Raw genomic sequence first — 141652 nt, 5'->3', positions numbered from 1 at the left:
ATGAGCACGATGTAGTGTGGACACTGCTGGCCGATGGGCTGTGCCCCTGAAGCCTGCGTCACGCTGTGAGCCGGTGTTCCTTCAGTTGAAACAACAAAGACATCCAGATAACTCTGTCTCTGCCCTCCCCGCCCCTCCCTCCCCAGGCTGCAAGGGGATCAACACCATTCAACTCAGTTCAGCAGTCCTGACCCCTGCTGTGTGCCACAGGTCCATGCCGTCCTGGACCAGGGGTGCCAGGTAGGCACCTCTCCGCTAGGGTTCTCGCTTGTCAGCAACAGAAGTGGGCGAGGGGAACACTCAGTGTTGAGGAAAGAGCGAAGACCAAGCTTCAGAGCAGCCAGACCCTGGAGGAGGGACGACCCGGATTACCTGCCACCTGGACTTTACCTGGGAATCAGGAGAGCCGCCCAGGTCACACATCTGTGAGCGTGGCCCAGGAGTCACCGCCCACTCTGCGTCCACTCAGTTTAGGTGGGAGGTTTCCTGTAGCTAGAACACTCCATTTAGATACCATGACAAATAATCTGTATGAAAAGTCTGTTCTGTTCCGTGCCTGCGCTCACTCCTTAGTCTGTAGAATTCTGAAAAACAAAGCTCTGCACAGACACCCCATAGAAGCCAGGAGAACGTCTCCCATTGTCTTTTCAGTGACGTGGTCCTAAGAGGAAAACGGACGGGTCAACAAAGACTGGCCCCGAGCACAGAAAATCTATATGAAAGAACAAATGCTTAAAAAAAAAAAAAAAAAAAAGACTTTGCAAGCAGAATACCAAATAGTATGATTTCCACTGAGTGTGAAGTGTGCAGACCACAAAGGCTGCAAGGGAAATGCAGCGATTAAATCAGTTCTATGGCAAAGGGAAAGTTTGTTTTTCTTTCTTAAAAATGCATTTAATGTTTTTATTATATTTGTACGATAACAAGACTTGGATGGAGAGCGGGCAGAAATGAATAACGTGAAAAACCAGGGATCTCGCAGTGGTGTCAACCCAAGATGCAGCTGCTGGAGCCCCTGGAAGTATTACTGCTTGGTTGACCATGTTTGACCTTGGCCACTGCTGGCCGCGGTCACCATAGAGATACACAGGAAGAGAGGGGCGGGGCTGCCTTTCCAGCAGGCCCACTGCTGCTCACTTGTTATCCTAACATTCTGGGTGCAGGATGGTCCTCATGCCCTCATTTTTTCAAGGCCTCCTTTTACAGAGTTCTCTGAGCACCTACTGTGTGCTTGGTGCCAGGGTGCCAGGGAGAGCAGGACAGTCTCCCTGCTGTTCTGCTCGATTCTCGGCAGCTTTGGAAGCTTGTAGAGAGTAAAGAAATGTGGTTTCCCCCGGGCTGCCCACCTCACCCCCAGAAGGGAAGTTTTCTGAGTTAGAGGGCCTGTCTCTCTGCATCCCAGCCACATGTCCTGATGCCAGGCACCTGACAGTGTCAGGCACGTTGTGGGCACTCAATAGATTCAGTAAATTGCATCACCGCCTGGCAGCTAACACCTGCCGGCCAGCTGCACAGCCTTGGGGGTCTCATGGACCCTGCTCTGCATCATGTTTTTATGCAGCTGGGGGTAGAATTCTGAGGACCCCAGGTGTCCTGTCCAAGCCTGGCACGGTGGATCCACTGACGTTACTCATCTTTGGAGATGGCACATTCCAGAGCCCCCCCCCACATGGCCCCTCCGTGTTGCTTAGCTTTTTGCAGGTTATAAAGAAACCCCGTAGGGGCAGCACCTGAGCCCTGGGTGCCTCTCTGCCCTCCCCCCTCCACCACAGGGCCCATGTTTTTATCTCAGACTCACCTCCTCCTGGGGGGACCAGGGAGTAAGAGAGTCTCAGAGCCCAGGCAGGGCGGCTCCCCCAGGTCATGGTCAGGAGCAGCCCAGGGAAGCCTCGTGGGGGATGTTGATGAGTGATTCTGGCCTCTGTTTCTTAGAAGACAGACACAACATTTAAGACCCAAACTTCTTCAAAACATAAAATAATAACAGAGCTTAGAACAACCCCCAAGGCCTCTCTAACTTGAGTAACTTGCTACAGTTTTTTGTTTTATTTTAGTTTTTGTTTTTTGCCACGAGGCACAGAGCTGTTAAGGGGGGTGTGTATACTTCTTATCCTTGGGCTGCAGCACCAGCTTCTGGAAAACAGGGACTGTATTTGCTCACTTGCATTCTTGGCTCAGGGCCTCGCCCTGGCCAATGCATGGGTGCTCCGTGTCTGCTGAGCATATTGAGTATCCAAGGTGAACACTCGCTGCACAAGACAGAAGAGAGCAGGTGGGTGGGTGGACAGACAGACAGACAGACACACGCATGCTCATCAGCACCCCTCCAGGGTGAGAGTGAAGACTGCTCTGAGCCCTGTATCACTGACTAGATGCAGGCAGGAACTCTGATTTAAGAACAGAAGAAACAGGCACAGAGTGAGGCTGAGGGATTCACCCAAGACGTTGCAGCAAGTCAGTGGCAGAGCTAAGATTCAGACTCAGGCTAATCTGGAGGCACAGTCCATGCTCCTAACTGCTCTCCTATGTCCTCTGTCTAAGATACATGCTACGTGTTACCTGCACCAAATACATGCAGATACAGCTGCAGGGGGACATGTACTTTATATTCAGGTTTTCCTGATGTGACAAATACTACCTGTATTCATGAGCTATTATTGACGTGATGTAGATAAGCCTTTGTTAGTGAATGGATTAAATACGTGAGTGAAAAGGGAGAAGCTGGTCTTTTAAAGTGTGCCCTTCTGGAGCGGAAGAGCCTAGAAACTCTGCTTCTGACACCAGCTCTGGGTGGATGGGGCCCAGATGAGGGGCGCTGTGGGGGCCTCCCGGGCTCAGCAGCTGCATCTTCCAGGGGAAGAGCGCCAGCTCACTAAAAAGTCTGAGACTCAGCAGCCCCTGGAACTCTGACCCCCTTGCTTCTGGGCCTCCTCCACCGCCAGGCTGGGGGGACACCGGCTGACACTCCTGCGTGTTTGCTACGTCACAGCGGCAGGCTCAGCTCCTCCAGGGCGGGGGTCTCGTTTTCCCCTCCAGCTGGGAGGCCAGAACATCCTAGAGATGGGCAAGATGACCTGTGGAAGGAGCTGCTCTCTGAGGTCTCCCAGTGGCAGTGGGCAGTAAGGGACCTAGAAGATGGGCCGGCACAGTCCCCTCCCGCTGTCCCCGTGTGGGCAGGCGGCACGCCCTCTCCTGGGCTGTGCCATCAGGACGCTACATCAGGAGCAGGCCTGGCCCCAGGAGGCTGCTGGCCCAGCAGCCCTGGCCTGCCAGGTGTCCAGAGTCCCCGTGAGTGTGACATCAGGAGGAGGGTCCCCGCACTCTGCAGGTCTCCAGTGCCGGCTGCACCAGGGTGGAAACGCACCCCCCCAAGTGTCTCTGTTTACCGTTGTCCCAGCAGCCTGGGACACACACACTGCAGTAGGCACCAGCCATGATGCAAGTCTCCAGCAGCCACCTAAGGTCAGCAGCTACCGTAGTGACATCCCAGGTCACCTTTTTTGCTATTGCAAAAATAAAGGCTCAGAAAAGGCAGGTGACCTTATCAAAGTCGCCAGCATGTAACTCTTAGAGCCGTGCATCTCATCTTTCTAACAGCATACCTGGGTGTGGCCCATGAACCCATATAATTAAGGTACCAAAGAGTGCAGAGGTGGGACCCACCATCCCACATAGGCTGGGCAGAAGTGCTGGCCCCCGTGTCCAGTTAAGAAGATGGTGCCCTGAACTGGAGTGGAGGTAGCGAGAAGTGGGCCTGGGCATGAGATGCCACCCAATCTTGGGCCTGTGGGTCAGCTGCCCCTCGGCCCTGAGGAGTGAGCTGTCACCTGGAGGCTAGGCGCTGGGCAAGGTGCTCAGCGCAGGCATCGCCCACCACTCTGTCCCTTACTTCTGACTCCGCAAACTCCAGCGCGCAGAGACCAGCACTTCCCAGAGAAGCCAGGGCCCGCACAGCCTCTCATCTCCTGTATTCGCTGTCTCTGCGCCCCAGCAAGCCTGCAGCCTGCAGAGTGCTGATGGGTCCACGGCATCTGAGGTGACACTGAAACAGAACAGGCTTGGTCCAGAAACAACTCACAAGATGACGTGAAGCCAGCGAGAGAACAGGGTCGGCACCCCGCTGGCAGTCGGGGCGCAGGGGCACCGCTCTGAACAGCTGGCAGGTGGCTGCTGAGGGAGGTGGTGGGAGGACTTGGTGCTTATGGCTGGTTTCGTCCTTTCTCTAACTAGGAATGACACGTGTGGCATAGAAGTGTCTTCGACAAGCCACGGGCTTCCCGTCAATGCTCTGAACTTCAGAGGAGCTTCTGGACTTCTTTGTCCTGAGTGTTCCCTCACAGCCCACATCAGTTCCTAAATAAATAAGCAAGCATCTCAGCTCTGAAGGATTTGCTCTGCACACTCAGTCTGAGGGATGGGGCCCATCGTCCTAGTTTTTGGATGTATAGGAGGCTGCTGCGGGGGCTCAAAGGGGCATGGGAGGCAGAGAGACAAGCTGGTGCACAGGCTCGGAGGGAAAGCAGGTGTGTGAGAACGGGACGAAGAGAGCGGGCCCGGCTCCTCCGCCCCTTGTGCCCCCAGACCCAGCAGGAGAGTCAGGTATCACAGGGGCACCAACGGAAACAGCTGCTAAGGAAGGCTTGGGCAGGTGAGCCAGGACCAAAGCAAGTGCAGAGAAGCAATGAGCAGGGAGAGAATGAGGCTGGCAGAAATGTGTACAGTGTTATTGCTTGTCTTTGCTAGAAAAATTGAGTCCAAGTCTTCAGGGAAGGAGAGAAACCCCACAAGGGGAGGGAAAGCTCCCTTATGTAAAATGATAAGAAATGGACAATTCCATCTCCCTCCCAGCAACAGCTGCAAAGCACAGGGTTTCTGCGCTGAATGATCCCTGCAAGTTGATTGTCATCACCACCATCATTATCTTCACCATCATCGCCACCACCACCATCACCAACACCACCATCACCAGCGGCCAGCCTAAGTACTGACTGTGGGTCACACACTCCTCTCCTGCTTTACACAACTCAGCTCATTTAATTCTCACAACAACCACTTTACTGAAGAGAGGTTAAGTCCCTTGCCCAGGACCAAGCAGCTGGCAGGACTGGGCTGGAGTCCAGGTCTTCTGAGATCCACTCTAGACCCTACACGTTGTGTTCTGAATGCAACTTCAGATCATTCTCCCAGCACAGACACTGATCTGAACTGCAGTGGACATTTAATGACCAGCAGCTACTCTTGTAACTTACTTCTCTTATAAAATCAAGCACAGGGCCTCCCCGTTGGCGCAGCGGTTGAGCGCTGGGTTGCGAGGCTGCCCGCGGCCTCTGAGGCGCTGGTTCGATCCCCGGCTGCTCCCCGGCCACCCGAGGAGGGTCCCACATGGCGCGCAGACCTCTCCTGCTGCCCGCTGCTCCCCTCAGCAGTGTCCTTCAGTCCTTCTGCCTGCTCTGCTCCCTGTTCTGGCTCTGGTGAATTCTCTCACTCTCCCATGCTTCTGACTGTACCCAGTGCTTGTATAAATAAATAAAAATAAATCTTTAAAAAAAAATAAACAAACAAACAAATAAATAAATAAATAAAATCAAGCACAGGTCGATTTTGTCAAATCTCTCCGAGGTCATCGGCCCCGCTGCCACAGTGCAGGGAGTGTGTGCTGCGCCATCTGTTTGGGCTGTAATTTTGAAATATTTGTGAGTCCTTTGGGTCAGAGGATTATTCAAAAATCAATTTTATAGGATCATAAATCTTTTTTCCTCACTCAAGAAAGGGTTTGAGGGTCAATATAGAGAAAATAAAGTAGAAAAAGTCCCCCCGGAATCATCTTGCATGACTCTTGACTCCCATATCTACCGATCAGTATCTCTGAACCATTCCATCCCCTCCTGTCAGCCTCTCTAGCTCTTCTGGAATTTTCTGAAATTTCTTTCTACCTTAGGTCTTCTAGCCCATCCTTCATCTGCTAGGCAGAAGGATCCTTCTAGAAAAGTCCATTCGGTCATTCTTTTGCTTAAAAGTATCTGATGAGAGGGACAGAAAATAGGATCCAGGGTGGCAGAGTTTGGGGGGAGAGGAACAGGGGTTATTTAATGTGCGCAGTTTTATTTGGGAAGATGAAAAAGCTCTGGAGGCGGAGGAAGGGGACAGACGCACAATAACATGGATACACTTTTTTTTTTTTTATAGAGGCATGTTTTATTTATTTATTTATCTGTTTGTGTGTTTTGTTTATACAAGCACTGGGTACAGTCAGAAGCGCGGGAGGTTGAGAGAATTCACCAGAGCCAGAGCGGGGAGCAGAGCAGGCAGAAGGACCGAAGTACACTGCTGAGGGGAGCAGTGGGTGGCAGGAGAGGTCTGCACGCCATGTGGGACCCTCCTCCGGTGGCTGGGGAGCAGCCAGGGATCGAACCAGCGCTGCAGAGGCCGTGGGCAGCTTTGCAACCCAGCGCTCTACCGCTGCGCCACCGGGGAGGCCCACATGGATACACTTTAATGCCACTGAACCGTGCCCTCCAACATGGTTAAAACCATTCTAGGTTATGTCTTTTACCACAATAAAAACAAAAATAGAGTATCTGGTGGTTCCTTAAGCTCTCAGGAGAGACATGCAGGCCCCCCAGAAGGTGGTCCCAGCCCCAGCTGCGGCCTCCTCGTCCTTGCTTGCCACACACACACCAAGGCCACATCTGTGACCCGACACAACAGGCCTTTTCTCTGTCCAGGTTGTTCCTTCTCTGGGGTGCGCTGCTTCCCCTCCCCTAGAGGGAAGACCCTCTCAAATCGGCGCCTCCCTGCGCAGCCTTCACACCTCCGCACACCTGGCACCAGATGTGACCAGCTTCTCCCAGGCACAGGCCCTGTCTTTGTCCCCTGGGCCCCACCCCCTGCCCAGCAGACACTCAGTAAATGTTTGTTAACTGTTTAATGAATAAGATTTTTGTCTCCATCCTGGGGGAGCTTTACAAGACATACACAAATGAAGTAATTCATTTCTAAAATACATGATGCAATCTAGAGGTGGATTAGTGCCTTCAGCAAGAGAGAGACATTTGTGGGTCCAGGAGGAGGTCAATTTTGGCGAGGTCGGCCTTTCAGGAAGGGGTGTTGAGGGTCCCAGAGCCTCCCGCCTGGTCTTGGGAGAGAGTGTGAGATGCAGACCAAGACTTGCCCCAAGGCGTTTGCTCTTCTCCTCCAGGCAGCCCAGTACCCAGGCCTCATGGCGGGAGACAGGGGCTACTTTGGGACTGCCCAGGGTCTGAGACCCCTTCTTTTGAGGAATTTCGCATGTTCTGAGTCTCAGGGGGAGGCCAAGTCCACTTCCTCTCTGGAACGTGGATTCCAGACTCGCCTGCCTCAGCTTGTCTCCTAGCAAGGTGTGTCACCTGACTCAGACTTGGCCAGACACCCCACCGAGGGTTGTAAATCTGGAGACAGTGACCCACAGAAGCAAAATTGCAGAGAATCCCTTGGGGGAGGAGAGGTGGCAAGGCCCCCTCAGATTTCAGCATCTCTGTGCGGGGTCTGCGGTGACTCGGCCACAATCCCTTCCCGTTGCCCGCCCAGGCTGGCCAGGCCCCCTCACCATGGGTGGGGAGTGATGGTCTTATCTATCAGCCAATGAGTCTGTTTCTGTTACTTGCAACTAAGGACTCTGATGCAGAAATTACCCTTGCCCAAGCTGGCACCCCAGTCTTCAGGCAGGAGAGGAAACTGTTGCTTTCTGAGCTGCTACCAGCTAACTGTGCTTTTAATGCTGAAGGTTCGGAGGCCCTGAGGGCCTGTGGCACCTGGACCAGACCTGGGGAGTGGAAGGGCTGCCAGCCCCCAGCTGCCTCCTCTCACGTCCAGGCTGGGCGTCCGCAGCAGCCTCTCCGGTCTCCCAGGGGTGTCTGTGTGGCAGCGACCACTTCCCATCAAAGACCCCAAATGGCTGACTATGACTAAATTCTCATTTCACCGACGTCCTAAATTTAAAAAAAAAAAAATCTCTTTTATTTGGGCTCATGGGCTCCAGAAGAGACCCGCTGCTGTCCTTCCCCTTTATTTTTCAGGAAGCTGGCGGGGCACCCGAGGCCGTGGCTACTGCATTCTGTGTGAACCCAAGTCAGAATCTGCCCCTGTGCCGGCCCTCGAAGCGGCTCTGGCTTCGTCACTCCGGCTGAGTCTCAGCGCTGCAGGCCCGGGTGTGGCTGGGGAGCCTTTGCTCGTCCACATCGATCCCAGCGATCGCGTCTCGGAGCACCTGTGGATGCTAATAGCAGGGCAGGTAGTAGGGATCCACTTTCTTCCAGGGGTGGCTTTTGATGGAACAAGCTTTGTTGGATGGGTGAACCGCCCCACCCTCTCCCCGCCAGTTTCTTCCCTGTGCTTATTCTGCTTTTAAGAAACCAGAAGAGAAATGGTCTGAGGTTTATTCATCCTCCGAATGAGTCTTTCCCTCCAAAATAAGGGAAATGGCCTGGTGTTCAGTGCAACTGGGGTTTGCAGCTGGAAGGGACTGAGGAGGGATGGCTGGCGGGGGCCCTGGAGCTTCCAGCCTTTCCCAGCTAGAGTCCCCCAGGTCCCCAGTGGGGCTGGACCCTGACCAGAGCATGAAGATGTCCTGAGCAGGCCTGGGCTCAGTCGGGCCTGTGGCCACCGCAAGCCTGGCTGGGACTCCTTCTTCCAGCCTGGGTTAATTCGTCCATCCTGGCACATGTTTCTTGGCACCCAAAGCCCCTGCCGAGCACTCTGCTAGGTGGGCACGTAGCTCTGCCTCCCTGATGCCCTCAGCCAGGCGGGGTCTGGACACGCGTGAGGTGGGGGCTCAACCAGCTGGGAGCAGAGAGGAGCCGAAGAGCTGGCCGAGAGGAAGCACTGGAGAAAAGGTCAGAAGGGTTGGAAGCACAAGCAAAGCAGGAGCAGGGAGCCAGGAGAGAAGCCAGGAGTGGAGGTGGGGGAGGCTCCCGGGGGGCTTAAGAGTCAAAGATTTGAGTTGAATCTGTCTAACCAGCAAACACGTGTGCTAGTGGTCACGGCACTTTCCGGCGTTACTGCAGCCAGCCACATAACAACCCAAAGAAGTAGGTAGGATTACGATCACCCCATTTTATAAAGGGGGAAACTGAGGCCCAGGTTAGTTAGGTAATGTGTGAGAGCACATTTCTGGTGAGCAGTGCAGCTGACAGGCAGGAGAATCCAGGCTTCCAGTCCAGCCCCGAGCTGCCGCTAGAAGGTTTTGTGCAGGGAAGTCGCTTCAAAGTCAGGCTGCCTGTGTCACGAGATCACCCAGCTGAAGGGGCCTGGAGGCGAACATCACTAGTTTCCCCGGGGATCTGCGGCCCGACATGACATCCAGGGCCACCCTCTCGGGGTACAGCCCTGTCCAAGGCTGACTCCTGCCCAGGAGCTGTGGCCCTCCTGCCTTCCAGAAGCTTCTACCCGAGTGGGGGAAGGTCAGAAACATAAACCATCATGGTCTCTGCACTTCCCCCTTTTTCCTGGCCTGAATGTTTCTCCGCAGAACTTTGGAGGCTGAAATCTGCAGTCGCTCCAGCCCACATTCATGTCTCCCTCCTCCCGACTCCCATCGCACTTTGTGTGAGGACCACACAATCAATTCCTGTGTGCATTGTTCCAGCTGCCCTGTGTCCATTCACCCATTCAGTTGTCCTGAATTGTCTGCAAATGAGTCATAAGTTGGGAGATGATTGAAGATTTGTTGCTTTATATACCAAAACTGAAAAGAAAACACTCTGGACATTAAAAATTATGTAGATATGTAGATAAATAAATATGTATTGACAGAGGCTAGATACATAGTTAGATACATGGATAAAAACAGAGAGGCAGAGGGAGGGAGGAATGGATGGATGGATGGATGGATGGATGGATGGATGGATGGATGGAGAAAACAAAAAAATAAGACATAATGAACATTTCTGTGTTTGTGATCGAGGCTCACTGCTATATTCCCAGCCCTGCCTGAGACGTGTGGCTCGTGTGCCCTTCCACTAAGTCACACCAGCCTCTTGAGCTTTTTCATCAGTTTTAAAATTTATTTTTTCCACCTGCGAACTGTTCACCTGGCACAGATTTTAGAAGTAGCCTGGATCCCGGCCTGCCCGCAGGATCCCTGAAGCCCCAGCTCCTCCTTGACTCAGAATCGTTAGGGGAGAAGGGGGGACTCCCCAGAATAATTCTACTCTACTTTCGTAAACAAGCCTTTGTGGGTGCCGTGGGCTTAGAAATCAGGGACCGGACACATGAGAGCTGAAAAGGAAGCTCCAGGTCCGTACTCGGTGCTCTCTGGCCAGTGCCTTCATCATTTTGGGAATCCTCCCCAGTGGCTGGCACGTGGTAGATCTATTTAATATTGTGGTGAATGAACTAAGGAAAACCGAGCCAAGTTAAGGGTTGGGACGGCCCTTCCGAGAGCACAGCAGGTGCTCAAAGCTTCTTCAGTATCACCTTGTGCAGACTCCGGTGAGAGGAAAGAAACCCAGGCTTCACTGAACACACTGACTTATGCGGGGACTGCTCATGTTAGGTGTGGTCTCGCTTCAAGTCACAGTTTCCAAGAACCTGTCGATGATGATGAGTGAAGACTCACTGTATGTGTGTGTGTCTGTGGGGAGAGAGGAAGAGAGAGAGAGAGAGAGAAATTATAAAGAACTAGCAAATTCAAATTCCAAAATTACAGGGTGGGCTGGGGGGCTGGGGACCCTGGAGGACCGATGTGTCAGGGCGAGTCTGAAAGCTGTTGTGGATCCAGGAAGAGCAAATGTTGCAGATGAAGTTGGAAGGACACTTGCTGGGGAATTTTCTCTCGTTCCAGGGCTGAGATGCTGCTGAATTCCATCATTAACCCCACTAACCAAAACACGATTCAAGAAATAATCCTTCACCAAAGTTTCATAGGCTCAGAGTTTCCTGGCTGCCTGATAGGGGTCTCTCTCCTCCCCCTGGGCCCCACCCCAGCAGAGGGGAAGAAGGAGGAGGCAGTATTTACTGAACATGTGTAAGCTGGCCGGCGTTGTCCTGTGGGGCCTCCACTGAGGACTCTTTGAGGTAGGGGTTCCTTTATCAGATCAGGAAACAGGTTCAAAAAGGATCGTGATGTCCAAGGTCGAACCCAAATAAATAGCAAGGCTGGGATTTAGACTTTTCTGGATTCAAATTCAGTGTGCTTCTCCCCCAGAAGCTTCTTCTCACCAAGTAATTTAGCAAAAATAACAAACCCGGCAAATAAACAGAGTAATAACTTCTCAGTGCTTTCTTTGTTAGCAGTTGGTTCCCTCAACTTCTCTCCTCCACATGGTTCCTATTTTCTAGGATGAAACTCCTGGAGGACAAAGTTATCTGATCTTTCCTAGAGTCTTCAGAGCACTGAGAATGTCTCCGGGTGGGCTTTGGCCCCAGACTTGACTCTGCTCTGTCCAGGCTCTGCCCCTCACTGTGTGACGCATAATTTCTGTGCCTCACTTTTCTTATCTATGAAATGGAGACCTTGGCCGTGAAAGCAAGCACTCTGTAGTGTCACGGAGCAGAACAAATGTGTTAGTACTTGCAAAAGATTTAAAAGTGCTTGACAGACACAAAGAATGACGCAAACGTGTCATCTCTCTGTGTGTCTGGGGAATTCAGGCTCCAGAACTTCTATCTTCTCCTACCTGAGTCCTGTCACGTGCAGCGGTCATTAGCTACGCACCTATTCTTCCGGACTCTCCTAAAACACTTTACCATTTTAGTCTGTGCCATTGATTCAAAGCACTTTTCACCCGTGATCCCAGATGATCAGAGCTATATGAGTTATGCTCAGTAAATATGCGATGCTTGAAAGAAAGCAGAAATTTTAAGGACTGAGTAACGAAAGCAGAAAAAAAAAATCCCCAAAACAACAAAAAAACCTAGATGTGACTAAGGTCACCTGGGGAGATGGCAGCGCATCCCAGACTGCTACAGGGGTTCAGCCCCCTGATAACTCCCCTCAAGGGTCTCCATCATCCATCCACCCCACTGATTTCTCCTCTTGCCTGGTTTGTCTCTAATTTCAGTAAGCTTGAAATTCACTGGTCATACAGAAAGCATTTTATCTGACCTTCCACATGCAAATTCTTTCCACTGGGATTTCTTGGTGTCCGGCTCCACCCCAGCCCACACGGCCATAAACACTCTTGTGTCTGCAGTCCGGCCCCAGGGATTCCAGAAATAACAGCAGAGCTCTCCACTAGAACACTGGACACAGTAAGGCATTCCTGCATTAAAACACAGGCCCTTTCCAACCCAGACCTCTCCTGTCTGTCAAAGCACAAAGCAACCTTTACAAGTCAGGACAGGGAGGGGCAGCTGGGAGGGAGTTCAGGTTTCTGGAAAGTCCACACCTTCTCCGGCCATCTGCCTGCACGCTCAGCTCTTCCATTCTCGAGTTTCGCCAGATCTCCCGGGGTCTCCTCCCAGAATTAGAAATTCTTTCTGGTGGTGACATTCTTGGGTTTCAACGACCCACTCTCTGTGGATGTGCTAGAACCAGCATCATTGTGCGTGTGTTGGGGAGCCGAGGGGGGGCTCATCAGAAGGCACAGAAGCCGCTTCCTAGACGCCCAGGACGGTCACCTTATTTGGAGGCCAGGTCCCCTGGAAAGTGCCAGGAGAGAGGGAGTGGCTGAAGGGAGTGTCTAGTTTAATGAGAAAGCAAGAACCCCACATGTGAGGCGCCTGGGCAGTCCTCCTCACCTCAGAGGGTCACTAGGGGGAAGCCAGAAGCCCACGTGCGGGGAGTTTGGCCTCTCAAGAGTCCTTCAAAAAGGACACCAGGAAACAACAACTGTGCACGCGTCAGTCAGAGATGTGCAAGATGTGTCTTTAGATGCATAACCTGGAGGCTGGAAAGACACATAAAAGCTACTGCTTTCTGCTTATACATTTATGGGGGGGGAGGGAGTAGTCGTTTTCCTCTAAATTGTCATTCATGGCAGTCCCCGTTTGAAGGAAAATCGCACTACCTGGCACTGCCAGAGAGACCTGCCTGGACCTTCCCGGGAATTTTACAAGGCGGTTCTAGGGTTCAGGCGCGGCCCCCAAACTCGCATCACCAGGGGAGGGAGCGGCGCGCTTTCTCCGGGCCGAGGGGTCCCCCATCCGCAGCCTCGCGGAAACGTCTGGAAAGGCTGTTTCGGGTCGCGGGCGCCCGGCCTCTGCCGCGGCGGGAAGGCGGCGGGGGGGCTGCGGGCCGCTCGGCCGCGGGGGTGTCACCCGCCGGCGGATCCGGGCGCGCGCGGCCCGCGGGGGCAGCGCCGGGCCGGGGCCGCCGCAGGACGGGTCTCCCGCCGGGCGCTCCCGCGCCGCGCCCCGCAGCGCCGGGGGTGGCGGGCGGCGAGGGGCGTTGGTAGCAGCATCGCCATGGCAACAGTGACGTCCTTGTACCCTGGATCTAATTGGAGGAAACCCCGTGGCCGAGCCGCAGCCTGCCGGCCAACCGAACTTCCCCGGGCCGACCCGCCCTCCCAGCCTCCGCTCCCCCGCCCCGCCCCCTGCCCCCTTCCGCGCGCTCGGCCCTCATTGGCCAGGGGCGGGGAGGGAGGCGGGACCGCGGGGCAGGGCGGCGCGCCATTGGGGGGCGGGAGCGAGGGCGCCGCGCGACGGCCCGCCCCTCGGCGGCGGGGTAGGCTGCGACGGGAGGGTCCTCGGCTAAAGCCCCGAGCGGATCAAAGTGGTGGGACTCGCGCCGCGGCCGCGGACACGACAAGGTGAGGCCGGCGGCCCCGGGCCCCGGCGGGCGGGCGGCGGGCGGGGGCCGCGGGGGCGGCGGGGCGCGGGCGGGGCGGGGGCGGCCTCCCCGCGGCCCGGGCGGCCCGGCGGGAAGGGGCGGCCAACGGCCGCTTCCATCTTGGGCCGGCGGCGCGCGGCGGGCGCGGCCTCCCGCCCCGGGGCCCCCGCGCCCCCCCGCGCCCCGGGGACCTCGGCCTGGCGGCGCCGGGCGCGGCGGCGGGAGGGAAATTCAAGTGGGGCGCGCGCGGGCGGACAAAGGGGCGCGGCGGCGCGGGGCATTGTCTGACGCGCGCCCCCCGCGCCCCCGCAGCCTCGCCCGGGTCGGAGCCCCGCGCGCGCCGCCCATGGAGAAGACGGAGCTGATCCAGAAGGCCAAGCTGGCCGAGCAGGCCGAGCGCTACGACGACATGGCCACCTGCATGAAGGCCGTGACGGAGCAGGGCGCCGAGCTGTCCAACGAGGAGCGCAACCTGCTGTCCGTGGCCTACAAGAACGTGGTGGGCGGCCGCCGCTCCGCCTGGCGCGTCATCTCGAGCATCGAGCAGAAGACGGACGCCTCGGACAAGAAGCTGCAGCTCATCAAGGACTATCGGGAGAAGGTGGAGTCCGAGCTGAGGTCCATTTGCACCACCGTCCTGGTGAGGCGGGCTCGGCGCGCGGCGGCGGGGGGCCGGGGGCGCGGGGGGCCGGGGGCGCGGGGGGCCGGGGCCTCCTGGCGGCGCCCCTGCAGCTCCGGAGACCGCGGGGCCGCCCGGCCCGGGGAGCGCCTCTGTCCCGAGCGCGCCGGGGTTCTCCCGCGCGGTGGAACTTGGAAACACCCAGGCTGGCCCGCCCCGGGCTGCGGCTCTCCTTCAAACTCCGGGAGAGCCCCCCGGTGTGTTCCGGCGGCTCACAGGCTCCAGGCTGCGCTGGGACGCAGGTTCGGGGTATCTCCGCTAGACGGTACCTGGGCAGCGTGGTAGGTGTTCGTCCCGAACCTGGTGATGGAAGTTCACCTCGAAAATCTGAGCAGGTGCCTCCTTGCAAGGGAGCCGGCCTCAGGAGCTTTGCCCTTGTGGAGGCCGGGGAGGGGTGGGGTCCAGCGAGTGTGAAAAAGGCGCAGGTAAATCTGGGGAATAGAATGATGAATGTCAGCATTAACAGCATTTTCTTGCGCTGCACAACTGTGCTTCAGCACTAAGGTGTTGTGTGGAATTTGTGTCTTGGTGGAGCGGAGGCAAGGACAGCTCTCCGAATTTTTGAACTGGCCACCCGCGGCACGGGTGGGCATAGGGTGGAGTGGGTGACTGCCGTGGTTCACCCTCATTCATGAGAGAGAAGGGTTTTAGCTTTGTCATTGCACGGATCTGCCTGTCTCTGAGATACGTGCTTAAAACTTAAATACCGGCACCGTCTCCTGGAGTGTTAAAATATTTTGATACTGCCAAGAGTCATCTTGCTAATAAAATAGGAACTGATTGTTTCCCATTTTTTCAAGCGCCGCTACAAGAGGCCTGTGTTTTTTGACTGATTTGTGCACATGTGTAGGTGGGTCAGAAGACAAGCGCGCTCCGTGGTGTGTCTTCGAGAGGGAAGTGCTGCTGCTTTCCCTCCCAACCCCTCTCTGTCCCGTTGGGTTTGAGAGGCAGGAAAATCAACTTTTAAGCTTGTTTTTCCAGCACAAGTAACAGGTAAAATGAACAAAGTCATGGCGATGGTGTATAAAGTGGCAAAGACAATCCAGAATCTACCCTGCGGTGGAGAACTATTTGAGATTATTTACTTTGTGAGGGAAAGATTTTATGATACCTGCTTTTCCCCTGGCTTCCGCTCCCTGCCTGCCCTGGGGAGGCTCTAACCAAAGCTCTGTGAACGGAATTGCCTTTGGGCTCAAGGAGTTTTCTGCCTTAAAAATAGCGGTGGGCATCTGTGACGTGTGGTGATGGCCACTGACAGCGTTGGCTCTGATCAAGGGAAAGCGCACAGGAATTCCATATGTTAATGGGAAGTTTTCCTCTTACTTTGGGAAGTAAGGAATATTACTTTGGGGACTCTCAGCATGTTTCAGTCTCTTTTCCTGTTCAGGTGTTACTTGGCAGTTGGTCATCCTGCAGCCTTTCAGAATTACCGCAAGATTTTTCTGTTCTCTAGCAAGCTAGCTCTGACAAGGAATATTTATTTTGTGCCTCTCGGACAGTTTTCATGATGGCTCTAAGTAACTGTGCTTCAGCCCTGAGGTGTTGAGTTGAATGCATTTTTGGTGTAGAGTAGGCTTGAGTGGAGGAGAGTTGCTCATTTGATAAGTGACTTGGAGAGACCCAGATACCTTTTGGAGTAGACTTTTTATACAGGTTGCCCTGAAATTAGGACAGTTTTTTTTAAAATACTAAGAAAAAGAACTAATGTGAGGCATACGTAAAATGTAGTTATTAGTGAAAGACCTTAAGAGACTAATTTGGTGTCCAAAAATCCTGGGAGGCCCACCTTTAAGTTGGCAACTATATTTGAAAGTTTCGGATGTGTGAGGCACTGCGCCGGGCAGCGTGGGGAAGCGCAAAGCTGAGAGCTAGAGATTTTGTCCTTTAGTGCTTTGTCATCAGGAGTGTGCATGAGAAATGAAAGAAACACAGTGTAAACGACAGGTTCCATTAGGTTGTTATGAACCAAATGCTGTGTGACTCAAAGGAACAGAAACCTCGGGGAGGCTTTGCAGAGACAGGGACTTTAGAGTTGGCATTGAGGGAGCGGCGGTGAGGGCGGCCATCCCCGGGGAGGAGCGTGTACAGGGCTTTCTGAGGGAAGATTTGCGTGTGAAGCAGTGTGTGTGTAAAGAAAGGGAGGGAGGAGCTATGATTTATCAGCGGGGATTTCAGTCATTTGTGGGAAGACTTCGGGGTGCATGTGGGAGCACCTGGAATTCGCGGGTCCAGCACTGATTACCAGTCTGTCATCTGGTGGTCAAGGCCAGGATAGGCTTTCCTGGCACAGGACCGATGATGGACAAATTAGCCGCTTAATAGGGAGTCTCAACAATATGAGGAAAGGAGAGTGAGACCTAAAGTTTCGGAACATGGGAGCTAAAATAAGGTTTCTTTTGTTTTCCCTTTGATCAGCAAAGAGACCAGAGTACGGCCCCTGGTATGGACAGAGCCGGGAGACTGACTTTTATAGAAGGCTAGTAAGGGGCGGCAGGATTTTGGTTCTACACAGCAGGAGAGACCCAGCCGCCTCTTGCCCTTTCGTGCAGTAGTTTGGGGTTATTTGGGCTGTTTTTAAATGAACATGACGGACAACTTTCAACCCCTCGGTCATCCCTCACTGAGAGAGATTATTGAACCGTGAAGGCAGGAAAAGGGGTTAAAATCCAAATGTGTAACTAAAACAGCAAAGAATATTAAGAGAGCCCAGCTCGCCAGGTGCACACTCCTCACGGAGCCCACGGGAGGGCGGGGGAGAGTCCCGAGTTCCCCCTGTCCAGGGGCTCTGGGGAGCCACAGGGTGGGCCAGGGCTTCAGGGGCTCTTCCAGATCTTTCCTCTTGGGACCATAAGGTTATGTAGGTCTACTGATGCTCCTCCTCCCTGCTCTAAAGTAAGTAGTTTTTCAAGTCCAGGTTGACAGGATGTGAAATGTGGCAAAGCCTGGGTGAAAAGGTTTCAGGAAGGGGTGCTGCAGAATTCACCGGTGACCCTAATAAGGAGTATTGGGAACAAAGTTCAAGTAAAGGTGAACAAGTTGAATGACAACCAGGCGTTGGCTAAATAGCTCGTGTACAGTGTGTGGGTGTCTTCAAGTAAGGGCCAGTTGGAGAAATCCAGGGAGTCCACAGAGCCCTTCTGGGACTCAGGGACAAGACTTCTCATCTAGGGAGGTAGTGACCTTGGAGTTAGGCCTGGATGCTCGAGAACGTACGCGAGATGACTGTCTTCTCAGGCCGGCCTGTTCTCCTTTGGTGTCGATGGCCTTGCAGCAAGCTGCTCTGACAGAACGTGTGAACAGTTTCAGGAGCTAAGGTCTGTGTTCCGGTTTTTAAAAATTAGAATCATTAAAATAATAATCTATATCAGCTCTGCAGGTTGTCTGTGTTAAGTGTGTTAAGCTCTGTGACCATGCTCTTGAATTTAGTTGTGTGTTGTAAAGTGTCCTAAATTAATCGCTTAAAAAAAATACGTGCTGGTTACTATTTTGAAGTAAGATCGATACTGTCCCTGGTAATTAGTAGATCTTAACGTTTGAATCACTGCGCCATAACCTTCTAGTTTTGACCACAGGCAAGTTTCTTCGCCTCTCACCTCGTCTTTGTCTACACATTGGTGGCGATCGCCTGCTTGGAGACTTCTACTCGAAATACTAGCTGACAGCAGACTTTGAATTTTTACTGTTTGCTAAGCACTATTTTAAGCACTTTATATCCTTACTTAAGTGCATAGTATTAAGTGCATAGTATTAATTCTGTGTTGAGAGAGCTGAGGTGGAGGAAGTTAAGTGACTTAGTCAACATCGTGTCCCAGAGCTAGCAAGGATTTGAACCAGGTGAGGTGACCCCAGATGAAATTCAGTGACACGCATTCAGCCCCGAATATATGGTAGCTGCTGAAGGCCACTGTGGAGCGCTCGTTTGAGGAATTTGTACAGTTTAATAAATCATGTCATTGTGTTGATAAGTTAGGAGGGAGGGAGGGAGGGGAGATGTGTGGTAGACAAAACTCCCAGTGTCAGTCATCTTGAAGCCCTCCTGTGTATGTAGGATAGTGCGTACAATTTTAAATGCCTTCACATTGGGATTTTTTTTCTTTTGATTATAAGCTTGTTGAAGGCAGATTGGAATGGGATGGAATAGAATATTGTCCATACAGGCTTTCAAGTGCAGGGTTAAATGTGTGGATCTCAGCCAGGGTGAATTTCCTCCCTCCAGGGGACATTTGACAGTTTTTTGGTTATCATAACCTGGAAGGGTTGTGGGGAGTAACGCTACCTTCTAGAGACTAGAGGCCCGAATGCAATAAACCTCATAGAATCCTCTGGAAAATTCCCCACAAGGAAGCATTTCCCACCCCAGTATCTGTAATGCTTAGAATGTACTGAGCATCAGTAATGTTTGGAAACTCTGGGTGAGAGCATAAAGTCAGCAATCAGTATGAACCTGCTCTGGATGGTGCTATTCCTGACATGCTGGTGTCTTGTCAGAACCCTTTGCCTAGACTTTGGTCGTTTTTTTCCCTTGTCACTATTTTGTGCTACTTAACTCTGTGACTTAAAGCATCTCTGTCTGAACTGCAGTGGCTCTTCTATTTTCAAAGTTCTACCTCACGGTTGCTTCTGCAGCCCAGAGCTTTGCTCTTTTAAAAACTCAGGCACAGAGAAAAAGATCCAACTGAAATCACAGTGAACTCTTGACCGGAAGAGGCAGTCGAGGAGCAGCAGATAGTCCCCTCTCATGCGTAACTGCTGGTAATAGTTGCACATATGTGGTTCCACACTTCTGACCCCGTGGTGTGTGTTTATATGGATTTGCATAATTATACTAGTGTCCTAGCGAGTGTTTAGGTTGTAAATAATTTTTTTCCTTTATAAATAATAGTGGGGGCGGGATATGCTTGTTGCCAGCTTTGTGCTAGCATTAACGGTTAAGTTATTGGAAATGAAATTTCCAAATCATAATAATGGAAGATGACATAACATTTTTTATTGATAAAATATACATAATGTAAAACTTAGCATTTAGAATGCGTGGTCTGGGGCCTCCCCGGTGGCGCAGCGGTTGAGCGCTGGGTTGCGAAGCTGCCCGCAGCCTCTGCGGCGCCGGTTCGATCCCCGGCTGCTCCCCGGCCACCAGAGGAGGGTCCCACATGGCGCGCAGACCTCTCCTGCCGCCTGCTGCTCCCCTCAGCAGTGTACCTCGGTCCTTCTACCTGTTCTGCTCCCCGCTCTGGCTCTGGTGAATTCTCTCACCCTCCCGCGTCTGACTGTACCCAGTGCATGTATAAACAAAACAAACAAACAAACAAACAAACAAATAAATAAAACATGCCTATATAAAAAAAACTAGAATGCGTGGTCTGTAACATCCGGTATGTTAATATGTGCAGCCATCTCCCGCCAGTCATCGCATTTCCCGGCTGAAACTACCTGCTAAACAGATTTCCCATCTCCCTCCTGGCAGCCACTTAACCTGCTTTCTGTGTCTGAATTGACTACTCTGCGAAACGCATCCAAGTGGGTAACTTTTTTTTAATTAAAAGCTTGACACAAAATCGAATAAGAAAGGAAGCATTCCTTTGCCTTCAGTCCACTGCCATATCATATCTCCTGTAGCTTCTGGAAAACCCTCATGAGACAGTGGCAGTGAAAAATAGCTTATTAGTATTAACTTTGTGTCGCTTGCCCTCTGTGTACTCCCTCTTAGAGAAGGAGGTGGAGCAGCATGCATTGGCCATACCTGGTGGCTAAATTTAAGATAAAAGAAAACTCAGGGATGGTGGTATTTGTTTGCTCACGTTTTTCCCTCAAGTTTGTATTTGATTGATTTTGCACAGCGATGAGTCTGTATCAAGAAAACAGTTTTTCTGTATTATGTCTTGGGAGGAGTGATCTCGTGTGGTTGGGCTAGTGAGCAGGTGGCAGTGAAGACTGTGCCCCTGTTGTCACCATCTTGGGGGGGGGGTACTGACCCCAAAACACACTTAGCGGTTTCTGAACATTTCTGCTTCTACTCTAAATGACCCAGCAGGAGTTTACACGGCTTATTTTAGCTCTTGATTGAGCAGGTTGCCTTCTAATTTTCTGTAAAGATAGCAAAGCATTGTATACAATACAAATCTGTTGAATATTTGAATGCCCCATTACAATTAATAGTATAAGTTCTTAATTATTTTTCATTATGTGTAGTGCTCTTAACTTATGGTAATAAAATTGATGGTGAGTTTATGGGGAAAGGAGAAGATTAAAGGGATGGGTGGAGATCACAAATCTTTAAAATCCCTGTGCTGTTTTTCACTTAGCAAGTATTCTCCCATCATTTTGTCTTGTGTGCTGTTTTTGTTTGTTCCAATTTTAAATGTTTCCAGAAATAAAGACAACACACAAAACATTTCACATTTATTTTGAAGTCAGTAATTTCTTCCTATAAAGAAATTTAAAGATCTCCTTCCCTTAGAGTTTTATAGAAATGCTTATAAGTAAATTTAGCTTAGTTGCAGATACTATCCATATTAGAGAAGCTTTCTATCTTGTTTTTCATTCTTTTTATTTGTGACTTGGAGGTGCTGGTTCATATATCTTTATAATTAAATATAATTCAAATACTGTAAGTCCCCTTTGCAATTTTTTTTTTTAAAACCATCTTTTATCTCCCTTTGTCCCTTACCTCCCCCCCTACCTCTTAACCTCAGACCTTCTCGGTGTTTATTAATGTTCACTGATTTTTTGATAAGTATAAAATTCACCTTTATAAAGTGTACAGTTAGGTAGTTTCTAGTATGTCACAATTGTGAAGCATCACTAACAACTTAAGTCCGAAATATTTTAATTACCTCATAAGAAGCTCTATTTGTTGGGTTAATGGACATGAAAGCTGTTTCCTGGCTTTTGGGGGGCGTTTGGGGGACAACGGTGTTGCCGCCCATGAAGAACCCTGCCGGTTAGTCATCCCCGATCTCCCTCCCCGGCCCTGACACCACTAATCCGTCTCCTGCCCCTGTGGATTTGCCTATTTGGGATATATAAATGGAATCATGCGCTGTGTGGGCTATTGTGTCTGATTTCTTCTAGGATAACATTTTTAAGGTTTATCCCTGTTCTGACATGTGTGAGATAGTATTGTACTTTGTAATGGCTGAGTACTAGTTCATTGTGTGGACATACCACATTTTTTAAACCATTCGTGCACTGACGAGCCTTTGTGTTGACTCTTACATATGCTGCTGTGTTGAGCCTTCTTCGTGTACATATTTTTATATGGACGTGTTTTCATTTCTGTTTAACCATTTGAAGAACTGCCAGACTGTTTTTCAAAGTGGTTGTACCATTTAAAGTTCACACCAGCAGTGTAGCAGAATTCTGATACCCACATTGTCACCAGCAACCCTGCCAGATGTGAAGTGGTTTCTCACTATGCTTTTGATGTGTATTTCTCAGTTGATTGATGGGTGTTGAACATATTTTCATTTGCTCATTGGCCGTTTGTATATTTTAAAAAATTATTGAAATACTTCGCTAGTTTTTAATTACTTTGTCTTGTTGAGTTGTAATAGTTCTCTGTATGTTTTGGATATAATACAACTTTTTTTATCAGGTCTGTGATTTACAAATGTTTTCTCCTGTCCTGTAGGCTTTTACTTTCTTGATAGTGTTCTTTGGAACATAAAAGTTGTTTATTTTTATGTAGTTCAAATTAATTTTTTACTAGGTTACTTGTGCTTTTGGTATAATATCTAAGAAACCATTGCCTAATTCATGTTCATGAGGAATTAGACCCATGCTTTCATCTGAGTTATGTCATCTTAACTTTAGGTTTTTGGTACAGTTGAGTTAGTTTTGCCTATGGTATGAGGGAGGGGTCCACGATCACTGTGCAGGTGGCCATCCTGTTGTCGCACCACCATTTAGTGAAATATTTTGTCATTCCCTTGCTCTGAAATTCTGGCCTTATGGAAAAAGTAATCAGAAGGTGTGGCATGAAAGCTCATTTAAGGAAAACTTTGTTCCAGAGTGTGTGCCCAGAGCACGCTCCTTTTTTGATCTCTCTACCCACTGCTGTTGTCCCTTCCGCCTTTCCCATTTCTCTTATGTTGGAATCACACCTGTCCTACAAGATACAGCTGAGGGGCCGCTGCTTCCATGCCACAGTGGGTGAGTTACAGATGAAACAGGTACAGATTTACAGCTTGATACTTTCGGATCTGTTTCCTTACCCTATCCTGAAGCTTGCTGATGTTCGTTCATTTTTCAGTTGCATGGCCAGATAGCCACGCGCTCACACCCGGCTCTCGGAGAGGAGCGCACCTCCTGCTCCCGCTGCCTTTCCTGGGAAAGCCTCCCTTGCAGACCCGGTGTCCTCAAGTCCTCTCCCCTTCCTCTGAATCCTCTCTTGTGTGCGGTGGGGGGGAGTCAGGGCTTTATACACCCATGAAGTTCAATTGTGACTCCCTTTGATCTCTTCATCTTACTGGTATTGTTTAAAAACACTTGAGAGTAAATAATTATTGCTCTTTAAAATTGCATAACTGTCACCCTATGAAGTGGAGCTCACATCCTATATCAGGCCTTAGCCCTTCCAGCCTGCCTTTCAGCCTCCTTTCTACTGCTCTCCCTCGGTGCTCCAGCCACCGGGGACTACCTGTGGTTCTTTCCTGTGTTTTCTTACCTTTGTGCTAATTCTCTCCTGCATGTAAAATGTGTCACTAATACAATCTCTCTCACGAAGTCTAGTGAAAGAGAACTCATTCTATTTTGTCTGGGCTTCACCAGTGTCCTGAGTTTGTCTTGTGGCTGACCCCAGCATAGATTCCATCCAACTCGGATGAGTATTAATAAACTGTAATGGTCCGCACGAGTAAGGACCTCATCTTTGCTTCTCAAGGTTACCTTTGTGCTGTACCTGGTAGTTCATTTGAATAGAATCAACAACCCGTGTAAGTAGTTGGAAATGCAAAATTTTCATATTGTAGCCTCCTAATCCCCTGATGACCCTTTCCTTCCCTTTGCAGCCTGTAATAGACCCGCTGGGCTAGAGGATTATGTACATCGTAGAGCTTCAGAGTGTATGTGGGGTAACCCGCTTCACATACATGTGAAATAGGCTGTCCATGAGTGGAAAAATTAGTCTGCAAATAATTATGTAGTTTCTGTAATGTAATAATGGTTTAATTCTCTTTGTCATAAGCTTACAAGAGGCAAAACTCCTGTAAGTCTGCTGGGGTCTTTGCTAGCATAAGCTGTTACTTATTTTTAGTAGTTTTCCTAGGATATAGTAAAACTTGCCCCGAACACTAAGCTAATAAGGCAATTTTAACCTGTTTTTAATTGTTGGAAAGTCTTTCCTGTTAGCTACAGGACGTCTGTCCGGTTGGATTACTTATGACCAAATCAAGATTTGACTTCCTTATTAGTTTTGTTTCCTTTAAAGGAAAACTTCTTTTGATTTCTCATTACTTGTCTTTTCCTTTACAAATCAGGGCTAAAGTCTTTTCCGAATGCTGGTGGGTTACAGATGCTGCAGGGGCAGGCTGGTATTGGCCGTGGTTCTTTCAGGTGCCCTTATCAGTAGATGCTCGTAAGTTGTGTTTGTGCTTTTGATGCATTTGACAAATTTGGAAAGTAAACTAGTGTCACCAACGGATGCATCAAACTGTCTTTTCAAACCTCAGTCTCTTGGCCAGTGAATGGGAAAACTTTGCGCAGAAGGTAGAACATTCCTATGTTGCTGTTGTTGCCACTCAGGATCCACCTTCTAAATGTGGGGATAGAGCAGACAGAGGCCAGAGGGGGAAAGGGTTGGGTATTTGTGTCTAGAGATATCTGGAATTGGCTCAGCTGCTTTGGATGAGCCAAAGCGTCATTATTTGTCAGAGGCTAAAACTTTGTTATGTGTCTTCATCGCATTCTTAACAGCTCTGTAGCTGAGTTGGAAGATGGGATGGGCATTCTTATACAAGAGCATTTTTATTGCTTTTTTTTTTTAAAGATTTATTTTTTTATTTTTTAAGATTTATTTGTTTGTTTGTTTATTTATTTATATAAGCACTGGGTACAGTCAGAAGCGCGGGAGGGTGAGAGAATTCACCAGAGCCAGAGCGGGGAGCAGAGCAGGCAGACGACAGAAATACATTGCAGAGGGGAGCAGCGGGCACGGCAAGAGAGGTCTGCGCACATGTGGGACCCTCGCCCTGTGGCCGGGGATCGAACCGGCGCTACAGAGGCCGCGGGCATCTTCGCAACCCAGCGCTCAACCACTGTGCCACCGGGGAGGCCCTTAAAATTTATTTATTTATGCATACAAGAGCTGGGGTACAGGCCAGAGGTATGGCGGGGCGGGTAAGAGGATTCACCAGAGACAGAGTGGGGAACAGAACAGGCAGACTGACTGAGGGGACAGGCTCTGCTGAGGGGAACAGCAGGCGAGACAGGAGAGGTCTGCCGCGCCATGTGGGTTGCTCCCTGTCCGGGGATCGAACTCTTGTTGCAGTGGCTGCAGATAGCTTCATAGGTTTGCATCTTAACCCCTGCGCCACCAGGGAGGCTGGGGTTTGGTTTTTTGAAGTCCTAATCATTAAGGGCAGGAGAGAGAAGGGTGCACTGTGCTCACGAAAGGGCCATCCCATCCCCCTGAAAAAGCACCACTGAGCCGCAGCACATGTCATGGGATACTGCTGTGGCTGAAGACTGCTTTTGCCTAGGTCCTGGGTGGTGCTAGAGATTTTATAGACCAGGAGGAGGAGTTGAGAAATATTTGGGACAGGGGGTGGATAAAGCTTTTTTTCTTTTTTACTGGGACGTTGGCTCTTTCTCATCTATTTTTTCCTCTTTCCTTCAGCCTGTTAGTCTCTGTGTTTGAATCCCTTATTTTCCCTGGGGGGTCAGAAGAGCACAGGCTGCTCTTCTGGCTTATTTTCACTTGGGCACATACCCCTTTGGATCTGAGGAATCAGAATTAATTGTCTGACTATAACCATAATTCATGACATTAATTCATTTAATTTGATTTATTAATTTGACAAATATTCCAGCAAGCATTGGATTTTAGGTCTTTTGTTACTTTCACATATCTCAAAAGTTCAAACTTTATACAGGTGGTTTTTTAGCCTACAAAAATACTGATCTTAAATTTTTTCCTAGAAAGGCATGCTCATTTTCTTGAATGTTCCAGAATTATATTAATTTTAATAAGTAGAAATTGGGACTATGAAGCCCCAATAACAGTTATTCAGGGATTTACTCTCACCTGCCCCCCAAGTCAGTATAGGGAAGAATTGTTCAGCAGGGGTACCAGATGAGTAGACTAATACTTTAGTGTCCTTGCGGTCCAGGGTTTGTCCCTGGGCCTTACGGACTTCAAATCACAAATCTAATGAGTTGGCACACTGAAAGAGGGATTGCAGGACTCTGAATGGGCAGAATCAGGGACTAGCTACATGGGTGGTTGCAGGTAAGTTTACAAGAAGAACCAAATTAGCGTTAGAAGATTGCTTGGTGAGCACGAGAGGCAGGATGTCTTACTGACCGGTTACTTGGGCGCTGCTGCTCTGGACAGCTCACTGTCGGACGGCTGCGTCGGTGTTGGCTTCCGCCCTATTCCCATCTCCTGCTGTCTTGTTTCTGAGAGTGTCACTTGACGTGTTCTGGAGGCTCTGTGTTGCTGCTCAGTGCTCTTCTGCTAGCACACGCATGGTGATGCCGGAAGTCAGGGCAGATGCCAAGCAGTTAGGACAGTGCTTCCTGATTCCTTTTATTTATGGCCTACAGAGAACGATCTTATTTGTATGGTGCCCTGGGGAAAATAGATTTCTCTTTCCCACCCCCCACTTCCCTCTGTTGTGATGGCTGAGGGGTCAGTATCTATATCTTCACCACTAGGAAGCTCCAGCCTAGAGTCTGATCCTGGAGAACCATGAGTGTGAGACTTAATTTCTTCTTTTAACAGGCCACTGAGATTTTGCAATGAGGGGTTAACATGCTTAGAAGGGAATGTGAGGGTGATCTGACAGTAGCATATAAAATGGCTTAGAGAAAGACCCTACAACCTAGTAGGTCAGTTAAGTTATTGGATTAGTTGAGGTGAAATGGTTTATTCAGGTAATAGAAATCCAGAATGAGGTGAAAAGATAGGGTAGAGTTGGTAGGTCTTGAGCTGGTGGTAAGATGGAAATGAGAAGGGTATTGATGAACTTAGTGGCTAAGAGGTGGGAATGATGGGATAATTAGTAGAAATAAGAAATAGAATTATAGGGGGCCTCCCTGGGGCCACAGGGGGCTGAGTCTCAGCATTGTCAAGCTATCCGGAGCCAGTGCAGCATGAGTTCAGTCCCTGGCCAGGAAGCTGACCCAAACGGCGCAGCAGACCTCCTGTCTCCCCGCTGTTCCCCTCAGCAGTGTGTTTCAGTAGATCTGCCGGTTCTGCTCCCCACTCTGCCTCTAGCGAGTCCTCTCACCCCCCTCCCACACCTCTGGCCTGCACCCCAGCTCTTGTATACATAAATAAATAAATCTTTTTAAAAAAAGAAATAGAAGTATAATAACAGGTTTGGTGATAAACTAGGACATATTGAGGTCTATGGCCACTCACTGTAAGGATGTAGAGAAGCAGGGAGTGTGGGCTTTGCGCAGCTTACAGTATAGCCTGTAGCCTTGTGAACTGAGACACTCCAGGGTGGAGGCACAGTTACCAAGCTGGTGTGACTGGTGTATAAAACCAAGAGCATTGTTCATTTACAGTGAAGAACACTAGCCCAATGATTTAAATACTTGAGTTGGCCTGCCCCTGTGTTCTCACTCAGGAGGCAGAGACCCACTCAGAATCAGACTGAAACCTATCGTGGCCTCACGACAGGATGCATTGGTTGCCTGCTGAGGGGTTTGATGACCATCACTTCCGAGGCTGGGCCTGGTTTTCTCCGGGGGTTATTGGATTGTGATTCTCACACACCAGACTATAGATTGGATTCTTTTCCTTCCTTTTTTGTTTCCGTACCTCCCCCAGTTCTTTTTTGATTGAATCACCCTTACTTTTAAAGTATGTATTTTTTAATGTACTGGTAGGTTATAGTTAAGTTTTACGCTCTTTTTAATTTTCTACATAAATGAAGTTGATCCAGGCCTCCCCTGGTGGTGCAGTTGATTGAGCACCGCGCTGTGAAGCTGCCCACAGCCTCTGCAGCGCAGGTTAGACTGGCGAGGGTCCCACATGGTGAGCAGACCTCTCCTGTCGCGCCCGCTGCTCCCCTCAGCAGTGTATTTCGTCAGTCTGCCTGTTCTGTTCCCCGCTCTGTCTCTGGTGAATCCTCTTACCCTCCCGCGCATCTGGCCTGTACCCTGGTTCTTGTATAAAATAAATCTTAAATAAATAAAGTTGATCCCTAACAACACTGGCTTGAACTGGTTCCACTTATGAATGAATCTTCCCCTAGTAAATGCAGTTGACTCTATAGTCATAGTTCTCCATTCACAGTTTACTATAGTTACGCTTTTTGGAAAGTCAAAGTTATATTTGGGTTTTTGATGGGAGGGGTTGTTCGATGCCAATAACCCCCACTTTGTTCAACTGTACACTTTGTTCAACCCCCACTTTGTTTAAGTGTCAACTGTATATTTAATGAAGAGAAGATAAAGTATTTTTGCTCTTAATGGTTTACAGTTGTGGGGCGGGGGGGAGTTGTATGTTCCCAAAGTTTACTGTGTATTCTCAGACATGTGTCTGAGAAGGTTTCCAGACTAAGTCTTAGAGGAAATTACATCCAAGGACGAATCTGGGAGATTGGATGTGGGAGGCCAAGGGAGTGAGACCATTAGGATGAAATTAGGTTTCTAACCTGAGACAGCTTTTCTTAAGATAGGAAATTGAATAGGGGAAGGGAATTAGGAGCAGATTTTGTTAGAAAGACAAGTTTTAATATTGTGAAAATGAGTGAGGTTTAAAGTCCTAATGCCCCTCAGCTGTCAGTGTACATAGAAGCACCATGCTGCTTAACAGAAAGATTTGCGTGATGGCGCAAACTCAGGGTTTATGAAGCAGTCTTTTTTTTTTTTGTTTTGTGGGACCCTCGCTGGCGGCCAGGGAACGAACCGGCGCTTCAGAGGCTGCGGGCAGCCTCTCAGCCCAGCGCTCAACCGCTGCACCACCAGGGGAGGCCCAAGCAGTCATTAACTCTTTTACAAATGAATAAACTGAGGCACAGAGTTGTAAAAGTAAATTGCCCAGCTCAGTAAGGGGCAGATTTGTGAGTCCCGAGCATGCGGATATTGCTTAAAGCCTTGCCAATAAATGCCTCAAATGACCCCAGGTGTTGTCAGTTACCTTAAAATGAATAGTGGACCACTGAAATATTTTGAGATCCTTGATTATTCTAGTGAGACATTTTTTTCTGATAACAAATTGTCATAATTGCCAGATTTTAAACAGTGTCGTTTTAAAGACAGGCACTTGTTGGGTTGAAGAAAAAAGAATAACCTTAAAATCTAAGTAATCTTATAAAAGGGGGTTGAGAAATATGTTTATTATTAGCTTTATTAGCTATTAGTTGGCTTTATTAGCCAACTCAGTCTTTCACACAGAATTTATATGAAACATGACATGTATTGTTCAGCATCTTGTAATAATTCTGTGTTACAGTTTGGGGAGAGTGGAAGCTTCACGGATGGTGACTATTTCAGTTACTAGATACCTTAGTTACAGTAAATTTTTCTAATTGGTAATTCCTCTTTTCATTCCTTCTTCCCACTCTAAAAATATCCTGTTAGTAAAAATCTGAGGGAGACCGTCTGTCTTTGTCTGGAAGTGTTTGTTTTTGCACCTGCTTTTGTATGGTACTTGAATTGATTATGGAATTCTACCTACGGGTGTTTTTCTCAACACTTTGAGATATTTTCTGATAAAAAAATTAACTGTCAGTCATATTGTTGTTTCTTCCTTTATAGGTAACGTGTTGTTTCTCTGGTTGCTTTTAAGAATTTTCTTGTCTTTGGCATGGTGCAGTTTTACCTTGATGGTCTAGGTATGAATTTATTTTTATTTTACTTTGTTTAGGATTTAGTCTCCTTTTCCACTCTGAAGATTGTTCCCATATGCTATTAATGGGAGAGTCTCAGTCATCTCTGAATAACATTTCTTCCTCATTCATTCTCTTCTCTCTGGAATTCCTATCACATGCTTTCTTAGACACCGGATCTTAGACATGTCTTTATATTTGCAGCTTTTGGCTTGCCCGTGTTTTTTTAATCTTGTTGGTTCTTTGTTCTGTCCTGAGGAGTTTCTCCAATATACCTTCTGTGCTCCTACTTTTCCTCCTTCATTCGAATGCCCTTTACCCCTCTTCTTTGTCCAACCTGACTTTTTTTTAATTCCTCACATCCCTTCTTTCCCAGACTTCTATTTTCTTTTTTTCCCCTTACATCTGTTTGGTTATTATAATCAAGAAAATTTTCATACTTAAAAACAAGAATGATACTATATCCCCACATGAACCCATTCCCTTAGCTTCAGCCGTCGTTTTGTTTCTGCCCCATCAAGCACATTCATCATCTGTCCCTCCCCATCATTTTGAAGCTAGTCCTGGGCATCTGTTTGATCCATCAAGTTTAAAAAACACATCTTTAAGACTGCTGTGCATTTCTCAATGTGGTGGATCAATTCCCGAATACTTGTGTTGTTTTTAATAACCGTTAAATATAGCTGTATCTATAAAACGTGATTCAGATAATGAAAGCATCTTTACGCAGGGGTTTTAGTGATTTGTTTCTGCTGAATACACTAAGCTTTGACTTCATTTTTATAGAGTTTTTCACACAACATGCATGAGGTAAAATTTTGACTCTCACTTGCGCAGAACATAGGTCTGGGTTTTAGTTCTGTGGAAGGCAATGTTCACCATCACCGCCAGTTCCTCCCCAAAAGCCCAGAAAATAGCTTCCTTGCTGCTTCTCTAGACTGGTAGACAGTGTTTCTCTAGGGCCCGCGCCCCTTTTAGCACCGTCTTTGTGTTGTGGACTTTCGCTTTTTGTTCTTCATTTCATCTCCCTAGCTGGCACCTGGCTAGCTCTCCCCTTCTCAGAGCCCTGCTGTAGTGTTTCTTAGCTGTTTCTATCGCATATGGATTATTTTTAGAAGAGGGGAAAGTCTGCTCAGACTCACTGTGTTGCCAGAATCAGAAAGTCATGTTTCTGCCCATCTATTTTAAGGTGGTGAGTCACAGCTTTCTCAAGTACTCCATGCTGGGGAGGAGGTGGGGGGGGGGGTTCTGATATGCTGCTCTTCCGGTAGCTTTTTTTTTTTTAAGATTCTTTTTTTTTTTTAAATTTATGCATATAAGAACTGGGGTATAGGCCAGAGTGCAGGTGGTGGAGGATTCAGCAGAGACAGAGTGGGGAACAGAACAGGCAGACTGACTGAAATCCACTGCTGAGGGGAGCAGCGGGGAGACAGGAGAGGTCTGCTGCGCCATGTGGGCTGCTCCCTGGCCGGGGACTGAACTCATGTTGCAGTGGCTGGTGATAGCCTGATAACACTGAGATTTTAACCCCTCTGCTACTAGGGAGGTCCTTTTTCAGGTACCATTTAAAATGTGTTAATATTTCATATCAAGTAAACAAACTAAATGCGTTCAGATTTATATTTCAATTAAAAATCTATTTGTGTAGGTATTTTACCAGTGCTGAAATTGAGCAGTCACATTAACTTGTGATTGTCATGTTGGTTAGAAATGTTGGTGGTTATTAGATCTGATTTAGTAAAATAGAAAAATATTAATAAGTGCAGTTTTATTGCCAGGTGGAATCTTTAAATACATGCCGTTCATATCAGGTACATCTGGAAAATGAGCTCATCATTAACATGTTAAGAATTCCTGCAAATCGGAGAAAAACTGCAAAAAAGGGAAAAAAACCTCATTAAGGAAAATGACAGAAGATAGAAGCACAATTGATAGAAAAAGACATGCATATTTTCAACTTCGTTGTAATAAAATTAAAATTAGTCAGATACTTTTTACTTACCAGATTGGAGATTTTTTTGGACTGTTTAATAATACCCTCTGTTCAAAAGAATGCTGAGGTAAGGACACACATGCATCCCTAATGGAACTGGAAATTGAATTGCCTCCCGGGAGGACAGTTAGACAATTCACACTAAGGATCAAGTGTACATTTGGTATATTGTTGGAAATACCAAGATTTGAAGCAACTTAAATGTTCTCCAGAGAAGGCTGTATAAATAATGAGGGCACGGCCACGCTGTGGGTGCTGGCTGCAGTGTTTCCTGTGGAGTCACGAATGGTCGGGAGAGCTGACTGCATGGAGTAAGCAAGGTGTGGAACATGTAGTGTGTTAGCGTGAGGGCGTGGGAACATGCATTGTAGTTGTATAAAATGTCTGGGGGGGGGTGTACAAGAAACTAGTAATAGTGGCTGCTGTGAGGGAAGAAGAACGGGCTGTCTAAGGGTCCACAGAGGGGCAAGAAACTCGTTTTGCTCTCTCAGATTTTATATAATGTACCTTTATTGGCTATTTTCATGGAAACCAGAGTCTTTTATGTGAAGAGAAAGTACAAATAAGGGAGGAAGGATTCTGTGGTGTTGAGTTTGAATTGGAAATATCAGTAGAAGGTCATGATTTTTCACAAAAAAAAATTTGCTGGAGATGCGGAACAGTGAGAAAACAGTGGGGAAATTTGCTTTTCTTTAAAAAATCTGAAGTGGCACTAACTCATGCATGTAATTACTTTCATAACAATAATTCAAAAAAAGAACCATACTATTTTAAAGTAGCGCGTCCTGTGAGCACTGGCTGTTGGCCTCCATGTCGGCTCGCTGTGGCACTGTGATGGGTGGTCACGCTTTGGGGCGGCGCTGTGCTCCGTGATTGGCGTGCCGTGGAGGGGTTGTGTGAGCAAAGAAAATTTAAGGAACATTTTTATCTAATGGTGAATCTGATTAACAGGTGGTTCTTTTGATTTAGTACCTTAAATGATCACAGAGTCTTAAAACTGGAGACCTTATTTTGATAATTTTGTAGAAGAGGAAAAGAAGGGAACTTTCTATAATAGATTGAGGTTCTAGAACGAGAGTATTGGTTCAGCACTCTGTCCCTTAGGCTTCCTCTCTCCATACCTCTCCTTTAATTTCACCCTCAGAAAGGTCATCTCAGCCCAAATCAGAGTGGGCCTACGTGGATAAGTTCATTCTGGATGAATGAAATATGACTTCTTGAGTCTTCAGATTGTGCTTTCATTTCAGTCTCTTGGAATTGCCAACTTAATTTAAAGACTTGTCTAGAGACTTTTTTCTCCCATATTATATTAGAGGTTCTTTGTTCTATGATACTTGAAGTTGGAAACTAAGAATATTTAGCTGTTATTGTTAGATAAACATTCCAGGTGTTAATTTGTCTTGTGTGCTGAGAATTCTTTTCTTTACTTTACTCATTAAATATCTAACTGAAGACCAAAGACTCCTCACTCTTAGATATGTTCCACTTTAGGATTTAGGATATGATATCCTTTATTTTAATATAGGGAGGTGCTTAAAAATGCTAGTTCTAGCTTCAGATTCTGGCTCTTTTTAATTAACAGTAAGACTTTGATCAAGTTTCTTTGGTGTGGTTTTTTACTTATGTGTAAGTTGTCATAATGGATTGTTCATATGTAAATAACACATGATAAAGCACTTAGAGCGCAGCTTGGCACATTCTGAAATGGAACTCTGACGTGTACGTGTGTGTATTGTATATATATTATACACATATAAAAAGCAAACTTTTATAGTAATATGTGCTGACTGAACAGCTGGACTGTGACTGGTACATGTACCTAAAGTTAAAGATTGAAATGTTAATGGTGTTTTATTAATATTTCAGTAATCTGATAGAGAAAATTGAAAATCCTCAGAACATTTGTGTCTCCTGTTGCTATCTTGCTTGTATTTTAAGGCTCTTTATCAGTTAACCTATTCTTAAATAAGTCAAGTTTTTGGTTTTTTTTTTTTTTTTAAAGATTTATTTATTTTTGCATACAAGAGCTGGGGTGTGGGCCAGAGATGTGGTGGGTGAGAGGATTCACCAGAGACAGAGTGGGGAGCAGCACAGGTGGATCTATTGGAATACACTGCTGAGGGGAGGAGTGGGGAGACAGGAGAGGTCTGCTGCGCCATGTGGGTCAGCTCCCTGGCCTGGGCGCTAACTTATGCTGCATCTTAACCCCTTGTGCCACCAGGGAGGCCCCTTAAATATGTCAGTTTTGTATATAAAAAACAAGCTATGTAATGAGGGATGAGTATCTTTGTAAAACAAATTACTTATAAAGGAATTTAAGGTAAAGATACTGTTTTAGTTTGTCGAATGCCATGGAATATTACCACTGAAGCCAAGTGAATTGTTTTGGAAAATCTGATGAAGTGAGGATGAGATTACTTGCAGAAAAATTCACTCCTCGAGATGGAGCTAGTATTTGGATTTTGTTGCTCTTTTCTAAAACATGGGGGTGAGAGAGAATAGTTACTGTACATGCATCAATATTTATTCTTGACAGTTTTGTTCCTTATGTATCATTTAGTTTCCACTTTATTATTAGTTCCACCTTAATTTTTTTGAGATTAAGTTTATTCTACGGTCCTTTAGCATCTTCTAAAGTGACCAGTGTAGTAACTTGTAGTCTTTCCTCTTTCCTCTGACTTAGCTCATATTTGAATTTTTTTGATGCAGAATATCCTTAATGGCTAATCCACCTTGTAATTTGGGGTAGTAAGTACACTGACTTCACAGAGTCTGCATTCTACCTCTCAGTCAGGTGTCCCTGGAGGCCTCCCCAGTCTCCCAGGCCTTCGACTCTTGATTTTCCAAGCCTCCCAGGATCATGAATTTTGCTGGTTGAAGAGTTACAAAGGGACTCTCCTGTCTCATTGACATGAATGACGTACAGGAGAAGTCAGTACAGGAAAAGTCAGCGCGGGAGCTTTTACCTTACGCAAACGTTAATCCTCAGCCATCGTCCTCTCCCCTCTCCTGACGGCCCACGGTGTCTGTCTGGAGAGGTGTTCGTCGAGCCATTTGTCATTTGGTCTGATCTGTAGTGAGTTTGTCTTTAATAATTTAAAAAATTTTTACAAAAATTTGTACACAGGCTATATCATTTAGTATTTATAGCCTTTACCCTAATTAGCATTAATAATTAATAATTAACAGTGTAATACCTCAGATAGCCATGATCATGTTGGTAAGCAGAATCCATGGCCTTTTCATTGGGCTAAAATCTACGTCTTGCTACTGGTAGCTTATGGGAAGACAGAATTATTATGTGCCTGTTGTTTCCTTCACAGAGAGCTAGTGGCATCTGACAAAGAACCATGATACCTGGCTGACACTCCAGGATGAAGTAATGCACAAGTCACTTTATAAAAGCCAGCACTGTAAATCGTACGTAACGGCTATTGCAAACTAGTACTCAAAGTTAATAACTTTAGAAAGCAAAGGTTTACCATTAGCTCCTCTGTGACTGTGTAGTTACTAATACAGTAGCTGTGCAGCAGCTTCCTGATTCCTTGGCAGGCTGGTGTGCCGGTGGGAAGCAGAAGGTACTAGATTTAAAGATAGAGCCTAGTTTTTAATGTGACTAAATGATGTCTTCACCAGAGCTGGCAGCTTTTCGGAGATCTCTGGGATAGCATCTGACTCACTGACTCATTGGGGGAGCTAAGAAAGGGGGAGGCCCTTTATCTTACACTGTAGCACCACAGTGTGAGTACCGCAGAGGAGGTGGTTCCCACAGTCTGAACCCGTGTTGGCATTATTCGAGACTACTCAGAATCCGCTCTTGCTTAATTTAATAACTATTAAAATTGTGTTGGTGGTGTTGAGTAGAGGAAATTCCTACCATCTGATCCTGAAATTCTTTTTCCATTTTAGAAGTATGGTGGTGTGGAAGCAGTGTTTGTTTTCACAGTTGCCTTTGGTGTTTGGGTGTGGCCTTTAATGACATCTATTGCTGCATTCGAGGCCCATGAACTTTCCAGATTTAAGCCACAGTTTTGATAACTTGACACTTTTATAATGTATAAGTTTCTGGGGTTTCATCATGTAATAATATTCCTGTAATGTTTAACTTTCCCTAAGTTTCAGATCCCTTTCAGGTTCTGTTTTGTTTTTAAATCCAACCATATCTTAAAGGATTTAACACATTTGAAATGTTTTTCTCTTTACGTCTTTTAATTGTGTTTTGTGTAGTTCATTTTTATTTATTTTTTTAAAGGTTTTATTTATTTTTGTGTAGAACTAGGGTGCAGCCCAGAGGTGGATGGGTGAGAGGATTCACCAGAGAGAGCAGAGCAGGTGGATGGACTGAAATGCATTGCTGAGGGGAGCAGCAGGGAGACAGGAGAGTCTGCTGCACCCTGCGTGTGTCAGCTCCCTGGCCCGGGGATCACACTTCGTAGGCTAAGTGATAGTGCTGAGACGTAACCCCTAGGCCACCGGGGAGGCCCCGTGTAGTCCATTTTTAAAAATTTCTTTTGTATTTATATGTATTTTACATCATTGTTCATTTTTCAACAATGTTTGCTTTTTTCCCTCAGGTGTGGTCCCCATAGAATTTGCACCACCAGTTCCCCTGGGCGCCATCACCGCAGGCCCCCCCCCCCCCGCGCCCTCCCTCCCCCAATCTGTCCCTCCCCCTGCCCTGCAGAATGTCTCTGGTTTATCGTTGTCTGTTCATTTTTGTTTTGTTGTGTTTTTTACTATTATTTTTCCCCTGATGCCTTATTCGGTTCCCCTGTATTTCTCCTATAAGTGAAATCATCCGATATTTTTTGTTTTCCTTGTGACTTACTTCATTGAGCATAATTCCTTCTAGCCCCATCCATGTTGTTGTCCATTTTCAATCAGACAAACAACAGTTTGTGAGTTAGAGCTGTGGTTTCTAAACCTTATCTGTAAACGGCCCTTTTACTTCTTCAGGAACGTTTTTGTATGAATTTGAAACAGTCTTACTTTACTCTAGGTTATTCTCCAGGCTTCTCAATTTTCTATCACAGTTGATATTTTTATTTAACTTTCACTTTGCGTAGATCAGTGTTTCTCAAACTTTGTGCTTAGGCAGAAGAGTAGGAACACCTGAATGAGCATCACTGACATTTACTGAGCACGTCACATGTGACATATATACTCTGCTTTTACACATGTTTATTGGTTTTACTCCCCATACAAACCTGTGCGGTTTAGCTATTAGTATATTAAAATTTCTATGAGATTTTTACTCTATCCTATATTTTAACTAAAAAAGTGTATTTTTTAATTATTGGCAGAAGATAGTGATCATATTTTCATACTTTCTGCTCTCCCAGGCACATCTTGTGCAAATATCTTAGTTTGACAAACATTAGTTCATTGAAGTGCACACTTCTTTGTATGGAATGGGGGACAAAAGACTTACTTAAATACTAATCCAGTTTTAAAAAATAATCTTGTATCAGCATGACTGTCAATTGCTCTGTAAGTTTGTGGACTGCTTAGCTCTCATCCTCTTGGGGAGGCGCTGTCTGCAGAGTGCGGGAGTAGTCCTCGGGCTGTGATGCCTGGCTCTCAGTAATGGCATTCTTCTTTCACACCCAGTGTCTTACACAATTTTCTCTTCCTAAACTAATTGCACAGCCTTATTTTCCAAGCTGCTACATACCTACCATTCCTTCCCTGCCCCAGGGAAGCCAGTGACCGTCTCCAGCAGAGCCAAATCCTCCCTTCTGTAGCGCCTTGGTCCCTTACCGCTTAACGCCAGGGGACAGTGGGTGCTTGCGCTCACCTTTCTGTGCTGGCTTGTGAGCCCATTGAGGGCAGGGCCTTATCGTGTGTCTTTTGTATCCCCTCTGCTTAAATGCAGGCTGGGCACCTGGATCATGTCAGGAAGTGCTTGGTGAATGAACGAGTTGGTGTGATCTGACTTTCCCATTGGAAATTGTTACTTGCTCTGGACCAAAGCATTCAGCCAACGGCACCCACCTGCCCCTGTCCCGGCGCATGCCTCAGGACCATGGTTGGGGTGTGGAGTTACTGTAGTCATTAATGATTCAAAAGCATTTCATTGTGAGTTCTTGTCTGTAATGAAATAGCTTTCTGTTTATACCTAATGTTTTGTTTTCTTCCTTTTCAGGAATTGTTGGATAAGTATTTAATAGCCAATGCAACCAATCCAGAGAGTAAGGTCTTCTATCTGAAAATGAAGGGAGATTACTTCCGGTACCTCGCCGAAGTTGCATGTGGTGATGATCGAAAACGTAGGTATATTTGGTTTAAGGGTAAAGCTAAACTATAAAAAAGGAAGGGAGGATAATTGGGACACTGACCATCGCCTCCTATTCCTTTGTAACTTGAAAACATGTCTTGGCCATCCGTATGAACAGATGAGTAATGTCACCTTGTTACTCTCAAAAGAAGACCTAGCCCTGAGTTTGTATTCCAGTAATGCCCTTTTAAAAAATTCATCTCAGACTCTCTGATATGTCTGGTTTTTATTGTCTTAGCAGATTATAATCTTTCATGCCTTAGGATTTGGTTCACCATCATTTCAGCCCCAAAGATCTTCGCATATATGCTTTGAGTGATTGTGTTATGGCACATGACTTTTTTTGTAATAAATTTATTTCTTGTAACTTTTTTCTGTTTAGATTATGTAAATTTTGTTCAGTTATGAGAACAACCTTTAAAGGATGGTGGATTGCTGGCTAGCTTAATGGATGAAATAGGAAGGTGGAAAATGTAAAACATCAGGAGCCGTATGCTCAGAGCTAGGCTGTTTGTTCGCTGAGCTAACCTGGCTAATCCGTTAAACACCATCTCCTTGAAAAAAGCTGAAGATTCTCCTAATGGGTACATAGCTTCCCCATTCAGATAAAAGTAGGGATACCAAATAATCTTAAAGGTAGCTGAAAAACAAAGAAAATCCCAACTGGGAGAATATCCCAGTTTCAAGATAAAATGTTCAGTGGGGTTGGCTTTCTCAGAGAGCACCTCCATGCAGATCCGTACCACGTCCACTGGGCCAGACAGCAGACGGCTCTATTTCCTTCTGTGTGCCTCAGTCACGTGACCTCTAGTAGTAGTATACTTTGAAACTTAAGATAACTGGGAGTTATGTATCAAATGTAAAAACAGGATGTACTTTTTCTTTTTGATGTATTTATTAACTGCTACCTACCTTAAAGGCTTATGACATTTACTATCACTACATCTAACCAAATTTCTAAGGAAAAGTGAGATGGGAGTATTATTTCTAGTATGTGATTTGTCATTAAAAACAGATATGAGGGAAAAGGTAACTGAATTCTATAACTTGACTGTAAAAGAAAAATATTAAACCTGATGTTATTAGCAGCCCATTTATACTCCTGGAGTATTGACAGTTGAGTAGTAATACAGATGCTGTTAAATTTTTTGTGTTCCTGCTACAAAATTTATCAAGCAAGTTTTAGGTAGATGTATCACTTAATGCCTTATTTTTTTCCAAAATATGTACGGTTCTTAATTTTGCTCTACCCAAAAAGGATATTTCCCCTGCCCCAAATATTTAGTATGGTTTCCTACCCCCACAGAGTGTTTTTGCTCACTGAAACTGAGAGTTTTACCATTTAAAGATGAGTGTAATTTACAGAAAGATAACTGTTATACCCTGCTGTAACAAAATCTGTGTCATTGATGTATAATTTTTGTTGTCTTAAAGATAAACAGAATTGAACGTGAAAAATACTTACACAGACTCTAACATGCATTAATGTGATTTATTCCTTTCTGGCCAATATGTTGGCATTTTTTAGTCCCACACATAGTATGTATATTCAGATGGTCTGGCATTTATGTGTAATCTACTTATAGCTCAGGAACTCACAATTACTCATTGTATTCTTCTGTGTGCACCAAACAACAAGAACTGCTTAGGACGTGAGGGCCATGCCAGCACCTTTCGATTAACAATGTGTTGTTTCAGAGGAAGGAAAATGCACACATTCAGACCATAAAGGGATAACTTAATTTCTGTTAGGTCAGTACTTCTAAAGTAATAGGTCTGAGTGGGCCACATTCAGGAATCAGAGAAATGTTGACATTTTCATTAGGCCTGGAATCAAATTCTGGTAAGATGGCGGATTTTATTGTACATATTGGCATTTTGATATGGTGCCTTTCATAAAATACCTAGATCCAGAATCAGTATTGTTTCTACAAATAAATCACAAAAATAAAGATTTTGATTCACATCTTTATAAAATGTTTGCATTATTTTGAGAAGGGGTATTCCAGCTATATTATTTCTGTTGAGATACTATTGCTGTATACATCAGTCAAATTACCTTTAATTGCTGATTTTCTAAGTAATAAGGCATAACAAAAGAAAATTGTCTCAGCCTTAGAGATAAAATAATCTCATGGTTTTTAAAAATTGAACATAAGCAAAGGACTTTATAGTTTTAAACATGCAGTACAAGATGGTTTTTGTTTACTAAAGTGGTTTTACAAAAAAACTGTAGAGAAAAATCTGATTCTGCTGAGAGCAAGAAGCACATGTTAAAGGAAGGTTGATGTGCTGTGTACTGGAGAGATGTTTTCAGTATTTCTTTGTTTTTCCTTCACAGAAACGATAGATAATTCCCAGGGAGCTTACCAAGAGGCTTTTGATATAAGCAAGAAAGAGATGCAACCCACACATCCCATCCGCCTGGGGCTGGCTCTTAACTTTTCTGTATTTTACTATGAGATCCTTAATAACCCAGAGCTTGCCTGCACACTGGCTAAAACGGTAAGATGTGACTAGAAATACCCTCTTTAGCTAAGGTTACTTGAGATAATAGGTATATTCATTTTTAGGAATTCTTCTTGGGTATCTCCTCCTTTTTCTAACCTTCTCAGCCACCCTTCTCAACATCTTCCTCTCTCCCAACTGTGGTTAAACTGCAGTAATACCTGTCTAAAGAGCAGACTGGTCACAATAATCAAAGAAATCATGAAAGAAAGGTAAAGCATTTTAGAAAGTAACACCTGCCATGTTTGGTCACTAGACAATAATTAAGTTCCTCAGTGTGTCTCAAAATGGGAGAGTAGAAGATGGGTTTTTGCAAATATAAGTTCTTTGTTTTAATTCTTTCTTTCTTTATTTATTTATACAAGCACTGGGTGCAATCAGAAGTACGGGAGGGTGAGAGAATTCACCAGAGCGGGGAACAGAACAGGCAGACAGACGAAGAAATACACTGCTGAGGGGAGCAGCAGGTGCGGCAGGAGAGGTCTGCACGCCATGTGGGACCTTCGCCAGTGGCCGGGGATTGAACTGGCGCTGCAGAGGCTGCGCACAGCTTCGCAGCCCAGCGCTCAACCGCTGCGCCACTGGGGAGGCCCACAAATAAAAGTTCTTAATGATTGGTGGTATATTGGGTCATCACTGCTGTGCTGTGTCCTGTGATAGAGCTAGGAAGTGCTTGTTTGCTGAGGGAGGTGTGGGTAATTTTATGTTTCAGGTCATGCGTGTTAAGTTCTTACCCTGAGGAAATGATTCCATTGAGTTTTGTTTTTAATTGATAATAAAACACAAAGTGGATGTTAAATCATTTTATTAAAAAATGACTTGTAGTTATAGACTGACCAGGTTGTGCCAAGGTAAATGTTGTTCACTGCAGCTGTTAATGTTTATCAGGCTTTCGATGAGGCCATTGCAGAACTTGATACACTGAATGAAGATTCGTACAAAGACAGCACCCTCATCATGCAGTTGCTTAGAGACAACCTAACAGTGAGTTTTCTTTCTTTTGTTTCCTTTTCAGGAGCAAAAGTACTTAAAGTTTATTTTGGGGGCAGTTATGTGGAGCTCTTACGTATATATGCATGAATTGAATATTGATCACTTGTTAGTATTTTGGGTAGGATAGCCATTCTTTTGTGGACAGGCTCTCAAGTTGAGTGGACGTGTTATCACACCTTCCCCAGAAGCTGCCTAGATTGCAGGGGCTGATAATATTAACACAACTATTTCATTGGAGCAAAGATACGAGAATTGTATTTACATAGCGCGTATGGGGTTACAGTAATCTCTTCCTTTGCTCCAGCAAGTTAGGAAGTTACAGCAGTATGAAGTCCTTGTTTCAATAACATCATTTTGTGAACTGTGTCTGATGCTTCCTAGTCATTAGACTTCCTCTCTTTCCACCCCTGCTCATAGGCTAAAACCTGTTTTGCTTATTTGCCTTTTAATAATTTGTTTCTCTCCCTACTTCTTGGATAGTAATAGAGGAAAAATACACATTGAGCTTTACTTACCTTTTATAGATGCAAGTGCATTTGATATGTGAAAATTTAGAAATGATGTGAAAGAAGGGAACCCCCCCCACACACACACACACCCCTCGCGGTGGTGTTTTATCTTTTGCTAGGTAGCGCTTTGTGGCGCTTATGTTTTGTTTTTTTAGCACCACTCCTGTTCAGCGTTCCTGAACATGGAAGTTGTGAAGGCGCTTCACCCCCACCATAGTGCCTCTGTTGCCCTGCCGGACACTGGCCCGGGCCGCATGGCCAGCTCTGGAGGGGGCAGGCTGGGCTGTGCTGTTTCCTCCTGGATGTGCCGAGGAGATGCCATCTCTTACATGGTGGCGTTTCTTTCTTGAAGTGAGAGCTCTTCAGAGAGATTTGTTTGTTTTTAGTATCTTACTCATTTAAAGGTGATGAAAGATTCGAGCTTTTCCTAAAATTGCCACTAGTGTCTTGGTGTTGGTCTAATAGAAACCCATTCTGAGAGCTGTTGATTATAGTTAATAATATTTGACTTCCCTTCTTCATTCCATACTAAAATTAGAGAGATTCTTGGAGATCAGTTTTATTTGTCTTAGCATCCTAATTCAAGACCCCTCCATGTATCTGCATGCAGCTGCCCTGTACTGCCCTCCATCCTCTACCATCTAACTCTTGGCAGCAACTCAGAGTGAGCCTGCTTCTTTTAGATGATGGCACTTTGCATACTGGAACACAGTTAGGTGCCCCATCGTGCTTCCCCACACACACACACTTAATAATTTGTTGCCTTATTAATTTCATAAATTATATTTTAATAGTGCTTTCAAGAAGACCATTGGACTATGTGAATGGAGCAAGCATTAGCATTAAGGGTGTTAACTTTTTTCCCTTGAAATTTTTGTATTTTAAGATACAGGGCAAGATTTAAAGGTTGTATTCAAAGAGCGTACGTGTCTGTGTCTTTGTAAATGTACTGGGTAAGATCTACACAGATACTCTGGGAGGAGCTGCTAGTACTTGGGGTCTTGAGAAACGTAACTCCTAGTCTTCATCATAATCTTGTTTGAATAATTTATTTCTCTTAGAATTCATGTTGTTATCACAGTAGGGCTTGATACAGTTACCTAATCAAGAAATAGTGACTTACTATGGTTCCCTTTTTTTCCCTAGTTATGGACATCAGACAGTGCAGGAGAAGAATGTGATGCGGCAGAAGGGGCAGAAAACTAAGTGCATACAGGGTGTCATCCTTCTTCCCTTCAAGAGAAACCTTTTTACACATCTCCATTCCTTATTTCATTTGGATTTCCTATAGCAAAGAAACCCATTCATGTGTATGGAATCAACTGTTTATAGTCTTTTCACACTGCAGCTTTGGGAAAACTCCATTCCTTGATTTGTGTTTGTCCTGGCCTTCCTGGTGTGCAGTTACTGCTGTAGAAAAGTATTAATAGCTTCATTTCATAGAAACATAAGTAACTTCCAGACACTTATGTAGAGGACTAAAAGTGCACCTGGTATTTAAGTAATCTGAACCAGTTCTGCAAGTGACTGTGTTTTGTATTACTGTGAAGACATGAAGATGTAGCTCATTACATTAAAGCGTGTTCTGCGTCACTTCCTCATTTCTGCATTCCCTCTCTCTCTCTTCTTTGGGTTTCCTTTCAGCAGGCAACTTCTCCATGCCCTTCATGTATTCCTTGTTCATAGGAATCCAGAAGTATCAGATTGAATGGGAAAGCATTGACATTTCTGGGCCAGGGGTCACAATTTCAAGTGCCTCCTGTGTCCTGTGTGATAGAGGCTTGTGTGTCTGTGACAACAGGGAGTTTCCTTATTCACTCTTCATTGCTGCTGTTGAAGTTGACAACTTCCCTTCCCAATAAAAATTCACTTACACCTCCTGCCTTTGTAGTTCTGGTATTCACTTTACTGTGTAACAGAAGTAGCATGTTGTTGCCAAAATACAAGCATTGCTTTTGGCAAAATAAAGTGCATGTCATTTCTTAATACACTCGAAAGGGAAAATAAAGTACACAGTCCAAGTCTAAAACTTTAGTACTTTTCCATGCAGATTTGTGCACGTGTGAGAGGGTGTCCAGTTTGTCTCGTGATTGTTACTTAGAGAGTTGGACCACTACTGTGTGATGCTCATCATTGACTGTAGTCCCAAAAAGCCTTGTGAAAGTGTTATGCCCTGTGTAACAGCAGAGTAACATAAAATAAAATTACGTTTTATAAACCATGTACTATGGCTTTGTAACAATTGCATACTCTCTGCCTTGTGATAGAACGTATAGGGAGATCCGAAGTGTCTAAGACTGAGCAAAATTTTCCCGAGTTCTGGCTTACCATTGGTGGAATATGTGGGCCATCTCGTCCTCAGATGTGATACCCAGTTATGTGTTCCATGGAATCAAGTGGATATTTTAAGATCAGAAAAGTCGACTGATCGTGAGTGCTGTGGCTGGTATTGGAGTTGAAGTACGCTTCCGTGATAGCCACGCCGCGTCAGAGCCCAAGAGGACCTCACGTGCTTCGTTTTCAGATTTTCTTTGTAAACATTCAGTGGTATCATTAGTGAGTTCCAAATTTTGGTTTTCTATCACAGTGTGTAACCTGTCTTTATTAACCTGGGAATTTAAAGTTAGAAGATAATCTGAGAAATTAAAGCTATTTAGGATTGTCTTTATCTCCTCAAATGTGCTCTTGATTTGTTTTCTCAGGGGCAGTGAAAGAATTGAATGGTACTTGGGAAAATGCCTGTTTAAGTAAGATTAATGGGATTTTGTTTCTCAGCAATCTAAATCGGTAAGACATAGCATTTTAAATAATTTTTATAAACATGGGAAGAATGTTGTGCATTGGGGGAAAAAAATTACCATGTCTTAATAAAGTAGTATGTGCTGAATAAAGCTGTCATCCCAAGTTACCAACGCAGCCCTCTGCCGATTGTTCCCAGCGTTAGTCCCAGATTTTACTGGCCTTGCTTCAGGGGACTCGGGCATTTTTAAAAGGGGCCCAGCCTGTGGCATCTCCTTTGGCCCTCAGATTTGGCGGCCTCCTTGCTTATACCAGGTGGACACAGTGCCGAGAACAAGGACAAGCCTTCCTCAAAGGAAAGGGAGAGTCGAGAGCCATGTCTGCACTTTTAATTTTTAAAATTAGAGGTAGTTCAGAATTGTCTAATGTTAAACCGATTTTATAGTTAGAACTTACTTGGCAGTTTTTCTTTAAAATGTCATTTAGGTTTTATAATTTAAAATAACTTGTGAGGGGCCTCTCTGGTGGCGCAAGGGGGTGAGCATCAGCGCTATGAAGTTGTCTGTGGCCACTGCAGCAGGAGTTCGATACCTGGCCAGGGAGCTACCCAGATGTTGCAGCAGACCTCTCCTGTCTCCCCGCTGCTCCCCTCAGCAGTGGATTTCAGTGGATCCGCCTGTTCTGCTCCTCACTCTGTCTCTGGTGAATCCTCGTATCTCTGGCCTCATATCTCTTGTATGCATAAATAAATCAATCTTTAAAAAAAATCAATCTAAACAAAATATTTTGGGAGGGGTTGTATTCAAACACTATCGAAAGTAGAAGCATTAGGAATTGCCCTCCCAGGATACAGTACATTCAAGCAGCGATGGCTGATTTTACAAGACCAGGACTTTTTTTTTCTTGGTGGTAGAATAGATTCATGCCTGTTCCTTAAATGTGTATCAGTCGACTTGCACTTAACAGTTTTTGAAATTGGGGAAAACACTAAGAAGACTATTGAAAGAGGTGTACCTATTCTTGTAGAAAAGTAAAATAACTTGAAATGATGAGTTCTAGTCACTTATTTTTTTTTTAAAGATTTATTTATTTATTTATTTATTTATACAAGCACTGGGTATAGTCAGAAGCGTGGGAGGGTGAGAGAATTCACCAGAGTCAGAGCAGGATGCAGAAGAGGCAGAAGGACAGAAGTACACTGCTGAGGGGAGCAGCGGGTGGCAGGAGAGGTCTAGCGCGCCATGTGGGACCCTCCTCTGGTGGCTGGGGAGCAGCCGGGGATTGAACCGGCGCTGCAGAGGCTGCGGGCAGCATCGCAACCCAGCGCTCAACCGCTGCGCCACTGGGGAGGCCCTCTAGTCACTTATTTTTAAATGGACTTTTTAATAAGTCAAGCCAATCAGTGAAATACATTTGAGGCAAGGACGTGTGACTGTGTACACCAACTTAATTCTAAGTGATTTATAGGTGTCCGTTTACTAATAAAACTACAAAAGCTCAGAATTCTTTTTAATTTCGGAAGACTATTTGAAGCTGATCGGGGCAGTTACGGTGTATGTTTCACTCTGTCACATCTACATCTTTCTTGCTGCATTTCGTACTTGATCAGCTTTGTGAAAGAGTTACATATAGGTATATGGTATATATTAGTATTGAATTTTGTGCAAATCTAAGTGCCAGTATAAACCGCTTTCCGCAGTGAGCAGTCTCTAAGGAAGCTGGAGTGGCCACCTGTGAAGATCATCTTTGGAAAGGCAGCTTGGGGCACGTCTCACTTACAAATGGCTACCCTTTCCGGGCTGGTCATTGGAGGGGCGATAAGTGATAGTGACTACCTGGGGCGGGGTGGAGGTGGGGGCTGCTGGAGCCCTCCCGGTCTTCAGCTCCCATGACCTGCCTCGGGGTGGGCCGCCCGCGTTGGTTGTGCACTATACACAGTTGCCCCCAACTCTATTTCCCCTTGATTGAAGAGGACAGGAGATCAGGGGAAACAATTACTGTCCGAAGTTATGTGCCCATTAAGTGACAGGCTGGATATGACACTCCAAGGCCATACCGGGTTGATTGCTAAGCCGCTGTTGCCTGCTGTGGGTGTTCAGCTTGATATGGTGGCAAATAAATGGGGTTGTTATCTTTTTCCACTACCTTTCAGAGGTTTGTGTGTTTATATTCCTCTTCTCAACTTCCTCCTATTCCCCTTCATCTGCCAGCCTTGTCTTGAGGAAATCTCAAAAATATTAGGACATGTTAGAAGTAACTTTGTATGAAAAAAAGTTCAAGAAGATCAGCTAACTCCCAGCAACTAGCTGAGGTTCGGCCTGAAACTAGACCCTCCTACTCCCAAAGCCCCCTCAACCCAAAACTCAGATGCAGATAATTCCAAATTCTCAATTCTCCACTGGCTAAATTGAAAGAAATTTTCAGTGAAAATGACTTTTTTTTTTAAGGTGTGAGCTTTCTAATAAACTTGAGAGAGTAAGGAAGCAAGCATTTCTTGCCAAGTATTTTGGCGAGGTTATGATCCACGTTTGTTTGGCTTCACGCTGCATGGCGGGCGGCCCTCATGTAGTCCGTGCTAGCGGAGTGTTCTCAGGGCTAAGGCCTGGTGGGAAATCTGTCGTCGGGGTTTGGCCTGAGCGTCCCTCTGACTAGTGGCGGCATGTGATCCTGGACTGGCACAGGGAGGGCTTGATCTTCCCACCTTCACGAGTACAGTACAGCTCAGTTTTGTTAAGATTTGCAAAGTAGGGTTTTCCCTGGTTCATGGATGAGGTAACAGGCGCAGAAGCTGAAGTCATGTCCTAGAATTGGGTCTTAAGCTCAGGAAGTCGTGGTGCCAGGGTTTGAGTCTGGGTGGCTAAAGTCAGTTCTCTTAGCTACTGAGCAAAGTCGCCCTTTGTGCAGGATTAAAGGGGTAGCAGAGAGGTACTTTTTTTTTTTTTTTTTTTATAAATTTTATTGTTATATTCCCCATACAATTGCAGCCCCCCATTCTGACCCCAATCCCTCCCCTCCCGCCCCCGCCCCCCTAAAAGTGTCTCTGGTTCATAGTTTTTTGTTGATTTTGATTTTCACTTTCTTATAGTTATTCATTTTCCTGGTCCCTTATTTAAGTTTTCTAGATTCCTGCTATGAGTGAGACCATCCGGTATTTTTCTTTTTCTTTTTGGCTTATTTCGCTGAGCATGATCCCGCCAGCGCCATCCATGTTGCAGCAAATTGCATGTTTTTTGAATGCTGAGTAATATTCCATGGTATATATGTACCACATCTTCTTGATCCAACCAGAGAGGTACTTTTTAAGTTCAGGCCATGACCCATGGTGGGTAGTGGATACATCATGAATCAGAGCCAGCCTTTGTTTTTTTTTTTTTTTTTTTTTTTTTTTAATAAAACTGTGGACTGTTGACATATGGCATGTTGACAGGGATAATATTTTGTGAAATCAGTTTCAGTGGGTGGTGAAGTCAAATTTATTTCAAGTGAGTTTGAAAGCTCTTCCTAGATGGTCTTGAAGGTTTCTTTGCAATGCACGTCCTTGGACAGTAGGTGGTTCGTAACTGTCATGAAGAAGATCCGTTTTAATGTTGGCATCACTGGGTCCCTTTCCCTTACAGCATCGCTACAGTGGCCGCATTTCCTACCTCGGATGTGCTGGACAGCAAGTGCCATGACGCCCTTTAGAACGAAGGGGAGACAGCCTTTATGAGAGTGATGCTCACATTCCACGTTGTTTGAGGGACTGGGTGAAGATCAGTTCTGTCATCTTTGTCCTCAGATGCTAGTTCTGCCACATGTCACAGGCTGAGACCACTAAGGATGCACTTAAACCCAGAAGCTCGGCAGAGTTAGATGTTCTGGCCTAGCGAGGAGGCTTAACAGGCTTTCACGGGATGGGAATCTCTTAAGTGGACTTGAAACTGGCTTGAGCCACGAGTGAAATCAGCACAATGGGCCTCACGACGGTGCCTGAATTCGTTTGTCTGAGCTGGGAGATGGTCTTTCAGGAATATCTGGGGTTCTTAGTCAAATGCTATTCAAAGGGCTAACTGAGTTGAACAAAGACTCAGGAGCTGCTAACTTGCTAACCAGTCAAGTTCTGTCCTGCAGGCGCGCTTGCTGGGGATGTGAGCTGGGCTGGGCTGGGCCACCGCTCCCTCCCCACTCAGGTGTGGGATGTGCGTGCTGTGCCCTAAAGGCCCAGGTATGGTTATAGCGGTAGACCTCTGTCATCATATGCAGAAATCCTTTTTTTTTTTTCCTGTGACAGCCTCCGTGGCATTGTAAACCTGAAAAGGTTTGTTCAAGGCCCCCTGCATTCAACTCCGAGTGCAGCCGTCTTTCCTCTGCAGGTGTGTAAGGGAGCTAATCCACCCACTAAGGCTTGGGTTAGCCTCAGGTTGCTGAGGCACCTGGACATGTATCCTGTTTTTTTTTTAAACATTTATTTATGCATACAAGAGCTGGGGTGCAGGCCAGAGATGATGGGGGTGAGAGGATTCACCAGAGACAGAGTGGGGAACAGAACAGGCAGACTGACGAAATACACTACTGAGGGGAGCAGCAGGGAGACAGGAGAGGTCTGTGCGCCATGTGGCTTGCTCCCTGGCCAGGGATCGAACTCGTGCTGCAGAGGCTGTGGACAGCTTCATTGTGCGGTGCTTAACCCCTTGCACCACCGGGGGTGCCCAATCCTGGTTGTTGACGTAGGTTGCAGACATCCCTGCCACCCACCCAATTGGTGAACTCCACCCTACACCATCCGCTTGAATAACTCGGGGCCCTAAGGGAGATCAACCCACTTGTTTCTGGCTTTCTGCTGCCATTACCAGGCTTTTGCCCTTCTAGAATCAGTACCGAGCAGTGCATTCTGGAGGTGAGGGTGTTTAGACAGACCTTGTTTCAGCCGTTCCCCTCGACGGTGGTGGTCTTCCAGCTATTCTGGGTCTTGATAAGAACCTTGCAGGAGTCATCAGAAAGACTTCTAGAGACTGGTTTTCCGGCATTGGTGGCAACACTGAGATCCAGGGAAATAAATGAGACGAGACTATTCACTCTTCTGCACTAGACTTGTCTATCTCACAGCCGCATAGCCCGAGACATGGTGCGACCGAGGAGCGGGTGGCCTGGACGTCGAAGACCCAGCACCCATGTGCCTGCCTCCACTTGTGAAAGACGGAGTCCTCACAGGAGCCCTGCACTGAACTGAGGACTGGGCTCTGGGACTTCACGCTGCACAGCTGTGGGCTTCCCTCCTCTCGACTTCAATTTTCTCACCTATAAAAAGGTCAATCCTGATCCTGCCTGTGAGCCACTGTGTGAAAGCATTTCCAGGCGTGAAGGGTTGTGGAATCCACGTATGTGGAGCACCCACGTGGGAACAGAGTGAGGAGCAGGACAGCCTCATTTCAGAATGGAAAGTTCTGAGAAAGTGAAACCAGCCTTGTGGGTAAGAAAGTCAGCCGTGCTTTGAGCAGCCCTCTTGCCCTAGATTTTCAAGGACAAGCACAAAAAAATGACAGTGTCACTTGGGAATGCAAAGCTTAAAGAAACTACTAAGCACGGTTTTGCATCTAACTGGCATTGTCTGCTGGAATAGAATGGGGAAGTCATCGTGTGGAAGTGAAGGAGAATCAAGACCCAGAAAACCAGTGTCAAGAAGAAATGCTTTTGCTTCTGTGAGTTTTGTGTTTGGTAAGTGACAGGTAGAGCCTCTAGGCCGTAATCCTCAAGCTTTAGCAAGCACCCAACTTCCAGGTGCTGGAGGCCCGCCGAAGCGCACAGAATTTTTGATTTGCTGAGGCTGGGTAGGTCTGACGCGTTCCTCAGAACTCTGGGTGATGCTGCTGCAGGCCAGGATTTGGTACCACGAACAGTGAGGTACAGATCAGGTGAGTTTCTCTGCAGGGAAGATCAGTCAGTTGGCGCATTCTGGATCTGACCCTCAGTCTTGAGATTTGTGCCCACCTGATGCTAATGAATGAGAGCGCCTTCCTCTCAGCACCTGAGGTTGGTTCTGTAAGCAGAACAGGCAGCCCTGTGGGTAACTGCCCTGACTCTCAGTCCTTGCTCGTTAACTGTTTTCAAGTAGAACTAGAATGCAATTTTACCCTAATCCTGACCCAACAGATCTTATGACTTGACAAGATGCCAAGGATATAAGTGAGAAAAATTGATCCCTAAGGCCTCTGGTCAGGAGACGGGGTCTGGCTGGTGGAGATGGGTCAGATGTCTGCCTTCAGAATTAATGGGCCATCGGTGCTGATGGGAGATTGGCTAGAAGCTTGAGAGAGGAAGCCAGGGATGCAGTTTGGTGATGGGTCAGAGGCCCAGGAACTTGCTGGGGCTTCATGTGGAGTTGATTAATGGCTCTGTGGGTCACGTGGCCAACGCTGGACCCAGCAAACCTCTTAAGAGAAGAAATAATGTGCAGGCCTTTAAGACTATGTTGTGACTGTTTAAGGGTGCAGGGCTGATCGGCTTTGCAGGCCAAATCACAAGTGCCTTGTATGGTGACATGCTGTGCAGTTACCTCTGCAAATTGGCTTAAATTTCTTTTTTTAAAAGATTTATTTTTACTTATGCATATAAAAGCTGGGGCACAGGCCAGAGACGCGGGGGTTGAGAAGATCCATCAGAGACAGAGTGGGGAGCAAAACAGGCAGATTGACTGAAATACACTGCTGAGGGGCGCAGCGGGCAAGACAGGAGAGGTCTGCTGCGCCATGTGGGTAGCTCCCTGGCCTGCCTCACGCTGCAGAGGCTGTGGATTGCTTCATAGTGCTGTGCTTAACCCCTTGCATCACCAGGGAGGCCCATGTTGGCTTAAATTTCTAGTAGATCAAATAATGAAGAGAAGTGACCAAGTCTTGGTTGTTGAGGGTGTGTTTTCTAACCTGAGTTTGGCAACAAGGTATTTAAAAACGAAAGAACCGGCCTCACCTCTCATGGCTCCTCTGGGGGCATAGACCAGCCAGGAGCGCAGGAAACACCAAACCACCCAGATCACGGTGGCCTTCAGGGAACATGTGTGTCCAGCAAGCAGCAGAGTGGCCTGGGTTTGGGGCAGGGCATGGTGCAGCCTGGGCAGTGTGGGACAGTGGGAGGGCCCAAGCCCCACGTGGTCTAGGGTTCCTTGGTGCCGCCTGTTCACAAGGAGAGCTGGTGCTACGAACCTGCGGGCGCCGGTGAGGAGGATGCAGCCACGCAGCTCTGGGCTGGGTCTTGCCTGCACCGCCTAGGGCAGGTCACCGTGCCTGTAACGGTGACGTGGCAGAGCACTGCTGGGGGGCGAGCCAGTCGAGGCGTTCCGTGTGCGGTAAATGCTCGCTCACAATCTGGAGCTTATGCTACATGGACAAAACGGACAAGGGCCAGGTCCTGGCAGTGGCAAGAACCTAGTGGGCGGCTCCCAGATAGACATGGGCCTTGATTCACACTGTTAGAGCATTTTGCTGGATTTTTTTATTATGAAATAACTGATTTCTCTTTGCTGAAATATTTTAGAGCAAGCTTCCGGCATCGTGTCTTTTCCCAGTTTCACAATTCAGTGCACATGTAAGAAATACAGCATTTCCGGGCCTCCCCTGGTGGCGCAGCGGTTGAGCGCTGGGCTGCGAAGCTGCCCGCAGCCTCTGCAGCGCCGGTTTGATCCCCGGCCACCAGCGAGGGTCCCACATGGCGCGACAGACCTCTCCTGCCGCCCGCTGCTCCCCTCAGCAGTGTACTTCGTCCTTCTGCCTGCTCTGCTCCCCGCTCTGGCTCTGGTGAATTCTCTCGCCCTCCCGCGCTTCTGACTGTACCCAGTGCTTGTATAAATAAATAAATAAATCATTAAAAAAAAATACTGCATTTCCTTTCATGCCGTTATCATGCCTCCCAGGTTACCTAGTTGTAGGTAAGTGAAAAATTATCAGGCTTTTCCGCCCTCTGGCCATTAGCATCAATGATGGATCCCTGCGGTCCTACACGCATGCCTGATGGCGGGCACCTGGAGTGGGGTGTGGGCATGCATAGGTGGGTGCACCTGGCCTGAGCCAGGGCTTATAAGAGCGGCGTCACGGGGACGCCGGAGAGGAGAAAGGGCAACAGCGGCTCAAGAGAACACCAGAGCCCAGAAAGAGTTAAGATTCGCCGGGGGCTGGGAGCCTGCTGAGGGCTCCAGGACTCTCCTTTACCCGTCTGCCTGGATCATGAAAGATCCTGCTCTCTGCCTTCCTGCCCCTGCACTAGTCTTCAGCAGCATTTATTAGCTCATAGCTATACTTCTCCAAGTGTCTCAAAAATACATTTCCAGTAGTTTGTCAATCTGGAGTCATGAAGACCACCTGTTCGATTTGTTTGCAGGGTCTCCTCTCAATCTAGCTCCTCTTGTTTGGAGGGCACTGTTGTTGCAGGAGTCAGAATTCCCTTAGAGTGTCTCCCATCGGGTTCGTCTGCTTCTGCGCAGTCTCATTGAGTGGGTCCCTCTGGCCCTCCGCTGCCTCTCCCAGAGCGTTGGCGCCGAAGCTCCCTTAGATTCAGGACCAGCCATTCTGGCACGATGTCCATGACTGCCGTGTGCTTCAGGCTGAGTCCGTGAGAGTTGCTCTTGGACAACACTGCCCGGGTCTGGAATGGCCTTTCTGGCTGGCAGTGCCTGTTCCTCCTGTCAGACCTTTCGTGGAAGTAGCACTGAGAGAAAACCCGCGGCAAACTTACTGGGTTCAGAATGAGGAGGGTTCCTGCTGGCCCCCGGGAGATAACGCTTCTAATGTGGCAGTGGGGAGAGCAATCTCTCTCCTCGCTCTTCACAGCTAGACCAGAGAAGCCTTTCCAGACCCAAGTGAGGCTGCCTACCCCCTTTTGCTTAACAAAAATCTCAAGGGCAAATTCCCTGCGTCTCCAGGAGCTAAGAGCTCTTACCTGTGTACAGAGAGTGCGGTTCTCCTCCTTCAACTCCCAAAATGGTTGTCTCACTTTTGAATTTTGCATCAAGAGCTCCACTTGAGTGCCCTGCTCTTGAGGTGCTGGCAGTGACCAGGTGAGTGACTGCCTCCCCGCCTTTCCTTTTGCATGGTTTGGGCCTTGAGGGTGATCCGATTAGTTGGGTACACCCGTTGGATGGAGCTCAAAATCCACAGGGGGAGCCTGTGTCAGCCAGGCCCACCTCCAGGAGGTGACTGCAGTTACCACAGTCTAGCAGATGGCCCTGGGCTGGAAGTTAGAGTCCTGGGCACCTGTCCCTGCAGTGAGCTCACCGTGGGGCTTTGGGAAAATCACTGGACCTCTCTGTAAACTCCAGGAAGGCCTCGGGGTGCCTTGCACCCAGCAGCTCTGCTGTGATCTGCTTCATGCATTAAGTTACTGCAAAGGAAATGGCTGGTCAGGATGACAAGTACATTCCTTGTGCATTTAAAGTTCACAGCCATGTCACTAACTGCAGTGTTGAGTGGATGTTTGTGAGTATTTCTAGAAAATATCTGACTGTAAATGAGTCAACAAGTCACTTGATGGAGCGACCAGGCTGTCCATGGGACAGGGGAGGGGGGAGCCAGTGTTGTAATTCTGCGTCGGCTCTCTTGTCTGACGCGTGCTGCTTCAGGGGAAGCCAGCAAAGAAATGGGAACGTCCCCCAGGCAGCTCTGGCCAGCTCTGTGGTGAGCAGTCCCTCAGAAGCACAGGTCAGTGTTGGGCGCCCCCATGGCAGAGGGTCCACGGGACAGTGGTCCGTTCTCCCTTGTGCGCACCGTAATCTAGGCGGCATGGAAGCAGGGCGCCTGCAGCCTGTTTGATTCTAAGATGTTCTTAGGAGCATACCCCACCACGGGCATCCCAGACTCTGACCTCCTGATGCCTGTGAGGTGCCACTCAGATGTGTGACCTGCCCACTGCCCAGCTCTGGGGATGTGTCACATCAGCTTCCATGCCAAGCTGGGTTTGCAGCACCGACAGGCCATACCCACTGGACCCCCCTTGTCTTTCTACCTTATGATGAATGAGCCACTTTTACACAAGAAGGACTGACAGGCTTATTCCTATTCAGCCAGAACCCTTCAGGCCTCAGCTTGTTTCTTTGTCTAATAGATGTTTTTTTTTTTTTTTGAGAGCTAGCTAGGGGTGGGGCAGCCCTCCTTGCCCCAGCCAGCATTTCTGGAAAACGACTGAGCTCTTTCCAAGGTATGCAAAGCACTCCCCATGTCCCGGGCCTTCTGCCCTGGGTCTGCTCCCCAAGGCTGTGTTGCTTTTCTTTCCATCTACTGCAGCCTGAGCTCTTGGTCCTCTTAGGACCCACGGGCAGGGCAAGAGAAGAGGCAGGAGGCCCAGTGCTTGACTCCTTGATAGCAGCTTTGGCAGGTGAGTGAGGAGGTGAAGCTGCTGGGCAAGGTGGGAAATGTGGGGATTTAGATGGAAAATGGGAATTACTCGTGCAGTTTATCATTCACTGTCAAGCAAGAATAAATTGGAATTTGCCAAAAAGCAAAGAACAAGTTCTTCAAGACTGTTAACCGTTAATTTACTTTCCAAGGACAGACACATGGAATAAAGTTCTGTAGGTGGCATCAGTCCCCAAACCTGGCAACAAGTTTTGTTCCCAGAGTGTTTGGCCCGAGATCCGGAGAGCTGTCCCACAGGATCTGGACAGCTCGGGGAGGGGGGAGCATGAATCCTCATCTCCCACCTTCGTAGAGAAAACAGCTGTAGGAAGAGCAATGAGTCAATCACAAGAACGTTAATATTAAACTTGGCAGCACACAAGGAGGAAGAGAAGAAAATAGAAATGTATTCTCTTCCCTGCTGGCGACCTTACGTGACCTCAGCACTATCAGACTGTCTTTTTTTTTTTTTTTAAAGAACTTTTTTTTTTAAAGTGTTATTTATTTGTACAAGCACTGGGGTACAGGCCAGAGGCGTGGGAGGGTGAAAGAATTCACCAGAAACAGAGCAGGGAGCAGAACAGGCAGACAAACCGAAGACACTGCTGAGGGGAGCAGCGGGTGAGGCAGGAGAGATCTGCCGCGCCATGTGGAATTCTCGCTGGCCGGCCGGGATTGAACTACAGAGGCTGCGGACAGCTTCACTGTGCTGCGCTCAACCCGCTGTGCCACCAGGGATGCCCAGAATGATCAGATTTTAAACATTAAATGGCTGTGTTCTGTTTTTCTGAAAAGCGCTCAGTAGAGCACAAAGGCCTCTGGCCACGAGAGACCGCAGGGGTAGGTGATTGCTGCCTCGCGGGGGCCAGTCAAGCCAAGCGGTGACTTCTGGCCAACGCAGACCAGCGGCATTGTCAAACCAGCAGAAGTTGCAGTTTGTACTCTTTACCTAGTCTACCTCCTGGGCAGTCATTCCTGCGGTTCAATTTCTCTGAGATCTCAAGGGAGAGAGGAAGGACTTAAGGAAAAGCGCCAACACAGCTCTACTGTAGTTTGTCCAGCGTATGAGCTATAGGCCATGTGATATCTCTGCTCTCAGCATCCAGCGTGGTAGTAACGGCAGGAAATACTGTGTTAAAGACAAGGATGCCCAGAGTGTAAGAATGAAAGAAAAGATTAAAAAGGAAAATGACAAGGATGCCTGATAAGAGACATACAAAAAGTCGTGTGTGTCAGAGAAATGGTTACTAAAGTATTAGCAATGCATTGTCTTTAAAGAACATTTTTAGTGAAATGACTGGTTTCCTTCTTTCTGTACTTTGGGGGAAATTCCAATTTCAAGTTGACATCATTTTTTCCTTGCATTAAAAAGCCCCCAAGGAATCATGTGTTTATCAATGAGTAACCTCAGACTTTCAGTTGTCCATGCATGGTATAGTTATCATTTTTCTTTCTAAAAGAATCTGAAACAGGTAAAAATTTCTGAAGTCAGGGGCCTCCCTGGTGGCGCAAGGGGTTAAGACACAGCCTATGAAGCTATCTGCAGCTACTGCAGCATGAGTTCGATCCCCGGCCAGGGAGGTACCCACATGGCGCAGCAGACCTCTCCTGTCTTGCCCGCTTCTCCCTTCAGTAGTGTACTTTACTCAACCTGCCTGTTCTGCTCCCCACTCTGTCTCTGGTGAAATCCTCTCACCTCCGTCCCCTGCACCTCTGGCTTACACCCCAGTTCTTGTATGTATAAATACAAATAAATCTTCAAAAAAAAAAAGGTGAGGGAGACTGGGTAACAAATTGCTCCTAATTTAAGAACTTAAAACAACAAATCTGCTAATGGCTTAGTTGGGTGATTCAGGCGTAGGGTCTCAGAGGTGATTAAGCCTTTGGGCTGGGGGGCTGCAATTATCTCAAAGTTTGGCTGCAGGTGGCAAATTCACTTCTAGCTCACTTGTGGTCTTCAGCAGTTCTGTAACTTGCTGGCTGTTGCCTGGTGACTTTCATTCCTGGGAACTCTGTAGGCTTCCTGAATATTCTCTCGATGAGAAAGCTGGCTTCCTCCAGCGAGTGAGCCAAGAGAGAGCAAGCAAAACAAGAGAGCAACCCAGACTGAAGACAGTGCCTATAAACTGATGTTGGAGGTAAAATACCATTGCTTCTGCTGTATGCTCGAGGTCACACACCAGCCTTGGTCTAGGCTGGGAGGTGGGTGCAAATATCGGAAACGGGTCAAGGGGGCTGTGTGGGAAGCTGGCTTCCACAGTGGCTGTCAAATCTCTCAGTATTTCTATTCCATTGAGTACATTTGAAAGAGGACCCTAGCAGCTTTCATTTTACGTGTACTCACATATGCTGGAAATTTCATCCTTACATTTAAGATGAAATATTTTCAAAATGAATCTATAAGGCACATTTAAAAAAATTATTTTGGAGATGAGCGTCCTGCCTTTCCCTCCATGTGTCCTATCATATTCCTCCAGCTCTTTACCTCCCCCACGTGGTGCTTTAATCTTAAAAGCATGAACAATTGATAAATGAAAGACAAACCTCAAGTTGGGTTCCGATTAGGATGGGAAATCTAAATGGCGCGTTGGTTTGAAATCTGGACTGTCCTGAAACCTGTGACTTCCCAGTAGGAATACAAAAATGGATCAGGAGCCGTACTTAAAAAAACACATTTATTAAACACAGCTAAGTGCCTTCTGTGACACAACTTTAGAAGGGCTGAGAACATAATGCAGGATCGACTGGAGTTAGAAATCGGAGAGTGCTGCCTGGTGCTCAGTGGGATGACATTCTTGGTGTAGAAATTCCGTGCACAACTCACATTTTTACGGAGTGCAATTTGCAGAGGTGAGATTCTGCTTGCATTATTAGGTATGCCATTGATGTAATGTGTAATGAAGCGTTTTAAAGCTCAAATGAACAGACCAGGTTCGCGTTCAGCCAAAAAGCACAAAGGCAGCAATTCTGGACAGCTCCTGGGAAGGATGCTGAGATTTACTGGGGCGTCACACAATGAACCTGGGTTTAAACCATATTTTATTTAGGAGCTGTTATAGAGCAGCCCCGATATTGAACGGGGTTCCTGGCTGTGGGTCCTCACCCGCGCGCTTAAAAAGGGACTTATGAATACTCCACTGCAGGCACACACAAAAGGTTCATAAAAGGTTTATTTACAAGGGAAAAGGAAAGAAGGAAAATGGACAACTCAGGGAGAAACTAGGGAAATAAAGTCTTTCATGCGTCCCACCCGATCCGCCGACCTGGAAACCCAAAGTCACTCTCAGAGCTGGCCGGACGCTGCGAGCTGGCGGGGAGCCAAGATGGGGGACCCCCCCAAAGCCCATGTGTCTGGCTTTATACCCACCTGGCTGCTGAACCCCACCCTCAGGTCCCAGCCACCTTCCCTTGGGTGGGGATGGGATGTGGAGTTCCCAGTGTCTTTGGCTTTGGCCTGGGGTGGGGGTGGCGTCCACACAGCCTGTATGGGATCAGCTTTAGGACAGCCTTTTCCCCCTAACAGAACTGGCCTTGAAAGTTGACCAGCCAATGCTTTATTCCTCAAGCCTACCACACCGCAATGGAGACAACAGCTGTCCCGCTCGCTCTTTAAATGGGAAACGCGTCGTGTCTCGTGCACGCGTCAGTCAAGCCAAAACCACAACAAGCCCCGAGGTCTGAGCCTGTTTCGCTCCGGCCCATAAAACCCTCCCGAAGCGACCCCCACCAAGACGCGACCCCCAGGCCTCGGGGCCGCGGGCCCCGGCCGAGCGCCGGCTTTTAGCAACCGCGGCCTCCGCGCTGCGCGGGCCCGGCTCGGGCTGCGGGAGACGCGCGGGCCGGGGCAGCGGCGCGTGAGGGCGGCTCCCGCGGCCGGCGGGGCCCGGGTCGTCGCCGGGCCCGGTGCCTCCCGCCGCCCGGGGCGGTTTCCGGGCCCGAGCCCGCCGCCGGCCCGGGAGGAGGCCTGGTCGCGCGCCCCGCCCCCCGCGCGGCGGCCACCCGGGGCCGGAGCCGGCCGGGACGTCGCGGGCCGCACCCGCCGCCGCGGGCGGGCCGGGCGCGCCGGCAAGATGGCGGCCGCCGCGGGGGCGGGCGGGGCGGGGCGAGCGGGCTCCCGGCGTGCCGCGCGGCGCCGACTTCCGGCGGTGGGCGGCGCGGGCGGCGGCGGCGCCGGAAGCGGGCTCGGCCGGGCTGTCGCGCTCCGGCGCTTCCGGGCGCGCCGCTCCGGAGTCTCCCGGCAGGCGGCGCGGAGGCCCGAGGGCTGAGGCGGCCGGTCCGCCCCGATGTGAGCGGCGCCGGGCCGGGTCGGCGGAGGCTGCGGCGAGAGGGGCCGCGGCGGAGGAACATGCGGCGGCGTCTCCTGCTCCTGGCCGGCCTGCTGCTCCCCTTGGCGCTGGCGCCGCGACCTCCGGGCCCGCCGGGCCCCGGCTCCCCGCCGCGCCTCGGTAACCGCGGGGGGCGGCCCGGGAGGAGCGGGCCGGGCTCGGGGCCTGGGGCGGGCCGCGGGGGCCGCGGCTCCGGCGGCGGCGAGGGGTGTGGTCGGCGGGGCTCCGGGCGGGGCCGGGGTCTCCCCGCGGGGGCCGGCGGGCGCGCCCGCCCCGGGTCTGCGCTCCGGGGCGCGGGGAGGCGGCGCGAGCGGGCTGGGGCGCGGGCTGGGGGGCGCGAGCTGGGGGGCGCGGGCTGGGGCGCGCGGGCTGGGGCGCGGGCTGGGGGGCGCGAGCTGGGGGGCGCGGGCTGGGGCGCGGGCTGGGGGGCGCGGGCTGGGGCGCGGGTTGGAGGGCGCGGGCTGGGGCGCGGGTTGGGGGGCGCGGGCTGGAGGGCGCGGGTTGGAGGGCGCGGGCTGGGGGGCGCGGGCTGGGGCGCGGGTTGGAGGGCGCGGGCTGGAGGGCGCGGGCTGGGGGGCGCGGGCTGGGGCGCGGGTTGGAGGGCGCGGGCTGGGGCGCGGGCTGGGGGGTGCGGGCTGGAGGGCGCGGGCTGGGGGGCGCGGGCTGGGGGGTGCGGGCTGGGACGCGGGCTGGGGGGTGCGGGCTGGAGGGCGCGGGCTGGAGGGTGCGGGCTGGGGGGTGCGGGCTGGGGCGCGGGCTGGGCGCGGGCTGGAGGGCGCGGGCTGCGGTTTGCGGGGCTGCGCGGCCCGGCCCTGCCCGCTCGCGGCTGGTCCCCGCCGAGGCCGGACACGCTTGCCGCCCGGAGCTGGGCTTCCCCGCGGAGGGCAGGGCCGGAGGCGGCGGGTGGACCGGGGGCCGCGGAAGCCGCTGCTCGGGCTCCTGGCGCGGCGAGTTGGAGGAGCGGGGCGGGGACCCCGGGCTCCGGGCCGCCCCTGCGTGCGCCCCCCCCCCCCCCGCCGCTGCGCCGAGAGGGGCTCGGGCGCGAGCACCCGGGGCCGTCTGGAGCCCGGAAGGTCGCGGGTGCTCAGGCTGTCCGGGCTTGGAGGAGCGCCCCCTAAGAGACTTGAGCTTGGGGGAGCTGCGGGGAGAGCCTTGCGGGGCAGCCGGGCAGCCCGCGAGGCGCAGTCCCGGCCTGGGCGCCGGTGCTGATCCAGACACCGCGTGGCTTCTCCTTAGGCTGATTAAAATGTTGCTGTTTACCTGGCGATTTTTTCTAACTTAATGGACAGAAATTGTGATTGACCGAAAGGGTGTGGAGGGCGTTGAGTGTTCTCACCTGAACCACAGCCCGTGGTTCTTCAGGTTACAGCGGGTTACAGGTGAGGGTTTAATGCAGGGCCAGGGAGCCTGGCAGGAAGCGCCGAGATGTGAAAGTCAGTGCAGATGGAGGGAAAATTTTGAAATAGGGCTGGTGGGTGGGGGCGTAGGACAAGGATCCGCCTCATTTTGGGATACTGAGATCTTTTTGCCGTGCCACGCAGCTGCTGCACTTTTACTGTGGCAAAGTAATTGGCATAACTCTCAGGGGAGCGGGCATTCTAAGGAAACATCACTTTCTAGGCCAATTTTCAGCAACAGTCATAGGTCATAAGGTGTTTTTATTTGCCAAGTGCTAGTCATTAGTGCCAGAAAAATGTGCAGATGTGCCTATGTATTAAAATTTGAAAAATACTGCATGCAAGTATGTGTGGTACTGGGAATACAAAGGTCAGACAATTCCATAGCGGAATAGAGAGCTAAGCACTCTAAAACAGGGAGGAGAGTGAGAGCACTTTGAGGCAGATATTACTATGAAGGGGTGCTGAACCTACCCCAGGAAGGTTGGGAAGGCTTCCTGAAGGAGGTGACACCTGAGCCCAGACTTCAGATTAGGCAGGTGAGCAGGTTAGAACACTGCTGCTGGGGGTACTGAGAGACCGCTTAGCAAGTTTGGAATGAACCTTAGGGTGCATGTGTAGTTTTTTTTAATGAGGCAGCAGGGAAAAGTGAAGCAGAAAGGTCTTGGTGAGTTATCAGGTTCACACAGTAATAAATGTAAGGGTTTTTTTTCTTCTAAAGAATAACTTTTTGTGTTTGGTGGCCTCAGGTGTGATTTGTCGCTTAACCCTTTTCTATTATTTAGATTGAGTTGGTCAAGACCAGTGAATAGTTTCATAGTAAAGACCATGGTTTATTGTTTATTAGCCTTTGTGTCTTACACACATTAGCATAACTGTAGTACCAGGTACTGATTATTACTAAGTAATGATTTGACAGCATTTTCCTGAAAGACAAAAATATATAATAGAATCCTGGCTGCTGTCGTGCTCCTTAGGTCACCCAGATTGCTTTTAGTTGAACTCTTGCGAATTGCATAATTTAGGGAAGTTCTAAGTCCTGTGCGCTTAGTCATGATGAGCTCTTGAAGTTGCAGTTGGGGTGTATAAGTTTCACTTTGATTTCAAAAGTGCTTTTCCTTTGTGTTACTTTAAATAAAAGGATGTAGTGGGTGGAAGGGAAAAAATATAGGTCATAGATGAAGGATAAAAAGTTTGTATCTGAAGCATGTATTTTGAAACTCACCTGCGGGTGATGGTGCGGGGAGCCTCCACGTTGCAGGGCACACTCCTCGTGAGCAGGCATCATTTTGCTCAGTGTGTGGAGATGGCTTCCCCTTCCAGGGTTAGCTTTGCTTACAGACTCCATTCCTTAGAGCAGTGTGGTCACAAACTAAGGAGATAGAATATAGCCATTTCTTTATATACCCTTCCTGCAAACCTGCTCTTACTCGTGTTTTTATTCCGAGTGTTGCTTCACTGTCTGCCCAATTAGGTGCCCAAGTCAAAAACTGGGGGTCTCTGAGTGATCTCCAGCTGAGTTACTTGGCAGTTTACTGCAGATTTTCCAGACTCCAGTCTTGTTCCCTTCTAACCCATTCTCCACATTGCATTGACGTTCCTGATTTATAGCTGCTGTTCTTACCCAGACTCCATAATTCAGCCCCAGCTTCTTCATGACCAGACCACTGCTGCCTTCCAGCCTGTTGCCCAGGTGTTGCTCCCAGGTCCAGCCCTCTTGTCCTTTGTGCAGTGTGCACGCCTGCCTCACGCCTCTTCCTGGCCCTGTGCGGCTCTCCCCTCTTGGCCCCTGGATCCTCCCCCAAGCCGCTCCACTGCCTCACATCCCCTGGGTGGTCGAGCTCTGCAGCCTCAAGCTGCTCCTTTCTTGGGTGTCGTGTGGGCCACAGCGGTGTTACCCTCGCTTAGAGCCCTCGCCTCACCTCTCTTCCTCCGCCACCTTTGGTCTCAGTTTCCATGCTGATGCCCAGGGAATGCGTCCTTGCCTGGCCGGGCAGGACTCCTGCCCGTTGTGTCCCTCCCCAACTTCCTGCAGCTCTTCTCCCCTTCTATCCTTTGTGTGGGGTCTTTCCCTCAGGGTCACAGGACTGGAAATGTATTTCCCCTTTTCTCCACCAAGTCCCCAGTGCCTGAGGAAAGGAGCTTCTCAGCAAGTATCTGATGTCGTGTAGATGGGGCCTTGTGGAAAGGCAAAGCAAGTGCAGAATGTGTGGGGAGTGAGGGGCCCTGTGGGGCTATAGAAGACACTGGAGCGGTGAGGCCTGAGGAGAGGAGGGGAGCCTGGTGGGGGGAAGGAGCACTTGGCAGAGCAGAGTCAGGAGGGCTGGGTGGGGGTCACCTACAGGGTACAGTGTGCCCGTCTGGCCTGAACGGGCTGTTGTTTGCTCCTGTGTGTTGGTGGCTGGCCTGGGGAGAGGAAGCGCAGTTGTTCAGCGCGATTGTCACCCTGGGGACTGTGCAGCCATGTGCAGTTTTTTAAAAAGAGAATATCCCCACACCGCAAGCTCGGACAGTTTTTGAAGCATTTTCGAGTCTTGTTTGTCCTAAACTCTACGGTGGCAAGTGGTTTGTACCTAGTTTATTGACAGATTTGGATGTGGATAAGGAATAAATTCTTGGGGCTTCCTTGGTGGTGCAGAGGTTAAAGTCTCAGGACTATCAAGCTATAGACAGCCGCTGGCATAAGTTAGATCCCCAGTGAGGGAGCTGACACAGGGCGCAGCAGACTCTCCCGTCTCCCCGCTGCTCCCCTCAGCAGTGGATTTCAGTAGATCCGCCTGTTCTGCTCCCCACTCTGCTGAATCCTCTCACCACCACCTCCGCAACTCTGGCCTACACCCCAGTTCTTGTATGCATAAATAAATAAAAATTAATCTTGAAAAGAAAAAAGAATAAGCTTTCAGGAAGGGGGGGAATGTAAATTTGTGGAAAAGGCTATAGAACATTGAGCTCACTCACGCTTGGAAATTTGACAGTGACGTGCAGTGGAAGAATCCGAGGTTACTTGCTCATGAAAAGACAGAAGCAGGAGCAGCAACTCCAGCAGTTGCACAAAGGGGAAGCTTTCACCAGGCCGTTTGTAATGGCTTAGGGACATCTCATTGAGATACCTTTTAAAGAGGAAAATTACATTTGAAACACTTTAAAGTTAAGCATTTACAGCTCTGTAGCAAACTACTGGAAAAAAATGCTTGTTACAGAAAATATACCTAAAGATAATTTCTTGCCCTGATTATTTTTTTTAAAGATTTATTTATTTATTTATATAAGCACGTTACAGTCAGAAGCGCGGGAGGGTGAGAGAATTCACCAGAGCCAGAGCGGGGAGCAGAGCAGGCAGAGTGACGAAGTACACTGCTGAGGGGAGCAGCGGGCGGCAGGAGAGGTCTGCGCGCCATGCGGGACCCTCCTCCGGTGGCCGGGGAGCAGCCGGGGATCGAACCGGCGCTGCAGAGGCTGCGGGCAGCTTCACAACCCAGCGCTCAACCACTGAGCCACCGGGGAGGCCCCCCATGGCTCTATTTTTACACAAGGTTAAGATCTTGCAATACCCACTTTAGTTTATTTAAAGTGGCATAAGTATTTCCTTGTGTTCTTAAAAACCTGTTGTTAGCAGTATTTTAATGATTGGAGGGTTTTTTCTTTTTTTTGTCACTTGGAAGTGCCTTGATCTGTTTCCCAGTTATTAATAAATTTCCAGTTTTCTTAGGCATAATGTAAAGCTGAGCAGTGGACATCCATGTGCTTAAAGATTTTTTTCTTCACTGCTCATTTCATGACTGGTCTCGTTCAGCGGTTCTCAAATTTGAATGTGTGTCAATATCAGCTGGGAGGCCTATTGAACGGATTGTTGGCCTTTGCCCCAAGAATTTCTGATCCGGTAGGACTGAGGGGAGACCTGACAATTGACTATTCCGACAAGTTCCTGTGTTGCTGTGGGGGAGCCACTCTTTGAAAGCTCCTGGCCTCTGTTACTGACAGCGGTGAGGTTAGCGTACTCGGCTGGTAGGAGTGATTATGATCTTGAATGAAACTGACTCATGTACCAACCTGTATCGGGAAAGTTGAACTAGGGAATCGTATCAACATCTCAGCGTTGTAGAATTTGTGAACATAGGCTCACTGTTTTGCGCAACTTTCTGTGGTGGGTCTTGTGAGGTGAGGACACTGCCATTTTATAATCTATTTGTGAGGCAAGACAAATGGTGAGAGAGGAAAGGCATAGCAAAGAACTTCAGAATTCAGAGGAAGGAAAAAAGGGTCATGTTGGGTTGGTATGTCAAAAAAAAAGTAGGAGACCAAGAAGCAGAAGATCCAAGAAAAGCAAGACTATTTTTAAGGAGTTTGAAAAATATGACATCAGTGAAGTTAGGAGTTTGCAGCCAAACAGGCCCACGTTTAAATCCCAGTTCCCTGGTACATTAGCTTTGTGATCTTAGACAAATGGCTTATTTCTCTGAGTCTTATTTCTTCATCTGTGAAATGGGGATAATACCTCAGGGATGTTGGTGGAGCTGATGTACTAAAACCCCAAGCATGGTGTTTTCTAGGAAGCAGACGCTCAAAAATTGTTGCGTAAGTTGTAAGCTTCTTTGCTTCTTGAAGGTTTTTCATTGGGCTGCCAAGCTTGTAACTAGCAAGGCCAGATCACCAGGCTCCATCCAGTGGGATAAAAGTGAGTGTTGTCATCTGAGACAGCTTTCCTCTGGAGTAAATTTTAAAGGAAATTTTGTTAGTGGAACATGGGTGGTACCCAGCGAGTGTGAATTTGCTGCACCTTTATTTAACCTTGAGTTTTAGAACCTTGAATGAACATCTTTGATCGAGTTACTTGATCAGCTAGCACCAGGCCTTGCTTGGGCTTTACCTGCTTACATACCTTGTAACCGTGAGGCATGTCCCTGTCTTCGACCACTCTGTATAAACTGGCTCTTCCCATCCTGCCTCAGCTTTCTTGCTTTGGTGTCCACAGCATTGACATATTTTTCTTTTGCTTTGTCCGTTTCCTTCACACTGAAATGAGTGTTTCTTTAGGCAAAGACTTTGATTTAATGCTGTATCTCAGCAATCGGACCAGTGCCTGGCACATAGCAGTGAATTAATGAGTTGAAGAATGAACCATTTGAGAACATTTAGGGGAAGAGTGAGGAGAAAAGCCTTGGATGGATTGTGAATATGGATTTGTGAGCACATTTAACCTCACTAGCAATACACTTGTATTTATAAGCTCTGCTGCTGTGTTGTTGTTTTTTTTTTTTATGATTTTTATTTTTTTAATTAAAGATTTATTTATGCATACAAGGACTGGGGTGTAGGCCAGAGGTTCGGAGGTGATGGTGAGAGGATTCAGCAGAGACAGTTGGGGAGCAGAACAGGCAGATCTACTGAAATATGCTGCTGAGGGGAGCAGCGGGCAAGACAGAAGAGGAGATAGATGAAGTCTGCTGCGCCATGTGGGTCAGCTCCCTGGCCAGCTGGGGACTAAACACCTGCTGGTGATAGCCTGATAGTGCTGTGTCTTTAACCCCTGCGCCACCAGGGAGGCCCCTCTGCTGCTGTGTTTTGACGCCAGTCTCTGAGTTTGGTGGAATGATTTTGTATAAATCTGCTTCTACAGTTATATTTGAGGAAATAAAAGGAAAGCATCACCTCATGTGTTTTAGACAGTTTTTGCAGAGACTTAAGGCACCAAAATTATGTGACTTACAGGAGTAACATTCCTTTATAATGTTTGCTCTTGCTCTGTACCAACACAGCTGTTTATGCTTGTGCTCTCGGGGACAGCGCTTTTCTTGGGTTCCAAGTGTGCCTGGTAAATTCATTAACGTTGCTTTTTTTCTAGGCGTTAGTTTGGTCTTATCACTTGAACTTATATCCAGTGGATTATGCCATTAAGGGTAGCAGTGATAGGGATGTTACCACATTTTTGCTCTTTAATTTGATGTGATTTTTCTGTGAAAGATTTACTTTCTCAGTTTTTGTTTGCTTGGGCCATTAATACAGTGATTATTGTACAGCAACTGGTAAGTTGATGGAATCCTGGTGGCCTAAGCCAACAGTGGGCAGGTCAAGTTGGCAACTTTGTTTTTAGAAATTCTCAACATAGAAGCCAGAAATGCCTTTAATTTAGAATTGACGTTGTTGTATAGTAAGATAACCTTGGTTATAGCAAGATTATTAGCATTTACTGTAAACATGGATTCATTTCCACATTTCCCTAATTGTTACAAATATTCTTCCAAATTTGTTTGACCTAGAATCCAAAAAGGTGCACACGTTGGCTTACGTGCTGTGTTCTTATCGGTTATATCTCCACCCGTCCCTTATTTCCCATGCCATTTATTTCCGGAAGAAATTGGGTCATTTGTTCTGCAGGAATTCTAACATTTTGGGTGTGGCTGATTACTTCCTAAGGTTGTTATTTAATTTGGCAACATCTAATCTATGTCCTAAAAAGGAAGTTACATCTTGATTAGATTTAGCTTCAAAATTTGTTGTTGTTTTGCTAAGAATGCCTCATAGGTTGTGACTTCATAATGTGTCACATCAGGAAGAGTTTATTGTCTGATATTTTATATTTTTAAAAGATTTATTTATTTATTTGTTTGTTTATGCATAGAAGCACTGGGTTCAGTCAGAAGCGCGGGAGGGGGAGAGAATTCACCAGAGCCAGAGCGGGAAGCAGAGCAGGCAGAAGGACCGAAGCACACTGCTGAGGGGAGCAGCGGGCGGCAGGAGGGGTCTGCGCGCCATGTGGGACCCTCCTCCGGTGGCCGGGGAGCAGCCGGGGATCGAACCGGCTTCGCAACCCAGCGCTCAACAGCTGTGCCCCCAGGGAGGCCCTGTCTGATATTTTAGTGATACTACAATTGATTAATAGACTTAGGTGCTAATAATCTTTTACTTTTGTTTTAGAAAAGCTTGATTCTTTGCTCTCAGACTACGATATCCTCTCTCTATCCAATATCCGGCAGCACTCAGTAAGAAGGCGGGATCTCCGTGCATCAACGCATTTAGAAACACTGCTAACATTTTCAGCCTTGAACAGGTAATTTGAATTATTCAAAGATAGTGTTGGGGAAGTGGAAAAGTTGGTTTGGCAAAAGCAGAAGACTAAGGGTGTCTACTGAAATTTTAGGAAGTAACGTTTTAAAGATTTTGTAGTTGATAGTCTGTCCATGATTCCTCCATAAAGTACTGATTATTCTGAAATTCATTCTGATGAGCATTAAAAGTACAGATGTTACAGAGGTGTTAATGATGGTATTATATTTTCATGGAATTTTTTTTTTAACATTTATTTTTATTTATGCATACAAGAACTGGGGTGTTGGCCAAAGGTTCGGGGGGGGCGAGAGGATTCAGCAGAGAGAGTGGGTAACAGAACAGGTGGATCCCCTGAAATATACTGCTGAGGGGAGCAGCTGGCCAGACAGGAGAGGTCTGCTCCCCATGTGGGTCAGCTCTCTGGCTGGAGATCAAGCTCAGGCCGCAGCAGCGGGGGAGAGCTTGATAGTGCTGAGACTTTAACCCCTGTGCCACCAGGGAGGCCCCTGTTCATGGAATTCTAACAAGGAATTTTAATTAATTGAATACTACCTAAATTTTTTGTGCTGCTTTAGAACTATCAATCATGTGCCAAGCAGTGCCTTTTATGCTGAGTACTAATTTTATGTTGAATACGAAGACACTGAGAGTATGTGTTCAGGACCCTCCAGCCTAGTGAGGAGCTGGTCTAGGATTCAGTGCTTGTTTTACGTTGAGTTCCACTCATATAAATTGATAGATGGCAGGAATTTTAAGATCTCTTACGTTTTGCAGATTTAAATGTGTTAAATAATTGGAGGCCTCTTTCTAAAAAAATTTTAGGACATTTTAGCTAATAAGAGAAACAAACACTGGGAGAGTATAAAGGGGCTGAATCGTTCTTTAGTCATAGGATAGGCCTTCGCCAACAAATACGGAAAGAAATAAAAGTAACATTTGTACCTGGTCAAAGAAACTAAATTACAGAAAGTATAAGAAGTTTTCATTTCTTCCGCACCTGACACCTGACCTTCCTCTTTTGGCCTTCCTCAGAGCCAGAGATTTCCTGTGCGATTTCTAAAAGATTAAATGCATTGTTTTGCATATAGATCTTTATGTACATATATGTGGGTGATACGGATAATAGATTTAGCTCCATTTTAACAACTCCATAAATATTCCTTTTTTTAAAGATTTATTTATTTATACAAGAACCGGGGTACAAGCCAGGTTCGCGGGAGGGTGAGAGGATTCACCAGAGACAGAAACGTGGAACAGAACAGGCAGACTGACGAAACACACCGCTGAGGGGAGCAGCGGGCGAGACAGAAGAGGTCCGCTGCACCATGTGGAATCCCCGCCTGCCGGCCAGGATCAAACTGGTGCTGCAGAGGCTGCGGATAGCTTCACAGCGCGGCACTCAACTGGCCTGCGCCAGCAGGGGAGGCCCTCCCCCCCCCCCTTTTTTTTTTTTTAAAGTTTCATTTATGCATACAAGAGCTGGGGTGCACGTCAGAGGTGCTGGGTTGAGAGGTTTCACCAGAAACAGAGTGGGGAGCAGAACAGGTGGATCTGCTGAAATACACTGCTGAGGGGAGCAGCAGGGTGACAGGAGAGGTCTGCTGCACCATCTGGGTCAGCTCCCTGACCGGAGATTGAACTCTTCTTCAGTGGCTGCAGATAGCTTCACAGTGCTGCGACTTAACTGCTTGCACCACCAGGGAGGCTCCCCATAAATATTCTTATTGCATAGAATTTTAACAGTTTATTGATAGTTCCCTGTCAGAGGATGTTTTTTATAATAGTTTTTGTGTAATAATGCTCCAGAGACTGTCTTGTCTATGTATTTTAATAGACTCTATTCCTAAAAGGAGAGTAACTGGGTCAAGGATATACATAATTGTTGATACTGCCATGTTTCCTCCTAAAGGCTTTCCTCTATTACCAGATGTGTGTGAGTTTGCCAATTAACTAAAAAACTTGCCAATACTAGGTTTTATCAGCCTTTAATTTTTGCTTCTCTAAAAGGATTTCATAGTTGTTTTGATTTTCACTTTTTATGAAATTCAGCTTGTTTTCTTGTATTTATAAGTTATTTTTCTCTGTCTCCCTTGTCTTATCCTTTTACCATTTTTTCTGTTGAGTTTGTCCTTTTCGTTACTAAATTATTTTAGCACTTAATTTAGCATGTTGAGGAAATGGATCCATTCTCACTTGTTGCTTTATTATACAGTAAATTCTCACTTAACATTGTTGATAGTTTCTTGCATGCTGTGACCAACTGAAATGATGTGTCATGAAGCCAATTTTACCACAGGCTAATTAATATGAACAAGAGTTAAGTTCTTACAGTGTATTTCTGGTCACAGAAACATCACCAAACTGCTAAATAAAAACTCAGAACACTTCTAATATTAAACAATCATTGTATTCATTCATTTTCCAACCCACTTATTCCAGTTCAGGGTGAGGAGGGGGCCGCTGAGTCCAGCTTGGCAGCACAGGGCCCCAGGCAGGAACCCACTCTGGACAGGACGCCCTCCATCACTCTGGTGGGCTCAGTTGAGACCCCCCAGTAAACCTCATGTGTGCATCTTTGAAATGAAACCAGGATCCCGAGAGAGAAAACCCACACAGAGAATGGTCCCGTGATTGTTCTTTCTCATCAGTGTTGTAAGAAAATGTTGCGTGAAATGATATTATTCAGGGATTTGCTTGAATGTATCTAGAATTGTTATATGGTTCTTCTCTTATACTAGAGACAATTCTTAGCGTAGATATTAAGAATGCAATTTGGTTTTTCTGGAAAGAATGTTCAGTAAAAATATCAAGACTCAGTGCTAGAATTCTAAATAATACGGCATTTATAAAGGAGATGCTTTTCAGTGTTCTCTTTAATTGATTGGGGGTCATAACTATGTGTAGGAAGATATGTATTAAGATAGCAGAGAAAATGCCCCAAGGTTTTCTGAAAGAATGTTCTATTGTCTCTTTCCCTGTGATCATTAAAAAAAACTACAAGCAAACTAAAACTACCCTGTTTTGCTGCTCAAAAATATTTGTTGCCATAGAAACAGCTCTAGTCTGGATTCTTCTCGGCTGTTCAGACTCATCCAAACCTTGGGAGTGTAACAGTTTAGATTTCCACCACCAAGGCTGACACAATTTGTTCTTGTGGCTGAGATGAATAACATACCTTTTTCAGTCTTTGGTGTTTGGAAGCACATTGAAAAGGTTCTATAAGCAGTGATTGAAAGATTCTTACACACCACGCCCAGTTTTTAGGCCAGGTCTATGAAACTCCTAGAAAACAAAAGCCAGCTGAAGAACTGGACTGTGTATTCAATGTCTGTGTTGGATACTTACATGTTTTTTCCTTATAATTGCAGATTCATTTTTTTCAAGAAGGAGAAACAAAGCACAAGTGCTTCGAAGTATAGAAAGCAGCCTTTGTGAAATTGCATGACAGTCTGAATAGCTTGATTGCTGGAGGCAGAATAGTGCAGGCTTCTGAAATAAAAGTTCGTTTTTCCATTCCTCATTGACTAGCAGTGTCACCTTGAGTGCTTTGATTAACCTCCAAGCCACCATTTGACTGTGGGGAGTAGAGATAATGTGTACAGCTTAGCAAATGGTATCTAATAAGACAGATTACTTTTTAATAAATGTTTAAGATGAGCAGGACCCCAAGACTATCCAGATGTGGGTGTTTCCTTATTCTTTGGAGTCTCCAGAAAAGGTGTATGCGTAAGTGCTTTGACTCTTTCTTCCCTTGCTTTTAGGTTTTTTTTAGTCTGCCAACTTCTTACAATTAAAAAAATTTGTCTTTACAAGAGAGAGCGCTGAGTTTCTACACAGATGTTACAACTTGCATTGTGCTTTATTATTGTCAGCTCTTCTGGCTTTTAAAGAAAGTTAAATGAAAATTAGACTTTTGTTTTATGTGCTTATAGTAAAATATGGATACTTTTTTCTTTAGGCATTTTAAATTATACCTGACATCAAGTACTGAACGCTTTTCCCAGAATTTCAAAGTCGTTGTGGTGGATGGTAAAGATGAAAGCGAGTATGCTGTCAAATGGCAGGACTTCTTCAGGGGACACGTGGTTGGTGAGTGTGGAGTTTGTTTGCCCTTGTGTGTGGACTGGGAGGTGTCCAGCTCTGACTTGATTGCATGTTCTTTATGAGGGAAACTAGAAAGGATGCTAAAGAAGTGCCTTTGGTTTTTTTTTTGTTTTATTTGAGCTATGTAAGTTTGAAAGCAGAAACTTTTAAGCAGGAGGAAATAGATATTATCCAGTCATGGCTATTTTGGTGATTAACGTGAATTTCCTCTCAATGGTTAAGAATTTTAACCTTGTGGCCTAGGGGAGGATTGTAGACCTCTCTTACAAGAATTTAAACAGGGAAGCTAGGAGATGAGTGATTGACTTTATGATGCTATTATGTCTAAGAAAATATATCAAGCAAATTGCGGTTTACCTCTGGAACCTTTCTGCCATAAGCAAAAAGGTTATGGTTAAAATCCTCAAAAAAAATGGTTCAAAACCTCCTGTTCTGGCTCATACTTTGTACCTCCACTTAATTGTTTTTTTACTCATAAGCAGGTAAGATTATTCCAGGAAAAACCCCACTGTTTTGTTCTATAACATGTTCTAGATAGTTCTCACGAAAGACTTGAGAAGAAACTGACAGGTTTCAAATAACTAGAGTTGAGAGACTATCCCTCAGAAGGGGGAGATCTGGCTGCTTTCTGGAGCCTTTGTTTCTGAGCTGTGACTTTTTGCATTGCCGAGGTGGGCTCCACTCTGATGACGGGTGTGGTTAGTTTTTGTTGACAGGAGTGCACAGGTTATTTACAATACTTTTCTTTTTTTTTAAAGATTTATTTTTTTATTTATACAAGCACTGGGTACAGTCAGAAGCGCGGGAGGGCGAGAGGATTCACCAGAGCCAGAGCGGGGAGCAGAGCAGGCAGAAGGACCGAAGTACACTGCTGAGGGGAGCAGCGGGCGAGACAGAAGAGGTCTGCGCGCCATGTGGGACCCTCCTCCGGTGGCTGGGGAGCAGCCGGGGATCGAACCGGTGCTGTAGAGGCTGTGGGCAGCTTCGCAGCCCAGCGCTCAACCACTGCGCCACCAGGGGAGGCCCTATTTAAAATACTTTGAATAGGGCCTCCCTGATGAACATGTTATAGAACAAAACAGTGGGGTTTTTCCTGGAATAATCTTACCTGCTTATGAGTAAAAAAACAGCTAAGTGGAGGTACAAAGTATGAGCCAGAACAGGAGGTTTTGAACCATATTTTTTGAGGATTTTAACCATAACCTTTTTGCTTATGGCAGAAAGGTTCCAGAGGTAAACTGCAATTTGCTTGATATATTTTCTTAGACATAATAGCATCATAAAGTCAATCATTCATCTCCTAGCTTCCCTGTTTAAATTCTTGTAAGAGAGGTCTACAATCCTCCCCTAGGCCACAAGGTTAAAATTCTTAACCATTGAGAGGAAATTCACGTTAATCACCAAAATAGCCATGACTGGATAATATCTATTTCCTCCTGCTTAAAAGTTTCTGCTTTCAAACTTACATAGCTCAAATAAAACAAACAAACAAAAAAACCAAAGGCACTTCTTTAGCATCCTTTCTAGCTTCCCTCATATAAAAAAATAAAATACTTTTAATAATGGAAAATATCTTTTCTCTTAAGGTGAACCTGACTCGAGGGTTCTAGCCCACATAGGAGATGATGATATTACAATAAGAATCAACACAGATGGGGCAGAATATAATGTGGAGGTAAATCTGCTTGTGAATTTTTTCTTTCATACAATCTCTGATTTTTAAAAAAGCTGTTTCTTAGTTGTTTAAAGAAGAAAAAGATCTTTAATTTTGCTTTGTTTCTTCTTGTATATAATGATTTTTAACCAGGAAAGTAGATGATTTAAGAAAAGTAGGTGATTTTTTTTTTTAAAAAGGAGCATTTTATACATGGCTGAGAGGCTGCCATAAACTGTACCCTGTGGGGTTTTTTTTTTTTTTTTTTTAAGATTTATTTATTTATTTATACAAGCACTGGGGACAGTCAGAAGCGCGGGAGGGTGAGAGAATTCACCAGAGCCAGAGCGGGGAGCAGAGCAGGCAGAAGGACCGAAGGACACTGCTGAGGGGAGCAGCGGGCGGCAGGAGAGGTCTGCGCGCCATGTGGGACCCTCGCCCAGCGGCCAGGGAGCAGCCAGGGATCAAACCGGCGCTGCAGAGGCTGCGGGCAGCTTCACAACCCAGCGCTCAACCGCTGCGCCACCGGGGAGGCCCTGTACCCTGTGTTCAAGAACCCTGTACCCAGTTACAAGAACAGAATGCCACATGTGGGGCGGGTAATAGGAAGAGGAAACTCTTTACCTCTGACTCATTTTTCTTCATTCTCTAGTAATCCTCTTATGAGTACACACGTCAGCACAGTTGAAGATCAGGTCCATTTCTCGCTTTCTCTTCTAGGCATGCTGGGTTGTCTTACAAGGTCATTGCATGCTCAGTGAAGGGTGGTAGTTTATATGGTCCGAGAAGCTAAAAGAGGAAATTGGGAAAGTCAGACTCAGATCCCTCTTCTGTTGAAGCACTAGCAGTAGAAACCAAGACCAGACCTGCCACTGGAGTGTGACACATAGCCATGTGTCGGATGCTAATCCCAAGAACAAAATGGTTGCCACAGATTTGTGGATGGAAGTAATTGTTTCTAGGAAAAGGACTATTCTAGGTAGTCAGGAGATCACCAAAACAGAATACCTGTAGAAAATTGTCATTGAGTTTGGTAAAAATGAAAGTTTCAAGTCCAGTTGAGTGCTGATTACGGATAAGACAGGGTGTAGTGCTATAATACTGTAAATTTTAATAACATCTAAACGAGGTAGCCTTTAGTCTTTGTTTATTTGTCATTGTGAGAAAGAAATGTCTGTCTCTGGTCTTGCAGGTTATTTTGGTGTATTAATGTGTGGACTCTAAATGTTTTGGGGTGTCTAGCATACCAGAAGGAATCAGAAAATTAACACAAAGCAATAAGCTAATATCATAAATACATTCGCTCTAGAATAAGTCAATTCCTTAAGTCTTACATTTACTTATTGTTTCAAGCCAATGCTTTTTTTTTTACAAGAATGTTTATTAAAAAAAGAAAACTTGGCTGTCTGAAAAAATGGGGAAATATAAAGATTACCTGAAATGTCACTTCTTGGAGATATAACTGCTGTTAATATTCTGATGATATCCTTCCAGATATTTTCGTGTGTGTGTGTGTATTGTGTATATATCTCTATACAAAAATAGTTTCATAGATTGTTTTTTCTTAAAAAATTAGGACCACACAACCATCATGTGTTTTTCATTTAACAGTATAGTTATGAGCATATTTCCATGTTAATGAATATCTAAATTGGTCTTTTTTATAAATGCTGCCTGTTGGCTCATTGAAACATCGTACCATATGTTTGACCAGCCCCCCATTGTTTTGTTTCTAATTTTTGAAATGAAATTTATATAATGAACAACTTTATGTAATGAACAACTTTATATATGAACAACTGTGGGCACACCTTTTAGTGTGTGCATCCAGTCAGGATAATCTCAGGGTTAGGGAATAGAGTATGGAAGCCAGATGAAGCTCTCTGGACTGTGCCAGGGCTTCCCTTCACTGCTCCACAGCTCAGTAGCTGCATCAGTGGAGGCTCGGCGCTTACTCGGGAGGGTCCTGTGGGTCGAGTGGTCCTCCACGGTGCAGCTTTGCCGTCCAGGTGACATGGCTTGTTCTAGAAGGGGAACAGAACTTAGAATCCAACAGGGTGAATGTCAGGGCCAGACAGGGAAGTGACCTATATCATTTCCACCTATATTCTAGAACCTGCCTGCAAAGGAGGCTGAGCAAAATAATCTGTCATGCTCAGAAAGGTGTAACTCTGTAGGGAACGCGTCGTTTCTGCCATGTGCATGTGTTTGTGTATTTCATTAGAGTAATTTTTTTTTTATATTTGCTGGAATATTGGTGTTTTTCAAATTGTCAATTCTTAGTTCAAAATATATGCATTTGGGAGTCAAGTTAAATTTGCTCAGATGCCTAGCTTTACCAAATATGGTTTTTTTTTTTTTTAAATTTCCAAATACTTCTTTGGGAGACTTTACCTCTGAATATTGAAGTGGGTGTCTACAGAGCCACAATAAAATTGACTCACTGACGAAATGAGTATTACCAAATAATCTATAGTTAAAATCATCAGTTAGCTTCAAAATCTCCTTCATAGATTTTTGTTATTGTTGTTTTCCATTTATCTTACGGACTTTTAAGACAGGAGCTATCACTACTTTACCCAATGGTAGAAATTAATGCTCAGATAAGTTAATTATCGTAATAGTGGGGCACAGATATCTCTGAGGGCTTGAAGATCAGAGAATTTAAGAATTCTTATTTTTACCATTACAGTTACATGTTTTCTGTTTTAGCCACTCTGGAGACTAATTAATGATACTGAAGACAAAAGAGTGTTAGTTTATAAATCTGAAGATATCAAGAATGTTTCACGTTTGCAGTCTCCAAAAGTGTGTGGTTATATAAATGCAGATAATGAAGAGTTGCTTCCGAAAGGACTCGAGGCCAGAGAGCCACCTGATGGTAAGACTTAAGAAATACATATTTCATAAAAAAACAAGGATTGCAACTGTCTTTAGTAGGGATGGTGGTTAATTGATGAAAAGTAGCGTGATTACAAGTAACTATAGCATTTGACTTGAAAATATGGTTTTGTTTAGAAATTCCTAATTCTTTTGTCTATAATGGAAGAGTTGAAAACACTAGAAAGTAATAATAATGATAAAGACTAAACCTAAAAATAGGATTGGGGAAAAGGGGAGTTTAATGATCTGAGGAAAAAATATTTTTTATTTCCAGATATTTGGAAATGAGTAAATATTACCATAGGAAAAATACTCTCTAGATTGTTTGTTGTTTGTTTTTTTTGTTTTTTTGTGGGCCCCTTGCTGGTGGCCGGGGATCGAACCAGCGCCGCAGAGGCCGCGGGCAGCCTCGCAACCCAGCGCTCAACCGCTGCACCACCAGGGGAGGCCCTCTCTAGATTGTTTATGTAATTTCTGGGATGTTGGCATCAGAGAGGTCTCTGCTATTTTAGAAAGAAAATAGATCTTCGGATAGATCACTTTAGAGCATTTAAATCATGCAACCAGCTGGAGAAGTATCCTCAGGAAAACCTTAGGAAATACTACTAGCATTTCAATACATCATTAAAGAAATTCTGAAACAATTTGGTTATTTGCCAAAAAAAAAAAATACCCTATTAATACAATGTTTGATTACCTTGATATTTTTACCATTACTTTACCTGTAGACATGTCCTAGAAGAAAAATGGCAGCTTTGTAGGTGATTATTTGACTCTGTTAAATCCTTTTAAAAAGTTTTCTCATCTTGGAAAGGAAGAGAAGCAGTTTCTCTTGGTTTTGAATTCTGTAATTTTAAACCTCATATTACTTTTCACTTTTCTGTCGTCCTCCAACTTCTTGTTCAGAATACCTTTAAGGATACTAAACTCAAACAATGTTTATTTCAAGAATATGCTATATTTAAAGTGTTACTATGAAAAAAACTCCTGTTTTGATGAATTTTGATTTAATAGTGCATACAAATTCATATTAGAGCTTGTTCATCGGGTGAAGAGAAGAGCCGAGCCTAACCCCTTGAAGAACACCTGCAAGTTACTGGTGGTGGCGGATCATCGCTTCTACAGATACATGGGCCGCGGAGAGGAGAGCACCACTACGAACTACCTAGTAAGTGTTAGCTGCGGGGTGAGCGCACGGGGTAAGGAAATTCATGGTGGGGGGAAAATTTGTTAAAAGACTTCTGTAATTTGAAACATAATGAAATCAGATCTGTTTCATATGTTCTGTTTCCTAAAATATTTGAAGGCTGTCCTCTGAGCTTTTTATATTATTGTATAGAGGCTCAAGTTTCAAAATCTTGAAAACCCATTTTGCCTTCGAGCTAGTATTTCCTGCACATTAGAGCTTTGGTGTGTATTCGGTTTGGGAAGAGCCATAACCTCGGGCTCCCTTTATACAGTGACTGCTTTGAAAGCATCACTGGACAATGAGTGCCCTGGTGGTGACATGTGGGCGTGGGCCCTGGAGGGAGAGAGAGTGTCCTGGGAACCTACGTTAGTTTTACTTACATGCGGATTTCAGAAAATCTGATTTAGTTTGGCCTATGTCTTCTAAAACGGCCAGGTCCTGGGATATAGCTGCATGAATAAGTGGGACTTTCCTGGTCCGAATTCACCACAGGGCAGAGATCTGAAGATTACAGAACTACTGATAGTAGATTTGGAAGCATTTACTGCTGCAATTTTTTTTGTTAAGAGAGTCCTATTTCACTGACTTTTTGGTTAGAATGACCTCATTCTCCACAGTAACTTGGCACTGAGCAAAATGGGGTTGCAGGAGTGAAAGAATAGAGCTATTCACGAGCCAAGCACCGAGTGCAGCGCGGACGTCTTTCTCCACGCTGTGCTCTTCCCAGCCTCGCTTTTCTTCCTACCCTCCTCACCCTTCCCTTCCGTGGCGAGTGAAAGAATGTGAAGTCACTGTAATTCTTGCTTCCAAGCAAGTGAGAGACAGTCTTTCATGAAAAAGCTGCTTTCTTAATATGGGTTTTGTTTTAAGGGATGCCTCTTAATTGATTTCTCTGTTCTTTACCCCAAGACTAGGAATACAATGTGAGGTGTCGTTCTGGAAATTAAATGTTTTAGCCTTACAGTGACTTAGAAGAAAAGGACAGATCCTTGTACTGAAAATGTGCTTCACAGTTGTCAGAACAAATCTCATGTAACCCAATTTGGGGGCATTTTGTTCTTACGTAGTTTTTTTTTTTTTTTTTTTTTTTTTTTTTTTTTAATTTATTTATGCATACTAGAACTGGAGAACAGGCCAGATTTGCGGGGGTGAGAGGATTCTGCAGAGACAGAGTGGGGAGCAGGACAGGCAGATCAACTGAAATCCACTGTTGAGGGGAGCAGCGGGGAGACAGGAGAGGTCTGCTGCGCCACGTGGGTATGTCCCTGGCCAGGGATCGAACTCCTGCTGCAGAGGCTGCTGATAGTTTCACAGTGCTGTGCTTAACCCCTTGCGCCACTAGAGAGGCCCGGTTCTTATGTAGTTTGAATTGCTCTTGGCTGTTGTCCCTTCCCTCCAGTATTCTCTGCCCCCTCTGCACTTCCTGAATCAGGAAGGAGAGAGGAATGGAACCCTTGCATCCCTCTGGCCCTCTGACCTGAGCCTAGGTGTGAGCTTTACCCTATGAGGTAAGGGAACAAACTCATGGTATTGGCTCTGCTCCAGCCTTTCTCACATTTAAGATTCTAGCCAAGAGATAGAGTGAAGACAGCAATCTTCTTAGAGGGGGATACTTTAGGTAAATTGATTGCTTTTAAGTTTTATTTTTGTAATTGATTAAAGTGGCAGTTATTAAAAAAGCCTGTGGTTTGATATTTTGGTTCCATGTACAGTTGATTATCTAAAATTTGGGATAAACTCTCCCACTGTTTTATTCTGATAACAACAACTTAAGTTTGGCGCTAGGGATGATTTCTTTGTTAGACCTGTCAGTGATAAAGAGTAACATCTAAATGTTTATGTAATTGGTGGAAACTTGCAACAGCATTTTCTTTAAACTTATTTTTTTTTGAATCCCCGCAGAGTTTGTATTACATTGTAAACAGTGGTAAGCAAATGCACAAAGCCTTTCTTACTCTTTTATACACACAGATAGAGTTAATTGACAGAGTCGATGACATTTATCGGAATACTTCATGGGACAACGCGGGCTTTAAAGGTTATGGAATACAGATCGAGGAGGTATTTATCAAGATTGTGGCCTGTGTAACTCTGCTGAGTTATGTGGTATAAATTTTTGTCATTTGTAGTCAAACCCAGAATCTTATCTTCAACTTTAATCATAAGTAAATATTTCCAAATGTCAGTGATTTTTATCTGGTAAATTAAACAGTGTGCAGATGTTTGTAGGTTGTGAAGATCTTCCTTCTTACACTGGTCTTAGGCAGAATGCCTCTGTATGCTGGCGTGAGCTCTTCTTCCTCTGACTTCGTGGGCTTTCCTCCTGCATTGTTTCTACTCTGATTATGCCTGGTGTCTCCAGGCAGCATTGCTGAATCTTAGTCAGAAAATTTACTCAAAAATACTGTGTACATTTGCATGGCATTTGTGCCTACACATCATTAGATACCTTTTCCCAAAAATCTTCTGGCTTCTTATAATCTACTCATGAGGGGTCTGTCCAGCAGTGATTTGTTAACGTCTTAATTTTGTTTTGTAGTAAAAATCATTTATTTATAAGACTAATTAAAAAGACTTTTGAAATTGGGTATTGCTGTGGACATACAGACATTTTGAAGTCAAATTTACTGTCTCTAATTTTTCCAGCTCCTCATTAGCTTTATTCTTGCAGGTTCTATAGTGTAGCATTTAGACATTAAAAGAAAAAAAATTGAAATCATGCGTCATACTTAATGCATGTTCAATGTTTATAGTACTTGTATAAAACTAAGAGAATTATTTTTCCCTTTTCTTTTACTGTTTTGCATTTTCTTTTTTAAGTTTCCATTTGACTAGGTAATGTACACACATGGTACAAAATCCAGTGAAAAGTAAGTCTCCCTAACCTCTCTCCATTGTCACAGCAGTTCCCTCCTCAGAGGCATCCAGTCACTAGTTTCATGTGTGTCTTGCAGAGCAGTCTCATGCATGGACAGCATGTGTATGCATGTGTGTCCTCGACACATCGGGGTATGTCGTGCTCTTGCACCTGGCTTTTCCATTTCACAAATATGTTGAAAATTATTCTTTATTGGTACACACAAAGCTGCCTCATTTTTTGTAGTTATGTTTGAATTCTAAGGGACCAAAAAATAAAGCTCCCTTTGCCTTAGCAAGTTAAGATCAATTAAGAAACAAGTGTGATCTAGGAAATAAAAGTAAGCACTTCAGAGGGTAGCAAGTGGATTTCAGGATGGCGTTTAGATGATGGTCATGGCGGGCTGTCATCTGTTTCAGCCCAGAATTGACCTTGACCACCCACCACCAAAGAGTTGGAAAGCCCACCCCAGTGAGTTTACCACACGGGGCAGAGCACCCCAGACTCCCCTCTGCAGGCAGGCAGCTCAGAAGCTGTGGGAACGACGGGGGTGCGCATGGCTTTGTTTCTTTCCCCAAACTCACTGTCCATAGGTTTCATTTTCTCTGGGGAGAGCCTTTGCGCCTTAAGAATTTGTACAGTACATCCAAGGAAAGGCCTGTTCTCTGTAATCTCTTACTCCTGTGGTGTGCACGAGTGTACGTCTTATTCTTCTGCGTCTCTGAAGTATTGACAATAATTAGAATAAATACTGTAGGCTCATAGAACCCAAGTTCTCATTTTTCTCCCCCGACTTACTGTAGAGGAAATGAAAATTTAGGAGTTCATGTATAACTTTATAAATCGTCCATCCACATAGATGCTTTTTATAGTGCATGCTTGTTAGTTTTTCAACATTGAATATTAGAACTGAAGAATGTAGAATTTGGGTTCTAAAACATTTTATTAGAATGGTAGATTATCTTTTTTTTTCAATAGCTAAGACAGTGCCCTATTATTTCAGTCTTGTGACTTTTCTCTGGAGTATTCTAAGTGTGTCCTCTCTTTAAGTACAGATTCGCATTCTCAAGTCTCCACAAGTGGTCAGACCCGGTGAAAAGCACTACAACATGGCAAAAAGTTATCCACATGAAGAAAAGGATGCCTGGGATGTGAAGATGCTGCTGGAGGTGGGTGGAATCCCGGCTGTGACGCCACCTCCACGTGTCATCTCTCTCCTGTGCGTCATGTCCGCGCTAACTGGGTGTCACGTTAGTAAAGGTGACCCGGAGCAGCCCTTCCCGGCCGTCTGACAGGGACTGTAGTGGGTGGACAGCGAGAGGGGCACAAAAGCCGTGAAACCGACACGTGCTGGAGAGTAAGGCTTCCGGACTGCGGTATCTCCGAGACACTCGTCGAGTAATAGGAATTTAGAAAATAGATGGCTGCCAGTGGCCCGTGGCTTGGCACAGCATTTCGTTCAGGTCTCTTTGTTCATATTCTGTTTCAGTGAATAGCTTAGGTCTGCATTACCAAAAAAGGCTGCGAAAATGCATTAGATACTAAAATTACCAGCTCTTTGCCCTGCTTGAGAAGCCTGGAGTGCCCTATCTCCAGCAGTGACCAGCTTCCCGTAGTTTGACCCACCAGCCATCATGAGAAGTAGGGACGGTCCCTGTCCCTCGCACCCTCCATGTGCTCTCCTGAACAGGACTGCCAGTAATGAAAAGCAGCACATGCCAGTGGCTTAAACAGCAGAAATTTCTTCCCTCACGATCTAGAGGCTGGAAGTCTGAGATCAGGGTATTTTGGAAAGTTGGTTTCATTCTGAAGTTGGTCTTCTCGGCTTGCTTGTGACTCTTCCCTCTGTGCCACAGTTTTCTCTTAGAAGACCTCAGTCACTGGATCAGGCCCACTCCTGTGACCCCATGTTACCTTTTTAAAGGCCCTGTCTGCCAATCCATTTCCATTCTGGGGCAGGTTAGGACCAACATAGGAATTTTTGAATGAAGAGTTGAGCCCTTATTGCTGGAGAGATGGCCGGGCTCTGGCTGGTTGTGAGTAGGTAGAACAATAGCCAGGACTGAGGGCCTGGATGGCTGCTTCCCAGGACAGCTGACCCAGCACAGCTCTGCTTTGTGGGCCTCACACAGCCTGTCAGAGGAGGGACAGAGGAGAAAACTCTACACTACAGATGCTTCTCTCCAGTTCTCTTTCCCGAGGCTTCTAGGTTTCGAAGCCTTACTGTGTTACCACAAACTGTCCAAGTCCCAGTTGACCAGAGTGGCATCCTGGGAACACTTCATTCCTCACAGACTCCCTGGCATCTCTTTTAAGCTTTAAAAAAATCAAGGTCTTTGTAAGTTGCAGTCTTTGTGCTTTGTGGTAGAGGTTTTAAAATCATTTGATTTTAATTTTTTATTAAAATTTTTAATTAAAAATAAATTATTATTTTTAATTAAAAAATAAATCCAAAGCACCAGTATTGACTTAAATGAATTTCAATCTATAATAACATAAAACTACATGTTTTCTTACAAGTTCTTTTTATAATGCCTGCCCATTGTAAAACCACAGCAAATTTAAAACAAAAATCTCCAAAGCCAGTCAGTTCCTTGAAATACTCTGGGGATCACTGTTGGGCTGCGGTCTGAGGGGTTCTTGAGCTGTCGAGGCCCTGAGCCACCAAGACCAGAGTGTGCCCAGCGCTTTGCCGCGCCAGCTCCACCCTGCAAGGAGTGGCGATGTCCTTGTAAGCAGCTCTGAAAGCTCCCAGTGCTTCCCTCCTCTTGTCAGTGCTGCTCACCTGGGCAGGTGGGTGAGGGCCTTCGGGAGGAGCACTGTGCTGCGTGAGGGCATTGCTGGTGCATACCTGCAGCCAGTGGTGGTTCTGTGGGGTTCTGGACTGTAAAGTTGAAATCAGTTAAACTAATTAAGGAAATTCCCCCCCCCCCCCTCCTTTTTTCCCTTTAAAGCAATTTAGCTTTGACATAGCTGAAGAAGCATCCAAAGTCTGCCTGGCACATCTTTTCACATACCAAGATTTTGATATGGGAACTCTTGGCCTAGCTTATGTTGGTTCTCCCAGGGCGAACAGTCATGGCGGTGTTTGTCCAAAGGGTAAGTTCACTTTCTGTGACTGTGATGCTGGATGAGCGCACTGGTCAGCTTCTGATTCTGCACTGAACAAGCAATCTGTTTCCTTTTTCCTGTAGCTTACTATAGCCCCGTTGGGAAGAAAAATATCTACTTGAACAGTGGTTTGACCAGCACAAAAAATTACGGTAAAACCATCCTTACAAAGGTACGTTATTTCATTTTCAAAAAGGATAGGTTCCCCCCCCCAAAAAAAAAGATTTATTTATTTATTTGTTCAAGCACTGGGTACAGTCAGAAGCGCGGGAGGGTGAGAGAATTCACCAGAGCCAGAGCGGGGAGCAGAGCAGGCAGAAGGACCGAAGTACACTGCTGAGGGGAGCAGCGGGCGGCAGGAGAGGTCTGCGCGCCATGTAGGACCCTCGCCCGGCGGCCGGGGATCGAACCGGCGCTGCAGAGGCTGCGGGCAGCTTCACAGCTTGGTGCTCAACTGCTGCGCCCGCAGGGGAGGCCCTAAAAGGATAGGCTTTTAGTTTAATTGTTCTAGAATCTTAGCTGTCATATATTTGTGTGGGTATATATTTTTTAAAAAGTAATATCTTTTTTTCTTTTTGGTCTGCCTAAAATAATCCTTTTTGTGTGTGTGAAATAAGAAAACAAAAAGGGTTAATAAATTAGAAGTTACCTGTCCAGCTTCTTTTGGGGCACATCAATGACAGTCACACTGTAGGATGAGGAAACACACAGCCCGAAGAGGAGCTGTCATGTGAGGGCCCACACCCCATTTCTAGTATGAATAAATAAAAGAAAATTTGAAGAAAAAAAAACCAGTGTAAAAAAAGTTATCAAGTCATGGAAAGACGGGAGGAAGCTTAAATGCACATTGCCAAGTGAACATATCTGAAGAGACCAAATACTGTATGATCCCCACTCTGTGATGTCCTGGGAAGGGCAGAATCGTGGGGACAGGGAGCTTACTGGTTGCAGGAGAGGGCTGGGCCTATGGGCAGAGCTCAGAGGCTTTTAGGAGAGGCAGACTCTGCCGTCTGGTGCTATGGTGTATACGCATTGGTGAAGGCCGCATCACGAAGGGTGAATCCTACAGCAGACTGTGGGCTTTAATCCATACAACCCCTCCTCGGCAACCTCTGTGTTTCCTGCGCTCCCTGCCCTGTTTGCTGTCACAACGCCGTCATTGGTTTAATTTCATGGCTTGTTTTTTCCTGTACTTGCAGAATTTTTCTGTTACAAGGCACATAGAACAAAAAATACATCAACTTGGAAATTTTTGAGATTGTTTTTATGGTGTCTATTAGATAGTCCACTAACGAATTTTTCAGAGCATATTTTAGAATTCTGTACATTATGTCTCTGGGATTTCAGTACTTTTTGGTAAAAATTCCGTTTTGCTAAAAATTCCACTGGCTGGGTGTGGGGAAGTGATGTTTTCTTTGCATGATCCTTTAGGAAGCCGACCTGGTCACAACTCATGAATTGGGACACAATTTTGGCGCAGAACATGATCCGGATGGTCTAGCAGAATGTGCCCCAAATGAGGACCAAGGAGGAAAATACGTGATGTATCCCATAGCCGTGAGCGGTGACCACGAGAACAATAAGGTGTGTATCCTTTGGCGCGCAGTGTGGTGAGGAAGGAAAGAGGCGCTGTGTTCAGTCCCCATGAAGACCCAAAAAGCAGTCCCCCTCGGATGGGGTGCAGGGCACGTGCTGCGCTGAAGCTGGGTTGTGTGTTCTGGAGTGAAACGTCCATCCGAATCTGGCTAACACGCTCATTTGGACTGTTGGCAAGACCAAAGGAGAGAGTGCAGCTCTGAGAGTCATTCTGGCAGTGGTTTCTGTTGCAGCTCTAGATGGCAAGGTTTGGTGAGCTCAGGCTTTTAGTTAAGAATTTCCTGTCAGTTTCATTTACAGTTGTCACTCCTTTTAACACAACAGTACTGCACGATCTGCAGTTTTTTATAAATTGGGATGAAATACAGTTTTCCAAACTGTAAGCCTCCTGGCCTTCTTGTTCACAGCTCTGTCTCCAGTGCCTAGCAGGGGTACTTGGCATATAATACATGCTTGCTGAGTAGATTTGAAATATGTAGGATGTGCCTCAGTAAGACTGCGAGACAGACTGCCACACAGCCGTGGGAGCAGAGAGAGAGCGGTCAGGGTACAGGGGAGCCGCGCAGCCATGAGGTGAAGCCTGTGGCTTTTCACCACGTGGCTGGTGGCTGCCACGTGGGCGGTGTAGGCCCAGACGGTGTCAGGGCTTTGGGGGAAACGTTCCCTTGCAAACCCGTCTCCAGTGAGCATGCGCGGCTGCTCCTGCTGCATTCTCAGTGATCGTCCCCCACGGGCTCGTCACCCCAGGAGAACCTGCTTACGAGAACAGCCGGGCACGGCCACTGCCCCCCGGGGCTGGCCCTTTGTAGTCCAGAGAACATGGCCGCTTGTGTACTTCTGTCTGGAGCATGTTGTTTTTAGTGTGGTTTTCAATAGTTTGGTTTACCCATGTATCAGTGTCCCTTCGGCAGGACACTGGGCCTCTTCTAATGTACATTTTAAATGAATTCCTTAATGCAATTTTATGTAGCTGGATAAAAAGAGCTACAAGACAAAAATAAGGTAGCTCCTCAGCCTAGAAAGATGGGGCAGCAGATTCCATCAGACAAGCCACCGAGAAGCGACACACTCTGGGCCGTGCTGCGCGCAGGTGACAGCCAGGGCAGCTGGTGTGCCGGGGGGCCGCGGGACGACAGAAGGCCGTGGTCTTCGGGGAGCGTGAGGGACTCTGTCCTGCCTTCCAGCCGCTCTCGATAATCTTCAGGTGGTTTGGAAAAGGGACGCCGTTTCAGAGCTTCCTGATAAAAGTCCCGAAACATAAAGGGGCCGTTTCTTGGCCTGTTGGTCGCCTGGGACTCAGGCCCAGGTTTCCTTCCAGACACGGGGTCACTTACAAGCTCAGGGGAACTGTGACACACTTGGGACCCAGGGACATGCTTAGGCAGCAATGTGGAATGGACCTCTTTAAAAGACTGTGCGCACTGTCTTGCCTCCTGGAAATAAGCTCAGTCCTTTGAAAACTTCAGACGTGGCTCATTCCTTTGTACAGCAGGGCGGGGGCGGTGCGGCAGGACGAGCCCCGCCGCGTTCCCTCTCCCCGTCCTGTCCAGCGTGTCGCTGAGCCCGCAGGGGTGGCGCGCCCGGGGGCAGGACGGCCACAGCGCCCCTGCACTTGTCTAGCTGCTTTCCTGTGGCGAATTTTAGCCTCTTCCCCAATTTTATACCCGCCTTAGCATCCCCAGAGAGGACACCCCTGAGGTGCATCTACAGACAAGCGGTAGGACAGGCCAGGCCAGGCCTGCGGGACCCGGGCTGCGGCCCTGAGTCTGTCCTAGAGAGACGCGCCGGCGCCACGTGGCAGTGGGCTCATCACCCTCTTTTGGGTCCTTGGTGGCCTCTTTTCAGATGTTTTCAAACTGCAGCAAGCAGTCCATCTACAAGACCATCGAGAGCAAGGCCCACGAGTGCTTCCAGGAGCGCAGCAACAGAGTGTGCGGCAACTCGCGCGTGGACGACGGGGAGCAGTGTGACCCCGGCATCATGTACCTGAGCAACGACAGCTGCTGCAACAGCGACTGCACGCTGAAGCCAGGGGTGCAGTGCAGGTGAGCGGCGGCGCAGACGCACCCCGCGCCCTTTGCCGCCAGAAAAATGCTCCTGGGAGGCAGTTTTTCCTTAGGTCACGCATCCCGCGCCTCCCGTACTCGGCACGGCGCAGCTCAGAGCCTTCTCTAAGGAAACGCGTGTGCAGGGAGGTGACTGGGCACCGCTGCCGACGGCGGCGTCCTCTTACGGTAGTGGCAGTACGGGGCGGTGAGCGGACTGATCGCCGGGGACGCGCCTGGGCGGTTGTGTGTGACAGATCAGGGCTGAGCGCTGTGTGGCGACCGTGGGGCAGGCGGGTGGCCGATCCGAAGGCACCTGTGTTTCCATTGTACGCGCACGGGTCGGCCAGGACCTCGGTCGGAGGTGGGAGGGAACGGCCGAGGTGAGCCCAGCAGGGTCGCCCCTCGCGGTGCCCAGCCGCTGCCCCGGCGTCTGTATTAAACGAGTGCAAACGCAGGACGGCAAGACGCTTTAAAGAGCCCTCTGGACTTACCCTGCGTGGCAGCTCCTGCTTCCTCGGGGGCGAGTGGGCGGCGTGGGGGCAGGGGCAGGGGCCGCAGCCCGGAGCCCTCCCCTGCGGTCTCCTGGGCCCTGGAGCCTGGTGGGTGTTGGTCGCGTGGCTCTCATGCTCTTCCTCCCCGCTGCAGTGACCGGAACAGCCCTTGCTGTAAGAACTGCCGGTTCGAGACCGCCCAGAAGAAGTGCCAGGAGGCGATCAACGCCACCTGCAAAGGCGTGTCTTACTGCACAGGTGCGTCCTCTCCTCCCGGCGGCTCTGCTCGGGCGCTGGCGTTAGAAAACCGGGATGACGTTTCAGCCCGTCGAAGGCAACCCTGGCGGGCAGCACGTCCGCAGTGGGCGGTGTTGGGTGTGGGGACGCAGGTGTCCGTCGTCTCACGACCTGTCGTCCCATGTTTTACCCTTTCTTTGTCGACCACGTCATCCCTTCACCGCCGCGCTGCGCGCGTCTGTCATGGGCCACGTGACGCGCCCCCCTGGGTCTTTTTGGAAAAAACTCACCGCTGTGTTGTAACAAATTCCCTGCTGTGTGCTGGATGTCCGCGCGGCTAGCTCAGGGTTTGGGGGGTCGCCCGGTGCTTCGTCACGTGACTCGCCGGGCCTGGCCTTGCTGTCACCCGGATTCTGCAGGGGGCTCCACCAGCATCCTCAGAGAGACTGGTCCCTGGGTGATGCTGAGTTTCTAGTTTCCCCGCATCGGATGCTCTGAGTTTCGTCTTCAAGAGCAACAGTCCAGCGAACACTCACCAGGCGCTATTTCGGTGTCCCGGTCTCGCCCACACCAGGCAGCGCCTCCCGCGCTCGCTGGGCCGCTCCCACAGCCGCTCCCGCGAGTAGCCGTTGGCGGAGGGACTGTCTGTGGACACGGGCGCCTGTCGCAGACTCCCCAGACCAGGGGCAGGTGCTGACGAGCTGGCAGTGTCTGGGCCTGTCGGGCACTGGCCGGGAGGCTGCTTGGTGCGAAGTGGGGCGGGTCGCAGAGGTGCGCGACACCTCCCCGGGCCTTCGCGTCCCACGTCTTTTGCTTGGCTCCCCGCGCCCCAGTAGAGGCCGGGTCCTCCCGGCGTCCCGCACGTCGCGTCTCCACGCAGTCGTCCTCGCTTCCCTTCTTGACAGTGGACGTAACTGTGCTGCACGTTTTCCAGAACGGGTCACTCGTTCCGTCCTCTCTCCCAGCGTCCTCTGGTTCTGTGACGTCTCTTTGTCCCTAAGACTTGTAGATTGAGTCGGGAGATGCGTGCGGAGCCTGCGGTGGGGCTGGGCCGTGAGCTTCGCAGTCTTGGGGAGGGGGCGGGCACCGAAAATGGCTGCGCAGTCAGGTGCTGTGGCGCGTGGGCTGTTCCGAGAGGGTGAGCAGCGGGGAGCGGTGGGGCAGGGTCGGGGAGAGGCCTCTCGGGAGGAGCGCTCAGGGCGTCTCGGCGACCACATATTCCACACGCATCCGCTCCCCCCCACCCCCAGAAGGGTGGAGGCGAGGGCAGGCCGGGCGGAGCAGCGGGCTCTGGTGTTCCCGGCAGACAGGCCTGGGAGGGTGAGGCAGAGGGAGGCCGGGTGGCTGGCAGGCTCCGGGGCCGCGGGTCGGTGGGCGAGCGCGCCCGGGGACTGCTGCCGTGGCCCTCGCGGGCTTTGGGTTGGGTCGTCAGTGGCGAGGAGGTGGCCCGCGTTAGGGTTCCCAGCGGAAGGGCAAGCAGGGCGCAGGGGAGACGCCGGCGACTGGGACGCTGTGGGGACCGAGCGCGGGCACCGCCGTTCTTGGGGGAGGCCGGGAGCTCCTGTCTCAGGCAGGAGCGCGGAGCGGCTCCGGCCCATGGCGACCGTGTGCTTCCAGGCAACAGCAGCGAGTGCCCCCCGCCCGGGGACGCGGCGGACGACACGGTGTGTCTGGACCTGGGCCGCTGCAAGGATGGGAAGTGCGTGCCCTTCTGCGAGCGGGAGCAGCAGCTGGAGTCCTGCGCCTGCAATGGTGAGCCCGCGGCGGGGGCCCCTGGGAGCCCGGATTCGGCTCCTGCGCCGTCTGTGGAAACCGGCCTGTTGGTTTTCCTTCTGCTGCATTTTCTGACTGGCCGGGCGTGGACAGGAGAGAATTTTGTTGTGGGTGAGAGTGGGTGGATGCCCCCCAGGTCGGACGCTCGTGAAGGGGGGGGCTTGCTACGCCCTGCTGCTTGGGGAATGCAGCCTGAGGAAGGCCCCAGGATCCGCCCCACAGCAGCACGTTAGCCTCGCTCGGCCGTGGGGCCGGGCCTGCCCTCCGCCGCACCCTGCTGCTGGCACCGTGCCGGAGGTGCCGCTTGTGGGTGCCCGTTGGCCCTCAGAATAGACACCCACAAGCCAAAGCCGCCAGGCGGGGAGCTCACCTTCCAGTGGGGTGACAGGCACTTCCATGGGGTAACGTGAAGAAGGAAAACGGCAGAAGCCAGGTCATTTATTGAGTGAACGAGTGGAAGAGGCTTGGTGCCCTCAAGGGGCACATAGTAATGCCTGGGAGGTGCTGGGTTAAGTGGATGGCGAGGCTTTATTTTTTATTTAATTTTTTTTTTAAAAAAGATTTTGTTTTTTTTTTTGGGGGGGGGGACCCCCGCTGGCGGCCGGGGATCCAACCGGCACTGCAGGGGCCACGGGCAGCCTCGCAGCCCAGCGCTCAGCCGCTGCGCTACCAGGAGAGGCCCGACAGGTTTTATTTTTAGAAAATACTTTTTTGTACAGAGGTTGTTTTTTGTAGGCCAGAGGTTGGGGGCAAGAGGAGTCACCAGAGACCAAGTAAGGAGCAGAACAGGCACACTGACCTAGGTACACTGCTGAGGGGAGCAGCGGGGAGACAGGAGAGGTCTGCTGCACCAGGTGGGTAGCTCCCTGGCCAGGGATTGAACTCGTGCTGCAGTGGCTGCAGAGAGCTCCATAGCGCTGACCCTTAACCCCTGTGCCACCAGGGAGGCCCCTCAAGGGAGAGACTGCGTTTTCCTTGTAGAAATGGTTTTGCTCGTGTCCGTGCGCTGGGTATGGGCTTTCCCACATCAGAGGGGCTGCCAGAGTTACATGCCCCCTTGGCTTCCTGGGCACGAGGGGCACGTGTGTGTGCACGTGTGGGAGTGTTTGCTTCTGTGATGCCCCACGTGGGCTTTCTGGTAGCCCATGTGCTGGGGGAGTCGTCTCCATGAACCAGGGCTGTGGCACTCATGTCACCTGCAGGTCACGCTGATCTGCCCCTCGAGGGCCGCTGTCGTGGCTGCGCTGGCCGAGACTGGAGCTTTGGCTCTCCCGGCCGTACTTGAAACTGAGGGGCCAAGGGCTGGAATCAGCCACGTGAGAATGGTGGGATGAAGGAGAACATTTGCCTTTCCGGAAGATTCGAAGTAGAATAGGATTCGGCTTTAAAAGAGGCATTTAACGTCTGACAGAGACATTTTACCTTGTGGCCTCTCGACTGCACTGGCGCGAACTCGGCTGTTACTCCTCGGGGTGAAACGTGGCCAGTGTTAGCTCATGGAATAAAAAGTAAATTCATCTCCTTCCCCATGGGGAGCACGTGGGGAGGAGCCCAAGAACACTGACCTCTGTTCCAGAAACCGACCACTCGTGCAAGGTGTGCTGCAGGGACCCCTCCGGCCGCTGCGTGCCCTACGTCGACGCTGAACAGAAGAACTTATTTTTGAGGAAAGGAAAGCCCTGTACGGTGGGATTCTGTGACATGAACGTGAGTATTGATCTGTGCGCCCCTTTTCTGCAGCAACCAGACAAGAAGGTTTTTTAGTCCATGTAATAGCCCTCCTTAGCCGAGGGTTTATGCCCAGGACCCTCCGGGGCTCCTCAGCTGAGGTGCACACCACATCCGCCGGCCGTGCCCACCGGCTGCTCGCAGGCCATGCCGGCCGTGCGTGGGTGGCGCCGTCGGAGGGCGCTGCTGAGCTTGGTCTGTGAGCGCAGAGAAGGCCTCGCCCAAGGGCTGCGCCCTGCCCTGGCCCACTCTCTGCTGAGGTCTTTCTCGCTGAGAAGCGGCCCGGGGCATCTGGGTGGGAACCCCAGGGCACCCTGAACCCACCGGCTAGGAAGGACCTTGGGGCACTTTTGGGTAAATTTGGTTGGTTTGAGGCAGTGAATCCTAATTGGCTTTCCAGGCTGATTATAAAAGTGAAAGTTTTGATTGTGAAATGGGCGCAGCACGCAGGGCTTCTGCCCGTCGGAGCGGAGAGGCCTCTCCTGGCTGGCCTGTGTGATCAATGTAGTGAACACCCCATTTTTCCTTGAGTGTGTCCCCTGATGATTCTGAATTCACCTACGAAAACGGACTGATCGGCGCGTGTCAGAGACGGGATGTTCTCATTTCTGTGCTCACGGGCCGCTGTCGAAGACGGGCCCGGGGCTGCTGATTTGTAATGAGGCCCTTTACATGTCAGTCGCTTTCATGACACCATGTTGCTTCTGCTGCACCACTCACTTCCGGGAGACGTCTGTGTTCTCTGTGCACAGGGCAAGTGTGAGAAGCGAGTACAGGATGTGATCGAGCGGTTTTGGGACTTCATCGACCAGCTGAGCATCAATACCTTCAGTAGGTGACTGCGGGGGTGGGTGGCAACACGGGGGCTTCAGCGAGGGCCTTAGAAAGGGAGGCGCCTGTGCTCGCGGCCTGGGGTCCTGGGAGAGGATGGAGAATCCGCTTTTGTTTGTTGCCAAAGTAAAGCGGACTCATTCTAGAGCTGTCTGCAGCCTGGATGCGCATTTTCAGGCAAGGGAGGCCAACCCTTCGTCAAAATACCGGCCGCCTTCTCCACTAAAAAATGAAGCTGCAACAACGTAAGCCTGGCGCAGGGCCAGACACCCCCGGAACCTGGCTAGTGGAAGGCTTTTTCGGGCAAAGATGGGCCTCGGGCGCCACAGACGCAAGGATGTAAATTGTCCAGTTTAGTCACAAAAACAGTCCCTGCAGAGCGACGGAGTCGCCTCTCATCTCAAGCTTCGATGTGCTGGTAGCGTCCTCGGGATTGGCCCCCTGGGGACAGCTCCTCTCTCAGCGGTACCAGCTATTTCTGGGAGAGAACTTGCGGGGAGGCGGTCGGGTGTAACGAGGTAGCACAGACACTGCTCGGGGCCGGGTCCCTGGCATCAGCCGGCCAGCGGTCGATGGGGAGGCGGGCCGTGTTACTAGATTAATAAAGTACCTGATGATGCCCGCTCTTTGAACTGCTTACAGGGAAGTTTTTGGCAGACAACATCGTGGGCTCTGTGTTAGTTTTCTCCTTGATATTTTGGATTCCTTTCAGCATTCTTGTCCATTGTGTGGTAAGTAGTGAAACACTTTATTAACTTTTTAGCAACTCCATGTAACTTTCACAAAAGGTAAAATCTGTTCATAGCAGAATCTGACCTGATAGTTCCAGAAAGAGTTTTTGGTGTTATCCCTAGAAAAGCGTATCTTAAAAAAGTTTAGCTAATTATTAAAAAATGACACTTCTTTGTGGATGGCTTTTTTTTTTTTTTTTAACGTATGCATGCAAGAGCCGGGGTGTAGGCCAGGGATGCGGGGGGGGTGGAGATTCACCAGAGACAGTGGGGAGCAGAACAGGCGGATCCACTGCAATCCACTGCTGAGGGGAGCAGCGGGGAGACAGGAGAGGTCTGCCGTGCCTGTGGGTCAGCTCCCTGGCCAGGGATTGCTCTCGCGTTGCAGTGGCTGGCGGCAGCTTGCTCGCACTGTCTTTAACCCCTGCGCCACGAGGGAGGCCCGTGGGCGTCTTGTTGTATACTTCTATAGGAGACTTTCGAACTGGATTTGCCTAGGACCTCTGATGAGTGAAGCTTCTAGTGTTTTCAGACTCATGTCACTGTATTAGAGCTCATGTGAAACATCAGCATTCCAAAGGGGCTGCCCCACACCATCTAGATTCTGGGGTCATCACATCCGGGTATTCAGTCTCCCAATGAATCAGCAGTCTTTGCGTTAACAAGGTGAATGGGCTTTTGTTTAGCTTTAGGTACTTTATAAGCTTTTTCAGCATTTCCTACAAGTTTATTCACTTTGCTTTCTATGGGAAAACGGGGCTGTGTCTCCTGTGGAGGAAAGGAAACCAGACCCAGAGGCTTCCTGTGCATACCGGGAGCACCTTGCAGATTCCAGCACTAGCTGCCTGCCAGGAGAAAGCTGCTCTTGCCTCAGGCGGTCTCACTCAGTAGCTCTTCCTGGGAGTGAGCACGTAGGTGTGGGGAGGAGGGCCTGGCCGTGGAACTGCTAACAGTTGAGTGTGGAGATGGTGTGGGCCCGGCTCTGGGAGGTGAGCGCATGGCCCGCCTCCCCTCTGGCCTTTCTGGCAGCTGTGCCCTATGTACGTGACCCCCAGACACGGGGAGATGCCCTTTTTCTCCTGCCCTCAGTAGGGCACTCTGGGAAAAAGGACCCTTTAGCCTCCCATTTCTGTACTTACCCCGCAGAAAGGCAGCACTTCCCAGTGGGGCAGGGTCGCTGAGAGCTCGTGGTAAAGATTGTCGCGTCTGTTGAACCTGCTACACTTCACCCAACTGGAGGAGCCTGTAAGGAAAGAGCACGTAACAATTTCGTTTGTAGGAATAACCTTTTCCCTGTTCTTTCCTTTCTAGGACAAGAAATTGGACAAGCAGTATGAGTCCCTGTCTCTCTTCCACCCCAGCGTAAGTTCACTGTGGAAAAGAGCAGTTTCAGGCGCCCTTTGAGAGCCCGCCAGGCAAAGACCCGCAGCCGGCTACTGGTCCTCTGCCTTCCCACTGCGCCTTCGGTCTTGGGGGAGGCGGGTGGTGATGGTTCAGCAGGAAGGTTCTAGACGAGATTTGCTGTGAATTCACGCAACACTAGCAAGGAAGGCCTTCTGTCTGGTGTGGGTGACGCTGGGGGTTGGGTCTACCTGCGTTGCTGAGTGAAGATGGGCAGCACTGAGGGCCATGCTTGATCTTCCCAGCTCCCGCGGGTCCTCTAGCGGCATCAGGAAACTGGCTTTGCCTGGTTCCGAGATTGTGGGGGGCCCCATCTAGTGATTTCCTCAGCCTGAGGGATCGTGGCACCAAGAGCAGGAGGCTGTTTGTTGGGTGAGACTGGAGCTGAGCTCCTGCGATGCATCTGTCACTCCTGTCTTTCCAGAACGTTGAAATGCTCAGCAGCATGGATTCCGCTTCAGTTCGCATCATCAAGCCCTTTCCTGCGCCCCAGACACCAGGCCGCCTGCAGCCCCTGCAGCCCCCCCCTGTGGTGCCCCTAGCGCCGGCAGCTCCCAAACTGGACCACCAGCGCATGGATACTATCCAGGAAGACCCCAGCATGGACTCCCACGTGGACGAGGACGGCTTCGAGAAGGACCCCTTCCCCAACAGCAGCACAGCCGCCAAGTCGTTTGAGGACCTCACAGACCGGCCCGTCACCAGAAGCGACAAGGCCGCCTCCTTCAAGCTGCAGCGCCAGAACCGCGTCGACAGCAAAGAAACGGAATGTTAGCCCGGGCCACGCCTGCGCGCGCTTGTCCTGGTGTGCAAAGTATTTTTGTAGATTTGACCTAAAATCACTGCATTTATTCTGTGAAGATTTGGGAGCGAGAAGGAAGTGACTTCACAGCAGATGCTGGCCGCGCTGGGGACGTCCCCCGGGCACCCGGCACCGAGCCCCTGGCCCGGGAGGCGGATCTAGCTTATTTTGAGGCTTTCAGGTTTTAGTTGTTTTTTTTGATGTTAAAAATATCCTTCAACCTGTGGTGCAGAAGCAGAAAATACAGCTGGGTTAGGTCATAAATATTTACATTTTTGTAAATTAACCTTTTATATTGGTAACAGCACCCATTAGGGAGACCAATTATTTTTTTAATTCACTGTAGAATCCACTGAAAGGCAGTTCGCTCTGCCTGAGGACAACTGCCACAGAATCCCCCCCCCCCCCCCCCCCTGAAGACAAAGGAGATAAAACCAGGTGGTCTCCAAGAGGCGGGTCATTCCTAAGGTTAATACTTTCATCAAACAAGCCCGCGTGCATGAGGCTCCCGGGCAGCGGGCGATCGCCCGGACGGGCCTGCTCAGGGCAGTCATCTCTGTCCTGGCGCACCCACCAGCGCCGCGCGCCCCCAAAGGCTCTCACGAACCGGAACTGCTCCGGCGAGGTACGGTTGCTCCTTCGGGACACCAGCGGGGGAAGGGGGCGTGAGGCGCGTCTCCAGAAGGCCAGGTGGGTCCCAGCAGGCTGTGCTGCGGCCGAGAACTGGATCCTCCTGCGTCATCCCCTGCAGGGGGAGGGTCGGTCATCGCATTGAATTCTGCTTTCCCTAAAGTGGGAACCCCCCCGCCCCGCCCTTGTGCTCATCAGCCAACATCTTTAACTGAGAACCTGTCAGCCGAGGGCAACTAACCAAACCTGTGACGCGTTTCCTCTAAGGACGCCCGGTCCGCAGAGGCCTGTTACACTAATACTTGAAACTTGTACCTTGTGGTGTTTGCTGGCTCGTGGCTGGTCAGGAGAGGCTTCCTTACACTCTCAGAATCTGCTACTGGTGAGCGGGGCGCGTGTGTGTGAGTGAAGTGATCCCGGACGAATGTTAAGAACCTTTTTATAAAATTGTGACTTTTTAAACAAAACTGTCTTTACCTTCTTTCCACGTGCAGAATGAGCAAGCGGCTCGCGCGGGGTCTTTACAGCCGCGGCACCGAGGGCAGCTGCAGCGCGCGCTAAGCGGTCAATATCAAAACAAGCAGCCGGGGTCCAGAGCGTCCCTGGGCAGGACTAACGCGTTTATTACTCCGGGGGCAGGGGCGGTGGGTTCTGGCCCCTGGGGGACGGGCGCACCACCTGCCGCGGCTGCTCGGCCGGGCTAGTGGTCCCCGTCCCCCAGGAGACTCAGCTCCGGTTTCGCTTCCGCCACGTCCCGCCAGTACGGGAGCAGCAGCGGCAGGGAGGAGACTTTCTTCTCTATCAACGGCCAGAGACGCGAGAACAAGAACTCGTTTCCCTCCGGGGACAGATGCAGCCCGTCTGACAAGTAGCGGGAGAAGTCCTGTGGGGGAGACGCCGAGGTGAGCGCGGCCCTCCCGGCTGTGGCCACGCCCAGGGGCCTGTGCAGGCGCGCCCGCCGGTGGACCTTGGGCGAGGGAGGTGTTTGCCCGCCACCCAGGGTCGCGAGACCTCACGCTGCAGCGCCTGGGCCGCGCCGGCCTCCGGGGTGCCCGCTGGCTGGGAGACCAGTCGGTGCACTGATGTCAAAGAAACGGCAAGGGCCGAGGCCGGCACGTCGCTAGGAAGAACCCTCGGGCCTTCTCCCTGCCTGGCTGCTGGGCCAGCGGACTAGGGAAGCCCCGCCCAGCCCGGGCAGCTCCGCGTGTGGACTTGAGACCGGATGGCGCGGCTGCGGTTTCCTTTCCCCCGAAGCCCCTCAGGTGGGAGCCCGGCCCAGATGCCCACAACGCACGGGCGTCCCTCAGCACTCGCGCTGCGGGGTGGGCGCTCAGACCCGAGAGCTCTGGGTGAGCAGGGGGAGGGCGGGGCTCCGCTGCCCGCCTCTGCGCTGACAAGAGGGTTTAAGACCACTGGGATGGACGGCACCTCAGCCGCGCCCGCCCTCCCCGCTCAACCTCCCGCGCCGCTCCTGGAAGCCCCGGCCCGGCTGCTCTGCGGCAGCCACTTCGCGCTCCTTCAAGTCCCTCCGGACGGGCGGCTCGAAGCTGAAGGGCCAGGGCCCTCGCCCCCTCTGCTGAGGGTTTGGTGCCTACACTGGGTAGAGCCCCGCTCGGCCCCCTTCACTCCGCGCCCAGAGGTGTCCCACCTGACCGTCCTGCTGCATGAGCGTCCACAGGTCCAGGGCGTCCGTCCCGCAGTCCTGGGCGACCTGCATGCAGGCGCTGGCATAGTCCCCGACCACCGAGTTGAGGCGATTTAATCTGCAGCCTGTGGGAAGATCAGGCGGCGGGTGGTCAGCCCCAGGCTGGTCCCCCGGGCAGGTCTCGGTTCGAGAGGGCAGGCAGCTGCGGCCCCCCGACCGCATGGGGGACAAGGGGCCACCACGGGAGCCAGGGCCTCCCGCAGAGCTGGGGGCGGCGCGGAGACAGGCGTGCAGGGCGCGGGCCGGGGTGAGCAGACGGGCCGCGGGCCAGGAACACGAGCTGAGCCGGACCCTGAACTTCACACGGCACGAGAAGCCCCGCGGCGGCGGCATGGACGACGCACCCAGATTTCAGCCCGAGGAGGGAGCGCGAGAAGGGCCCGCAAAGCTCTGCCAAGGGCTGGGTAAGAAACGGCCTCTGGGCAGTGACGGGGCCCAGGGCAGCGCGCAGACGGCCGTCCGGAAGCACAGCCGGCGCGCTCGACAGCGGCCCGGTCTGCTGGCCGGGGCTTCGCACGCAGGGCACGTCCGGGCTCCCCGAGTCCTGACTCGGCAGGTCTGGGATGGAGTCCGCGGACTGGCATTTCCACCCCATCCCCCGGTGACATGAGCTGCCACCCAGAGCCACGCAGCACGCGCGGCCTGGCTGAACCCAGGCCTCGACACGCGCCTACGGAGAACCAGCTCCCAACACGCCGTCCGTGCTCCAGACACTGTCACGGCAGCGCCCCCCGCACCCCCTTCCACAGGGGCTGCGTCCCGAGACCCCCAGTGGATCCCGAACCTGAGGGGAGTACCAGACCCTGTATCACTGGGTTTCACGACACACACCTGACACGCACGTTTGCACGCGTGGCGTCTACGTGTAGGAACACCTGTGTCTGATGTGTCAAGTGAGGCCCAGTACGGGACCAAGGAGACAGAACTGACCTGGGAACGCGGCCGTACGACGCAGCACGTCTGGACCGCAGGCGGGGGCTGCTCTACACGCCCTTGCCGGGAACGTTACCGTTGCCTTGGCTGGTTTTGTGGCCACGAAGGGGCGCGGCGCAGCCCCACGTGCACGCCTCAGCCAAGGCTTGGTGTAGGCGCCCCTGCCCCGGCCAGCTCCCGCCGCAGGGCCCACAAGACGGCCCGAACCCTCGCCCGCACGGCCCCCTGGCACCTCCTGAGCGCGCCTTCAGGTGTCTGCTCACAGCTGGCCTGGCCGCCCTCCGGTCCTCCCCGGGGGCCTTCCCGCCCACCGCCTTCCTCAACGTGCTTCTGCTCCGGTTTCCTCGGAGCTGTAGCCCCCCACTCTGGCCGCCACCCACATGGACAGCAGGCCCTGATTCTCGTCATCCTGTACCTGAGCATCTGACCCGGCTCTAGGCCGCGCACATGAAGGGGGAGCGGGGCAGTCTCGGGGACAGCAGTGTGCGTGGTGGTGATGGGTGGAGTCCCACGAGCACAGGGGACATGGACGCGCCGTGCCCAGCCCGGGAGGCGCGGCAGGTGGAGGGGAGAGGTCGCCACTCCGCAGCCAGCAGTGCAGCAAGGGCCGTCTCCGTCTCTCCTGGCCACGCAGGCACGGGACCGAGAGCGTGGCTGCCGGCGCCTCCCGCTGCTGTGAGGCCAGGAAGACGCCCCAAAGGTGGTGTCAGTGTCAACGCCCCACCCCATGGGTCGCCAGCCACCCGCTCTGTGTGCACCTTGGGGTCTGGCAGAATGCAGGCCCGAGGCCTGCCTCGCCCGAGAAGCCCCTCACCTGTGTCAACAAGGCCCCTGGGCAGGAGCCTGGGCTTTCCCGTTCAACCGCAGCTGAGGAAGCCAGCACTGTCTGGGGTGTCCGCGGCAGCCCCCCACCCCACCGCGGGCCTGGCTCACCCTGCAGGCGGCACTCCTGCTCCCACGCGGGCTCGCAGAGCGGGGGCGGTGTGATGAGAATGATCCTGTCCTCGGGGACCTCCGCGGACTTGAGGTACCGCACCACGCTCTTCAGGTTCGCCAGGTACTCGTCCACGGGCACGTGCTGCTTGGGGTTCTCGTCTGCTCAAAGGGGGGGGGGCGTGGGCGTGTCAGCTGGTGTCACCGGCTGGTGAGACGCGACCACCCTGGGCTGGCACGTGCGCGCCCGTGGGGAGCTCTCAGCGCAAGGACGGCGGGGGGGGAGGGGAGCTGAAGCGCACGGGTCCCCACCAATCAAGACCCCGGAGGCCCTACCTGGGGGCCTCGCAGGCACCCCGTTCTCTGGCGGCCGGACCGTCACTAGTCGCCAGGTTCAGCGGGTCTCACAAGCGCCGGGCTGGGGCGTGAGACTGCCGGGCCCGGACGGGCGCTCGGACGGCCACAGCCAAGTGCTGCCCAGAGCAAGACGCTGCGGGGGCCGCCTCCAGGGGTGCGAGACGACGCGTGTGACGCACACGGAGCCCCAGGAACGCTCAGCAAACACCAGCCTTTGCTACCATAATCGTTAGGGCTGTGAAGGGCCATTTCCAGGGGGGCTCACACGTTAATATCGGGGCTCACTGGCGGCCATCTGCAAAGCACGCCTAAGTTTAATTCCAGGAGGGGGAAATTTCACTCATGACCTTACCCCAGAGAAGCGCTGAGGGCAGTGGACGGACTTCTAGTCCTCCCCATGTGGGAGCGACCCTGGGATCGCACGGCAGACACACAAGCTGCTTTCCCCACATAACCCGCGCGCCCCTGCTACAGACACGATCCTCAAAAGCCACAAGACGTAGCTGCAGGTGGCTGCGCGGATGCTTCCCGCCCACTGTCACTGGAAGTGGCCTGTGGGAGCCCTGCGGGCACCCCTGGGCGCTCAGCTGCACATGTCCTGGTTTCCAGGCAAGTCCAAACAGCCTTCCAGAAAACTTTCTCCACCAGTAACAAAAGAGAACTTTCATTCCACGTGTGTCCACGCACACTACTGTTTAAAACTGCTCTCCAGGGCCCCCCTGGTGGCGCAGGGGTTGAGTCCAGCACTATGGAGCTCTCTCCAGCCACTGCGACCTGAGTGTGATCCCCGGCCAGGGAGCTACCCACACGGCGCAGCAGACCTCTCCTGTCTCCCCGCTGCTCCCCTCAGCAGGGGATTTCAGTAGATCTGCCTGTTCTGCCCCCCATTGTCTCTGGTGAATCCTCTCACCCCCCCCCACACCTCTGGCCTGCACCCCAGCTCTTGTGTGCATGAACAAATCTTTAAAAAAAAAAAAAAGCTACCGGATCTGAGCTGGCTGTAACACACGATTAAAAATGACTCAGGAAAAACCACAAACACGCCCTTACCTTTGAGCGCACTGTCATTGGCACCAAAGAAAACTGTGGCTGCAACTACAGGGTGCTCTGTGCCGCCCCCTTTCCTGATCAGCCTCGGAAGGATGATTTTGGCCCATCTGGTATTGTAACCCGAAAATCCACGATTGAGAACGTCGCATTTCCTGCAATGAGAAATTGCAAAGGAGATGAGGGCGGGCGCCGCCGCGGGCCCCCTGCAGGCAGCCTCGGGAGGAAGCTGGAGCTCACCACGGCTCCCTTTCTCGAGGGCAGCACCTGTGAGACCAACCCACTGCATCCCTGCAGGGCCAGGCCCAGCTGGGCACAAAGGGCCGGGCCAGGCTGCAGACCAGCTGCTCTGGGGCACTTTCCCAATGGGGTTCACAGCTGACTGCTGCTTACCCGACCGAGCAGCTAAGGCAGAAAAAGCCACAGATATGAGAGACCAGGTGGACTTTTGGCAAAGTCCTTACTCAAAAGTCTTGAAAAGTATCCACAAGAGGAATTAAATAAGATATAATATCCTATACTAATTTCATCTCATTCTTTTCTAAATGAAAACTAACAACTTAAGTAGCATGTACACTGGAATGATTTGAATAGGAAGAAGGATTCAAATAGTATCAGTTTGATCTCTCACTTGATCAAAGGACTCTTGGAACCAAGTAAGCTCTGGTATAAATTCTTCCTGAGCAGTCACCCTGACACCTAATATTCCAAAGCTACTGTGAATGCTAATGTGGAAATAAAAGTTCAAATTGTTTAAAGATTTATTTATTTATGCATACAAGAACTGGGGTACAGGTCAGAGGTATGTGGGGTGAGAGGATTCACCAGCGAAAGAGTGGGGAAGAGAAAAGGCGGATCAACTGAAAAACACTGCTGAGGAGAGCAGGGAGCCATTCAGGAGAGGTCTGCCTCACCCAGGCGTCGCCCCCCCATCTCCACCCCCGCCAGAGGCCTGCTGTGGCTGACAAACCTCTACCTCCCCGGCGCCAGTAGCACATAATGGTTTTAATGACTTTAGTAAAGATATCCCCGTTAAACCAGTAAATTAATAGGCCCTTTTTCTTCTAAAAATACATGTTTGGGGCACCGCGCTGCGTGGTGTCATGAAAAAAGCCGTGGACTTGGCTGGATTTGGTGCCAGCTCCACCGCATCGCGGCTGCGACCTGGGGATGTCCCTTATGTATGAGGACGAGTAGCTCAGGGCAAATCCAGGCAACAGGCTTCAAACACGGACTACACAGCCAGCCCCACGAGAGGTGCTTTTTGAAAGTAATCTTGGTGAAAGGCTGGGACATGGGATGAGGTTCAGCACAACCCCTGGCGAGGGGGGTGGAGTGGCCATCCACGCCTTGCGCCTGCAGATGCTGCCATAAGCTGCATCTCTGAATTCATATTGAGGATTAGTGAATTGCTGTGTAAAAATGTGAGGCACCAATGACTGACATTGCAAGTTCAAAGGCCAGGCAGTGGGAGGTCACGTGACACTACTCTGGACCCTCTCAGCATTTACACATCTTGGGGGCAATAAAATATTTATTGCAAAGTGCTATTTCTATTGTTTTTTTTTTTTTTTTTTTAAGATTTATACAAGAACTGGGGTACAGGCCAGAGGCGTGGAAGGGTGAGAGGATTCACCAGAGACAGAGCAGGGAGCAGAATAGGCAGATCCACTGAAATGCACTGCTGAGGGGAGCAGTGGGGAGTCAGGAGAGGTCTGCTGCGCCTTGTGGGACTTTCCCTGGCCGGCTGGGAATCGAACCCGCGCTGCAGAGGCTGCAGACAGCCTCACAGCGCTGCGCTCGACCTACTGTGCCACTGGGGAGGCCCTGATTTCTATTGTTATGTGCAATAATTCTTAAAATTGACTAGCCATTTTACAGACCTAGAATTTTGACAAGTGAGTCTGTCCTTCCCCATCCAAAGATTGTCACTGCAGCACTTAAAAGGCAAAACAGCTTCCCGAAGGCCTGTGCGGTGAGGCTGCAAAAACACAAGGCCTGGAAGAGCAGGTGGGACCTCACTGCAGACGCCCAGCAAGGAAGCCTTGGCCACTTGTGTCCTGAGCCGCCATCGCCCTGCAGGAGGGGGGCACTGGCAACCAGTCCACGAGGCGTGTGAAATTTGAAAGCAACGAAATGGCCAGGCGCGCACACAGCTTAACGGACATTGGCCATTACAGACTTAAAAAATCATTAATAGCCTGTGAACCAGGAAGAGAGCTAGTGAGGCCCAGGTGTCCCGACAGGGATAGGGAGCGTCCCTGAGTTGCTCGAGATTGCTAACGAAATGGTGCCTACGTTACTCAAAACTGAAAAATTGTAAGTTTTTACATAAATTCATGGCTAATGACAGGTATTTAAGTTTGGATGAAAAACAGGAAAAAGCTAAGGACTAAAAGATTCATTCTATAACATCCAGGCCCTGCAAGATACCTTTCAAAAAATAGGTAAATTTGGGGTTTTATAAACCCCAACAGGCTGGGGCACAGCCTTAAAAAGCAAAAAGCAGTTTTTAAAAACTGAAAAAGATAAATTTGCTCTAACTCCTTCACGAAGTCTTTCTGGTTAAAGAAATACTTGGATAAAGTTGAAAAAGAAAACGTCAATGAATTTTAAAGGGAATTAAGAATTGTGCAAGGCCACTGTAGGGCGTACTCTCTCATGCACTGAAGCTCACACACCTGAAGCTCACCAGCACCCACGGAGGTGCCACAGGAGGGCAGTTACACTAAGTTGTCTCTAATTTGCAAACTTGGAAATCCTGCAAACTCTGGTCAAGTTAGACCAGAGTCAGTCGGGGCTGTGCATTGGGCTAGGCCAACATCAGGGTCCAGGTCTGTCAGAAACATGCCCTGAGAATCGACGCAGCTGAAAACTGAATGTGTCCACCAAGCGGCAGCAGCTGGAGGGCGTGGACACCAGTGCAGGTTCCGGTGCTAAGAAAACAGGGTGGACTCCGCTGCCCTGGCCCGGGGCAGTGACTACAGCAGGCACCTCTGAGGCACCAACACTCCAGCTTCCCTCCCACACAAGCTCCCCTCCCCACTCTGCAGACCTGCCTGCCGGAAGACATGGGCTGAGAGTGCGTGGGGAGCTTTCTGCTGTCTGGTACTACCTTCTGCTCCAGTGTGGCGTTTCAGTTTACAATGTGCTCTCGGGAGCTTGGCAGAGGGGAGTGTGCCCAGGAGAGGGGGAGGTAGTCTCTGCAGGCAGAGCCTGAATGGGGGAGAATTTAGACAGGTGAGGTCACCTGATGGGGTAGCCAGGGGCCAGGTTTGTGCTTTATGCCTCAACGAGATGCTTTTAAGAAATTACAGAAATAGTGGCCTCCCTGGTGGCGCAAGGGGTTAAATCTCAGCACTGTGAAGCTATCGGTAGCCTCTGCAGCATGAGTTCAATCCCCGGCCAGGGAGCTGACCCACAGGGCGCAGCAGACCTCTCCTGTCTCCCCGCTGCTCCCCTCAGCAATGTATTTCAGTCCTTCTGCCTGTTCTGCTCCCCACTCTGTCTCTGGTGAGTCCTCTCACCCCCTGCCTGCACCTCTGGCCCATACCCCAGCTCTTATATGCATAAATAAATTTTTAAAAAAGTAAGTTATAGAAACAAAGCATAACAGACCACGCACTGTCTCCAACTTTTCTTGCAATCACTCAAATCTGAAAACAAAGTAGTTTCTAAATAAGGGTCTTCCAGCAACCACACCTGTCCACTATTGAGTCTGACAGGATTTTAATAGTAAACACATTAACTGCATAGGCAACAGGTGCTGGTGAAACATTAAGTGTCTGCAGATTTTCAGGCTTCTTAACTATTTAGCTTTTCAAGGTCTTCAGTAAAAGCTAAATAAATCCAACAGTGAGCGGATAAAACAGAAGCCAGTGTCTACTGAGCACTTGGTGTCCAGCCCCGAGGGTGAGCAGGCACGGCCAGCTCATGGCCCTCCCAGGAGTGGGGGCCCTGTCACCTGCAGGGGCCACCTGCCGCCCCCGAGGGGTGTGACCTTGCTATTTAACCTCTCTCCACCTTACTTGTCTCTGCTGGAAAACGGGGAAGGGAGTAAGATTAGAGTAGCTGTAAAGGTTCAATGAGGCAACAGACAGGAGTGTCTGCACATGGTGAGCATTCCACTGAGGAGTGGATGCTGGTCTCACGCCTTCAGACCACATCCACTGAAACAGCACTGGGAATAGAAAAAAGCTGGGAAGTGAATTACAGTTCTAGTTTCAGGAGTAAAAATGGAGAAAGTAAGATGTTTTGAGATACACTTCACTTTCCGAAATAAATTTTTTCTTGGTGTGTTGACTATACTGGTAAAGAATCAGTATAATCCAGCTTACTATTTTTTCTAAAGGAGGAAAAGAAACTTCCTGCAGATCATTCACTGAAACCCCAAACACACTTGGGCCTGCTGGATTGTGGAAAATACTGGATTGTCGGGAAAGTCGTGATGTATTTTTTTTCTTTTTCAAGCAAAGATGTGTCATGACTTTTCCGACAATCCAGTATTTCTAAGACTTTTGGCCTCTTGAATTAGGACATTATTTTCCTTTTAATAATTCCCATGGCACATATTCAAATCAAGCTGGACAAATAAAATACAAAATGTATCAAAAGTGATTTCAGTAAAGAGAATGAGGGGGGGAGAATCTAGTCACTGAATCCAATTTAGAGTTAAGAATTTGTTTTCTGGGCCTCCCTGGGGGTCTCAGGGTTAGGCTGCAGCGCTACCACCACCTGGTCTGAGTTCTAGCCCAGCCAGGGAGCTACCCACACGGCGCAGCAGACCTCGCCTGTCTCCCCGCTGCCCCCCTCAGCAGTGCACTTTGGTCAATCTGCTTGTTCTGCTCCCCGCTCTGGCTCTGGTGGATCCTCTCACCCCCCAACCTCTGGCCCGTCCCCCGGTTCTTGTATATATAAATAATGTTAAAAAAAAAAGCATCTGGAAACTCCTCTCACCTGACCAGCTTGTCAGCCAGGGCCGCGCCCCATCCGCCCTGCTGGAAAGAGAACTGCAGACAGCGAAGCCCATCACTGCGCAGCAGCGCGGTCAGACCCCCGGCTCCCCGGCCCCTCCCGCGCCGGGCTGCGGCCACTTGGGGGCCGGTGTGGCGACTTTCCTGCCCCCTCCGCCGGCTGAGCCAGTCGCCCGCACGTCACGACGCCCTCGGGCCAGGCTCCACCCGGGAGCAGCGCCTCACCCAGACCCGCGCCAGAGGGTGCAGGTCACCGGGACGCTCCGTGAGGGGCGACCCCGCACGGGGGCCCCGCGGCAGGCGCGCCGCAGACCGCGTCGCCGGGCAGCCCGAGGGCGGCGGGCACCGACGGGAGGGGCCGGGCTCTGCCGCGCCGCGGCCCTGGCCGGACAGCCCGCCCGGGGGCGCCGGGCCCGCAGGAGGCGCGGCCGCCCGGCCGGCAGGTGGCCCGGACGCGGGGAGGCGGCGCGCGAGGGCCACGGGGACGGCGCCCGCCCGGCCCGGCCCGGCCCGGCCCGGCCCGGCCCGGCCCGCCCACCGCGCAGGCGCCGGGGCCGGCGGGGGCGACGCCGGGGGCCGCGCGGGCCTCGGGGCCGCCTCAGGCGCGGCCTTCCTTGTCCGCACCCCGCGGCGGCCGGCGGGCTCCCCTCGCCCCGGGAGCCGAGGCCGGCCGGGAGCGAACGGGCCGGTACCTGCGTGATGGAGTCTCCGAAGAGCAGCACGCGCGGCCAGCGCAGGGAGGGGGCGCAGCCCGCCGCCTCGCACAGCGCCATGGCGCGGCGGCCAGAGGCGGGAACTGGCCGGATATGCGGGCGGGGCGAGGCCCTGAGGGGCGGGGCCGGCCACTGAGAGGCGGGGCCAGGCCGGATATCCGGGCGGGGCGAGGCCCTGAGGGGCGGGGCCAGCCACTGAGAGGCGGGGCCAGGACGGATTGCGGGCGGGGCCAGGCCCTGAGAGGCGGGGCCAAGCCGGATGTGCGGGCGGGGCGAGGCCCTGAGAGGCGGGGGCAGGCCCTGAGAGGCGGGGCCGGCCACTGAGAGGCGGGAACAGGCCGGATATCCGGGCGGGGCGAGGCACTGAGAGGCGGAGCGAGGCCGGATATGGGGGCGGGGCGAGGCTCTGGGAGGCGGGGCCAGGTCGGGTTTCCGGGCGGGGCGCGCTTCGGGGGCGGGCGCGGAGACGCGCCTGCGCAGTCGGGTGCCCGTCTCGCCGCCGCGTTCCCGTCCCCGCGGCCCGGGGTGCAGGGGGACTCAGCGCGTTCCGCGGCGCACCCCGAGTTTCAAAGGGGCGCGCCGCCGCCTCGCGGAAGCCCCTCTGTGCACCCGCCGGAGCGCGCCCCCCGTCCCTCCGCGCCAGCAGCGGCCGGCCCCTCCCCGCGCGGGCCTCCGCGACACGCCCGGCCGCGGCCCGGCCTGGCCTCGCGCGGCACCTGCTCGGGGCGCGGCGGGGCGGGGCGGGGCGGGGCGGGGCGGGGCGGGGCGGGGCGGGGCGCGGCTCACGGGCTGGCAGGAGCCTCGCCCGGGCTGGGAAACGGCAGCCGGGGGTGGGCGCGGTCGACGCGCCCGGGGTGCAGCGCGCAGGGCGAGAGAACCCGGCCCGCCCGACCCCCGGAGGCGCTCGGGAATCTGCTCCAGGACGCGGGAGGTGGCGGCAGGAGCCCGAGAGGGAGGCGGGGGAGGCAGACCGAGCGCGGCGGGGACTTCCACCCCCTTCGGCCAGGGAGCGGGACTGCGGCAAAGGTCACTTCCCCTTTCCACTGTACCCTGGATTGTTACCATAAATGCATTTTTTGTGACTTAAAAATATTTCAAAATCACAATAAAAATGTTTATGACAGTATAAAAAGTCAGTGTGACTTTGGGACCAAAAGGATTCTCATGGAAGTGTATTTCATTTCGAAACTGCGGGCCCCCCCCCAGCTCAGTACCTGGGGACTCTGGTGCTTCCACCCAGAGCCTGCGGGCAGTGCAAGCTGCAGCGTGTGGTCGGCATTTTGTGGCCCCAGGGCTCAGGCTGCAGAGAGGACAGTAGTTATGGCAGATGGCGCAGGTTCCCCTACCATGCACCCCAGGGCCTGAAGAGTAAAATAGAGGGGCTACAGCCATCCAAGGACAGTGGCCAATAGAGGACAGGTCACTGTAGGTGACCTGTAGGTCCACTGAAGTCCCAAAAGGGGCTTCAGGGAGGAGCCCCACTGGCCAGCTCCAGGGCTGCGGCTCCTCCAGCTGCAGGCACTAGAGGCCTGTGGGTTTGGTGCCTGATTGATGGCGAGGACCGTCAAGTGCCAGCTACAAGCTGATTGGGATCTCGGTTCATTCAGCCTTGTCGGTGGGAGACCCCAGAAGGAGGATCTAGGCAGGGCGGGAACCAGCCTGGAACTTGTTCTCTCTGGCACGCTCTGGCCTCCGAAGAAAGGGCCAACAGCCAACCTCCAGAGAAGCCAGATTTCTCAGAGGCCAAACAGCCTGCACCTGCCTCAAGCCCTGCCTCTAACACTGCCTGAAAGCAGCACCAGGCTGGAGCTTGGTGTCCAAAGAGCTGTTTGTTGTTGGCGTATAATGCTGGTGCGGCTTCCGCTGCTGCCTAGTGACCGGCACCACTGGTCAGTGCTGTCCAGCACTGTTGACTGGTGACCAGCACCCTGTATGGGCCACTTTTGAGAGCTGTTATGTTGTACCTGGTCACCCAGCGCTGCCTCAGTTGACTGGTTGAGTGCACGGTACTGTCCATCTGGCCTTCAGGCTGGGGCTGGGGCGTCCTCTCAATGGCCCCTGCTGTGAGCACCTCTAGCTGCTGTGAGTTGGCTCCTGGCCCTGGGCTTGCTGGCTGCCATGCGCACCAGGCCCTCATTGACAGGATGGCGCCATCTTGGATGAACAGCCTTTTGTTTAGGACTTTTGGACATCATGGACACTATGTGGGGTGAGAAAGCTGGTCACTTGTGGCTTTAGAAATTGTTACCTGTTAATAAACCCCATGTTGTTCCCTGAGCCTGCGTGGTCCTGTAATTGTGCGCATGAAGGACCTACAGTGACCTGTCCTCTATTGGCCACTGTCCTTGGATGGCTGTAGCCCCTCTATTTTACTCTTTCAGGTCAAAACTCAGATTCGTCCATTGAAATTTGTCTTTAAAATGCAGGCCAGCAGCTATAAGCCACCAAGAGGTGAGGCAAGGTGAGGGCTAAACAGTGCGGGTGAATTCAGTGCCAGGCATAGCCTCAGCACGCACAGAGCAGGTTCACTATCGATGGGGCAGACGAATCTTAGAGCCCTCAGTGGATTTCACAGGCCTTTAATGCTGGCCAGGCACACAGGCTCACCAGGCGGGGAGGCTGGCATGCAAGGAGGCAGGCATGAGCCAGGCAGGGGGACTGGGAGGCTGGCCAGCCCCCAGCCCGACGAAGCTCCACGCCTTCTGGCCCTCTCTCGATCTCATCTCATGGTCTTGCCCCTCTCGTAGTGCTGCTGCCACTGCTGACTTCATCCTTCTCGAGGCACAGGTGTGTGCATTTGCGCGTGCGCACGCCCCACGCTGTCTGGGCCCAGGTGTCCATAATCACGGGTGCGCCTGCCCGGCACCCCTACCTCTCACCCGGCACCCACACCAGGACCAGAGGGCCCACAGAAGCCTGAAAGTGTCATTCACCCTCCACTGGAGAACCGAGGCTTGCCGGGGGTGCCGAATGGAGCAACTCGGAACCAGGCTGCGGCGGAGGAGCTACTACACTCTCCCTCCGCAGAAGGCGTCAGCCTGTGCAGGGGCGGCGCCCTGCAGCCCCTTCACTACCGCAATTACCTGCAAGTCTGAATGACAGCAACGCCAGGAAACGGGACACAGGCTCTGTTTACATGTAGCGCCAAGGAACACCCGAAATCATTGACCCTGAGTCATAAACACGGTATTCTGATTGAATGTGTAGATAGTACATAAAGAAAATCACTGAATCCCAAGTCATAATTGTACAAATACACAAATTAAGGAATTTGGCAAAATTCTTAGGGGAAATTTTCTTTCCTTAGGCGGAAAGAAATAGAAAAGGGGCTTAAAAGTTTAAATAATAATTTAGGATCACTGAAATTCAGGATCTGGATATGAAAATATGAATCGTGTATTTTTTTTAAAGTACAAGCTACTCTGCTTCCGTTGCCACGAGACCTCACTGGGCTCAGAAGGGGCTGCCAGCGCCTGCAGCAGGATCATGTCCTAAAATGGCAAGCAGTTCAGCAGTTCAGAATACGGACAAATGAGCGGGTAATTTTTTTAGCCATGTTCAGGATGTGGGAACAAAGGCTATTTGACATCAGAAGTAAATCGGCTACTCCGATCAACTAAAGTATTTTATTTTACGTAGCAGAAGTGGAGCCAAGCATCAGAGAGCAACTCAACTCGCACGCGCGGACCACGGGTCAGTGCACTGGCGTCAGCGCCTCGTACAGCCTCTGCGCAGCCAGCTCCACCATCTCCCGGAGGGACTCGTCATCCTCACTCCCCTCTTCACATTCTACCGTCTGCAGAGGAAGCACAAGCATGGCTCTCACTGTGAGTTCAGGATGGCCGCCCAGAAGGGAAAGGAATACCCTTCGAGAACAGTCCTCCTGCAGGGACGGAGGTGACGGAGCAGGGAGTGGCGGGCAGGCGCCTGGACAGAAAGCTGCAACTGGGTCTGCTTAGAAATTAATTTCTGGGAAATAAGAATAAATTGGAAGTCTACTTTCAAGCTCATGTTTTGACCGAGTAAACGACACACCAAGAATCTAGTGTCTGTGCAACACAGATGGCTTAGCCACAATGGATGTGGTTACCCACTCAGCGTGTGGCATTAAATGTGCCTTAGACTTGCTAATAATCTAAGTTACTGTCAATTACAAAGCGCAATTTGGTGTTGAACTGATTTTAATCATACCACTAAAATGCTTCACATGAAGATCTAGGACAGAACAGAAACACCTGGATCCCATCAACTAATGATAACCACTGTTAATGTATTGAACCTGCTAGACGCTTAGCTATGCTTACCTATTTCTTTAAAAGAAAAATAGGGGTTAGGATGCAACCTATGAAGGGGTCTGCAGCCTCTGCAGCACGAGTCTGATCCCCGGCCAGAGGGCAACCCACATGGTGCAGCAGACCTCTCCTGTCTCCCCGCTGCTCCCCTCAGCAGTATATTTCAGTAGATCCACCTGTGCTGCTCCCCACTGTCTCTGGTGAATCCTCTCACCTCCTGCACCTCTGGCCTGTACCCCAGCTCTTGTATGCGTAAATAAATAAATCTTAAAAAAAAAAAAAAATGATAGGGCCTCCCAGGTGGCGCAGTGGGTTGAGCACAGCGCTGTGAAGCTGTGTGCAGCCTCTGCAGTGTGGGTTTGATTCCCGGCTGGCCAGGGAGACTCCTACATGGTGCAGCAGACCTCTCCTGTCGCGCCCGCTGCTCCCCTCAGCAGTGCTTTCGGTCTGTCTGCCTGTTCTGCTCCCTGCTCTGTCTCTGGTGAATCTTCTCACCCTCCCCTCTAGCCTGTACCCCAGCTATTGTATAAATAAAAAAATTTTAAAAAAAGGATAATTCCTCACACTTGCTATTTTGTAACTCTCCCCCACTTAACAGTACAGGCTGAGCAATGGAACAAGTGAAGTGTGTACGAGGCAGCAACACGGGAGGACACGTAGGACAGTGAGAAACAAGCACGGGTGTGAAACTCCATGTCTGTGCATATAATGACACAAACACACCTGTAGAAAGAAGGTCAGGAAAACAGAAAGGAAATGCCAAAGTAATCTGTCAGGCTGGGAGCAGACTGTTTTTGCCTTCAGCTTATTTCCCCACGTCTTAAGAGTGAGGAACAGCTACGTACCCGTGTCTCCAAGTTTATGTTAGCAGTTTTTCCATCCACTGTGACACCAAGAATAGAACCATCTTTCACACTCACACAGTCTTCTCCAAATATGTCCCTTAAGATAAACAAAGATGCAATATTAGTGGAAAACGTACTCACAAATATGGAATTTTATGTACTTGGGGAAAAATAATACTGAAGACAGGCCCCAGTTCTGGAGAGCTCCAGGTCCTCGCTGAGCATCCTCTGGAGCTGCTTGGAAGCAGCCCCTGGAGGCGAGACAGCATGCAGGGCGTTTCCCCCCACAGCTGGGGTGATTTTCTTCTCATCAAGGTTATCACGAAACAGTGATACAAAAGGATGTCAGGAAGGACCCGCTGTGTTACCCCTACTCCTCTCACGTCCTCATTCCCCTCCATCCCCCCGATCAGTGGTATGAAACAGCCCCGCCACAGCCCTCATTTACCAGAGTGCTCTGCTCAGCGACAATGCATCAGGCAGGAGGGCGGGGCGTAGGGGGGAAGGGTCCAGTGAACTGTTTGAAGGGTGTCTCGGGAGCTGCAGAGCTGGGAGCCTCGCCAGGCAACCGGGGGGAGCTGCCCCCAAGCCCTCTGGCTCACCCTTTCCTTTGGCTGCAAGCGCCTGTTTGCCTTAAGCTCTGTGTTCCGGGCACCTCTTGTGAGCCAGATGCTGCGCTAGCGCCGGGCTCTGGAACCCGACACCGTCCATCACTGGGATTTCCACATCTGGCCCACCAGTTTCTTCCACAACTTTACCCAACTATCCAAGGGATCAGTGATCTACAGTGATCTACAATGATCAACAGTCTCCAGGGCTAGTAGGTGGGGCTTCCAGAAGGGGCAGAGGAGCGGCCTCTGTGGGAGACACGTGGCTACTCTCTCCACAGCTGGAAGCAACAATGCAGAGCCTGAGGCTGGGAGATCACTGTTGGCCAACCACTGTGGGCTGGTGTTTGGATTGCATGACAGGATGAATGCTTCTTAATATCAAAATGACGACACCATGGACTCATTTCTGAAGGTGTCTGAAGGCTTCTGTGCGAACTCACCATTGAAAGCCTGTCATCACTCAGCTTTTAAAAGCTACTAAATGGCTGTTTAAGAAGGAAGGTCAGGGAGGCATTTTGAGGGAAGGAAGAGAGTTTAACCTAAAACCTGCAAACACAGGCCCCTTATCTTGTTAAAAGCATCTAATTACAATCAGAAGCAACCTTTACATTATTCAAGAGATTACGATGTGGGGCCTCCCTGGTGGCGCAAGGGGTTAAGCGCCACACTATGAAGCAATAGCAGCCTCTGCAGCATGAATTCGATCCCCAGCCAGCCAGGGAGCAACCCACATGGCGCAGCAGACGTCTCCTGACTCGCCTGCTGTTCCCCTCAGCAGCATGTTTCAGTCAGTCTGCCTGTTCTGCTCCCCACTCTGTCTCTGGTGAATCCTCTCACCCCCCACACCTCTGGCCTGTACCCCAGCTCTTGTATGCATACATAAATAAATCTTAAAAAGAGAGATTACAATGTGGAAGACATTGTGCTAGATGCAGAATTAGAAATTCAAATTTTTTATTCTTCCTCTTACAGTTCACACACACTGACTGTGGTTATCTACACTGAGGCATTTTATGTGATTATTTTATCTGGAAACACTTTCTGAAATCAGGCTCGAAGAGCACCCAGGGAAAGGTTAAAGAACCAAAAGCTGTTATTTAGAAAAATGCTGAGTTTAAAAGTCACAGTTAACAGACTTACTTCCTGAGAAGAGTGTAAAAGAAAATAGTTCTTAATGGAGAATTCACATTTCAAGAGAAGTAAATACATAAAATGATTCTTAAAGGCATAGTAACATTGGGTTAAGATTGTAGTCCCCATCCTTGATGTTTTAATCCCTGCTGAGTGGGCCAAGCCAGGCCAGGCCAGGCCAAACAAGTCCCAAGGATCTAGGCTAAGTAACCTGCATGGAACGGAGAGGCACTGAGCAAACAGGTCATGTGAATGTGAAGCAGCTGGAGGGTTTAGGTGAAGGAAGAGATTCAAACCGCTTTGCTGACCAAATGCAGGGACCCAGTGTGGTCACACTGGTGGCCTATGCGAGCCTCCTGGACCGTCAGCACTGAGCCAGTGCAGAGGGGCCCTCCCTCCCCCCTGGTGGAGCCGGACAGGGGGAGCACTTACTGCAGCATGATCTCCAACCTCTTGGTGTAAACGTGCATTTCTAATTTTTTTGAAACCTTCTGTACAGCGCCTGAGGGGAAAGAAAGCAACGGAATTCAACTTCCAAATTCCCATTTGGAATACTTTCCAAACCAATAATCAAAATATAGTTACGATAGATCGAAGTGATGAACCATGTTAAAGATTCACAAATGACATTTTAAAAATATTTGACTTTATTTCCAGTGTTTCTCAAGCTTTTTCACAGACTGCTTTACAGAAGGGGTCTGGGGACGGACGAGAGCTGGCCAAGTCCTGTAAATGACCAGCTGCGAGTCTGTGGCCACCCTGCCGTCGTAGCCCTGAGCAGCATGACATGCTAGCAAACCCATGCACCTGCCTGTGTCTCCTTAAAGTTTTATTTACAAAAACAGGAAGAGGGTGGGATTGGGCCCTAGTTGCAGCCTCTGCTTTATAAAGGTAAATATCCTCTTGGGACAGGATAAAGTCAATTAGTTAAATGAGAAATGTATGGAATGAACACCCTCGACTTCCTCACGTGCAGCAAAAGAAAAGAGTGCGTGAGTGTGTCAGTTCTGTGCTACATCTCATCTTCCGAAGGAGCAGTTACAGCCCCCGGGTGACAACTTCCCAGACTATTCTGTCACACACGCCTCTTGGACACCATCTTCTCGCTTTAAAATTCATGTCTATTTTCTTTCTCTCACGCCCTAGATCTAACCCATCAGGGAATAATACTTTTTGGCTTTACCTTCCAAGAACCTGGGAATCCAGCCACTTCCTCCTGTTTCCTCCCCTTCTGCCCTGGCTGAACCTCCATCTCCCACTTGGCTGACCTAACTGGAACCTCTATTTTCAGACTTAACCTCCTAACAGTCCACTCTCAACAGGCACCCTACAGTGTAACACATTTACTCAGAACAAAAGTCCCAACTTCTTGCGGTGGCCAACGAGACCCTACATGATCTGCCTCCTATTCCGAACCCTACAGTGTCAGCCCCTGGACAGCTGGGCTATTCACCGATGCGCCCTGAGCACTTGGAATACCTGCCAAGCAGCAGGTGTGCAAGAAGTACCTGTTGAATGAATGTTAAAAGGAAATGTGCAAGGTCCTCCCCTGTGGCGCAGCAGTTGAGTGCTGGCTTGTGAAGCTGCCCGCAGCCTCTGCAGTGCCGGTTCGATCCCCGACCACCGGGCGAGGGTCCCACATGGTGCACAGACCTCTCCTGCCGCCCGCTGCGCCCCTCAGCAGTGTACTTTGTCATTTTGCCTGCTCTGCTCTGACTCTGGTGAATTCTCTCCCCCTCCCGCGCTTCTGACTCTACCCAGTGCTTGCATAAATAAATAAATAAATAAATAAAAAATACTTGAGTCCTTACTACACATGAAAAAGAAATTAAAGTTAAAAAAAAAAAAAAAGGAAATGTGCAAGTACATCACTGCTTTGAAAGAATATAAAATCCTGTTCTCGACACACTATGCAGTGGGGGTGAAAGTTGGGAATCTAAGCCAGCCAGCTAGATTATCACAGTTAACTCAAGAAAAATTACTTGATTACTTGTCTGTAATCAATCTCTGCTGAAATACCCAGAAGGTAACCATAAGAAGAAATTTTTACCCTACAGTTTAAGAAGGATCACTAACAATATAGTGATAATTTGAATACAACTACTATGGATCAGAGCAAAGAACATTTTCCCATTAGATATAATGACTCAATTTTGCAATATTTTGGAATTTCTGATTAAATTGCTTTTTAGAATATTATTAAGGAATTTTATCTTGATGTTAGCTGCAACCAGGTTTTTAAAGGCACACAAAAAGATTTAGCACAAAATGTAACATATTAGCAATATGCACTGCTAAGCACGTTTTGTATCTTAGAGGCTGTAAGAATGAAGGAACTAGGAGATTTCATTTCCTAGGGTTCTACCTTCTGCATTTCAGTTCACAGGCCCATGGGAGAAGTGCAAGAATTGAAAACACGAAACAACTGTACCTTTCCTTATTTTCGGGTTTGACTGAACTTCCAGTATCACAGTTGTCACTGTATCTGCATACATGTCATTGGAAGGGTTTGCCAGCCACTGGAGAGCAGAGGGCAGGTTAGGAAACACAGCTGTGGCCGATCACAAAAGCCTCCCCCACACTGCTTCCCCGATCCAGAACGCACCAGGGGATGGCTGCTTCACGCACTTTCACTGAAACTCATTGCCTCGTTCACTAAAATTAATGAGGCTGGACTGCTCTATTTTTCTTTCAATAACAACAGTCAAGTGCACGGAGCACTCCCTTTGTGCCAAGTGTTTTCTGTGCATCATCTCATTTAATTCTCATAACAGTTCCATTTTGTAAAGGAGGAAACTGATCCAAAATAAACTTGTGGAAGGTAACACAGGCAGCATTGCTCGTGCAGGGACTCCGGCTCAGTGTCTAGTGGCTCTGCCACAGCAAAACGGGGAGCGGGGAGCATATGAGCATTTGCTTTGATTTGTCCTTTGAAGCCCGAGGCCCCCAGCACGTTCACGTGCCCAGTGCTCCGAGGAGGTCTTCTACGCCTCCATTTTATATTATCTCTCCTGAGAGAGCTTTTACAAGCAATGCGAGGCACTTGAAAAACATCTCTAAGATCTCCTTTGACATGTTAACTCTGAGGAATAAAAATAGTCTAACAGTTTTTAGCAACAAGAACTGAATCAACGTCGCCAATAATTTTTGTGCTTTCTTGGATGTTAATATTTTATATGTTTCTGTATGTAAGTGCATGTTATACATACAATTCCTTTTAACTTTTTTCAGTTATAGGTTTATAAGTCAAATTTAAACTTCAGGGCCTCCCCGGTGGTGCAGCAGGTTCATGCTGCACTATGAAGCTGTCAGCAGCCTCTGCAGCATGGGTTCGATTCCCGGGCCAGGGAGAAACCCACATGGCGTGGCAGACCTCTCCTGTCTCCCAGCTGCTTCCCTCAGGAGTGTCTTTGGTCTGTCTGTCTGTTCTGCTCCCCACTCCCTCTAGTGAATTTTCTCACCCTCTCGCGCCTCTGACCTGTACCCCAGCTCTTGTATAAATAAATGTTAAAAGAAAAAAATTTAAACTTCAATCACAGAACTTGACAGATTTTTGTTTTTAAAAATATTATGTGTGGAAAGAACAGCTGACCACATCACTGGGAAATTTGTAATTTACAACAGCCTTGAGGCAGAGAACAGACAAGATACCTCCCTGGATCATTCAGTTCCAGGATTCACTTTGTAAAGTCCTTCTTTAGGGCCTCCCTATTGGCGGGAGTGGGGGGGGGTTAAAGACAGTGCTATCAAGCTATTGGCAGCACGAATTCAATCCCCGGATCCCAGGACGGCCAGGGAGGTGACCCACATGGCACAGCAGACCACTCCTGTCTCGCCCACTGGTCCCCTCAGCAGTGCATTTTAGTAGATCTGCCTGTTTTGCTCCCCACTCTCTCTGGTGAATCCCCCCCCACACACACCTCTGGCCTATACCCCAGTTCTTGTATGCAAAATAAAATAAACCTGTTTTTTTTTTTTTAAAAAGTCCTTCTTTAAGCAGGCATGAATCTCTCAAAATCAACTATCACATTCCTTTGATGTCTGGTTCCAAATTCTACCAGCAGAAATCCTATTACCTAAATTTATCATTTCTAGCCTTTGTAGATTGGTGTCACTTTAAATTTATTTAAATCTTCAAAATTTTAATCTCTTAAAAAGTGCTTATATGACAGGTTTGTTTTAATGTAACAATTATTTTTATCTTGAGAATTTTAAGAACTTTTTACATAACTGAAGACATATATGAGGCACACAAAATCAGTGAAGTTCACTCACATGAGACCTCTACTCCTTAGCATACCAAACATTGAGCTTTTGAGCTTTTAATTTATTAAAACTACATAGGATATGCCCAGCTATGTTATATTTAAAGCTGATCTTGGAACGAAAAAGAGACATGCATATATTTTCCAGTTAGTATTTTCCTGACTAGGGAGAAACTAATTTTTCTCTACAATTATAGCTGAATGATTAAACCTCACCTCCCATCCCCCACCCCACTTGGGTAAATAAACTTATCTTACTTCTAATACCACCATTCCTGGTTCCTGTATCACAGTAATATTTTTGAACACTTTCAAAGCAGGCTTTTCTTGAATTTCTAATTCTTCTACATCACCTGAAAAAAAGAAGTAATTATGTTTATACCTTTCTGATAATCTTCCAGGGACATAATAACTCATTTATTTATAGAGACAGATGAAATAAAAATGCTATACAATGAAAAAATTTAATAACTCATGCATAGTCAGATCTTTTTTAAAAAAAGATTTACTTATTTATTTATACAAGCACTGGATACAGTTAGAAGCGTGGGAGGGTGAGAGAATTCACCAGAGCCAGAGCAGGGAACAGAACAGGAAGACTGATGAAATACACTGCTGAGGGGAGCAGCGGGCAGCAGGAGAGGTCTGCGCGCCATGTGGGACCCTCGCAGGCAGCTAGGAATTGAACAGGCACCGCAAAGGCTGCAGGCAGTGTCGTAGCCAAGCGCTCAACCGCTGCACCACCAGGGGAGGCCCCATAGTCAGATTTTAAATGGCAAAGTAAATTTTGTATTAATTGCTTAAAGCAAATGAAAGATCTCAATGTATATTAAAAATACATATAACTAGAAAGGATTTACCTTGGATATTAAATAATTTAGCAGTAACACTTTGGTGACCACCAAACATCTGTCTGTACAAGAGATTTAGCTGCTGGCATCTTAACATTGCACATGAGACTAGTCAACTCCTGCCGATGACTACTTCTACCTTCTGTCTTCACAGGTATAATCATTCCACAGGGAAATTCTACTGTCTCAGGTAAGATTTCTCTGGTCTCCCTAGTAACTTCTTCATTAAGGATTAATTCAGATATATTAACTTTCTATGTTATGACCTAAATCTTAATGTGAAGTTCTGAGGTGCACAATAATTTGCTTCCTACGGGTTTACTATGTAGTAGTACAATATGAATTACGAGGTATATAGTCATAGAAAGTGTAACTTGTAATTTGAAGCATTCTTGCTTATTAGAGTCTACATCTTTTAATTTACACATTGCCCCTCATGTTAAAACACGAAAATCTCTAACTGAAAGAGATCTAACGTGAAAATAGGAGTGGTTTACTCTTTTACTGACCTCCGGCCAGTAGTTACACACTTCTGTAAAACCTACTGCACGGACTGGCACAGATGTACTATAAGATGTACTACAGCATTAAAGTTAGCAGTATATTTTCAAAATTTTTACCCACTGTAACAATTACATGGCCAAATGAAGTAAAAATAAAATCTGTGCAATTCTGAGACAAGTGCAAAAATTATATCATCCTTTCCTCAATATATAATTATTAAATGCTCCAAAAAACCCAATGAAATGAATTTCAATAAATATACACACCTGTCAATTTCTGTAGCTGGTACAAAAGCAAGTTAAAAGGCCCAGTATACGGGATGGCTTGGGTCTGTTTTACAGTGCTCATGGCCAGGTCAGTATAATCTGAAGAGAAAATCAGAATAAAGATAAGGACCACCACCAGCAGCACAAAATACAATCTGCAAACACCTACCAGGAATGAAGAAAAAACGAGAAGCAGAAAGAGAGCATGTAATTCGGTGAAATGTTTCCATCTGACACTCTTCCCACCCCCCACTAATTTATGCTCCAACCTTAGAAAGCACCCTCACCCCCCTGGGCTTCCCCTGCCCAGTGAGCCAGCTGTCCTCTGTCTTCTTCCAGCTTGGCAAGGCCTAGTAATCCTTCATCACCGGCCCAGAGCTATCTGGTTGGCAAAGTTCTTCTCAACTCTTCCCAGTGCATTTCTCTCCTGGCACACCTATCATGCTCTCTAGCTGGCACTGACAAATGCTGGGGCACACTCTGCACAAGACCGCTGCTTTTAAAAGACGGCCTTTAAAGGTTCAAGACTGTGCTGAATAAACCCTGTCCTCCCCACGCGTTCCCAGTGAGTCCTAGCACTGGGAGAATTCATGGGTTGCTGGAAAAAGGAACAAGATCTATTCTACTTGTGTGACGTTCTGCAAGCTGACAGTGGGCCTGTCTCAAGGTCGAATACCTAAACACACTGCTGTTTCTTATTCTTTCATACAGCACTTATAATTTATTAGTGCTAACAAAAAATCCTAAGTTATTTACTTGAAGATAGTATCAAGCTTACTGGGAAAGGTAATGTTGGCTTAGCATTTACAGGCACAGAACACACAGGGGAATGTTTATAACGTATGTACTTTGGCTATATAGTGTTACCAATTTGAATATTCAAAAAAAGTTCCAACACAATGAAAAAAATCAGGCTTTACGTTAAACTATTTTTCCATTTAAGTTGACCATAAAAGCTTTGTCTTCTACTCTTAATCACTCTTTTGGAATGGTGAAGAACAGAAAGTCCCATTAGTGATGTACAGTGTCATGTGGGGACTGCAGTGTTACTTCTAAGAGCAAAAACACCACACTCCACTGACAAGGGTTTAGAAAGAGGCCCGCAGAGAGTCAGCAGGTGCCATTAGCCTACTGAGAAGTTTCCAGTTAAGAGAAGAGTTATTTGACAAAGATTTAAGTATTTTAATAGTTCGAGGAAGATCTCCCTACCCCTGCCATAAAGCTAACTAAATTATTAACTTTTACATATTTCTTTCTTTCTTTTTTTTTTTTTTATAGAGGCATGTTTTATTTATTTATTTGTTTGTTTTGTTTATACATGCACTGGGTACAGTCAGAAGCAGGGGAGGGTGAGAGAACTCACCAGAGCCAGAGCGGGGAGCAGAGCAGGCAGAAGGACCGAAGTACACTGCTGAGGGGAGCAGCGGGCGGCAGGAGAGGTCTGCGCGCCATGTGGGACCCTCCTCAGGTCTGGGAGCAGCTGGGGATCGAACTGGCGCCGCAGAGGCCGCGGGCGGCTTCGCAACCAGCGCTCAACCACTGCGCCACCGGGGAGGCCCAACTTTTACATATTTCTGTATTATTATTTGGTTGTTATTTAAAATTTGGCTCAGTGCGAGAACTTGTCACAGATTTTGGAATGGTGCTAAAATCAAATGCTAAATGCTAAAGTAAAATTATATTTGACATTCAATAGTATACTTACTGGAGAGGTCACAAGGAGAAAGTATGTGATAATTAAAGTTTCTTTTAACAAGTATTCCTGAGACCCGCTGGCCCTGTTCTGGTTTTTTGTCTGCTAAAAAGCCCATGACCTATTGAAAGAAAAACACACCAAAAGAGCCGCTTTAAGAAAACAGGATCTTATAAAATGCAATTATTCAAGTACTCACTCATAATGATAACCACTAGACATTTGGCCCATGGAAACAACACACATGAATTCATATATGAAATGTAAAAAACGCCACAGAGCTTTCCGGCAGGCAGTAACAAGGCTACCGAGTCACTAAAGGAAAGAATCACAAGGGCTAATCTGGCAAGAATGCCAGGATCCATTCAGCAACCAAGTAGACCTACTGAGTGCTGTGCTGGGGTTTAAAAAAGCTCTCAGAGGGCCTCCCTGGTGGCACAAGGGGTTAAGACACAACATATGAAGCTGTCCACAGCCACTGCAGCACAAGTTCGATCCCCAGCCAGCCAGGGAGCTGACCACATGGTGCAGCACACCCCTCCTGTCTCACCTGCTGCTCCCCTCAGCAGTGTACTTCAGTCAGTCTGCCTGTTCTGTTCCCCACTCTGTCTGGTGAATCCTCTCACCCCCAGCACCAATGGCCTATACTCCAGATCTTGTATGCATAAATAAATCCTTAAAAAAATAAATAAAAAAGCTCTCAGAGGTGATAGTGTAGTGGGAAGGCCACTGATGCACACGTTCCCTCCGCTGGTCATCAGCTCCCCAAGGCGGGGGGCTCCATTACCACGACTGCCAGACCCAACCCGTGAGGCAGAGCCAGGTAATATCTTGTCAGTATCTGAACACAGACAGCTGTGGATAAGCTCACACAATTGAGGAGGAATTTTTTTTTAAAGATTTACTTTAATTTATATTATGCATACAAGAGCTGGGGTGTAGGCCAGAGGTGCGAGGGATGAGAGGATTTACCAGAGACAGAGTGGGGAGCAGAACAGGCAGATCCACTGAAATCCATGGCTGAGGGGAGCAGCGGGGAGACAGGGGAGGCCTGCTGTGCCCTGTCAGTAGCTCCCTGGTGGAAGATGGAACTCAGGTTGCAGTGGCTGGCGACAGCCCAATAGCACTGAGACCTCAACCCCTGCACAGCCAAAAAATTCCCAAGGGGGAATTTTTTTTTTAATGGAAGAGAGTAACGACATTTCAAAACCAAACTTTTCAAACATGACTCACATTCTTAAACATAACTTTTCCCAGCTACAAATAAATGAACTCAAGGGCCAGAGGTGATGCATTTCATACTGGTCTTCAGCTGAGTAAGGGCACAAGCAGCCTGGCTTTGCTCCCGGCACGGACAGAGCTCTGCCTCACAGGGTTCTCTTTCATGAACAGGAGCTCTGCTCCCAGGACACTAATTCTAACACAGGATGCCCCAGACCCTGATGAGGTGGGGTCGCTTGTCTGCATGCGGAATGAAGGACCTCAGGGAAGAGCTGGGATAATCCTGACTTCACTTTCTGCTGCCAGCTGTGCTTTTCTCTCTTTATGCCAGTGTGTGCTAGTGTCCAGCACACAGATTTAAGGAAATAGATACAAATGGTTGGCCGGACATTCTGAGACAGCAGAGTGTGTGGATTTTTTGATAGTCCTTTGTGGATCTGATTTGTTTCTTAAGTGTTTGTTTTACATGGTTGAGGATGGTGGCTATAAACCTGAATTCAACCTAAGTAAGGTTACTGCATGTGAGCAAAAAAAGAAGTAAAGCATCAGATTTTAAATAGCTAAAATTATGGCTAAAGTGCCAGATCAACACTCCAATGTGAAACCGCATATGGGAAAACAGATATTCACAAGAGTGTCTCTACACATACATAAAGTTAAATAAGAGGCCTCCCTGGTGGCACAAAGGGTTAAGTCTCAGCACTGTCAAGCTATCTGGAAGTACGAGTCTGATCCCTGGCCAGGGAGCTATCCACACAGCACGGCAGACCTCTCCTGTCTCCCTACTGCTCCCCTCAGCAGTGGATTTCAGTCAGTCTGCCTGTTCTGCTCCCCACTCTGTCACTGGGGAATCCTTTCATCCCCCCACACCTCTGGGCTACACCCCAGTACAAATCAGATTTATTACAGCATTCCTTAGCTAAAGTGCCAGGTATGTTTTTCTCTTAACCCTTTTATTTTTAAACTACATAAATATTATAAAAACATGAATACTGTATTTTACCATTAAAAATGACTAATTCTTTAAAAGAAATTTTTCAGTAAGTTCCATCATATCCATGGATGAATGTTTACAGATACGGGCCTATCTTTAAATTTCTAGGGCAAACATCAAGAGGACAAGCAGTAGTGAATATTTGCTCATCCTCAAGACATGGGACGGAAAAGCAATGGGTTGTGGATTAAAAAGCTACTAAATTCAAGTGCATCAAGAGCTAATTTATTTGAAAATTTTCCATGCAAAGAAATGAATTAGCAGTACTAGAAAATGACTAAAAAGCATTACGGTTTTTATACTATACTAAGAAGACATAAATCATCACGAAGCACACATTCTTGAGTGCTTTTTTCTTAAGTAGTACACATGTTCCTGAAAACAAGACAAGCCTGAGGTTAGGGGCCATAACCTCTTACCTTTGCCAGTTTTTCTCCTCTGAAGTTCAAGGTCACTGCCTCTGTGTTCCGAGGGTTATGAACCTCTATGTGAACTTCGTCATTGTCTTCATATTCGCGAATCAGGGCTGCCTTCAACCTGGCCATTTCATTCTGTTCTCCGTGGACTAAAATCTACATAGAACCAATTTTAAAAGAGTACAAGGAAACATCCTTAGTTCAGATTAATGATGTTCTATCCTGAATTAGAGAGATAAATGAAGTAGACATGTACTTGAAGCTATTAAATTTTATTACATGTAAGCACCTCCAGTTGATCCAACTTGCCTTTTTCATTCTGTTTGGCTTTAAAAAGATCCTTAAGTAGAATTATTTCGAGGAAAATTCTTTACTCCAGTTCTTGCCACTTGGGGGAAGCCACAGACCTTGCCCAAGCTTATATGCTCATGCTGGTTAAGGGCTGTTCTGTAGCTAAAATGCTTTAAAGCATGTGATTCTTGTATGAACTGTTGCTGCTACTCCCTCAGACAACACCTGGTTTTTGCTAGCTTTCCTAATCTAAGACTTTCAAAAGAAGTCTTTCATGGAAAAAGTAACTTCTGATATTTTCTCTTTTTATTACAGTGATACCACATAAAACAGTTCCAAACCAAAGAATATCACATTTAGGGTGTATTTACCAGTGCAGGAGCTACCAGTCTCTTTCCCTTTCATGACCTATGTTTTTCAAGCTCAATCATTCTTACCCTGTAAGCTCCTGGTAGGTGGTTCCTTGCCAGTGCTAGTAGAAGCCTGCCTGGCATCAACACCAGGCAGAGCCACCGGGCCTAGTGGCGAAGAGGCTGACTTTGGGGCTGCCTGTTTGAACACAAGTCCCGGCACTGCTGTGTAACCTTGGGCAAGTCACAGTTTTCTCATCTACAAAATAGCTGATAATTGTGAGGAGTGACAAATCAATACAAGTCTAGCACTAGCACAGTGCCTAGCACGTGAAAAATGACAAGGCCTAGCCTTTATTATTACCACCCACTGCAGTAGTAGTCCTGCCTCACTGCATAGCTACGCTGCTGCTGACCTGGGGGCGGGGGGAAGGTAAGCACCACGTTCAATCCAGGAGTTTAAACTGTCTGCAGAGACAGAGCCTGGAGAGTGACGAGAAGACAGAGGACGAGGGGGGAAGTTAGAGAAAAAGGGCCAGAATCAGCTTTTCCTTCCTGCTGTAGAACCGTGAAGCACGGCTGTACAAAGCGCCTGGCTGTAACTAACTGGGCATTCTAGGATGTAGGTGAGTGGTTTTCACCCCCAAAGAACTAAGGGCCAAGGGCAAATACGTGTGAGGACTATTGTAGTAGAAAGAGGCCAAAACAAACAAGAGTATGAAGAAGGTGCCAGCACTGTTAGTCACTAGAGAAATGAAAATGGAAACCACAGGGAGAGGTTCCTCACACTCACCACCATGGCTGCAGTCACAAAAAGGAAAACAAGCAGATAAGGGTATGGGGGAGGTGGAACGCTCCTGCGCTACCAGCGGGAATGAAAGTGGGTGCAGCCACCATGGGAGACAGATTGGTGGGACCTCAACACAGAATCACCCATGCAATCGGGGCTCCACCCCCAGCATCTGCTCAACAGAACTGAAAACAGGGCCTCAAACAGCTGCCTCTGCACTATTCATGGCGGCCTTATTCTTGATGACCAAAAAGTGGACACGACCCAAGTGTGGTAGAAAGACGAATAAGCAAGATGGGGTGAGTGCACACGACGGGAGGTGGAATCGGACGCTGGATGGCGCCCAGCCCGCTGGGTCAGTGTGTGTGATTTTACATACATGAAACACCCAGAACTTGGCAAGTCAGCTACAGCAAGTGCAATACCAAAGTCAATGAGGGGCTGGGGGTGTGTGGCGGGGAGGGCGGCATTACTGCTTTGTGGGCAGTTTGTTTTGGAAACAGAGTGGGGGTGGCTGAACAACACTGAGTGTGGTAGACACCATGGAACCGTACACGAGGAAACGGTTACAGCTGCACATTTCGTTGTATATTTCCCACAATAAAAATTTTTGAAAAAAGCAGTTAACAAATGGCATTTCTTCTAAGATACTTCTCAACACGTCCAGAAAGGGCACTCGTTTGTTTTCCACAACCACCTGCTCCACACAGTTCCTCTAATATAAAAATGCTTTTCAAAAGCTTACTCTCGTGGGCGCAGGGGTTAAGACGCAACCTATGAAGCAATCCACAGCCACTGCAGCACGAGTTCAATTCCCAGCCAGCCAGGGAGAAACCCACATGGCAGGACAGACCTCTCCTGTCTCGCCCGCTGCTCCCCTCAGCAGTGTACTTCGGTCCGTCTGCCTATTCTGTTCCCCGCTCTGTCTCTGGTGAATCCTCTCACCCCCCGCATCTCTGGCCTGTACCCCAATTCTTGAATAAAAATAAATAAATCTTTAAAAAACAAAAAAAATAAAAAGCTTACCCCCCCCCGTCCCCAACTACACCAAAATATAATTGTTACTTTAATAATTACACGAAACTTGAAAATATAAACAAGTCACATCAGCCAGGACCTATGCAGCATATTTCATACCTATTTGCATCTTTAACCTTTACGACTATTATATGACGTCTTTCTCCTTCCTCCAAATTATTATATTTACTACGTCAGTCACCACATTAAGCACTTGAGGTATGTTCTCTCTTTAGCCCTCACAACCTTATATTATTATCCCAATGACAAACGGGGTGCAGAGATGTTATGTAACTTGCCCAGGGTTACTAGCAAGTCAGGGGTGGAGATGGGGTTCAAAACAAGCAGTCACAACTCAAAGCCTGTATTCCCAAGTTATTGGGGAGGCAGCGGACAGTAACAGGAAGGACAGTGGCGTTGGAGTTGGCAGATCTGAGAAAGTGACACCTTGTGGAACGGAGAAAATTAAAGTGCAGGCCTTGGCTAACTCATGAGGGAGCTGTAAAGGTCAAACCCAAGGGCAAGCACAAGCAGTCTGTTTAAAATGCTACCTTACAGATGGTGCTATTTGATTTGCAAATTGGCTGCGGCTAAGTCTCTAGGGTGCACTCTCCCCCCTGTAAATCACATTCACAGACTAACCACATGAGGCGGTTTCAAAGCACGGATAAATTCACTGGTTTGCTGGTAATCTGTGTGAGCAGAGAAAGAAATGTAATCAACAGACATTTTCAGCGGCAGCTTCTGTCCAGACATGGTAGTGATTTCTTCAGGTTCGGACATGATATGCTGTTAAAAGCAAAGGCGAAAACACACAAATAAACTAACCAATTAGGAAAGAAGAAGTACATGTTCTACTTTCTCATCAGCTGTAAACTATAAATTTAGGACTTTCAGCACAAAAACCCTCTAACACTACTGACACAGTAAATCAAATTCTCTTGCTCAAGCAAATCTTTAATCAGGAAAGTAAGCAGATTAAGATTCAATGTTCTTGGAATGCAAGAAGAACTTCTGATGGGAAAGGCAAACCTACAAATCTCAACAATTTTCTTGCTCTAAAAGTGACTTTCTAAGTGAAAAGATCTGTACAAAGGACAGATGTATTTTTATTCTCTAATCTATTTCAAATACACAGCCAATACTGCCCACATGACTTACAGAATAAGACAAATGAAAAGGATCAAATGAGGGAGCTTAATGTATTTGAAAAAATATAACACAAGTCACTGTCAGAGGAGGTTAGAGAGCGTGAGGCTGGCTGAGGCTTTGCATTCGGATGCCTGTGTCCCCCGGAGTTAATGTCAACCGTGATAGATCAATAGGAAGAGGGAAGATCAAGCCAGGACTAGCCACTGGTCTCTCCTCATCAGAGGGTACCTGGGTGCTTCTGTGGTTTTTCTGCCGGCAACCAGATGGCAGCTGCTCAGATTTCACTGTGCTTACCAACTCCTGGGGGTCTGGATATGCCACTCAAGGCTGCGTTAATTCCTCAACCTAGGAACATCTCCAGCTACCCATTTCCAGTTTCATCTTTTTAAATGATCAAAACTTGTATTATTTAAAGAACTACATCAGTGGGAAAACCTGTGAAGAAACTGCTCCTCCGCCATCCTGGCTAGGAATCACAAGGGGCTGGGAGCATGACTGACCTTGGCAAGTGTCCCTTCTACACAGTACCCTGCTATGATGACACCATTCCGCTTATCAGTGCACCAACTTTCAAAGAGCTCTCGGGATAAGCCACTTTGCATCATACCAGGGGAGGCCATCACCACACTGGGCCCAATGTCGTCAAAATGATCCATGCTCTGCAAAAGAAAGGGGAATGGAGAAGCACATGAGCTACTCAGTGTAACAGAAAGCTAGGTCGAGAGATGAGCCACTGCTGCCTTGGTAAGTCTAGTACACATTTTAAGTCTACTTTCTAAGTTCCTAAACAGTTTAGGGTAGGAGCGATAGGAAGACAAAGTGTGAGAAAGCAGCCAGTTCACATTAACCTTTAAAACCTAGTTCTAATGGGAGCAGAAGTGCCATCAGGGCCATTTCCAGTGCCTAGAAGGAGTCAGAGAGTGAGAGTCCGCTGGGTCTCTGCCCACCCCAGGATATATTTCCCCAAAGACTCACAATGGTTTTGCATAGGTTATGAATAGTCTGAGCTGGTATGGAAATCTAACAGAAATGCCTAACAGGATTTCCAGGGAGAATGTGGCTCTAATGCTCAAGCAAGTGAACTTAAAATTTATTTTGCGTATTATTTTATTACGAATACAGCATTGGTTTAAATGAGACAACATACTTATTGAATTAAAGAAAATCAGATTTTATAGAATGCTCTAGAAAAGTTTACATGTGAGAATTTCTATAGACGGAATTGGCAATGTCACAACAAAATGAAGTTTGAGTTTGGGCAAGACTAGGAAAACTGAATGTGAACCACCAGGTATTTTTTCTCATCAGTACTTTTTATTTCTATGGCCAAAGGATTCAAGTTATTTAGCAACAGTAAATATTTGGAATGTATGCAGACTTGGAACAAAAGACAAAACTCAGTGAAGTGAAGAAGAATGCCAGTCGTTAGATTTCTGATGTCCTGCCGAGGAGTGGCTGCGGGAGAAGAGGAGAGTTCACCGGCGGCTCCAGCCACAGGTCACCTGCTGGCATCTCCCACCCAGATGGGCCTGTCTCTCCGCACCCTGTTCCCTCTTCCCTAAGGACTCACCTTGAGGTTACTGATGTGCTTGAAAACAAAGGGGTTGTTGATGTTGATCTGTTTGCGAATTTTGTCGTTCATGGCGTTCACGTACGTCTGGTAGACCGCCATGCACTTCTTGGCCAAGGATGACGCGTAGTATATGGGAATATCGTGGAGTTCTGGGTGGTTCTGCCAGTATTCATCTAGAGTGATTTTACGAGAATTGAATACCCTCTTGTTACGTGTGGTAAATAGTTCAAATAATGATAGATATGACTTTTTATAAATTCAGACAACAGACAGATAAACTAAAGCGTACCTTTTTAACAGTTTGAGAAACGTAACAAACTTTTAAAACCAGAACATTTCTAAAAACTAGTGCATGACCTAAAAAGAATGTGTACAATCACAGTCTCAAGATGTGGAGACTTTCAAAAGTGATTTGGGGGGCCTCCCTGGCGCTGCACTATGAAGCTGTCTGCAGCCTCTGCAGCGCGGGTTTGATCCTGGCCGGCCGGCAAGAATCCCACGTGGTGAAGCAGACCACTCCTGTCTCACCTGCTGCTCCCCTCAGCAGTGTATTTCGTCAGTCTGCCTACTCTGTTCCTTGCTCTGTCTCTGGTGAATCCTCTCACCTTCCCGCGCATCTGGCCTGTACCCCAGTTCTTATATAAATAAATAAATCCTTAAAAAAACCCAAAAACCAAAAACCAAAAGTGATTTGGTAGAAGTTTGCACTGAATAATAAACCATAACTTATTACCTCAGAGAGAGGCTAAATTCTGACAATTTTAAATAAAAAGGTATTAATATCTCAAATAGACACACTGACCTTTAATTACAAAACGGGAATGCCAAATGTGTTAAAACCAATTTTGCACATAAAAAAGTGTAGAAAGTCATACTACTATATAACTGAATTTTGTTTCTAAATGCTAAATACTTTCTGATAATTCATAAAAACAGGGGGCAATATAACACCAAAGGAAGGTTTATTTATGCAATTTTTTGTGTGTCTCACTTTTTTCCCAGTAGTGGAACTGCTAGATCAAGGGTAGCATATTTTTAAGACTTCTGATAGTGATGGCAACCAGATAGCAGGAATCCATATTCCCAGGGGTAGTGCCTGAGAGTTACAGCTTCTCCAGGCTCTTATTGGCACCTGATCTCTGTATTTATTTTTTAAGATTTATTTTGTTTATTTATGCATATAAGAACTGGGGTGTAGGCCAAAGGTGTGGGGGTTGCAGGGGGTTCACCAGAGTGGGGAGCAGAACAGGTGGATCAAATGAAATCCACTGCTGAGGGGAGCCGTGGGGAGACAGGAGAGGTCTGCTGTGCCATGTGGGTCGGCTCCCTGGCCAGGGATAAAATTCATACCACAGTGGCTGGTGATAGCTTCATAGTGCTGAGACTTTAACCCCTGCGGCACCAGGGAGTCCCTGATCTCTGTATTTTTAAATGTAGAAACTGAAGCTCAGGAAGATGGCACGACTTATTCAGCGTCATGCAACGATCCTGATACAATGGAACTCCAAAATTTGGGGAATCTCCCAAACAGAAAAAGAAAAGGCATACCTAAAATCAAGAGCAGCTCTTGAGCCCTTCCGAGAGCAAACACAGGGATGAGACCTCTACCTCCTCGGTTTACAATATCATGGACAGTGTTACAGAATCTGGCTTCTCGTTCTTCACGCTTCTCATGGATGTGGGTCCCATATGTAGACTCCTAAAGAACACACTAGAAGTGTGAGACCAAAACTGATGATTCCCGAAGAACTCCAAAGTTAAACATCAATGAAATGCAGAGGTAAAGTGATTCATTTCCCCATTAACATGATGTTTTTCTTGAACACATCTTGTAATAGTAATTGGAAGAGTAAATGGGAACATTAAAATTCCAATCTGGCTAAGTATAAGAACTTCTCAGAAAACAACTGGGAAACAATCAAAAATGGATCTTCTCTGCTCAAGACTGTTTTGCTGTCTTTTTATTTTTTAAACCATTTGCTTTCAATGGGCGGGAAAAGGATATTTTTTCTACTTCTGATAAATCAAAGCTTGTAAGTCAGAAACAGATATTGCTGGGCCTCCCCGGTGGCACAGCGGGTTGAGTGCTGCGCTGTGAAGCTGTCCGCAGCCTCTGCAGTGCAGGTTTGATTCCCGGCCGGCCAGGGAGAAACCCACATGGTGTGGCAGACCTCTCCTGCCTCGCCCACTGCTCCCCTCAGCAGTGTCTTCAGTCCGTCTGCCTATTCTGCCCCCACTCTGTCTCTGGTGAATTCTCTCACCCTCCCGCGTGCCTCTGACCTGTACCCCAGCTCTTGTATAAATAAATAAATCATAAATCTTTAAAAAAAGAAAAAGAAATAGATATTGCTTCTTCAGAAATCCCCTACACCGGGCCTCCCCGGTGGCGCAGCGGTTGAGCACTGGGTTGCGAAGCTGCCCGCAGCCTACGCGGCGCCGGTTCATTCCCCAGCTGCTCCCCGGCCACCAGAGGAGGGTCCCCCATGGCGCGCAGACCTCTCCTGCCGCCCGCTGCTCCCCTCAGCAGTGAACTTCGGTCCTTCTGCCTGCTCTGCTCCCCGCTCTGGCTCTGGTGAATTCTCTCACCCTCCCGCGCTTCTGACTGTACCCAGTGCTTGTATAAATAAATAAATAAATCTTTAAAAAAAAAAAAGAAAGAAATCAGTGGCATTGCCAACCATGGAGGCAGGAGCTACCAGCTCCTGCCTCCATGGTTGGCAATGCCACTGTTGCCACCATTGAGGCAGGAGCTGCCACAGAAATCCCCTACACCTTACCATGTGTGACACCAGCACTGCACGCCTGGAGCTCAGTAGTAGTGATGAAATCAGGTCCCTAGTGAATCAGCATCTAACTTTCATAATATCAGATTATTCACAAGCACATTAAAGCTTGAGAAGTACTGCTCTAAAGTACTATCTAAAGCTATCACAAAAATATTTTTGGAAGAATTAAAAAAAATTTCCCTTTGCTGAAGCTCAGTTTATTTGCTGGGTTTACCATCAACCAAGTCAGACTGAATCCACTCACAGCACGTCACTTATGGATAGCAATAGGCACTATTCCCTCACACTTGGGAAGGGGGATGCCACAGGTGTGAGGGAAAAACACAGAGCTCTTTCACTGTCACACCTGTTATTCTAACAAATATCATAGGCCCCAAAGATCTCGCCCCCAATCCCTGACCTTGTTGATACCAACACACACTTAATTTATGCCTTTCTCCCCTACTGCCCCGTGAATGTCTCTTACAGTTAATTTTTGTTGTTCTCCTGGGACTTAAAAACTAGTAGCAGGCAGAACACATTAAGTTAGGAGATGCTACAGATCAAAGATACTTATCATGGTAAAGGCTATGGGGGCACACTATTCTACATATCCCTTAAGATGAGCTATGAATTTGGGGTAGTTCAACTTGGATAAATCACCAGGAGCTAGCCTAGCATCTCTGATATTAGACTAGAATACACTTACAGCAAGAATCTAGAGCTGTACCACAAAGAGAAGCCAAACAATTATTTTTATATTTAAAAGCAGATACATTTATATCTGATAACTTATTATGAAATGGTGATCACGTAATTTTTTCCCAATAGAAAAAATTATGCTTACATTACACTAATTATTATACAGTACTCTAATACTTACAATAATAAGAATATCAGGTTTAATATTAGGAATTTCAGCTGCCATTAAGTGTCTATCTTCTTGTCTTGAGAAATCACCTGTGTACAAAAGCTGTGAAAAAGACAAAAGTAGAAAGTCAGGACTGTGGAAGGATTCATTTTACTAGTGAATATATTTAACTCATGAAAGTTGAAAGTGAAGTTCAATAGAAAAAATAGCCAACAACTACAGAAATTTAGATGCAATGCCTGTGTCTAGTTCAAAATGTTAAGTTGGTTCTGACACAAGCTGTCCAGTGTTTCAATTACTCAACCCGACTAATGGGTACTATACTCCCAGAAGCACCGCACAAAGATAACCCATTTATTAATAAACTTGGAAAGTGCTCTGAACAACTTGAGTAAAAGGGCACAATGAGGAGCGAAATCTACTGAGGTAGGGCCTCCCTGGTGGTGCAGTGGGTTAAGCGCAGCGCTGTGAAGCTGTCCGCAGCCTCTGCAGTGCAGGTTTGATTCCCGGCTGGCCAGGGAGAAGCCCACATGGCACGGCAGACCTTTCCTGTCATGCCCGCTGCTCCCCTCAGCAGTGCTTTCGGTCTGTATGCCTGTTTCCCGCTCTCTGGTGAATCCTCTCACCCTCTCACGCCTCTGGCCTGTACCCTGGTTCTTGTATAAATAAATAAATCTTAAAAAAAAAAAAAAAAAAGAAAGAAATCTTCTGAGGTATAAGGGAAAACCGTCTAAAACGGAAGGTAAACTTAAGGTAGGCAGGCATCAAATGCCAGTGGGAACTGAGATCTGCACCTGCGGTCTTTTCAGCTTCTTCTTTGAGCTTCTGAGCAAACACCAACAATAAATTCAATGATAGACAGTACAGCTCAATATGTAAAATTTTCAAATATATGAGCAGCTGCAAAAACTCAGGACAATATTATCCCGGAATACTGGCTTCATATAAGAATCCTTTCAACAACTTAAGAAACAAGAAAAAGAGGCCAAGGCCACCGCCTTGAGGAGGTATTTTTAAAAAGTCTCCTAAGTGATTCTAATGTGCAGCCAGAGTTCAGAACTGCTCAAAACCTATTAGTCAGGAAACCTATTAGTCAGGAAACCTATTAGTCTACCAAAGTTTTCACAAGGTTATTAAGAAATCTATTTGTCTTTTTCATAAGGATGGCTGCAAAAATTCTTTCTGATGAACTTGTTTCACTCCTCTCAGACCCCCTCTTTAGGAGCGTCTTGTGAATTCCAGAACATAGAGGATATCAATGCTGAATCAGGTTCTAACGTTAAGCAGACATAGCCATAATGTGAGCTCTTCCCTAATTAATTTTCTAAAGGACACTGAAAAGTAATACCATGAAAACTGAGGAACGTTACTCTTTTGAGATGCTTATTTTATTCTTCTCAGCCTTGACATAGAAGTATTACAATCAAGGTATGAACTATGATATTTAAAAGGAAAAAGTAACCACTTAATTTTATCTTGTTTCAGTGTTTTGATACTATGCAAATCTTAGGGAAATTTCTTTAGTACAACATGCTGGCACAAGGTGGGGAGGACATGCCCCGAGCTGGAATACCTTCACACCCGCGATTTCAATCATGAACATGGCAGCTCCGAGAACGTGGCCTGCGTGGTAACACCAAAACTTGATCCCCGCCACTTCCTTAACTTCATGGAAGTTGATGGTTTCAATTTTGTCCATGCTCTCTTCCAAATCGGTCTCAGTATACAGCATGTCATCTGCTGATATGTTACTAGATTTGGAAAGATGCAAAGAAGAATAATTAAGGCCAAGATTTCTAAAAGTCTATGGATGACACAGTAAGAACGATATTGTGATTCTTCAAATTACATTGTGTGGTTGATGCTATCTAGAGTCTCCAGGACAGGGCACAATGGGTGTTTGATGAAGTGCTACTGAATAGCTAAACTGAAGACATCCCTGTGAATAAAGAGAGCACCTCATTTCAAAACCCAAATGGTCCATGACGTGAACGATAGGCATGACACAAAACTAAAGGCATGTAAAATCCACTGAAGTAATTTACCTAACTTTGACGTAGTCGGAAAGAAGCCATCTGTAAATAGCTTTTGTGGCATGAGTCATAAATGTTCTTCCTTTGAAACTTGTCTTCTGTAGGAACCAGGGCAATGCTCCACAGTGATCCAAATGGAAACTGAAAAAGGAAGAGAGATGCACCAGTTCTTAAAAATACAGTCCATCATTACCATGGCGGTAGAGCTCTTCAGAAAAGTTCTATTTAACAATTACACACTAAACAGGAATAAACAAACAAAAAGAAAAAAGCAACAACACACTGACTTCTAGAACAGCCACACAAGTTGTGTGCCGAGGGAAGGAATGATGCATCCGGTTCTAGCACAAGAAGTGTTTCTTAAACAGCCAATTCTTTCACCGGTGGCGGAGAAGAAAAGATGTAAAACTGCTCTTGGCAGCCGTACTAGGTGGCAGCCAGCTGCCCACGTCAGTGCTTCTAGGTGAAGGCCCCAGAGGAGACGCGACCATGCAGGGCCCTCCCCAAGACACTGTGGCTTCAGAGGGGCTCTCCTGGTCTCAAGAGTCACAGGGATCAAGGTGTGTTCTGTCTCCTTGTTGGCTCCGGACACAGGAGGTAAGGTTTTCAGAGTAAACCCCTCTCACCTGTGATAAGCACTGGAGCGCTGCCGTGGGTGTCTGCAAGTGCTTCCAAGGAGGAAATACTAGTGCCTTAAAACACCAGAATCTTAGACTTAAATCTGGTAAGCGCTTGTCTGCATAGTAAAAGTCCTTGAAAACCAGTGTTGTTAGTAAATAAAAAACTTACTGACTGATGAGGAGGAGATCAATCTCGGCTGGGTCAATTAAATCAATATAGGGAAGAGCATCCATTCCTTCCAGGCCAGGGTGGATCCCACAGTCCAGCTGGAAAAGGTGGGAAAAAGTCCACAATCTCCTGCACTTTTTATTAAAATTCACCCGACAAATAGACAACATTTATAACTGACCCGCTAATCACACAACCAAGGTGGACAGCATTTGGAACGCAGTTGTCATTGCATGCGGCAGACAGCAGTGGTGACGCGGACGCCCACACAGCTCGTGTTTAGGGCCCCAAGGCGCAAACACAAGCCATCTTTCCGGGCTGGTCTACAGTCACTCTAGCAATGAATGAACTCTTTTTCAAGAACTTTAATATCAGAGGATGCATTTTAAAATGTATTTTAAAAGTGCACAGGCTTCCTGCTACCAGATTGAACTACTGTAAGGTGACAGTGCTCAGAAATGGAAAACTTCCCTAATCATGATTTTAAGGCGTGTGAGGGAACAATTCTTTTTTTAATTTAATAAAGCTTGTTTTTCAAAATGTACAGTTAGGGAACAAAATTCCTAAGAGTTAGTCATCAATGCGTTATAGACTCATTTTGGGGGCTTTACAGTGAAATTACTACAATAAACAACTAAAAACACACGCTTGACATGTGCCTGTCCTTCCGAGGTTGGGAGATGAATGAGGTTCCTCTCCTGAGCAACTTGAGGAGCCTCTGTCTTCCTACTGAGGACCCAAGAAACCATCTCTTCTGACCCCTCTATTTTCCAGATAAGGCAAAGGGTTTGGAGAAGCAGACCGACTTGCCCACACTGGGGGCAAGTCTGGGGCCCTAATGCTAACTAAGGAGTCAAATGGGCTGGGTGGGGGAGCGCTACTCGTGTTTGGTGCTCACTCCCTTTGGGGCCTCCACCAGGACTGGGGCAGTTAGGGTGACAAGTCCCTCAGAAAGTAAAGAGGGATTTGGAAGAAGCATCCATTCAGGCCATCTAGGTGACAATTTTATAACCCTGGAATACAGTTCTCCCGTGCACCCAATGTTCTGCCAAGTTACTAAGGAGAAGGATGTTTTAATTTCCACATTAATGTGATACAGCACAGACTACAAACACCAACTATGACATTTTTCTGGGAGCTAAACAGACACTCTACCAGAAAGGTCAAACGCCCCCTGCAGACTACTAATCTGACTACGATCATAATTACCATTATTTTTCTTCCTTTGAACTCCAGGATAATACATGATCTTCCTACTTCTTGTCCAGCTCCACTGTAAACATTCAAGGGGAGAAATAAAAATGATTCAAAGACAATCAAAATCAAATCCCACAAGTTCAGGCTCTTTTACACCTTACGCTATGCCCCTCGACGCCAGCGCCGGCGCTCACTCCCGCCAGGTAAGAGTCCAGAGTCCCGCAGAGTGACAGGGGACAGGAGGTGTCAATGGGGAAGGATGAAAATGCACATTTGGGATTTCAGGGACTTGGGGTTAAATTATGATGTATTTAGAATGTAAACGAGCAGTTATGAGGATTATTTAATAAGACTTTTAGAATTAGCACTACTTAAGTATGAACCCATAAGCGTTTCAAAAATGCAGTTTGAGATCATAATACGCATTAGCTTAAATTTAAATAAGACTTCTTCACACCTGTGAAGCTCCGTCCCCTTCTACCTTGTTATTTCAGTATCTCTGATACCATGTATTTAAATTTTTCCTCCCTTTTAAGTTAGTCAGACTTAATGTCCGATGGCCACAAGACACACTTTAAGACACACCTGTTTTGCAGATCCCTTCCCCTCTTTGATGACTTTTTCCAATCTCATTTGCTCACCCAACAGTCCAGCTTTTATTTGCCAAGCACCACAGTAAGTGTCTAACCCAGGGGGGCTGCCTGCTTCAAAGACCCTGTCAAGGAACAATTGCCTACTTATTAGAAGCTAAAACACAAGAGGGATCTACTTATGCCCAAACCGAGACCCTGGCAGGGGATGTTGATGAAGAAAATTCAAAAGCCCTGGTGCGACTGGACCCCTGACCCTTCGCTCTACCGGGCGCCCTGTGCGTCCTCCTACCTGTAGGTCCCGGCTCTGTTTTTAGAGTTTCCATAGCAGCCACTTCTAACTTTCTCCCCTTGCCTCACCCTCCAGCCCTCCATCCTCTTCACCTGGGGCATGGCCTTCATCCATGTCAAGGAGACAGTTTGCTGGCCAATTTCCTCCACTCCACTTACAACCCACCCATGTCCTCGTCTTTCTGCTTCTCCAGGAACCTCTTTGTTGTCTGAGCTGCTCGGCTTTTGCCCATGGCTCTCAGCTTCCCCGGGGAGCCAAGTATGGCTGTCATGGGGATCACCCTGGCTTTCTGCTCATTACCACAGGGATTTCAACACACCAGTCACGTTCATCCCCAAATGAAAATCCCTGCAGTCGAATCCCTTTCCCCCCTCATCCTAGCCAGCTTCCTAAGAGAGCTGTGCACACTCTGCCTCTCCTTCCTTCCCTCCACCCACTCAGCCCTCTGCATGCGGCTCCTCCAAGCCCTCTTCTGAAAGGATCCCCGCACAGCAGCTCTGTGGCTTGAAACAGTTCTCCAGCCCTGGTCTTACCGTCCTCTTGAGGCCTGAACCCCCACGCTGCCCCCCTGGAGCACTTCTCCTGGCTTCATGCCCCACTCTGTCCAGCTGGCTTCCCTCTCAGGTGCCTTTACTGCCTGCGGCCTCTGCCCACCTGTATTAGTTCGGACTGCCCTGGACACCAGGCCTCTAGCACGCAGGTGCTCAGTATCTACTGGGACATGTCGCACAGGCCATTTCAGTCAGACACTCAGCGCTTGCTTCCCCTCCAGTCACTTGCCTATACTCTGGGAGTCTCTGCCACAGCGAGGACATTTGGGTCTCAGACAAAGCGCCCTCTCAAGGCCTGGTCCTGACCTCCTTCTCTCCCGAGGCTCCCACGCCATCCATCACCTGTCACTACTCCCTGAAGTTACTGTTTCCATTCGCATGCAAGCTCTGTGAGAGCAGAGACACTGGCTACTTGAGTCCCCACTGTGCGGCCACTATGCCTGACATGCAGTAAATTTCGGGAAATATTTATTGACTAAAAGCCCCCAGATTTTGAACCTTGTGAACTCTGTGTTTAGGGAAAGGAACAAGTCACAAAGTTACAGACTGTGTGACCCCACTTCTATGGCATGTCCAGAACAGGCAAATCTGTAGAGATGCAAAGTGGACTGGCAGCTGTCCAGGGCTTGGGGAGATTGGGAGGAAGTGTGTGCCTGTTCATGGGCACAGGGTTCTTTTTAGCATCACGAAAATGATCGGGATTAAATAGGGGCCATGTTTATACAACTATGTGAACACCCTACAAACCACTGAATCACGCATTTTACATGAGTTGCATGTGAATTATATCTCAACAAGGCTGTAATAAAACAACAAAACGCCCCAATTTACTCCATACCTGCCCCATCTCCTATACGCTGAGCACAAGAATCTGAGTCATCCTAACTGCTCTGCCCTGCCTCCCCTCCCTACATTGCCTCGTTTGATAAATCTGAATGGTTATAACATTCTAAAGATGTCACTTCCTTACTCTCTAACATTTCTTTCCAATCTGCTGCTGCTCATTTCACACATTCCAAGTTCTCGCTGCTACTGCCCAGATAATTTCAATTGCATCCTACTGGATTCCCTACTTCCTCCACCCTTTCATTCACCTGCTACATGGCTGCTTAGGAGAGATCTTTGCTATGTCGTCGTGACACTGTGATACAACCCCCACTTTGTCCCATCCCTGCTTAGGATACATCATTGGCTTTTTAGCGGATGTGATAAAGGCTGCCACCTCTTCGGATGTATACAGGTGCTTGAGAGCCTCTCCCCCCTCATCTGCTGACCTTTGAGCGACAGCCACGAGGACCCTGGCCACACACTGACCACTCTCATTTCCTATCTGCCACTTCCGCTGCCTGGAACATCCTTGCCTTCACCTGTCTTTAATTCCTCCCCGTTAGGGCTTAGCTCATGCACCATACGTCCAGGATTCTCTTCCCCATCTTAGAAACCCCTTTTCCGGATCCTCCCAGGATACAGCGCAATGCCTCCCTGGACCCTTAGCTACCATTTACTCGGCACTACCATGGTCTTCCTTCTCGCTGTGAGTGTTGCTAAATTATTCCCACAGGAAGAAACAGATTCAGTGAGGTCGCTGTCCTAGTCAGTGAGACTAGGGATTAGATTTCAGTCTGACTCCAAATGAATGGCCTCCCGTTAGCTCACCCTCTCTCTCCAGCACGCATCCTTTCCCTGCAATTCTCTCCTTGAAGGTGAAGTCAAGGAACGCTGCCCTCTCTGTCTTACTTGTATTCCCTGTGCCTAGTGTGGTGCTTGACACTTGCTGTGTTTGCTGAACACAGGCAGTGCACAGGTGTGCGTTGAGCAGTGGGAAATTTAGGGCCACATCCCCAGCAGGGGGACCATGTCCTCACTGAGAATGTGTACAGGAGGTACTTTCTACCCATAGGGAATCGCACACATTCGCGTGGGGCTAACTAATATCTAACAAACACGTGTGTGGATTTGAGCTGCTCATCTACGGGCGTGAGCTCTGCACCACTTGAATTCCCCTGCGAAGCTGGTCTCCCCACCTGCCAAGGGCTCCTCCGGCAGGAGGCCCTCTCCCCAGAGAGACCAGCGTTCTCCTGGACAGCAAGAGCAGCTTTAGTCCTACGGCCTCTGCTCTTCTTTCTGTCCTGCTTTCCACCCCCCTTACGCTGGCAGGGGGAACGCAGACTGGAACTCACAGCTGGGGCCTAACGTATTTCCTCTCTATGCCGGCGGCAGCGAGGAGCAGATCCAGCGCTTCCTCGCCCCTCCGGCCCGGGCCAGGTCCCCGCCGCCGCGGCCAGCACCAGCACCAGCACCAGCACCGCCGGCTGCCTGGGCACTTGCCGCTCCTTAGCCTACAGGAAAGCGCCCCGCGGCCCCAAAGGTAACTTTCCCCTCGCGCCCCAACTCCGAGGCTCGCTCCCTGAGCCTGAGGAAAAGGAAAGCCCCATCCAGCGCGCAGGCCCGTCCGAGCGTCGTCCGCGAACTCTTCAGCCCCGGAGGCCCGGCCGCCACGGCGACCCCGGCCGCCCCTCGCCTCTCGCAGCCCTCGGGCCGGTCCTTACAGGGGTCGGATCAGCAGCTGGTCACTCTCCTCAGCCGGAATGGCGGACATCGCGGCAGCGTGACGGAGAAGCCGGAGCGAGGAGGCGCAGCCGCGGCGCAGCAGGGCAGACGCGGCCCCGCCGCCGGAGCGCCACTTCCGGCGCCCGGGGCCCGCCGAGCAGGCCCCGCCCCCCCGCTTCCGGTCGGAATTCCCGCCCGCGTTCCTCCCCGCGGGGAGCCCGGGGCGGGGTCACGTTTGCGCCTGCGCGAAGGCCGGGGGCGTGGCCCGAGGGCGCGGCCGGGGCGGCCGGAAAAGCTGGCGCTGGACTCCGGGCCGGAGCGGCTGCCCGCGCGCGCCGCGGGGCGGGGGCTGCGGACCCCGAGGCGGGCGGCCCCGCGGGCGCGGCGGGAGGTGAGAGCGCGGCCCGCGGGGAGCGCCGGGGGCGCCGGGGGCGCCGGGCCCGCGGGGAGCGAGGCTCGCGGGCGGGCGGATGGGTGGGGTCGCGGGGCGGCGGGCTGCCCGGGGCGGGTCTGAGCGCGGGGCCGCGGCGCCCTCCACGGCCGGTGTCGTGGGGGCCGCGCGGGGGCGGCCGGGCCGGGCCGGGGGCGGCCCCGGGTCCTGCGTGTCCCGCGGGGCCGCACGCGGAGCCGCCGGCCGCGGGGAGACCCGTCGGGGCGCGGCCCGGCTCTCCCCCGGCCGAGCCGTCGGCCCCGAGGCCCCGGCGGCCCCGGGCGCGCGTCGCCGAGCGGCCCCCGCAGGGCTGTCCCGGGCTCGGGCGCGCTGGCCGGGCCGCGGGCGGGCGGTGCGGGTGGCCCCTGCCGCCCCCGGGAGGGCCTCGGGCCGGGCGTGCCCCCGGCGGGGCCCGCTGCGGGCGTCCGGAGGCGGCCGGCCCGGCGGCCAGAGCTGCGCGGCCGGGGACCCTCGGGAGGCGCAGCCCCGACGGGGTCCGAAGGGCGGCCCCGGGCGGGGCGGGCGCTCCGGGAGAGAAGGGGAGGGGGCGCAGAAATGGGCCCAGATGCGCTCGGAACCGGCCCGCGCCTCCTGGGGAGCTCGGCGGGAAACCGCGTGGACCCAGCCGGGAGGCAGCCGGGCCGCGCGAGGGCCTCGCGGGAGCGGCCCGAGACCGCGGGCTTCGGTCCCCGGCTGGGGAGCCCCCAGGGGGTGCCCGCGGGGTGGGGGCTCGGACTCGGGTGCTAGAGCGAGTTTCAGCTGCGCTGCCGGCGCCCCAAAGTGCCACCGCGGGAAAGCACCCCGGTCTGAAGTGGCTCCCTGGGGCTCGGGGAGTCCCCGAAGCACCTGCCACGGCGCGCGCCCGCGTCTCTGGGGGTGGAGGAGCCATCACGCTCACCAGAGAATCCAAAACCCTTACACACAGCAGCGCGGGCTTGAGGGGCCCTGCTGGAGGCGAGGGTGGGAGGACGCTCGGGGCAGTGTATTTAGGGTCCTGGTGTTTGATCGCACGTGGCACTGG

At 48.8% G+C, this 141652-nt stretch overlaps 4 protein-coding genes across 8 annotated transcripts; 2 read left to right on the top strand and 2 right to left on the bottom strand.

Moving 5' to 3' along the window:
* Positions 1–14096: 14096 nt before the first annotated feature.
* On the top strand, positions 14097–42945 carry YWHAQ (tyrosine 3-monooxygenase/tryptophan 5-monooxygenase activation protein theta; the record flags this gene model as incomplete). Of its 2 annotated transcripts, none has more annotated exons than XM_084235103.1 (5): positions 14097–14390; positions 37570–37693; positions 40043–40206; positions 41098–41193; positions 42858–42945. In XM_084235103.1, the coding sequence occupies 5 exons, from the start codon at positions 14097–14099 to the stop codon at positions 42915–42917; spliced, it is 738 nt and encodes a 245-aa protein (XP_084091229.1). The 2 variants fall into 2 exon arrangements, with proteins under 2 accessions (XP_084091229.1, XP_084091230.1); XM_084235104.1 differs by having other exon boundaries at positions 42839–42892.
* A 16205-nt stretch (positions 42946–59150) lies between these two features.
* On the top strand, positions 59151–94983 carry ADAM17 (ADAM metallopeptidase domain 17; the record flags this gene model as incomplete). Of its 2 annotated transcripts, none has more annotated exons than XM_084234932.1 (19): positions 59151–59250; positions 67443–67575; positions 71533–71663; positions 73265–73353; positions 76045–76213; positions 77250–77383; positions 79376–79465; positions 81317–81430; positions 83216–83360; positions 83456–83544; positions 84804–84956; positions 86814–87013; positions 87662–87765; positions 89362–89496; positions 91094–91224; positions 91998–92076; positions 92719–92807; positions 94119–94169; positions 94633–94983. In XM_084234932.1, 19 exons carry the CDS (start codon positions 59151–59153, stop codon positions 94981–94983), a joined length of 2487 nt encoding a protein of 828 aa, XP_084091058.1. The 2 variants fall into 2 exon arrangements, with proteins under 2 accessions (XP_084091058.1, XP_084091057.1); XM_084234931.1 differs by having other exon boundaries at positions 79307–79465.
* A 1357-nt stretch (positions 94984–96340) lies between these two features.
* On the bottom strand, positions 96341–106361 carry IAH1 (isoamyl acetate hydrolyzing esterase 1 (putative); the record flags this gene model as incomplete). Its single annotated transcript, XM_084235721.1, has 6 exons — positions 96341–96523; positions 97289–97410; positions 99212–99373; positions 100619–100770; positions 105572–105624; positions 106281–106361. 6 exons carry the CDS (start codon positions 106359–106361, stop codon positions 96341–96343), a joined length of 753 nt encoding a protein of 250 aa, XP_084091847.1.
* Positions 106362–109946: 3585 nt separating this feature from the next.
* Positions 109947–140250, bottom strand: CPSF3 (cleavage and polyadenylation specific factor 3; the record flags this gene model as incomplete). 3 transcript variants are annotated; one of them, XM_084235001.1, is made up of 18 exons in its annotated part: positions 109947–110097; positions 111439–111535; positions 113613–113682; positions 115612–115699; positions 117704–117798; positions 119067–119165; positions 120772–120880; positions 123394–123546; positions 126481–126627; positions 127491–127649; positions 128561–128736; positions 130112–130262; positions 132212–132301; positions 133773–133950; positions 134245–134373; positions 135022–135119; positions 136231–136294; positions 140201–140250. In XM_084235001.1, 18 exons carry the CDS (start codon positions 140248–140250, stop codon positions 109996–109998), a joined length of 2055 nt encoding a protein of 684 aa, XP_084091127.1. The 3 variants fall into 3 exon arrangements, with proteins under 3 accessions (XP_084091127.1, XP_084091128.1, XP_084091129.1); XM_084235002.1 differs by lacking the exons at positions 135022–135119; positions 136231–136294; positions 140201–140250 and having other exon boundaries at positions 133773–133822; positions 134245–134296; XM_084235003.1 differs by lacking the exons at positions 109947–110097; positions 111439–111535; positions 113613–113682; ... (1 more) ...; positions 117704–117798; positions 119067–119165 and having other exon boundaries at positions 120865–120880; positions 123380–123546.
* Between the last annotated feature and the right edge of the window lie 1402 nt (positions 140251–141652).

This window comes from Talpa europaea (assembly GCF_964194135.1).
Source record: "Talpa europaea genome assembly, chromosome: 6".
In the NCBI taxonomy this organism is placed as follows: Eukaryota; Metazoa; Chordata; class Mammalia; order Eulipotyphla; family Talpidae; genus Talpa; species Talpa europaea.
Note: the sequence above shows the minus strand (reverse complement) of the source record. Positions and strands in the feature narration are given on the sequence as shown.